Source organism: Rhinopithecus roxellana, chromosome 16 (genome assembly GCF_007565055.1).
Source record: "Rhinopithecus roxellana isolate Shanxi Qingling chromosome 16, ASM756505v1, whole genome shotgun sequence".
In the NCBI taxonomy this organism is placed as follows: domain Eukaryota; kingdom Metazoa; phylum Chordata; class Mammalia; order Primates; family Cercopithecidae; genus Rhinopithecus; species Rhinopithecus roxellana.
The window spans coordinates 12,413,495-12,545,762 of record NC_044564.1 but is presented as its reverse complement, the minus strand read 5'-3'; the positions used below and the strand labels follow the sequence as shown (position 1 = coordinate 12,545,762).

At 54.8% G+C, this 132,268-nt stretch overlaps 2 protein-coding genes across 10 annotated transcripts; one reads left to right on the top strand and one right to left on the bottom strand.

Moving 5' to 3' along the window:
• The first annotated feature begins 26,498 nt into the window (after positions 1–26,498).
• On the top strand, positions 26,499–51,562 carry DBH (dopamine beta-hydroxylase). Its single transcript, XM_030920437.1, has 12 exons — positions 26,499–26,849; positions 30,753–30,899; positions 33,113–33,370; positions 34,270–34,446; positions 35,076–35,178; positions 38,674–38,840; positions 43,037–43,180; positions 43,672–43,710; positions 44,362–44,421; positions 48,828–48,955; positions 49,368–49,527; positions 50,511–51,562. The coding sequence occupies exons 1-12, from the start codon at positions 26,502–26,504 to the stop codon at positions 50,640–50,642; spliced, it is 1,863 nt and encodes a 620-aa protein (XP_030776297.1). The 5' UTR covers positions 26,499–26,501; the 3' UTR covers positions 50,643–51,562.
• A 4,206-nt stretch (positions 51,563–55,768) lies between these two features.
• SARDH (sarcosine dehydrogenase) lies at positions 55,769–131,724 on the bottom strand. 9 transcript variants are annotated; one of them, XM_030920291.1, is made up of 25 exons: positions 131,621–131,717; positions 130,804–130,853; positions 130,118–130,186; positions 127,406–127,766; positions 126,012–126,190; positions 124,939–125,118; positions 124,011–124,134; positions 123,712–123,812; positions 111,905–112,009; positions 109,925–110,054; positions 108,771–108,908; positions 105,722–105,808; positions 105,300–105,390; positions 101,001–101,142; positions 97,940–98,023; positions 95,936–96,049; positions 95,331–95,564; positions 88,995–89,133; positions 86,990–87,103; positions 82,922–83,069; positions 77,140–77,233; positions 63,408–63,570; positions 62,448–62,616; positions 58,934–59,069; positions 55,769–56,223 (listed from the first exon to the last, which is right to left on the bottom strand). In XM_030920291.1, exons 3-25 carry the CDS (start codon positions 130,124–130,126, stop codon positions 56,098–56,100), a joined length of 3,168 nt encoding a protein of 1,055 aa, XP_030776151.1. In that variant the 5' UTR covers positions 130,127–130,186; positions 130,804–130,853; positions 131,621–131,717; the 3' UTR covers positions 55,769–56,097. The 9 variants fall into 9 exon arrangements, 8 of the variants coding, with proteins under 8 accessions (XP_030776151.1, XP_030776152.1, XP_030776153.1 ...); XM_030920292.1 differs by having other exon boundaries at positions 130,804–131,052; positions 131,621–131,668; XM_030920293.1 differs by lacking the exon at positions 130,118–130,186 and having other exon boundaries at positions 131,621–131,724.
• Between the last annotated feature and the right edge of the window lie 544 nt (positions 131,725–132,268).

Below are 132,268 nucleotides of genomic sequence, written 5' to 3'. Positions count from 1 at the left end.
TGGCGTTCCGGCTTCCACAACGTTGGGATCTGGAGTCAGGCCGAAGCTGCTGCTTATCCACAGTGGGACAAGTCCCTTACCCTGGTTGAACGGCTGGTTCTTATCTTTAAAATGGGGAGTTAACATCAGCACCTTTAGGGTTGGTCTGAGAATGAAATCCGATGATGTTTCGAGGCCCGGCACACCACAAGTGCTTAATAAATGCTCGCTTTTGTTACTATTTATTTCCCTTCTCTGAGTTAGCAATCCTGGAGCAATTGAGAGGAGGGGCAGGGCTTAGTCTGCTCCCCGTGGGAGGGTGTTTGGGGCATGGCAGCTGCCTTTAGATCTCTCCCACATCCACGGGGGAGGGGAGAAGATCCCTTCTCCCTGACCCCAAAGCACAGAGCTAGGACCAACGACTAGACGTTAAAGCAAGGCAAATTTGGGCTAGGTACGAGGGAGACCTTTCTGACCTAAGGCTCCTACTCCTGAGAGGAGTGCCCTAGGAGGTATTCCCCTATTTCTGCAGGTCCTCGAACTGAGGCTGCAGTCACGGAGACCCTGAACAGAGAGAAATCTGGTGTTAAGAATGTTAGGAAGGCTTTTGTGTTAGAACATGTACAGCACTCAGAGCTGTGCCTGGTAGGAAAGCACCATATAAATATGTGCTTTTTTTTTTTTTTTTTTTTTTTTTGAGACATATCACTCTGTCACCCGGGCTGGAGTGCAGTGGCATGATCTCAGCTCACTGCAACCTCCACTTCGTGGGTTCAAGTGATTCTCCTGCCTCAGCCTCCTGAATAGCTGGGATTACAGGCGTGCATCACGACACCTGGGTTATTTTTTGTGTGTTTTTAGTACAGACAGGGTTTTGCCACATTGGCCAGGCTGGTCTTGAACTCCTGATCTCAAGTGATCTGCCCACCTCAGCCTCCCAAAGTGTTGGGATTACAGGCATGAGCCACCATGTCTGGCCTTAAATGTGTGCTTTCATTATGATCGACCTTTAAGTTCTCTATAAGAAACATCATGATAGTAACCATAACCTTGCTTCACCCTCATTCTAGACATGAGAATACTGAGGACAGACAGAAAAGTAAAGTGCTGGGAGTCCATTTCCCTTTTACAGATGGGCTGAGCAAGATGGGTGAGCCACTTGCCCATGGGTAAGAGAATGAGTGCTCGCACCACACAGACATGCTCCAAATGTCCAGCTTGTTGCCTCCCCTGCTGGGGCCCCAAGCAAGGGCCCCTGCTGAGTTTCTCCAGGCTGGTCATGTCGCTTTAACCATAGAGAGTTTTCTTATAGCAAACCAGGCTAGTCCTCCTTCCTCTTAACTAATGGGAAAAGCTGGTTCCTGCGCCCTGTGAGTATCTTGTTCTCTTCCAAGCAGGATAATTAAACATCACCTGCTTCATTTCCTAAGGGACCAGGGGCTGTGTTTGATTCATTAATTAACTGTGAGTAGTACCTGCTCCCACCAGGCACTTGTCTCATGATAAACATCACTCATTATGTGCTTAATGCATGCCAGACACAAGGCTAAACATTGTGCGAGCATTGCCTCATTTAGTCTCAGCAATCCGACGAGATATGGATACTGTCATTACCCTGACTTTGCAGGTGAAAACTTTAGGCTCAACAGCAGCAGACCTGAGGTGGATCTGCCTGATTCTCAAGCCATTGCTCCTAATCCCCTTCTTCCAGAACTTCCACATCCTCCCCAACCAGCCCCACCTAGAAAAAAAGGATGGTAAACATGGATAGAAATTCCATATAAGGAGAGAGAAAGGCAGAAAGAGAGAGAGCCAGGAGGAAGAGGCAAACCAGTCAGCCAATCGATGTCCTAGGAGTTGACACAGGAATCCTTTAAATCATCATTTTTAGTCAAAATCCCCATTATGACAACTGAGCAACTTGTTTTTTATTTGAGAGTTGCAAGTGTGTGCCAAGAATTTTAAAAGCAACATCACTACCAAGCCCTGTCTTTATCAACCAGCTCAATGCCCTTCCACTTCTCCCCATGCTGACTTTTTATTCAAACTCTGCAGAATCCTGCAGCTATGGATTTGAGCAGCTGGAAACCTCTGTGGAACCAGCTCAGACTCTGTAGCTCTCAGCCTCTTGACATGCTGGTTTCTTTCCCGTGCTGTTCAGAGAGATGTGTTCCTGATGCCTGTGATGACGAAACCTTATTTAAAATGGAGCCCATTTTATTTGAAAGAGGTCTGAATATTACCCACACAATGTACAGTAGGTGCCTGCATTACCCTCACTTTACGGAGAGTAACAAAGGGGTGAAGTGACTTGGCCAAGGTCACACAGCCAGCAAAGAGGTGACTACACTGAACAGATTTCATTTGGATCGCAATGCCAGATGGTCACCACCAAACTCGTTATTTATGTGCAAAAGCATGTCCTGATTTTAAGCAAAAACCAATTTCAGAAAATAAAAATGGGTGGGGGGAGAGAAAGACAAGGAAGAGTCTCTGGTCTGACTTTATAAAAACAATTCATCATCAGGATTCCCTAAATAGCAAGTTCTCCTGGTGCGTGCAAAAAAAAAAAAAAAAAAAGGATCCTAGTTACACGCAGTTCTTTTAGGTGGCCAAAAACAGGCCTGGGGGTGGGAGGAGCGACATTCCGCCGCCGGACTGGTGCTCCATCCACTACAATAAGCTGTTTAGTCGTGTGGCAACCTCAGCCAATGGCAGCTACTCTGTCCCCACCACCAGCATCGTTCCACAACGGAGCTTCATGAATATAACTCAAATTCAACAGATGGCCAAGTTGGTTGAACACCTCCCAACACATTGGTTCATGGGTGGCAGTTTACAAAGGTTCATTTACCACTTAGGGCAAACGGGGCTTGCGTAAGATCATCCTGACACTATACAAGCAGGACCTCTGCGCGCATCGGTTTCTTGAAGTCGAGTGTGGATAGCCTCATTGCTCAAAGACTTACAGCCTCCTGAAGAAGAGGCATCAGCCTTTCTTTCTCTCTAGGGATCTGTACGTGCCCAAGAGGTGCTCATTGGCTGGATATAGAGGAAAAAACAAAACCAGCGGTGGCAGGGAAACCCTGAGATTCCAATCATACCTGCGCCCCATGCACAGTCCCCCACATATTCGTATGGCGGGAATGACGTGCTTGGGAACAAAGGATGTGAGCAGCTGCTGTTGATGGCTGAGTCTAATTCTACAGAGGCAGAAAGAACAAAGTGCTCGAGGAATAAAGTTTCTACCAGGATGTGGAGAGTCACAAGAATGATGCCCAAGAGCTTCTCCCGTTCCCTTTCTGGGAACCCTCTGGAAGGGGCGAGCTCGCCGTCTCTAGACATGTTTGGGCAGAGGCTGGCTGTCCACTTGCAGCACAGCTGGCACCCAGGGACCGCTCGGCATTGGAAGTCTGTGAGACTCCAGAAGGGGCAGCTGCTCACTGGTCTGTGTGGGTGCCCCTCGGCCCCCAGCACCGACCTCCGTTCAGCTGCTCTATGGATCTCAGGGCAATGAAAGGGGGTCTGTGTTGGGTTTTCCAAGCTCTTCCTCATATTGGTGCCAGGCCAAACTATTGAAGTGGTTGCTGTTTCCACTGGCACGTACTTATGGAAATTACCTGGGCCCTGCGGCAGTTACTAGATTAACCTTTGTTTGGTTGTTGAATTGTTTCCTCCTCTTAGCCTGCAGCCATAAGACGTTCTGCAGTTGATTGACTGGGCCCAGCGACAGCCCCTTTGATCCGTTTGTGTCTCTGAACCTGAGTCCACTCAACTGCAGATGATCTGTGCAGGTCAAGGCCAAGCCCATTTAGAGAAGAGATGAATTTTTAAAAAAGACACTGTTGAGAGATGGGCAACTGCTAGTCACTGTGATTACTCTGTGATGCTGAATAGGCAGAGTGTGCCTCGCATCCCGGGGCTGTTAGATTGGATGTCTTTTAGATGGGACCAGGAGAAGGACGAGGTACCAAAGTGTGCAAGAGAGGGTGAGAGGGTTGGGCAAGAGAGGGTGCCAGCGGACAGAGTGGGAGGGTGTGCGCGGGCTCAGGTGTGCAACGTGTGGGGTGTTTCTATTGCCCTGGTTTGAAAAGACAGCCTCATCTGTGTGAAAAGAAATTACTGGTGGTTTTTAATTACTGCAACATTTTAAAACGTTGTGACAGCAAGCTTGATGTGTTCATTCTTTAAGAGCCATCGTGGATGATGGATGAGGAGGAGATGGTGCTGAGAGGCACTTGGGGACCCGTCAAGGGGTCTCTCCCAGCTCCCTCTGTGTATCACGGATCAACCTGACAAATCCTGCCACAGAGCGGAGGAGAAACGAGACAGGAGTTATGGAGGATTTATTCTTTCAGAGCCTTCCTCCATTGCAGGGATTTTTTTACTCCAGAGAAGCATTAACAGAGAGTACTCCTAATCTGGGTTTTACTTTCTCAGCCAAAGCACTTCTTCACAGCTTTGAGCAAATGCAAGCCATGCCTACATTCGTTCATTCATTGCCTCACATACTGTGGGCGCAGAGACAGAGGCAAGAGGCCTCGTCATCACGAACTCAGAGGGAGGTCAGGGTTTCAAAGGTTGACGGGTCAGGGCCTCTTGAGGTGGGCAGAGCGGGACAGGGACCACCCGGCTGATAGCTAGCATTTGTCTTGTGCTTATTACTGTTGAACTGTGTTGACAGCCCTGGGAGACAGGCACGATTCATTCATTTTGCCGGATTTACAGTGAAGAACCTGAGACAGAGAAAGTGAATGACCTGCCCAAGGCTGCCCGAAGCCAGGACCCACCTGACTCCGAAGTCCACCCAGACCACGTCCTATGCCTGCGGTGTGACCCTCAATCTATTTCAGTAGAAAATAAGAAATAAAAATCGGAGATTGCCTATCTGGACTAGGGGAACCTAATATTGAAGCAATCTTCCCATAACCTTTCTGCTTCTATTAGCACAGGGTTGCAGAGGTCACTGAATGCTGTTCATTTTAATAAAAGGATGAAAAGAGAACACTCACGGTGACTGACACAGGCCAGCGTCAGGACATGACAATAAAATGTCACGCCAGGCTGACATGCCAGTCTTTCATTTGAGCCGTGCAGAGCAGTTCCTTCCCTCAGGACAGTCTCTGGAGCACCCGTGGGGCAGTTCTGCCACCCTAGGACTCACCTCACAGACACAGTCTCCTCTTAGGCGCAAAGAATAAAAACTTGGACTTACCCATTGCTCTCCTGTCAGACTCTATCCAAGCCACCAGCCCCAAAGCCTGCCTAACAATGGCAGATTTGGATGGGGGTGAGGAGGAGGAGGGCGTGGGAGGAGAGAAAGGAGAACGGCAGGGGTAATCGTGGGAAAGCAGGTGGTCGTGGCAGAGCGAGGACATGAGGCCAGTGCTGGGACACCCAGGAGCGGTGAGAGTCACAGGAAGCCCTGGCCTGGGATGCTGCCTCCCTCCCCATCTGGCTGGCTTGGGGAAGCAGAAAGAGCATCAGCTATAGGTCTGTGCAGGAGCAGATGAGCTCTGCTGCCAGGCTAGTCTCATGCTGTGAAATGGGAGAGGGGCCTGGCCCTGTCACAATCTGCCACAGACTGTGGGAAGGAGACCGGGGCACTGTCTCGTCTGTTTGATCACTCATTCCCTGCCTCTCTGCACTGGAATGGCACATCCATGAGGACAGGAGCTTTGTGCCTCTTGTTCTCTGCTGTCTCCCAGCACCAGCCACAGCAGCTGTTTGTTGAATGAATGAAAGACGTTCGTGTGAGAAAGCGTCTGTGGAGTCAGATGCAGTGTCCCCTGCAAACACAGCTGGCCCGAGATTGGCAGCCACCCAGATAAGAGGTGGCAGGCAGCAGAGCCTCCCCCTGCTCTGGAAACCCCACACTGAGACCACCGGCCATCGTGATTGGACGGAGGGGGAATCTGAGGCAGCCAGAGGCAAGCCACCGGCCAGGGGTGTAGAGATAATGAATAGCTCAGTGGTGAGCGCTGGCCCAGAGCCTACTTCCCTGCACCACTGACTCCCTAGAGAAGGGGCAGAGCCCTACTCAGCCAATCTGCCCTGAGGACGCTTGGACCATGGCACGAGGCCCTGGGCTGAAGAGGGCGGCTTCTAGCCTCCAGCCTCCCTCTCTGCACCCTCCCCATTCCCCGCCCCAGTGCATCGACCCTTCTCTCAAGCGCCCTCAGCCGGGGCAGCCTTCCCCTGCATGAACCCCTTGGCTGCTCCTCTTCACCCCCAGGATGGCATCCGCCCTGCAGCCAATGTTTGAGTCCCCACAACCGCCCCCAGGCTTGTGACTCCAGCTATACCCAGACTGGCTATTTCCAAATGCTCACGCCTCACTGCCTTTAGCAGGCTGGTCCCTCTGCCAGAGGTGCCCTTCCTACCTGTCTCCATCCCACAAACTTCTACACACCCTACAAGGCACAGCTCAAATGTTGCAGCCTCCGGGAGACCGGGAAGGTCAAAGGCAGCATATAACGCGGTGATCAAAGTTCTAATGCTGGTTTCTCTGCAACTGCTTGTTTAAATCTACTTGAACATGAGCCTTTTAACCCTAGGGGCTGAGTCAGACTGACTCACACATTTATTGAGCACCTACTGTGTGCAGGCTCAGCACTGGGTGCTGGGATGCAGGAATGAACAGGACAGGAACTGTCTTGTCCTCTGAGGGTGAATGACCTAGTGGAGCTGCTGCCATCTCCTCTGGGTCAGGCCCACAATTGGGGGTCCAGATTTGGGGCCTGGGGATGTAGATCTGGGGGTGCCCGTACAGCATAGCTCCTCTGCCACATGGCAGCACAGTGGGAACATATGGACTTGGAGTCCAGTAGAATGGGGCTCCATCCTGGCCCCCTGATTTCTAGGTAGATGAACACAGCCCTTCTCTCAGCCTCTCCGAGCCTCAGTTTCTCCATGTGTGGTGTGGAGCCATGTAGGGTGGTGGTGAGGGTGACCCTCTGGCCTCTTGACCTGCCACAATGCTCCACAGGCCAGAGCTGGAGGAAAAGGCTGTGCCTGTCCCAGCAGCAGTGGCTGGCCTCCGCCTTCCCCCCCATATCCCACACCCCTGCTTTTGTGCCACAAATCCCTCCTCTTCCTCCTGGTGCTCCCACCTCCTGCCACCAGCTGCTGGTCTCGGGAGTCCCCATCTTGCCAGCTTCATCCCAAAGGGCTCAGTGGTGGTTGGGTGGGTGGGGGACATAGGAGGGGCCTTGGCCAGACAGTCTCCATGGCCCTGATGGAGCCGGGAGGCTGAGCTGCCCACAGTGGTGCAGGTTGTCCTTCCACCCTCAGGCGCCTGCCGTGGTGCTCACCCCCTGATGGCCCTGTGGACTCTCTGGGGAGCCCCTCTGAGGATCCACTCTGCAGGCCATCCCTCCTTGCCTGGTTAGGAAGGGCTCTGCTTTCTAGGTCTTTCCCTTGGCAGTGCTCTGGCTTAGGGGGCTGGGAGTGAGAGCAGTGGGTGCCTGAGGCTTTGGGGAGAACATCTGGAGGGAAATTAGCATGCACAGGCCGCAGGGAGGCTGCTTTGCTGGGTGGTCGAGTGCCTCCAAAGCAAGCCAGTTGATGCTGGTCCCTGCCACTGAGCTGCTCCCAGCATCGCAGCAGGCAGCATGGCAGGCATGGGGAGAGCCAGCTAGGACACATTCAACCCTCACCACGGAGCCTTCCAGCCCCTTCCCTCCACCGCCTTCCTTGGTCTCATCGCTGACCACTGTCACCCTGAAATGGGGTCAGAGCTCAGCACATTACAGGAAGAGAGTGAATGCTCTCTCTATTAGAGCTTCTGGCACCCCTCAAGGGCCCCATTCTGAAAGTCTGGAGTGCAGCCTGCCTCTGCACGGGGAAATGGTGCTTGGACACCATCCTCGTTAAGAAAGTCACAGTCACCCATGAGGCACGGCCTCTCTCGGCTTGCGTTTGCTTTGTTTTGTTTTGATGGAAAGTTGGGGGAGGCATACCACCGCCAAACAAATAGCACATGTCCTGTGTGCTCTGGAACCCGGTCACATTTGGGAGCTGTAGTTTTCCCCTTGGAGGAGCTAGGGAGGACTCCCTGCTGCCCCACGCCCCTCCATTGGAGGTCCTCTGTCTGGAAAGCCTTGTGTCTGTGTGTGGTGGGCAGGGCTGGGTTTCAGGGGCTTGGGCCAGAGTGGGCTTTCCTGGGGTTGAATAGCCTCCCTATCCCGGAAACAGGCCCTGCCTCCTTTCTGTGTGATGGCTTGCAGCTCACCTGAGTGGGTGGAAAGCTATGGGAACGTGTCCGTGAGCCACGTAGGTAATAAATGAATGGTGGCTGGTTTTTGCCCAGGAATCTGTACGGATGTCACTGACCAACCCCTGGGACTTCCAGCCTCCTCCTGGGCATGGCCAATGGGAGAGAGGGAGGAAGGTGTGGGGCTGTCTGCACCCCTGGCTCTCTCTCTGTGAGGCCAGCTCCTGGGACTTCCAGCTTCCTCCTGGGCATGGCCAATGGGAGGGAGGGAAGAAGGGGTGGGTCTGTCTGCACTCCTGGCTCCCTCTCTGTAGGGACATGTGTAGCAGGGTTGGATCTCTTGACCCAGGTCTCTCCTTCTGGGGTCAGAAACTTCTCCTCCCTCATCCCTTCAGACACAGGAGTGTGCTAACAACACCGGTTATCCACCTTCACAGGTGCCTTTCCTTCCCTGGCCCCTCCTTGTAAACAACCTCACTTATTAAACCCTCTTGGGTGTCTTAGTTTGAATGACCCATCAGTTTCCTCCTGGGACCCTCCTCCCACCCACGTGGGACAGGGACCCTCTCCCCAAATCCTCACCATCCCAGATGTTACCAATCCATATGGTTCCTTGGAACCCACTGGGTAGAAAATGACCTCTCATGGGTAGACTTGGCGTTTGCTGCCGGCAGGTAAGAGTGCTTTCACATACCTCGATTTGCCCATTTTGCCCCATTCCTGTGTCTCTGAGTCTTCATAGTCATTGTAGATGCTCTGATTTTTTTTTTTGAGATGAAGTTTTGCTCTTGTTGCCCAGGATGGAGTGCAATGGTACAGTCTCTGATCACACTACAACCTCTGCCTTCCAGGTTCAACAGCTTCTTCTGTCTTGGCCTCCTGAGTAGCTGGGATTGCAGGCATCTGCTACCACGACCAGCTAATTTTTTGTATTTTTAAAAATAGAGACAGGGTTTCCCCATGTTGGCCAGGCTGGTCTCAAACTCCTGACCTCAGGTGATCCACCCACCTCGGCCTCCCAAAGTGCTAGGATTTACAGGTGTGAGCCACTGTGCCCGGCCAATGCTCTGATTTTTATGTTTGGTTTTCAAACCATCTAGAATTTTTGTGGGTATGATGTGAGCTACAGGTTAACTGTTTCTGTCTCTTTTTTTTTTTTGACACACGAATAACCCGTTGTCACTCCCTTCCCAATTGAGGTGCAACCTGCATTCAACCACACATCGCATTCCTCCCCGCAGGCTCCGTGTCTGGCCCTGGCCACCCTACCCACCGACTCATCTGTCCCTTCAATGATGCATGACCAATGCAGCTACCACAGTTCTACGGAGCGCTTATTATCTAGAAAGTCAAGATCCCAGTTCATGTTCTTTTACTTTTGGGGGCTTTAATTAAGACTAGGTTGAACGCTAGATGACTTTGAAGAAATTCAACCTTTCAGAGGTGGAGCGGAGTGGCAGAGGCTCTGGGACCAGACCACCTGGGTTTGAATCCCAGCTCTGCCAGTCTCTAGCTGTGTGATGTTGGACAAGTTGCTTGACTTCTCTGTCTCTCAGCTTCATTACCTGTAATATGGAGTAATAATAACACCGATGCTACTTGCATGGTTGACAGAATGAATAAGCTAAGATATATAGAGTGCATATTAAATCAGACATCATTTCTTTTAAGATAAATCATTATTGTATTTACTACTGGGAAGGAAAACAATGCTGCCAGTTAAGCTGAGAGATGCCCTTGATTGTAAAATGTATCTGTTTCAGGGATGTTTCAATGCACAAGGTGTATACCTTAGAATCCACACAGTGGGATCTTACTTTTACCACGTTACAGGGTCTTCCTATTAAGGATTGGGATTTTTATCTTTGTTTATTTAGAATTTCTATTTATCTTTATTTATTTAGAATTTCTATTTATCTTTTTTTTATTTAGAATTTCTATTTTTTTAACCCTCAGCAAAACTTTGTAGAGTTCTTCATATAAAGTTTTTAGTGTCTTTAATAATTTTTAGGAAGGCAAAAGAGTCCTATAGCCACAAAATGTGAGAACCACACGTCTGTATTCACAGGGAGGTTGGGAAACTCCTAATCATCTTGACAGATGCTGAGAAAGCAGCCAATCAAAGTCAGCACCATTGATGATTTAAAGACACGGGGAGAAACTCACTAGCCCGCTGACGGGAATTCAATAGCACCTACCGCAGGCATCCTGCACTTGGGAAACTCCAGCAGCGTTTGCAGGAAGCAGTTGAGCCCTGCTTCCCAGCCACCGCATCAGCCACAGCAAGGGAGGGCTGGCGAACCTACGAGACAGAAGCAGAAATGAAAGACACGAATATTGAACCAGAGGAGGCAGCTCTGTGACTGCTCGCCGACACTTGGAAAATTCCACTCGGTCAACTCAAGCAAATCCAATGAAGATTTATTAGCACAATTACAAGTTTAGCAAGTTGGCCAGATACATGATAAACATTTTTTTTTTAAGTCAAAGTTTTGCTCCCATTCCCATAACCCAATTAGACAGGTGATGAAAACATGGTTCCACTGGAGAAGCACAGAATTAAGCAAATACAGCAAAATAAACACATGGAAGATCTGGGAGGTGAGCAGATGAATATTGTTCATCATCGTTCTCTATATTTTTCTTATGTTTGAAATATTTCGTAAAACAAAGAAGGCAGTAGGGTAATTTCTCCCTCCCCATTGGATGCCTGGAACCTTGAATAGGGCTAAGCCCTATAGATACTAAGCTTGGAGAATAATTTCTTCTTCTTCCTTCACTTTTTTTTTTTTTTTTTTTTTGATGGAGTCTCGCTTTGTCACCCAGGCTGGAGTGCAGTCGTGTGATCTCGGCTCACTGCAACCTCTGCCTCCCTGGTTCAAGTGATTCTCCTGCCTCAGCCTTCTGAGTAGCTGGGGCTACAGGCACACACCACCACGCCCGGCTAATTTTTTGTATTTTTAGTAGGGATGGGGTTTCACCATGTTGGCTAGGCTGGTCTCAAACTCCTGGCCTCACGTGATCCACCCACCTCAGCCTCCCAAAGTGCTGGGATTGCAGGCGTGAGCCACTGCGCCTGGCCCTCCTTCACTATTTCATAGCTAACAGATATGTTCTTACTGTACGTCTTAGTAACCTCAGCATACGATTATTTTCTTTCCTTATTAAAAACTTTTACCTTTTCATGCAAAGACAGCACTTTATGGCTTCTTTTTGGCATCCAGATTGCTAGCCTCACTGCTCTTGTCCATTAGGACCATTACTGCGTAAAATACAGGTTATATGAGCATGAGCACTGCACTGTGGGCAGTTGTTCTCAACACCAAGACGGCTACTAACCAACTAACAGGCCAGCAGCACAGACAGCGTGGAGATGCTGGGTATGTCCAGGACGTGATAGAGAGGGAACAGTGCAAGGTTTCATCGCGCCACTCAGAACGGCACACAGTCTAAAACTTATGAATTATTTATTTCTAGAATTTTCCATGTAATATTTTTAGACCCCCATTGACCTCAGGTAACTGAAACCTCAGAAAGTGAAACTGTGGGTAAGGGAGTCTGCTATGATAGTGACACAATTCTTTAGACTTAGCTCTATGTTTCAAAGGTTTGTGCTAACCTCTCCCTTATTTCCTCTGTCCCTGGGCTTCCTCTTCCTTGGGTTAAGATTTTTGTTTTTTTAGAATATACCCTTGAGTAATTCTTTCAGAAAGGAAGATAGCAATAAAATTTTGGAGCTATTGCATGCTTGAATGTTTCCTTTCGCTCTCAAACTAGAATGCTGGGTTTGGAACGGCAGATTCCACAACGTTTCCTCTCACAACTTTGCAGGAGAGATCCGTGGTTTCCTGTCACCCAATGCTGCTGCTATGAAGGGTGACGTGGGTCTAGTTCCTCTCTCTCCATGGAGACCCTCTCTGCTCGCACTCATTCACATTCCCACTTTGGCCCTCAGACTCTTGCTCTCCTCTCTCTCTGGAAGCATCAGAGCCCTTGCTCTGTTTTTGGTTAATGGGAAACAGCCACACTGTGTCTATTGTGGGCCTGTTTGCATCTGCTGTGTGCAGCACCTGGCGGGTTCATTGACTCTGAAGACTGACATCCTTCTGCGGCTCTGAGATGTCTGGGCACTTTCTTTCTTCCCTCTTGGTGACTCCATACTTTGGAGATGTCCACTCCCCGGGCTGGAAGACCCAAAGCTCCCCCAGATCTCCTACCTTTCCCCTCTCATTTCCTCCACTTTGCCCTTTAAGTTGAGTTCCTCGAGCAGCACCCGCCCGATCTTCCTGCTTACTAATTTGCTCCTCAGCTGTCTCTTTCTGCTTTTCAGCCCATCTATTTTAAATTTCCATGATCTCTAATTAGTTCTTTTATATAAAAGCCCATTCTTGCTTCATGAATAGATAACCTCTCTTATCTCTTTAAGGATAGTAATTATACTTATTTTTAAAAGTCTTCTTCTGTTGACTCAATCCATGCTGCTTCTTCCCTGGGCATTGGAGTTTCTGTTTCTAAGATGATGTCTCTCTTTTGTGGGGTTGTTTTCCTACACGCTTGGTCCTGTGGGCAGTGTGCCTATGTCTGCCTGCACTTAAGAGTCCCGGTTCATCTGCCACTGCCTGTTCCTCTGATGGAAGATGGGGAGGAATATGCAACCAGCTGAGTGGCAGGGAGTCACTCTCCTTGGGTTGCGAGTTCCTGTCATTCATTGAGGTCAGTAACTCTCTGGCCACTGCCCTGCTATGGTGACTACTCTGCTTGGGTTAAGGGCTTGGAGGCTCCCTGCTGCCCACCATGGTGGGGAGGAGCAGATGTTCAAGTTGCTGGCCCCAATGCAACACTCAACTCATCACCCTGTCGTCCACCCACCCTGGCCATGACTGTGGAGCCGCAGGCTACTTCTGCTGCCATCTTAGAACACTTTCTGGGGTGTGGTTTCCTCCAGCATTGTTTCTTTGCATCTTTCTGTGATTTGTACGTGAGTCTGATCCACTACAAAGACTTTTAGTGGATCTTCCTTTTTTTACAATCAATCTTTTAATAATTTTTTTCTTATAAAATATTTTTCTGAAACTGTGGGATTTTGATGGGGGTTGGGGATATACTTAGTTTGCCATTTGACTGAAGGCCAAGAATATCACTGAACACACTCCAAAGGGCATGTTTACCCGGATGCTCAAGGAACCCTTCTTCAGGACAGGTGAGCCACTGGCAGGTCGTCTGGATGGAGCACCCACCACCAAGAGGTAGCATTCTTTCATTTGAATGTTGCTTTCAGGTTGAGGCTAAAACTTGGATCTGCTTGACATTCTGAGACCACGCAACAGAAGATAATCAGGATGCTTGATATGGTTTGGCTCTGTGGCCCCACCCAAATCTCATTTCAAATTGTAATCTCCGTAATCCCCGTGTGTCAAGGGTGGGACTTGTTGGGAGGTGACTGGATCATGGGGGTAGGTAACCCATACTGTTCTTGTGATAGTGAGCGAGTTCTCACAAGATCTTACGGCTTTATAAAGGGCTCTTCCCCCTTCACTTGTTCACTGTCTCTCACCTGCTGACATGTAAGACATGCCTTTGCTTTAGTCTCGCCGTCCACCATGATTGTAAGTTTCCTGAGCCCTCTCCAGCCATGTGAAACTGTGAATCAATTAAACCTCTTTTATTTTATAAATTACCCAGTCTCAGGTGTGTCTTTATAGCAGTATGAGAACATACTAATACAATGTTTAAGCCACAAACATCATTGGACAATTCCAACACCTTTCTCTGAGCTGGGGATGTGACATCCTCTCTCTGACTGGAGCCTCCAGTTCACCTGGAGCTCCCCTTTGCCCCTCAAGATGCTGGCCTTGTAGCTCCTGTCTGTACAAATGTGGGAAAGGCTAGTTGATATTTTGGTTAGGCTGGGCATGGTGGCTCACACCTGCCATCCCAGTGCTTTGGGAGGCTAAGGTGGGAGGATTGCTTGAAGCCAGGAGTTTGAGATCACCCTGAGGAACATAGTGAGACCCTATCCCTACAAAAAAAATTTGGAAAATTAGCCAGCCACAGTGGCTTACACCTGTCATCCCAGCTACTTGGGAGGCTGAGGCAGGAGGATTGCTTGAGCCCAGGAGGTTGAGGTTGCAGTGAGCTTTGATCACACCATTGTACCCCAGCCCAGACAATGGAGAAAGACTTTGTTTCAATCAATCAATCAGTCAATAGACTCCCTCCTATTCCATACTGATGTACTGTTAATGGCAACAGATGATTTCTGCCAAAGGGGTGACAACACCAACCATACTAGACAAAGAGATTGGCACTAGAAATTCTACAAGAGGTGACCATTTACAAGAACCTGGAATGGACCAAGAACTCTTAGCAATGACCACACAGTGACTGTATTAGTCTGTTCTCCCACTGATAAAAAGAATTACCTGGAACTGGGTAGTTTATAAAGAATAGAGGTTTAATTGACTCACAGTTACACAGGCTGTACAGGAGGAATGGCTGGGAGGCCTCAGGAAACTTACAATCATGGTGGAAGTTGAAGGGGAAGCAAGAACATCTTCATATGGCAACAGGAGAGAGAGAGTGAAGGGGATTAGTGCTACACACTTTTAAACAACCAGATCTCATGAGAACTCACTATCATGAGAACAGCAAGGGGGAAATCCACCCCCATGATCCAATCACTTCCCACCGGGTCCCCTCCCCCAACACTGAGGATTATAATTCAACATGAGGTTTGGGTGGGGGCACAGAGCCAAACCATATAATTCCACCCCTGGGCCCTCCAAAGTCTCATGTCTTTCTCACATTTCAAAACCAATCATGCCTTCCTAACAGTCCCCCAAAGTCTTAACTCATTCCAGCATTAACTCTAAAGTTCAAGTCAAAAGTCTCATCTGAGACAAGTCAAGTCTCTCTGCCTATGAGCCTGTAAAATAAAAAACAAGCTAGTAGCTACTTCCATGATACAATGGGGGTACAGGCATTGGGTAAATGCTCCTATTCCAAAAGGAAGAAATTGACCAAAACAAAGGGCAATAGGCCCCATGCAAGTCCAAAACCCAGCATGGCAGTTGTTAAATCTAAAAGCTCCAAAAGAATCACCGTTCATTCCACGTCTCACATCCATGCAACACTGATGCAAGGGGTGTACTCCCAAGGCTTTGGACTGTTTCAATCAATCAATCAATCAGTCAATAGACTCCCTCCTATTCCATATTGACATACTGTTTATAGCAACAGATTATTTCTGCCAAAGGAGTGATGTCATCAACCAGACTAGACGAAGAGATTGGCACTAGGAATTCCACAAGAGGTGACCATTTACAAGAACCTGGAATGGACCTCCATCCCTGATTCTGCAGGGCAAAGCCCCTGCAGCTGCTTTCACAGGATGGCATTGAGTGTCTGCAGCTTTTCCAGGTGCATGGTGCAGGTTGTCAGTGGATCTACCATTCTGGGGTCTGGAGGATGGTGGCCCCCTTCTCACAGCTCTAGCAGACAGTGCCCCAGTGGGGACTCTGTGTGGGGGCTCCAACCCCACAATTCCCCTCTGCACTGCCCCATAGAGGGTCTCCATGAGGGCTCTGCTTTTGCAGCAGACTTCTGCCTGGATTTCCAGATGTTTCCGTACCTCCTGTGAAATCTAGGCAAAGGTTCCTAAGCCTCAACTCCTATCTTCTTTGCACCCACAGGCCCAACACCACATGGAAACCACCAAGACCTGGGGCTTGCACCCTCTGAAGCAATGACCAAGTTGTACCTCAGTCCCTTTTAGCCATAGCTGGAGCTGGAGCAGTGAGGATGCAGGGCACCATGTCCAGAGGCTGCACAGAGCAGCAGGGCCCTGGGCCTGGCCCACTAAACTATGTTTCCCTCCTAGGCCTCCAGGCCTGTGATGGGAGGGGCTGCCTCAAAGGTTTCTGAAATGCCCTGGAGGCATTTTCCCCATCATCTTGGCTATTAACATTTGCCTCCTCTTTACTTATGCAAATTTCTGCAACTTTGAATTCTTCCCCAGAAAATGAGTTTTTCTTTTCTACCACATGGTTAGGCTGCAAATTTCCCAAACTTTTATGCTGTGCTTCCCTTTTAAATATAAGTTGCAATTTCAGACCATCTCTTTGTGAACACATATGAGTATATGCTGTTAGAAGCAGCCAGGTCATATCTTGGATGCTTTGCTGCTTAGAGATTTCTTCCAGCAGATAAACTAAATAATCTCTCTTAAGTTTAATGTTCAACAGATCTCTAGAGCAGGGGCACAATGCCTCCAGTTTCTTTGCTAAAGCAGAGTTTGAGAGTGACCTTTACTCTAGTTCCCAGTAAGTTCCTCATCTCCATCTGAGACCTTATCAGCCTGGCCATCTCTGTCCACGTCACTATCACTATTTTGGTCAAAACCATTCAACAAGTCTCTAGGAAGTTCCAAACCTTCCCTCATCTTCCTGCCTTCTTCTGAGCCCTCCAAGCTGTTCCCACTTCTTGCCCATTACCCAGTTCCAAAGTAACTTCCACATTTTTAGATATCTTTATGGCAATGCCCCACTTCTTTGGTAGCAATATTTTGTATTAGTTCATTCTCACACTGCTATAAAGAACTACCTGATACTGGGTAATGTATAAAGAAAAGAGGTTTAATTGACTCACAGTTCTGGAGGCTGTAACGAAAGCATGGTTGGGAAGGCCTCAGGAAGATTACAATCTTGGTGGAAGGTAAAGGGGAGGCAAGCATATCTTCACATGGTGGCAGGAGAGAGGAGGGAAGTGCTACACACTTTTAAACAACCAGATCTTATGAGAACTCACTCACTATCATGAGGACAGTGTATTAGTCTGTTCTCATGCTGCTAATAATAATAATAAAGACATACCTGAGACTGGGTAGTTAAAAAAAAAAAAAAAAGGTTTAATGGATTCACAGTTCCACATGGCTGGGGAGGCCTCATAATCATGGCGGAAGGCAAAGGAGCAGCAAAGTCACGTCTAACATGGCGGCAGGCAAGAGAGCATGTGCAGGGGAACACCCTTTTATAAAACCATCAGATCTCATGATACCTCTTCGTCATCACAAGAACAGCATAGGAAAGACCTGCCCCCATGATTCAATTGCCTCCCACCAGTCTCTCCCCCAACATTGAGAATTATAATTCAACATGAGATTTGGGCAGGAACACAGAGCCAAACCATTTCAGTGGCCTTGGCCAGCCCACCATGCTGAGACACTTCAAACCCAGACCTGTTCTCCTGGGACCAAACAGGCCTTTGGCAATGCCAGCCCTTCCAAGACATCCTGTCGCTCCAGATATTGACCAGTGCCACCCAGAAAGATATCCTCATCAGCACTGTAGTTCATGCTACCTCCTCACCGCCTACGTGACACAGACCATCTCTGTCCTGGTCATTTTAATTTTCCCTTTCCCCAGGGCCTTATGGGGCCAAGTCTTTCCATAACTTGATCAGCAGAGGGGAAATTGGATCAGGGTGTGCAGATCGCTGCCCACTTCTTACTTTGTGAATGTCAGAGGCCCCCGGGCACAGAGACCTGCTCATTTCAAAGTCTCATCTTTGAAAAGCAGATGGCGAGGCTTAGGCTTGATTGAATTTGTGTTTATGTATGTGATGCGTTTGATTGTAGCTGGAGGGAGGCTGCCTGATCCAATAGCTAATTTGGCCGATCAACAGGGTTTTGAACCTACTTACCTGTTAGAAACTATTTGTTCCACAGAGGCAGTTGTGCCTTTGGTTGGTGGCATAATAGCCAGTGTCTGAGCATCCCCCTTGACCAAAGGCTTTTGAACCTGGGGGTTGATTTCAATTAGGGAGCCCAATGTCCTTGGCTCCACAGCTCCTGCTCTAGGGACTGATGTTAAAGAACTGTGGGTACAAGTGCATGAGGGTTGGCAGACAAGAGCAAGAGTTGCACCACTGTCACTCATAGTTTAAGAAACAAACAACCCACATATTTGTCAACAGGGAGCTGGCTAAATCAATCAGAGACCATGCATACAGTGGGATACTTGAGAGCTGTCAAAGGAAGAGGCAGCACTGAGCGTGTATACTCGATATATATTTAACATGCACGTGGAAAACACCAGTGGCAGGACAGTGTGTACAGCAGGCCATTTAACAAACAGTGATGGCTCCTCAAAAATTAAAAGCAGAATTCTCACAGGATGCATCAATGCCATTTCTGGGTACACACTCTAAGGAATTCACAGCAAGGATTCAAAGAGGTATTTGCACACCCAGCAGCATAATTCACAACAGCTAAAAGATGGAAGCAACCCAACTGTCCGTCTACTGATGATGGACACATCTAGTGTGATCATTCACACAGTGGACTCTTCTCCAGCCTTCAAAGGCCAGGAAGCTCTGACACATGCTACAACCTGGATTAACCTTGAGGATAGTATGCTCAGTGAAATAGACCAGACGCAAAGGATAAATCCTGTATGGCTCTATGTCTGTGTGGTCTTAGAGTCATCACAATCACGGAGACAGAAAGTAGCATGGTAGGTGCCCAGGGCTGGGGGAGGGGGAATAGGGAGCTATTGTTTCATGGGGACAGAACTTCACTTTTGCAAGAGGAAGTGTTCTGAAGACAGAAGGTGGTGATGGCTGCACAGCAATAGGAATGTGCCCGGAAAGCCATTGAACTTCGCATTTACAGTGGTTAAGGCGGGACATTTTACACAACGTGATAAATCAGTAATAAACAATTTTAAAAATTTCAGAGAATGAAAAACTGTTCTGAAAGACGACGTATTGAGCTGCTAATGGTAGTCATATTTGAGGGAGTCATTCTGCGTCGCGTTTTTCAGGCATGCTCGCCACCATGGAGGGAGCCCTTACTAAGCATAGATGGTCCAGCCCCTGCCTGCACTGACTCGGGGAGCCCCCAGCCCGAGGACATGCGAGTGTGGTTCTGTCACTGTCCCCATAAGCTGAGGAAACAAGGTACAGAGGTTGAAGAACATGCACCTGCCTCTTTCTGCCTTTGTCTTGATTGCTTCTGTGGGATAAGTACCATGTATCTCCCAGCGAAACCCACCTAAACGTCAAGGGACAGCACTCCTGAGCCTGAGCCTCCACATTGCCTGCCCCCGGGCAGGACCTCAGATGCCCCCTCGGCCCTGGGTGCTGAGGCCAGTGGAAGCCCTGCTGAGCCTGCGAGGCTCTGCCCTTCAGGCTCTGGAATCAGGTTTCCAAGAACACTTGGCCCTGAAATGGGCATGGGGGGCGGGATGAGGGTTGACTGACCGCTCAGACCTTGGGGCCCAAGTCCCCTGTTCTCAGCTGAGGCCCGGGGAGTCAGGGCTGGTCCAGGGGTCCTGGGTTGGGTGACACTGGTCTCACCTGCATAGGGCCAGTCTGTGTCCCGTGGGGTGTGGTAGCCCCGAGCTCCAGGGGCTGGTGGTGAAGTGGCCCATGAGCCCTGAGCGGGGGTCTGAGGGCCGGTCGCTGGCATTGCAGCCTTTGCCAGGCAGCTCACTTGACCCCTGCCCACCCACTCTGAGGCTGCCATAGCCCCCATCTTGAGAGTCAGCAGAGCCTGCATGGAACTGCCCGGGAGGCCCAGGCCAGCCCTCCTCTCCAGACTCCATGGATGCCAGACGCCACGCTCTTTTAGGCTTACCACTCTGGAGCCACCACCCATGATCACAGAGCCCTGGCCAGTGCCACTTGTCTCTAGGCCTCGGCATCCTGAGTTGTGAAATGGTGACAGTCAGGGCCTCCGTGTGACTTGGAAGGGTTGGATGCCCTCACTCACGGGAATGCCCAGTGCCTGCATCCTTGTCTAGGGAAGAGGCAGGCGGGCTGCAGACATGGCTCCTACGAGCCTGTGGACTCAGAGGGCGTCTCAGGACTCGGGGGCCCAGACCACAGCCTGGTGACAGCCGTCCCACACGGGGCTCCCACTGCACACTGGCATGGTGCGAAGGGCATCGGCCCTCAATCCTCACCACATCCCCCATCTCCTGGGCCTGCCCAAGGCAACTGGTACCCCCACAACTTCCTGCATCTCTGCCCCCTCCTACCCTAGGTTGGGCTTGGCTGTGGGAGCGGGCTTGGCCCACCAGCGGGCAGCCCCCATGCTGGGCTCTGGTACACCAGGAGCGTCCTTCTCCCTGTAAGAGACAGGGGTGGGAAGGTGAGGGCCCTGGCTTCTTCACCCTTGATGTGACAGTTTTGGGGTGCATTCCACAGTCTCTCCAGGGTCCCCTTGGGACTGAGTCCCCACTGCCCATGGTGGAAACTGATTATGAAGGTACGGTTCATGAGTGTTCCCACTCCCCTGCCCACCCCTCTCCACACACTCTGAGCTCCCCTTCCACCCAGCCTGCTCACACCCAGACCCTTGCCTCAGCGTCTGCTTTTGGGGGAACCAAAACCATAACTTGGGGTACAGGACAAAAAGAAAGGAACGCAGTCTCCGACCTAAAGAAGCTTAACTGCTGCACTTGGGGGTCCCACCAGAGCATGACGGCACCAGCAGACACTGGGAGAGGAGAGCGCTCGGCCTGTGCTTGTATTTCCTGTAGCCACTGTAACAAATGACCGAATGATTTTTTTTTTTTTTTTTTTTTTACAGTTCTGGAGGTCAGAAGCTCTAAAACCAAGGTGTCTGCAGGGCTGGCTCCTTCTGGGGGCTCTGGGAGGGAGGGGAAACTGTTCCCGCCTTTTCCAGCTTCCAGAGGCCTCCACATCCCTTGGCTCACGGCCCCTGCTCCGTCCTGGAAGCAGCCTCCTCTTCTTGGACCCCATCACTGCATCTCCTTCTCCCTCTCGCAGGACCTTTGTGATGACATGGGGTCCACCCATCCAATTCAGGACCACCTCCCACCTCCAGGTCCTTAATCTAATCACACTGAAAGTCCCTTCCCCAGGTAGCCTACGGACTCGCCGGGATCTGGACGTGGCCACTGGGGGGCATCCCTCTGTCTGTCACACCAGGCGCCGAAGCTCAGAGAAATTCCAGGCAGGGAGACGAGTTCTCACATTCTCCAGGAGGCTCCTGGGCCGGAGCCCTGCCTGTTGGACCCTGTGACGTCAGTGGGTGCAGCAGCCCCCGAGATGGATGTGGGTGAGGGCAACCTGGGGCTGTCTCGCTAGCCCTCACTGCACTGGCCCATTCTGGGTCAACAGTGGGTCAACCTGGTGGATCTCTGAGGTGACTGAGCTTACCGACAGATGAGCTGCAGCCTCAGGGAGAAGGTGCATGGCTGGCAGGAGCCAGCGGGGGGCAAGACCAGCAGCCCTGAGTGCTGGTGCAGGCCACGCAGGGCCCAGCCTCTGCAGCCAGAAGTCAGCGCCAGTGCCAGTCCTGGGCAAGATGGCCATTTAACAGATGAAGAAAGAAGGCTCAGGGCCATGGGGACTGTCCGGGTGGGTCACGTGGCCGGCAGGTTTCAGGGCCTCTCTGTCCATCCGGGGCCTACAGCTACCCTGTGGCTTGGGTGTGATCTGGAGCTACTGCCTCAGGACCCACGACCATCCTGGCAGTGTGGCCCCTTCAGAAAAGCTGGAAATACAGAAATCAGGCACAGGCACCTCCGCCATGAGCTACTCGAGAGAGAGGAGCAGTCGCACATCCTTAAGGAGAAAAGGAGAAGCAGGATCCAGAAAGGGTTTCCCTGCAAGATTCCTCAGGGTCCAGCAGGCCTCAGCCCCAAGATTGAGGCCAACTTATTGGAGGTGTGTGTGTGTGTGTGTGTGTGTGTGTGTGTGTGTAAAACTGAGTATGCGAGCATAAGCCCAGAGCTGGGGGTGCAGGCTGCGGAGGTGTGAGGGTCCGCTTCCCCGTCTCGCTGACCCTGTGTACAGAGGAGAGATGGAGGCAGGGGAGGCTGTGTCCTGCCCACGCCAGTGGCCTGCCAGTGACAGAGGGGAAGACTCGCTCACGGTGCGGCTGCTTGGGGTCACAGAAGAGTGGCCTGGCCGGCCTGGCAGCCCTGGCCCTGGAGCCAGCCAGGGACTCCTGGGTTCTACTTCCCTGGGAGCTTCTGTGGGAGTGTCCCTGGGCCCCTGATACCAACCCCTTCTGGGATCAATGGCCCCTTGCTTTTGGCACAGAGCTTCAAGGCCAGTGGGTGCCTCTGGTCCAGTAACTGAGGAAAGCTTTCGGTGGTGCTCCAGGCACCTCTGTGACCTGCCCCAGGCCCAGCCCTCATGCTGATCCCACTGTAGCCACCCTACTCAGTGCCCCAGGCCCTGGACACCTCAGGTCATGGGATGTCCCATGCATTAAAACTCTCACGGCCACCTACACTTATGAGCAGATACAGAGGCGTGGTGCCACCTCTGCCTCCTCAGGCAGGATATGCTTTTCCTTTGTTTGGAGATAGAGTTGTGCTCTGTCATTCAGGTTGCAGTGCAGTGGTGCAGTCATGGCTCACTGCATCCTCGAACTCCCAGGCTCAAGCGATCCTCCTGCCTCAGCCTCCCAAGTAACTGGGACTACAGTCTTGCGCCACTATGCCTGGCTAATTTGTTTTTATTTTTATTTTGGTAGAGACTGGTTCATGCTATGTTCCTCAGGCTGGTCTTGAACTCCCGGGTTCAAGCCATCCTCCCGTCTTTGCCTCCTAAAGTCCTGGGATTATAGAGGTATAAGTCACCATGCCCAGCCCAGAATGTGCCTCTTAACCTTCATACCACAGCCCCTATGCTCAGGACGAGGAGGGACATAAGCCAGCTGCCCCAGGTTCCCCCAAGGGAACAGTGCCACCCCGGAGTGGGCTCCATGGTGGACAGAGTCACCGTCTCCCAGCAGCTCCCAATCCATCCCATCACAAGCCAGGTCTAGGCACTGCCATCAGTTTGATAGTTGATTTTTTCCTGCCAAGAGGAGGTCCCTAAGAGCCTGCGCCATAGGTGAGGGACAGTGCTGTCCTGTGGCCAGGCCCCATTGTCACTGGGGAGTGGCCTGGCCTGTTCACTCACCCAGCTCCGGTCCGCACCACAGTCACTCCACTTGAGGTTGTCACTGCCCGAGGTTAGGACGTCAGCAGGAGCTGGCCTCATGTGGCAGAGGTGATGGGGAATTACAGCCCGCAAAGGCTGATGGCATTGGAGAGATACAGGAAAGCAAAGGGCTTATTAAAAAGCTGAAATTGGTTCTAAACGAGGTCAGCCGTCGATGCGCCTTGGAGGGAAGCCAGGCGCTGAGCAGCAGGAACGGGGCTTATTTCCTGACACTGTGGCCATGACACCCTGCACCTCCCCAGCCTACTCCACCCCCACCCCACCTCTGGAGGGCAACGTGCACCCAGACACTGGAGCAGAGCCAGTGGGGGTGGGAGTAGGGCGGAAAGACCCCCACGGGGCACCACAGGGAGGCATGTGGCCAATAGAGCGCCTGGCAGGCAGGTGTCACCTCCGAGGAGGGTGAGGGCAGAAGGAGAGCTGACCGCTGCTTCCTTGCCCTGGGGTCGGATTGCTCCCTTTTAAAATCCATTAATGCAATGAACGGTACAGCCACAGGGCCATCTGATTGGATCCGCTCCCTCCCGCCCGGCCCCAGTCTCCGCGGATTTTCTCCGTGGTTGCATTTCTCATCTGAGCATCCCTTCCTCCTGACTCCAGTGGAATTTTTCTGACCTTGGCTGCCAAGGTGCACAGCCCCCTCCAGCTCAGGGCACCCTCTTTGGGATGCTTGACCCGGGCACTGGCCCGCCCTGTGAGCTCAGGTGCGTTGTCTCGCCTCTCTGAGGCTGCCTCTCCTGTGTCTGAGACAGGGTTGATTGCACACCCAGCCACCCAAGGCTGGCCAGGATGGAGGGAGGCAAAGCAGGGGAAGCCCTGGTGCAGCTTGACTTGTGTCTCCTGTCCCTCCTGTCCCTCCCTAGGGCTTGGTCATCATTATTTTGGAATCAGCTGAATCATTTCTATCAAATGTGAGAGGAAAGCCAGTTTTGAGTTGGATAAAGAAAATGTCTTTAGATTTCTGTTAAAAATAAACGTGTGTGCATAACACTGCCGTGTATGAGACCACACCTGCCGTCCCTCCTTAGAGCTCCCAGTGGCTGTGGGTCCAGGAGAGGAGCAAGGCCCGCAGGTGTGGTGAGCTGTCTGGGCTGGCAGCATCGGGGGCTCTTCACAGCCTGTCACTCCACAGAACCGCTGGGTTGAAGGAAGCTGGAGGGATCAATGGTCCTTGTCATCCAACTTCCTCTGTCTGCAGATGGGGAGGAGGCGCTGGGTTGGAAAGTGCTTCTCTGAGGACACCAGCTGCGCATTCAGGAGGGTGGAGCAGGACGTGACCCCAGAGCTCTGACCCCGGAGGAGTAGGAGGGGTGCCTGGGGCCTCAATACCCCAGAGGAGAGGGAGGCACCCCCCTTCCCACAATGCAGGCCCCAGCTGGTGCTTGTTTAGCCTGCTGTCTAGCTGGAGCCACCTGGGTGGCCACCAGGCTGCTGGGAGGGCTCACCCCTGAGCTGGGTGTGCTGTGGAGCCCGCGACCCCCACCTCTGTCTCTGCTGGCTTTTGTTATCCCATGCTGGGAACACAGGTGCCTGCCCACCCCGGAGGCTCTTCATATCACCGGCTCGCTGTGGCCGCTCCCTGATCCCGAGAGCGAATGTCCAGGATGCACTGTTATCTCGATGCCAGACACCTGCTTACATGGCACAGACAAGGAGGTTTTGGAAATAATCTGAGGCATGAAAGTGAGGTGCTCTCAGGCGAGGGAGGTGGCATGTCCTGACGGGAAAGCCAGGCCTTCAGAGGCTGAACCCTTCCCAACACTCAGCAGAGAACTCCAAGAGTGTCTCCCCCTGGCCTGGGAGTCAATTTCACACTGTTGCAGAGGTGCGTATGCACTTGGTCCTCACCTGCCTGGGCCTTGGGTGGGGGTGAATGGTGCCCCTCTGGGTGCAGTCAGTGGGGAGGGGCTCATGGCCTGAGCTTGGCTTTGCAGGGTGGCCTGGCCACTGTGGGGCAGAGAGCACCGCCTGCCAGGGCCAGGGGAAGACTGGCACTTTCTCCAGATTTCATGTTCATGCAAAGACACCGTCATTCCTTTCCACAGCACAGAGCTCAGAGCTGAGGCAGCCTCCAGACCTGCCATCATGGGTATTTGAGGACTTAAACGTCACTGTCAGCCTATGACATTAATGTACCCCTAAGGCTAGATTCTGGGTCTCTCCAAAGAGACGAGAAAGACGATGAGAAAAAAGGAAGGAAGGGAGGGAGGAGGCTAGGGAGGAGGTTACGGAGGAGGAATGGCTTCTAGCCCAGCTGGAGAGATCTGTCAACCCAGCCTGGAGGGTGGGGCTGGGGGGATCAAGCAGAATGTCCTGGAGGCAGTTGCGCTCAGTCTGCTTGTGGGAGAGGACAGGAGGGAGAGATGCCATGGTAAGACTGACCCTCAGACCCATGGGTGGATGATGGCAAAGGTCCTGTGGCAGGTGTGGGAGAAGCAGGGCTGCGGCCAGCTGCCCTGAAAGGCTTCAAATTCAGGCCAGATTTGCTCTGGGAAAGAGGAAGCTGTGGGTTTGGGAGCTTCAGAGACAGGGGAGCAGGCCTGTCACTCACCCTCTTTTCCTTAAAGGCTGTCACCCCAGCAGTGCACCCTGCAGCCTGCCTATCCCCTGTGCAGCTCCAGCTCCGTGTGTCCCCAGAGATGCACCCCACGCCTGTGTCCCCCACTCCCTATGATGCTCTCGCGCCTTCTGGAGCAGCCGTGGTACCAGCTGGAGGCTGTGGGAAAATTGAGAGGAGACAAAAGTGGGAACAGCAGGCCGTGGAGGGAGTGTCTAAACACAGGGACTATTTGGAGATTGTCTTATTTTTGGTTCGAAATGGGCCCACCCACTAGTATTGTACAAACGGCTCTGCTCCCTGGGCCAGGCCTGAGGTGGCTACAGGCCCATCCTTCACTGGTTGGCCTGGAGCAGCTCCTCGGACCTCAGTCTGCTCATCCGTGGGTGGTGGAGGTGGTGCAGACCCCATCCCACTGGAGACTGGGCCGGACAGCCTGTGAGGCAGTCAGCCGGTGCCTGGCCAGAGGGCGTCTGAAAGGCCTCTTGGCTGCAGGGGGGATCTGCTTTTGGGACAGCTCTTCAAAGCCATCTCAGAAGCCACAGCATCCGCCTGTCTGCTTCAACTCCCACTGATGACGTCCATGTGTCATTAGTGCCAATTAGAGGAGGGCAGCAGGCAGAGTGCTTGGCCTGGGGCGCAAGCTTCTGGGAGGGACAATTGAATTCCCCACCAGACAAATGTGATTACCCATGTTACTTGGACCCACCCCATTCAGGACCGGGGCATAAATAGCCAGGTGGGACTGGAGAGCTCACCCCAGCCATGCAGGACCCCAGTCGGTGGTGTCGCTGGGCCAGCCTGCCCTGCCCCAGTGTGCGGGAGGCGGCCTTCATGTACAGCACAGCAGTGGCCGTCTTCCTGGTCATCCTGGTGGCTGCACTGCAGGGCTCGGCTCCCCCTGAGAGCCCCTTCCTCTACCGCATCCCCCTGGACCCCGAGGGGTCCCTGGAGCTCTCATGGAATGTCAGCTACGCCCAGGAAGCCATCTTCTTCCAGCTTCTGGTGAAGCAGCTCAAGGCTGGGGTCCTGTTTGGGATGTCTGACCGTGGCGAGCTTGAGAACGCAGACCTCGTGGTGCTCTGGACCGATGGGGACACTGCCTATTTTGCGGTGAGTCTCTCCTCCCTGCCAGCTCTCCAAACCCTTCCCGACCCAGCACCCCATCTGGCTGTCTTTTTTTTCTTTTTTTTTGAGACGGAGTCTCACGCTACCACCCGGGCTGGAGTGCGGTGGCCGGATCTCAGCTCACTGCAAGCTCCGCCTCCTGGGTTTACACCATTCTCCTGCCTCAGCCTCCCGAGTAGCTAGGACTACAGGCGCCCACCACCTCGCCCGGCTAGTTTTTTGTATTTTTTAGTAGAGATGGGGTTTCACCATGTTAGCCAGGATGGTCTCGATCTCCTGACCTCATGATCCGCCCGTCTCGGCCTCCCAAAGTGCTGGGATTACAGGCTTGAGCCACCGCGCCCGGATCTGGCCGTCTTTCTACACTCACCCTCCTTAACCCAGAAAGTTTGTCTGCACCTCTCAGTGTTTGAGCTGACTCTGCTCTGAGCCGAGTCTGCACCCTGAGCTTGGGTATCATGGGGATCTCAGTTTGAGGACAAAATAGGAAAGACATGTTTTCCATGGTCCTTAACTGCCCACCCCAAATCGTGGGACCCAGCAATCCCAAGGAATGGAACTATACACAGAGGACACACACACCACACAAACTCATGCCGCTCCATACCCCACACGTGTGGGAGCACAGACCCCACGACCCCCGGTCCTGTAAACAATGTCCCCAGAGCACACATGCCCACTGATGTGGGCCAGGTGGTGGCGCGTGGCCAGGCACTGCATGAGGCCTGTGCACCCATGGGATCCACCTGACCTACTGTGCTTGTACTCATGGACTGACTGAGCAGGTGCAGACACCCTGCCCCCACCCATAGGTGTCGGACAAGCCCCACAGGGCTCAGCCAAAACTGTCAGGATGGGCTCTTGACTCCTTTCTGCCCAAATTTACCTCCACTCTTGTTTCACAGGGTGGAGAAAGGGGAAAAATTTCCCTTCAAACTGGAGAGGACTTTAGGCCCTTCCACAAGCTGCAGGGGGTCCCCGAAGTGGGCAAGCCCACTGCCTGCCCTGGGTCCTGCTCCCGCCTTCCTTCCCATATGGGACTGGCCACCGGGGCTTCTTTGTGGATGAAACCCAACTCTCTCCACAGAAACAGACAAAGGAGGGACAAAAAAGTTTTATTTCCAAAGTCAGGAGGTGCCTGCTTTATCTGGGAGCGCAGAGCTGGAGCCGGGGAGCTGAGCCTGTGCAGAGCGGCCACCTCCAGCTCTGTGCCTTGATCTCACCATGGGATGGTGGGGAGCTGGAGAGCTGAGTCTGTGCAGAGCGGCCGGCTCCAGCTCTGCACCTTGATCTCACCATGGGATGGTGGGGAGCTGGAGAGCTGAGTCTGTGCAAAGCGGCCGGCTCCAGCTCTGCGCCTTGATCTCACCATGGGACGGTGGGGCAGACAGTCCCTCTCTGCCTTTTTGGGTGTTGTGAGTTCATGAGGGCAGACGGTGGCCGCCGTTTCTGGAGCTGAGCTTGCCCCCTCCAATTCCCAAGACTCAGCCAGGAGGCATTTGCCTGTGTCACTAGTGAAGCTTAGGGCCACCCAGATAGGATAGGTGGAGCTGCCTGGGAAGGGCCCTGCTCTGACCCATGAGGCTGCACAGATTCCTGTGCACAAAGACACTCTGTGGCTCAGGTTCCAGCCAAGAAAGACCTGGGACAGCCCTGATTCTGAGCCATCAGCCGTCTGGAGGAGCAGCTGAACCCCATCGCTGACAGTTTGGAGTTCTTTTTTTTTTTTTGAGACGGAGTCTCGCTCTGTAGCCCGGGCTGGAGTGCAGTGGCCGGATCTCAGCTCACTGCAAGCTCCGCCTCCCGGGTTTACGCCATTCTCCTGCCTCAGCCTCCCGAGTAACTAGGACTACAGGCGCCCGCCACATCGCCCGGCTAGTGTTTTTGTATTTTTTTAGTAGAGACGGGGGTTTCACCGTGTTAGCCAGGATGGTCTCGATCTCCTGACCTCGTGATCCACCCGTCTCGGCCTCCCAAAATGCTGGGATTACAGGCTTGAGCCACCGCGCCCGGCCTGACAGTTTGGAGTTCTTTGCAAGCCTCTGCCATGAGGCACCCTGAATGCAGGAGTGTTTGCTCCTCCCTGGTGCAGCGTCCCCCTGCCTGCATTTCCCGGCTGCTAGGGGAGCCAGAGGAAGCCAGGTGACTTTGCCTTTCCGTGCACTGGCAAGGTTAATTTGCACAACAAATTCCTACGGAAACAAATGTCAGCCTTGTTATTCCTCCCTAAGCAATATGTTCAACTAATATCTTCTTGATTTCCAGCTGAAATATCACAGGAGAACTTTCTGCCTCTGTTTAAAATGAGTCTCTCGGCAAATCAGCAGTGTCCCCGGCAGGGTGGCACTGCGTGGCTTTTTTCTCTAGGGAAAGTTTTGCAATATCTTTTGCAGATTTCTTTTTTCTCAAGGAAATGAAGAAAAGATGTTTTACCCCTGAATGTACGATTAAAAAGAAACAGCCCAAAGTCCTTAAGGCCAAGGGCCCGAGGCTTTCTTGAGGGTTTCCATGGGAAAGGCCAGGCAGGGCAGGGAAGCAGCTTTGTTTGGACAATTCTGGTGGGCTCTGGGTGGCTGGGGTGGTCTCTCTTTGCCTGGTTCCTGGTTGCCTGGTTCCTGGCCCTAGGGTGATTTTAGGGTCGGGGCAATATTGGCCTGGGGTGTGAGAGTCAGGTGGAGGAGGTGGCTAGGGATATGGGCTTGGGGTGGGTTGGAAGGTTAGGAATAGGATTCTCACACACACGTGGATGTTGGAAGGCAGGACAGGTGTAAACAACTCTGGTTGTCTGTTTGAGCCTGCAATCAATTAATAGATGCCAAATAGACAAATATGGAATCTAAGAAGGGCCCTTCTTGAGTACGAAGGGCAGCCTGCTTCTCGGGGAAGGTTCCTCACTGTCTCTCAGTAGATCTCCCTGGTGGTCTTCTTCCCTGTGACCTGGCCTGGGGCCACCATGTCCCTGCCCCTTAGGGCCCAGTGCAAAGGGAGCAGCCAGGGACAGGGAGGGCAGAGGTCACCGATCCAGATCCCAGGAAGCACCCTCAGATCCACAGGGACTGAGGCCCAGCAGCCCCAGCTCAGCTGGCAATGAATGCAGAGCTCTAAGGTGAGGGGAGCAACGCCTAGGCTGCAGGATTTAAAGTGGTGCTTCAGGCTGGGTGTGGTGGCTCATGCCTGTAATTCCAGCACTTTGGGAGGACGAAGCAGGAGGATCGCTTGAGGCCAGGAGTTCAGGACCAGCCCAGGCAACATAGTGAGACCCTATCTCACAAAAAAAAAAAAAAAAAATCCAAAATTACATGTATTTATAAAGTAATAAAGCAGTGCTTGTTCTCAGGGTTGTGCCAGTGCAGGGTGGGTACTGGCTATCAATCACCGCCTTAGATGTGGCGCCCTGGTTTCTCTCTCCTTTCCTGTTCATGTCCCATCCTGTTCCCAACTTTCCCCTTTCTGAGGCTCCACAACTCTCCTGCCTGCATGAATGTGGGCAGCACGGGTTTGAGGCATTGTTCCCAGTCCTGACGAGGTGTGGGGAGCCTAGCCTAAGGTATCTTCTTAAGAAGCTCAGTGTCCCGCCCTCCAGGCCTGGGAATCCCCATGGCTAACAGAGCCTGTGACCTGCTGGCAAGTGAGAGCCCTGGTTCCTGGATGCAGAGGAGGTGAGCACTGTCAGGGTTCGACTCCACTGCCTCCAAGCAGAAATGGACATAGAAGGTGTGAGTGAAGCCCCAAGCCCAGGCAGAATGCTCAGATCCACAGGGACTGAGGCCCAGCAGTCCCAGCTCAGCTGGCAATGAATGCAGAGCTCTGCCAGGGAATGCCCTCTTCCTTTGTGGATTGGCCCGGCTTGGCTCCTTCATGCCTGGAGCCCAGTGCTTGTCTCTGCAGGACGCCTGGAGTGACCAGAAGGGGAAGATCCACCTGGATCCCCAGCAGGACTACCAGCTGCTGCAAGTGCAGAGGACCCCAGAAGGCCTGGCCCTGCTTTTCAAGAGGCCCTTTGGCACCTGCGACCCCAAAGATTACCTCATCGAGGTAAGGGGTGGTTGTGAGCACCCAGGAGGGCGTGGGCTGCGTGTACCATACTGCCATCCTGTGCCAATGGCATAGTACCTTTCCTGTCCCTGGTAAGTCTGGGGCCTGGGCCTGGCCAGCTATGACAGAGAGAAAGCCAAGGAGGATGGCCCAGAGGCAGTGGTGGGGTCAAGGTGCTTAGGATGGCCCAGCTCTGCTGTCACCCCTGAGCCCTCAAAGCAGCAGCTCTTTGCTGACACGTAGCTGACATGGTTTCTAGACGCGCTGCGCTGAGGCCTCTCCCATTGGACTACACCTTTCTCCTGGATGTCTCTCTCCTCCTGGTCCTATTAACCATCAGGTGGAATTCTGGGACCCAGAAGACCTGGCTTTCCATCCCGGCCCTGTCGCCAGCTCGCTGTGAGGCTCAGGACAGCTCACCTCCTCCTTTGGACCTCACTTTGCCCATCTGTAAAACGGGGATGGGAACTAGATCATTTGTACGGCCTGACCAGCTCCGTCTGGGAGTTCATGGGAGCCACAAAACATTGCAAAACCCACAGGCTTCTTATGCTGCTCTAAGAGTCCCCCCCGCCCCAACCTCTTAGGGAAAGCAACCCACCTTGCCCTTGAAGACAAAACCCTTTTAACTCTAGCACACCTGACACCTTTTGTCTTGTGTAAGTAATCCTTTGGTGTGGCAGTGGCCTGGGGTGGCAGCTAGTGCCAGGTCTTAATCTATGGGGTTAGCTGAGTGACCACACGGGAGGCCAGTACCATTGAAAGATTGATTGCATTTCCTGAGAGAAGGTGCACCTGTGCCGTGCAGGCCCACCTGCGGAGCCCTGGGTTTGGTCAGGAGGCAGATGCGGGAGCCAGGGGAGAGCCCAGGCTTGAGGCTTTCTTGGGGTTTCCATGGGAAAGGCCAGGCAGGGCAGGGAAGTCGCTTCATTTGGACAATTCTGGTGGGTTCTGGGTGGCTGGAGTGGTCTCTAGTTGCCTGGTTCCTGGCCCTGGGGTGATTTAGGGCTGAGGCAATATTGGCCTGGGGTGTGAGAGTCAGGTGGAGGAGGTGGCTAGGGATATGGGATTGGGATGGGTTGGAGGGTTGGGAATAGGATTCTCACACACGTGAGAATGTTGGAGGGAAGGACAGGTGTAAACAACTCTGACCATCTATTTGAGCCTGTAATCCGTTAATAGATGCCAAATAGACAAATATGGAATCTAAGAAAACAGAACAGCTGGCTGTTTGCCAGATGAGGAAACTAAGGCCCAGAGGCAGCGAGTGGATGTACCCAGGGGTCGGGGTGTACTGGGGCAGACCTGGTGCCGGAAGAAGTGTTCTTCCAGGAGGTTGTTGAACCCTTACCCTGTTTCCCAGTGGACGAGGCAAGGGTGAGCAGAGAACCTTCCGGAAGCACCTCACAGGGAAGGCCAATGCCTGTGTATGTTCAGCCCAGAGGCTCCAGGCCAGGTATAGGGGCCTCTGCCTGGAGCTCTGGGCGTCCTCTGCACAGGGTGACCCACCAGCCTTCCACAAACTCAAAGAGCAAATTAGCCACCCACACGGGTCCGCACCCGTGGTGCCCAGAAAGCTACGAAAGGCACTTTCCATACCCGATCACCGTTTCCACTCACGATGGCATGTGAGAAAGCCAGCCCCGAGTCTTGCCTCCTGAGTCTGCCTGTGGCCTCCAGCACCACGTAGACCCACGGAGCTTTCTGTGGTTGCTTGGTCCCCTCCTGCCAAGCTGGTGGTGACTATAATACGGTGTGGCTCCGCAGCTCAGTGTGACCGTCCGCAAGCCCCAGGGTGGTTCCTTCCTTTCATAGAGGGCACTGAATCCTCAGGCTGGGCTGCCGAGCTGACCAATGATCCCCCACACCCAGTCCCCCGTGACCTTGGGGTCGGTGGAGGGAACAAATGTCCTGGCCACACTGGCTCATGGCGGGCCCAGTTGTCACTGCTTGAATGGATGTTAAGTGAGCACAGGCGGAATGTGTTTAGAAAAGTATTTGATGGTCAGTGCAAATAGGGGATCCTGGGGGTCATCAGCCCGGGATTTAGTCCCAGCTAGTGCCATGCAAGCCTCAAGGGTCCCTTATTCACAGAGATGAGAGCAAGGTGTGTCACCTGGTAGATGTGGGTGGGCAGGGATGTGGCATCCCCTCAGGAGCCCAACTCTGGGGGCTCTGAATGGGTGACCAACTGAGCCCCATCTTGGCTGCAGGACGGCACAGTCCACTTGGTCTACGGGATCCTGGAGGAGCCATTCCAGTCACTGGAGGCCATCAACAGCTCGGGCCTGCGGACAGGGCTACAGAGGGTGCAGCTCCTGAAGCCCAATATCACCTTCCCGGCCATACCCTCAGACACGTGCACCATGGATATCCACGCTCCCGATATCCAGATCCCCAACCAGGTGACCACGTACTGGTGCTACATCCACGAGCTTCCCGAGGGCTTCCCTCGGCACCACATTGTCAAGGTACATGCGGGTCCAGGACCCAGGTCCTCGCCCAGCCCTGCCTTCCTCCTGGGCCTGGGTTGTCCCTGACCCTGGAGAGCTGTCCACAGTCCTGGTCGGACCAGGTGTCCTCTTATCACCGGAACCTCAGGCACCTGCCTGAAGTCCTGCAGGATCAGCAAGTAGTCTCGGCTTCCCTGTCACTCTGCTCACTCCCCCACCCTCAAAGGGCCTCTGAGCTCCCACTTCCCTGCCTGGACCAAAGCAACCAACATCCTGACTTCTGCATCTTTCCTTGGGACAGGAACTGCTGTCTGTCTGCCAGGCCACCTCCTCCTTCATGAAAAAGCAGCTTAAGTCAGAATTCACTTGCTCTCAAACACCCGCCCGGGGAAGGCAGAATAGCAAAGGCCATAGCTGTCAAGTGTCCACTATGCCCCTGGCCCTGGGGGAGGGGCGAGGTGATCGCTCATTCAGGACAAGAGCCCCCAGTTTCCAGCAGGGGAAGTAGGCCCAGGGAGGTTATGTGAGTGTCCAGAGTCACACAGCAGGAAGGTGCATGGCCTTGAAGGTACGCTCTGGGCCCAGGCTGTAACTTCAGGGCTGCCCTGCCTCCCACTGAGGCTGCAGGAGCTGGCCCAGCCACGGACCCATATGCATGAGGACGGCTGCATCCTGTCCCTGCCTTGGCAGGAAATGGCCTGTAAGAACCTCATTTCCTTCACTCTGGACCTCTCTACGGGATTTCTTTCTGGGCTGATGGCTCCACCCTCATGGCTCTGAGCCCCAGAAGTGTCCCTGAAATTGCCTCGATCATCCCCCATTTTACAGATGGGCAGACAGACACCTATGGAGGAGAGCTGCTGGGGAGGGGAGGGTGGGCGGCCGGTTCCCGGGCTCAGGGGGCTGCCTCCTCACAGTACGAGCCCATCGTCACCAAGGGCAACGAGGCCCTCGTGCACCACATGGAAATCTTCCAGTGCGCCCCCGAGATGGACAACGTCCCCCACTTCAGCGGGCCCTGTGACTCCAAGATGAAACCTGACCGCCTCAACTACTGCCGCCACGTGCTGGCCGCCTGGGCCCTGGGCGCCAAGGTGCGTGCCCCATGACCCCAGCATGGTGTCTCCTGCCTGGGCCCCTGGCATCCCCACACCTCCGTTTCCCCAGCTTCACTGTCTCAGAGGCCCCAAGAAGGGGCTCCTAAGGGGGCTCATGAGGCCACCAGAAGGGCCAGGCCTGAGACGTCCCCTTCGCCTCTGTGATGTCTGAAATGCCACCTGCTTCCAGCTTTTTAAAATTTTCCACAGAAACACAAGTGCCCCAGGACCTTATCCTCAGCGGGTCCTGATTCTGTTTCCCAACTGGAGTCAGGGTTTTGTGCACAGAGTGGTGCCAGGGCTGGCTGGTGGGGTGGGGCCAGTGTTGAGGCCTCCACAGGCTGAGACAATGGGGGTCTTGCCAGCTCTTGCACCTGTCCAGAGAAGGGGTTTTGGGGGCAGTCTCAGCCCTAAACACCAGCTCCTCTCCCCGACACCCTGACCCGAGTCACAGGATGTTCCTTGGGCTTGTAAAGAGATGTCAGGAGGAAGCATTGCTCTAATCCTGCCACGCCCCCTCCTCCACCCCTGAGGCTTAGGCCCCAACAGTTGACTGGGTTTGTCCCTGCCCGGACCTGGGACCCTTTCAGGACACACCCGTCTGTCTGACATCCTGCCCCACACAGGCATTTTACTACCCAGAGGAAGCTGGCATTGCCTTCGGGGGCCCTGGGTCCTCCAGATACGTCCGCCTGGAAGTTCACTACCACAACCCGCTGGTGATAGAAGGTAGGGGTCTCTGATGCCATCTTCCCCCTAGGGCTCAGCTGTGCTGAGCCAGTGAGAAAATTCCACCTTTTGTCTGCCCAGCATGGCGCCCCTGCTGTGCAGCTCCTCTTGGCACGAGGCCCTTGCATCTGCCTCATCTGCTCTCCATCTTCCGTGGCTGTGGTGGGCTCCCAGGGACAGGACCTCAAGGGGCTCACTCCTCACAGCACTGCCAGGGCCCAGCAGTGGCCCCGCACCTCCCTCCTTGTCCCTATAATACTGGTGGCCATCGGCGCAGCACTGTCCGTCCCAGGGGACAGGACAAGGAGAATTTTCATAAAGGAAACTGCCAGATGCCAAGTTCCAAATAGAGGGAGGGGTGTGTGCATAAACAGGAAGGTGGTAAAGCAGGGCATATTCCAGCACACAAGGGTTCCGGCCTGGCCGGAGTGCAGGGATAGGAAGGGGAGCTGGGGGCAGCTGCTGTTGGATCACGCATACCTGAGGGTGGAGTGAGCAGGGTCAGCCCTCAGCATGGCAAGGCCAGGTGACGCTGTCTCAGAAACTGAAAAAAATACTTCCCTCTCTCTGTTGCACCAGCATCTTCCACCATATACAGACACACACATGCACACACATGCACGCACACACATGCACACATGCACACGCACACACGTACGCATACACATGCACGCACAAGTACACACATACACACACTTTTTCTCTCCCTCTGAATGGTGCTTCTTATTTTCATTTGTGCAAGGGGCAGAAGTGGCCTAAGAGATAGGTGCTAGGCTGTGCCTCACCACCTCGGGGAGGCTGGGTGGATGACCTCACCCTCTGCCTGTTCTCCCACCTCCCACAGCTATTGTGAAGCTGGAAAAGGCTCACGCACAGAACTTGCTGTGGGCACGGGGCTGTGCTCAGCTAACAGTCGCCTGTGGTTTTTTTTCCTGGCTGCGTAAGTAATACCATCCGCCACTGTTGGAGTTATCTCCACATGCACAGAGAAGGGTATAAGTCAGCTTGGGCCTTAGCATGATACAGGATTTATTGCTCATTTAAACCCTGAAAGCAAATGGATTTTTGAAAACTCCTTAAGCATCAGGGAAGTCTGTCTATTCATGATTATCTGGTTGTATTTATGGATCCTTTGCCAAATATAAGGATGCTCCTGTCACTTCACCAATCTTGAGATGGGTTGCTTTTCTATAAATATCAAAATCCCACAATTATTTCATGATTTAATCCCCATCTGAATTTTAACCAATTGCAACACCCTTTTTATTATTATCCTCTGATGTAATCAGCCCGGAGATACAGGAGCCGTTTGAGTTTGGATGGTGTAGGGGTGTCGAGGGAAGAAGGCACAGGCAAGAGGAGCTGTTTTGGCCTCACCTTAAAGGAAACAAGCAGGGAGATGGTTAGGCCCCCCTGAAAATGCCCTGCACCCCAGTCCACAGCCCCGGATTTGAATCCCAGCTTGGCCGCTTCCCAGCCCTGTGGTCCTGAGCAGAGTTCAGGCTCTATCCTCAGTTTCTTCATCTGTAAAATAGGGCTGATGATTCTTACTGTGCAAAGCTCCCATGAAGGGGATAGGTTATGCTTAGAGAATTTCTGGCACCCAGGGAAGATGTTAGTATCTGTACCACCCTCTTAGTTTGTCTGATCAGAAAGAGCAATGCATGTACACTGGTGAGAAGATGGAGAGCAGCAAAGCATGAAGAAGATGAAAGCACTCACGAGCTCCCGGCTCCCGGTTTTGAAGTCAGCACTGGTCACCCGGCTGCGTGTCTGTCCTGACTGCTTTTCTGGCCCATTAACGTTTTTCTTGTGACCAGAATTTCATATCTTTTTTTTTTTAAGTCTTCATCAGAAGCTTTGTCCCTGTGAATTAAAACCCCTTGTCAATTTCACACTCCTTGCCACCTGACATCCCTTTCCTATACGTAACCCAGGGGGTGGAGTCTCCTGCTGCGTAGCCCCTCCTGACCACCCCGGCATGTCCACCATACATCCGGGGGCATGGGGCCATGGCCAGGCCTTTAGATCCTCCCCCAACCATGAGCCCAGCCTGTATTCTGAGCCTGACTGCTGATTCACTAGGCACGGAGTTTCAGGAACGGCGGGGCTACCTGGATGACGCCTGGTTGTGAGGATGTTCCAGTGGGTGCCAGCATCCCTGAACCTCTGTTTTTTTGTTTTTTGTTTTGAGATGAAATCTCACTTTGTCACCCAGGCTGGAGTGCAATGGCGCGATCTCGGTTTACTGCAACCTCTACCTCCCAGGTTCAAGTGATTCTCCTGCCTTAGCCTCCCGAGCAGCTGGGATTATAGGCACGTGCCACCACACCTGGCTAATTTTTGGATTTTTAGTAGAGACAGGGTTTCACCATGTTGGTCAGGCTGATCTTGAACTCCCGACCTCAGGTGATCCACCAACCTCGGCCTCCCAAAGTGCTGGGATTACAGGCGTGAGCCACAGTGCCCGGCACCCTGGACCTCTGACCATCAGTTTCATGTGACCGCTGGGAGGCTGGCCCAGGGAGCTTCAGGGACTCTCCAATTAGCAAACTGCAAGGAGAACCAACAAGCATGACCACACCATAATCAGAAGACACAGTTTCCGTGACTGGAAGAAGCACCATGTTATTCCTTTGGAAGAGGCCCTTGACTGTGGGCTGAGGCCCAGAAAGGGACAGCAAGTCATCTGAGAGCACACAGCACGCTGTTGACCAAGCGGGACCCGGGGCCGTGCATGAAGCGGGGCTAGACCTGCAACGCTGACCCTCCTCCTGGGGGGCCAGATTCTCATTCAAATTGTTCCTGACATGTCAGCTTGGTAGGTGGATTCCCTGGGTCTGCAGGACATACATCAAAGTAGTAAAAGCAGGGGCTGCAGGGAGGATGTGCTCCTGGAATGCTTCTTGTTAACATCAACACAGAGATACACTCACACTTGCCCAGCTTTGACACAGGACCAGGGCTCTTCTATGCCAGCGGCAGATGGGAGTTCTACGCCCTCTTCTTCACCCAGACCACACCCTGCAGGTTGTCACCATCCTGCAGGCTGATTTCCAGCTTAGGTTCCTTTGAACATGGAAGAAGAACATCAAAGCACTTACAAAACAATCTGAGCACAGAATCCAAGTTGTTTATGAGTTTCCAGTTATCAGCAGCATCTCACCCGCACCTGATTCCATGGAGGCTTGAAGTGGCTCATCTTGATCACATCTTTCCATAGCATTCAACTAGTTTTCATAGAAACAACAGCTCTTTCTTCCCAGTGAGTGTCACCTGTTTGCGTTAATTGATCTTGTGAGCTGCCTGGCATCCACAGGCGTGGAAACAAAGACAGCCAGCTCTTGGTCTGCCTAGCAGGTGGGAGCAGATGGGGGGTGACCAGCCCTGCCTCCTGGCTGAGGCTGGCTGGGGTCATAGGGATAATCTATCGGCAGGGGGAGGTGAGAGGGCCTCCACTCGCCGCTCACCTCCATCCATCCCACCTTCTCCCAGGACGGCGCGACTCCTCAGGCATCCGCTTGTACTACACAGACAAGCTGCGGCGCTTCAATGCGGGGATCATGGAGCTGGGACTGGTGTACACGCCAGTGATGGCCATTCCACCGCGGGAGACCGCCTTCGTCCTCACTGGCTACTGCACAGACAAGTGCACCCAGCTGGTGAGTGGGGTTGGGCCCGGCACCACACCCTCCGTCTTCCCACGTCCCCCAGTGGAGGCCTGGCAGGTGGTGGCCCAGGAAGGGTGGCAGGCACAGCTTTGATTCCCCTGACCCTGAATCCCTCTGCGGTTCTTGCTCTCTTCTGTATGCAAGGGTGCCTTCCTGCTGAGAGGCCATTTGTGTGTGTGCACCTCCCTCTCCAGCAATAACCATGGCTCCCACTAGTCCACACCCACGTGCCAGGCTTCCACGCGCTGCATTTTAAAATATGCCTTCATTATGTAAGCAACACACACGTGCACTTGCCACTCAAAAGCGCAGGCACTGCAGCTAAAGAGAATGCTCCCCTCACCCGCTGCCGCCTCTCCCTGAGATATCCACTTATTGGCTCTCTGTGCGATTCCAGACCTTTCTCCTGTGTATGTCAGGAAGCCCCTGCAGGTGTTAGAAACCTTTTGAGTTTTTTTAAAAAAAAAGTTGTATTTAATAGTTTACAAATTTTTCAACAAATGGAGGCATTTTTCTGGTGATTTGCCTTTTTATTGCTGCATAGTATTCCACAGGATGGGGTTTTCACCATGTACCTAACCAGGGCAGGACTACGTAAGGCAGTGAAGTGCCAGGTACAGGATCTGAGGGAGACTGTCAGGGAGACTGAGGAGCCTCAGTCTCCCCATCTGTGAAATGGGTACAACACTTACTTTGCAGGTCATTGTGAGAAGTAAAGCTACCTCACAGGAGGAAACGTTTGTAACATATACACAAACTATGAAATAACATCCGTCATATAAGAACTCCTAGAAACTGACAGTAAGAAAAACAAACCACCTACTGGAAAAACCGAGCACAGGGATGAACAGAAAATAGGAACAAATGGCCAAGAGGGAGAGGAAGAGATCCTCAAGTCCACAAACAGAAAATTCAAGTTAAACAACACTGACATGTCTTCACGAGCTTGTCCTGAGGGCTGTGCATGCTGGGTGGAGGCACAGGTTGGCACTTAGACTCTGGTACCAACAGCAGGTCCTGTCCTTGGCTTCTGGCGAGATCGGGGAGTGACTACTAAAATCCCCTCCTCTGCTTGCCTTATCTTGGTCCAAGCCTGTGCTGAACTGTCTCCCTATCAATCAGTGTCCAGGCTGTTCTCAACTTTTCACCGATAGAAAGAAGCTTCCCGGAAATCCTTGTCCATGCCGGAAACCGTTTTCTCATGTAGATTTCTAGACGTGAAGTTGCTGCTCAGAGATCTGACCATTCCCTTGAATCAATCTTGCAAAATGCCTCTCAGAAAGGCCATCTGCTGCTTCCTCCCACACACAGGATGAGAGGGTGCCTGGTTTTACTGACCCATTGGATTATTAATATTGTAAATATTTTCTGGCCTGGCGCGGTGGCTCACACCTGTAATCCCAGCACTTTGGGAGGCCAAGACGAGCCAATCACGAGGTCAGGATATCGAGACCATCCTAACACGGTGAAACCCCGTCTCTACTAAAAATGCAAAAAATTAGCCAGGCGTGGTAGCGGGTCCCTGTAGTCCCAGCTACTCGGGAGGCTGAGGCAGAATGGCGTGAACCTGGGAGGCAGAGCTTGCAGTGAGCCGAACCGAGATTGCACCACTGCACTCCAGCCTAGGGGACAGTGAGACTCCGTCTCAAAAAAAAAAAAAAAAAAAAAAAAAAAATATATATATATATATATATATATATATACACACACACACACACACATACATATTTGGGAGGAAGACATGTCAGTGTTGTTTAACTTGAATTTTCTGTTTGTGGACTTGAGGATCTCTTCCTCTCCCTCTTGGCCATTTGTTCCTATTTTCTGTTCATCCCTGTGCTCGGTTTTTCCAGTAGGTGGTTTGTTTTTCTTACTGTCGGTTTCTAGGAGTTCTTCTTATATGACGGATGTTATTTCATAGTTTGTGTATATGTTACAAACGTTTCCTCCTGTGAGGTAGCTTTACTTCTCACAATGACCTGCAAAGTAAGTGTTGACGTAGCCATTTCACAGATGGGGAGACTGAGGCTTGCTGGGATCACACTGCCAGCAGTCACACAGAGTGAAGATTCAAATACCGGTCTGTTTGACTTTGAAAGTTGTGGCCGTGACAGCAGATTGCATTGTAATGAGGTTTATTGTGGATTTTCCTTCCCAGTAAATGGGTCGATTGGGATTTATTCTTCGTGTGGGTGAGCCCCCAGAGCATCCCAGTCTTCCAAGCAAAGGTTCCTCGAGGCTGAAGGGAGACGGAGCTCTCGGCCGGCACGGTACCCATCGTCTCCGGCAGGAAATCAGCTCCTTTTGTCCCAGACGGGGGTGGACACTCTCTCCCACTTCCCTAAAGCCCCCACTGGTGAAGCGTGGGTCCATGTAAAAGGCACCTTGGCCAGGGTTCATGGGGGAAGAGCGGCTTCCGGCCAGGCAGCACTCACTGCCCCTTGCAGAGCCTTGGGGCCATTGACCCCGCTGACCACTGACCATGAGAACGTCTCTCTCCAGCCACAGGAATGCAGACCCGCCTCCTCTTGCCAGAGTCCTCCACTACCTTAAGTGACAGAATAAGAATGATCAGTCTTGTCTCTCATTTAGCAGATAAAAGAGGGGCACAAATTCTGCAGCCAAAATCTGGCCTAGTCTAGATATCCCAGTGAAATAGACAGGCCAAGACGAGAGTGCTGCTTTGGACCACAGTGCCCAAAAAAGCATATCCTCCCTCCACCTGGCTGACACCCGGCATCTCTGGGCCAGGGTTGGCCTCTGGGGGCCAAAGGGTCATTGGGACCCTTTGGGCTCCCAGACCCAGCACACGATGGCCCCTCAAGCCATTGCAAGGGACACAAACCTATAGGCAATGGCAAGGTCAAGGGCGGTTGCTGCTTGGGAGTGAGAGAGAAGGAGCGAAAGTGAGTCATAAAAAGCTTGGTCATCTGGGGCCTTCAGGAACGGGGCTGTCAGGACCTTGAGCTCTGGGACCTGCTGACCGTATGAACAAGCTGGGCAGAGCCTGGCAGCAGGTGGGCAAGAGGACAACTGACTCACTAAGAAAATGCTCGATTTCAGGAAACACGTTTTCTTTTCTTTTTTATTTTTATTATTTTGTTGTTGTCGTTGTTGTTGTTTTGGGATGGAGTTTCACTCCTGTTGCCCAGGCTGGAGTGCAATGGCACAGTCTCAGCTTACTGCAACCTCTGCCTCCCGGGTTCAAGTGATTCTCCTTCTCAGCCTCCTGAGTAGCTGGGATTACAGGCATGTGCCACCATGCCCAGCCAATTTTTGTATTTTTAGTAGAGGCAGGGTTTTACCATGTTGGTCAGGCTACTCTCAAACACCTTATCTCAAATGATCCATGTGCCTCAGCCTCCAAAGTGCTGGGATTACAGGCGTGAGCCACCATGCCCGGCATGGAAACACATTTTCTATCTAAAAATGTTAGCATTAGGTTTGAGAAAACTTTCATTCACTGGAAGATTCTCTCAGGCCCCAGTGATGGCATGAGACCTCTTGGCCTGAGGGCTGCCATCTTTTCTGTGAGGCTGACCTGCAGCCTCAGAGTGTCCAGCTGCTGCATCCCATGGTCACATCCATCTTGGTCCCGGATGACCACCTTCCAGTTGTAGCCACAGCTCCCAGCTGTAGCACGGGGCGATGATGAGCACGGGAGAACGCAGCCTTGGCTGCTTTGAAGCTGAAAGGAGGCCACACCGCAGGGCAGCTGAAGGGCCTGCCTGGCCCAGCACATAGGGGACCTGCCAAGTACTGCCTTCCGCCACTTGCTTTCCCCCGGACCGCAAGCCCTTGAGCACGGAGGCCATGCGCTCCTCAGCTTGGTGGCTTTGCCTCACCCTGTCCATGAGGGGCTCGCCTTAAAGGCCTGTTGACTGAGTGAAGATGAACCTGTCAGGCTTCGGGGGCTTAGGAGAGGACGAAGAACTTGGAAAGAAAGTTGCTCCTGAACGGGACTGGAGGCCGCTTCTTTGGGAGCCAGGGGCTGTTGCGACCACCTTGCTCTTCCCCGTGAGGTTTCTGATGGTGGCTCTAACCTGGCCGGGGAGAAAGACCTGGAAAATGCAAGTGTCCAGGAAAGCAAACTGCCCAGGGTGGCTGCTCCCTGCTGGGTTCTGGCCATGGACGGGAGGGTCCCTTCGGAGGTCAGGCCCTGACGCTGCAGCCCCCTGACCCCATAGGCACTGCCTCCCTCCGGGATCCACATCTTCGCCTCTCAGCTCCACACACACCTGACCGGGAGAAAGGTGGTCACAGTGCTGGCCCGGGACGGCCGGGAGTGGGAGATCGTGAACCAGGACAATCACTACAGCCCTCACTTCCAGGTAGGGGCTGCGCCCCACCCCCGCCCCGCCCCCACGCCCCGCCCCCACGCCCCACACCCACACCCCACCCCCCACGCCCTGCCCCCACGAGACTGCTGGGCCTACTGTCTCCTGACACTATAGGGATGGCCCCAGGCTGGCTTCTTTCTCCTGGGCCAGCCCCCCACCATGTGGCCTGTGCTCCCCGCTTGGGTGTCTGATTGTAGAGAGGGCCTCTGGCACATGGCAGATGGTGGTGGGATTCGGGAGACCTGGGCAGCCCTCTGGTCACATCCGTCTTGGTCTTGGATAACCACCTTCTGGTTTGAATCTAACGCTCTCTCTGGCCAGAAGCCACACTTAGCCGGCCCTGGCTTCCACTGTAGAGGCTGGGGCAAAACGGACACCCCCAGAGGTCAGGGAGGCCTGAGGGAGGACACGGTGGCCGGGTATCTGGTCTGCAACTCTCTGAGGTCTCCTCTACCCCAACCCCTTGGCTCTGCTTGCTCCAGGAGATCCGCATGTTGAAGAAGATGGTGTCGGTCCATCCGGTGAGTGCCCAGCAGGAAGGCTGTCCCAGTCGCTGCCACCAGCTGGGGTGGCTGGGAGGGCTGGGGGGTGCCGCCAGAAGGAGAGGGACAGAGAAAGTGATGGGGGCAGGGGAGAGTCGTCCAGGGCAGGGGGAGGGTGCCTGTGGGTGTCTCAGGGCTGGGTTGCCTCATGGGGAGACTCACTCGGGAGTTCATGGAGGGACATCGGAAGTGGTGGAGCAGACAGGACACTCCCAGGGGACGCGTGTCCTCAGCCTGACTGGCTGACCACAAACCCAAGAGTGTTTGAAGGAGATGAGGGCACTAAGGCAGGCAGTGGAGCCCTGATCCCACAGAAGGCCAAGCTCAGGCCTCAGTGAGGACTTGCCCAAGTCCCTTGAGATGTGTCATGACCCACCTGCCTGCACCCCCACTGGCCTGGACCCTGTTGTGACCCACTTGGTCACAGGAGCTGATGGTTTATAACTTCCTGGGGACACTCAGCCTGTGACCTTCGTGCATGAATCTGCTGGGCTCCTTGTAGTGGATGACAGGGACTATATCCCAGAGGTGCCGTGGCATGCACAGTGGCGTGGTCCCATGGGGGCGGGGCCTCGAGCGCCTGCCAACGCCAGGTGGCAGGTGCTGATGGTCATGTTGGCTTTTCCTCAGGGAGATGTGCTCATCACGTCCTGCACGTACAACACGGAAGACCGGGAGCTGGCCACAGTGGTAAGTCACCCCTGCTTCCCCCTGCACTTGCCCAGGGCGAGTGTTCAGCCTGGGCTGTCTGAGGAAGGAGGGCGGGTCTTAACTCCTCACTTAGGGCGTGGGCTCATCCCCTCAATAAGCCAGTCGTTCTCAGCACCTGCTCCCTGAACCCGCAGTGGCAGCATCACCAGGGAGCTTGGGAGAAATGCAACCTCCTGGGTGCCACCCCAGGCCCACTGAGTCAGAGACATGGGCGGTGGCACTGGGAAATCCACATTTTAACAAGCTCCCAGCGGATGTTGACCCCTGCTCAAGGTTGAGAAGCACTCACACCAAGAAACTTCTCAGCACCCAGGGCTGGTGTAGGGAGAAGCTGTAGGACAAGAGGTTGACCTCTGCCCCGTGGAGCTCAAGGTGCACAGGCCTGGAGCACCTGCTGCTAACAACAAGCAAAATTACAAAAAAGAAACTTTCAAAACCAGGTTGAGGAGCCAGAGGTACAGGCACCTGGGAGGACCTTGTCAGAGATGTGGCCGTCACATGGAGCCCAGGGGAGAGGGGAGGAGGTGGAGGAAGGCTCCATGCAGGGGCTGTGTGCGGGAAGGCCCAGAGGACCAAGAACATTCTCAGGATGGAAAGGACAGGAGGAGAGGGTGGAGACATGGGGAGGGGTCAGGCAGTGTGAGCGTCAGCTGAGGATGCATTTTGGCTGGACTGCAGACAGTTCAAGGAGAATCTGCACTGGGGAGATCTGTTCTGAAGGCTGAGTGTGCAGGCAGCACTAGGACACGGGCAGCCACGTGATGCACCACGCAGCAGGGCTGCTTCCGGGAGCCAAAGGGGCTGCTGTTCACAATTACCTGGGTCCCGGGCACAAGCCAGGGCTGTCCTGGCACACGGGCCACCCTGCCAGTGGATCCGTGCCAGCTGCCTCGGTATCCATGGTGGGCTCCAATAATTATCCTGTGAATGGTGTGGCTCAGAGTGGAGCAGACCTGGGTTACAGCTACCAGGACACCCCTCAGTGCCAGGAACTCGGGTCCATGTCATAGCCCTGTTCTTTATGTTTTAATCCAATGTGGATTCACCTGATGTTTACTGAGCCCAGACTGCCAGTGGTTTTCTTCTTCTTCTTCTTCTTCTTTTTTTTTTTTTTTTTGAGACGGAGTCTCGCTCTGTCGCCCAGGCTGGAGTGCAGTGGCACGATCTCAGCTCACTGCACCCAGCTCACTGCACCCTCCACCTCCCTGCAACCTCCACCTCCCGGGTTCAAGTGATTCTCCTGCCTCAGCCTCCCAAATAGCTGGGACTACACACCACCATGCCTGGCTAATTTTTGTGTTTTTAGTAGAGACGGATTTTCACCATGTTGGCCAGGCTGGTCTCGAACTCCTGACCTTCTGATCAATCCCCCCTCAGCCTCCCAAAGTGCTGGGATTACAGGTGTGAGCCACCATGCCCGGCCTCATTTATGCTTCTTTTTAAACAGCTTTACTGAGATGTAATTCACATGCCATACCATTCACTCATTTAAAGTGTGCAATTCTGTTTTTTTTGTAAATTCACAGATCCATGCAACCCATCATCATGGTGAATTTTAGAACATTTTCATCACCCCCAAAGGAAACCCCATATCCCTTAAGCAGCCGGTCCTCATTCCCCTCCCCGCTCAGCCTGGCAACTGATCTATTTTCTGTCTCTGTGGATTTTCCTATTCTGGACACTTCATGTGAACAGAGTCACACGATACGTGGCCTTTCGTGTCTGGCTTTTTTCATAGCATGATGACTTCGAGGTTTCTCCATGTTTTAGCATGGGTCAGTACCTCATTCCTTTTCATGAATGAGTAACATCCCATTGTATGGATGGACCACGTTTTGAGTCTCCATTCATCCACTGATGGGCATCTGCATTGTCTCTGCCTCTCATTTAGTTTTCACACCAGTCTTCCAAGGTAGGAGTGTTTGTATTTCATATATATATATATTTTTTATTTATTTATTTATTTATTTATTTATTTTTTTTTTTGAGACAGAGTCTCGCTCTGTTGCCCAGGCTGGCATGCAGTGGTGCGATCTCAGCTCACTGCAACCTCTGCCTCCCAGGTTCAAGTGATTCTCTGCCTCAGCCTCTCAAGCCTGGGATTATAGGTGTGCACCACCACACCCAGCTAATTTTTGTATTTTTAGTAGAGACAGGGTTTCACCCTGTTGGCCAGGCTGGTCTTGAGCTCCTCATGTAATCCCTCATGCTGGGATTACAGGCATGAGCCACAGCACCCAGCCAGTGTTTGTATTTTCACAGGTGAGACATAAAGGCTCAGAGAGGGCAGGCACTTGACCAAAGTCACACAGCTGACAGATGGCTGAGCTGGGATTTGACCCAGGGCCTTATGCCTCACGGTTCTTACCACACCCTTCCTGTCTCCCTTGGATTTCAGGTGACAATTGCCCTGTGTCCCTGATCACAGATTCAGGGTTGGGGGGCGTGAGAGTTCACCAGTCCTTTATTCTCTCTAGAGGAGGTGCTCAGTATATCACGGCCGTGGCTGATGTCGGGCGCTGGCCATAGCTCAGCACTGCTCTAATAACTCATTCTAACCACACCAAGCCTTGCTGAGACCTCTGAGCAGCTCCCACCAGGAGACAGAGTGAGGTCCAGCCACTCAGGCCACACACACAGCGAACAGGAGGGAGGGCTGGTATGGGGGCAGGTGCTAACCCCAACTGTGCCGCCTCTCGGCTGAGCACCTGTGCAGTGACTGAGTGAGCTCGCAGAGACAGGGCTCTGCAGGTGGAGCACCCCAGGCAGGGCCCCAGCATTGCCCCATTCTGCAGGCACAGCCCCAGGGTCAGGGACGGGAGGGTCTTGCTGGGTATCCAGCCAGGAGACTGTATATTTCCTGCCCAACCTGGTTTCATGGCGGCAGAACCGATGCCACGTCCCCGGGCATTCAGGGCTGCCAGGCCTGGTAAGCACCACTGACATCTCAGATGCTCGTTCTTCAGGTTGAGGCCCTCGGTGCCAGTGTCCCAGCGGGCAGTTCTGTGGCGTCCCTGGCCCATGCCCTCCTCTTGGCGGTGGCTACATCACAGCACCAGGCGGGATCAAAGGGAAGGGCAGCTTCCCAGGTGGATCTGAGCTTCTCATGCTCTGACAGCCCCTCACCTGCTGATCCAAGAGACAGCGGCCTTTGAAATTCGATTTCCTTCCCCAGGTGAAAGAGAACAGATCCTGCACAGGGTCGGACTCAGTTCCCTTTTGATGTCTGCGGTGGTGGAGGGTGGGGAGGGACGGGAACTCACACAGGAGGCCTATCTGCCCGATCTGACGTGGGCGGGATGGATGAGAAAAGCTGGGAAAGGAGGAATGTGGCCCAGAGAACAATGCTGGCAAAACCCCGTCCTGGCCAACAGGCGCCAGGTTTGGTCTCTGGGCAGAACTGCCCCATGCTCTTTGTCTACATGGGAGGAGGGGGCGGCAGCTGGTGTAAGCGCCACACCGAGCTTTTCCCAGTCCCTTTGTTCTGCCATAGAGCAACGATTGCCTTTCTTCCCCACTAGCCAGATGAAATCCCCAGGCCCACAGCAGCTTCACAAACAGCAGGGAACCTGGAGGAGCAAGGGTGGCCAGGCCATCATGTCCCGGCCCCTGACCTGCTGGGGTCTGAGCTGCTGCCGGGGGAGCTTTGCTCTCTCCAGCCCCAGCTCCTCCAAGCTGCCGGCGTTCTTCTTCCTCCCATGGCTGAGGCTCCACCGTCACCAGCTCCAAGAGCAGCAACCCAGCTAGGGGCTTAAAGTTGGCAGTGGGGACCCAGAGGGTACCTGTCCTGCCCCTCCCATGCGATGGCAGGCCGTAGGGTTGCCTTGAGAGACTAGAGGTTGTTGTGACCTCTAGTCACGGTCCTGTCTTCTAGAGTCCCTGCTCCCCTCAGAGCCGCATTCGAGAAATGACTGGTGGACGGCGTGGGGCTGCAGTGGAAAGGGCCTCCCTTGCAGTCCTTGGCTCCAGGCTCTTGCTGGAGGTCATGGGGACAGCTTCCAGACAATGGCCGGGAGGCTGGGTCCACTCAGGCTGTGCCACCAATGCTGTGGCCACCATGGGGCGTCCCCTTGCCTGCTCTGAGACTCAGTTTCTGTACCCATAAAATAGGCACAATAACACCCCATCCACTTGTCCCGTTTCATTTTTCTTCACAGCATCATCAGCACCTGAGAGGAACGTCCTGGTTAACTCACTCGCTGTCTGTTTCTCCTACCAATGGTGGTAATTCCGTGAGGGCAGGGACTTAGTTCCCCAGAGCATGCCTGGCACGGTGCAGTGAACAGACAAGTGGACGCAGTGAACACGTGGATGGGGCGAAAGCTGCTAGACGGCAATGTCTGCGTGGCACGGCCCGGGTCTGACGGGTCTTCTCCAACTTGCAGGGCGGCTTTGGGATCCTGGAGGAGATGTGTGTCAACTACGTGCACTACTATCCCGAGACGCAGCTGGAGCTCTGCAAGAGCGCTGTGGACGCCGGCTTCCTGCAGAAGTACTTCCACCTCATCAACAGGTGAGGGCTCCCTGCACAAGCTCCCTGCCCCCCGGAAGCCCTGACACAGAACCTCTGGGCCTGTCAGGCAGCTGGGCAGATTGGAGGAGTCCAGGCTAAGTTCTAGGAGCAGAGACCTGTGGCGGCATCACTCATCCCTCCCCTCATTTCCTGCTGAGTCTGGATTTGGCTTGAGAGCCTCCTCAACCCAGTCGGGAGTACCCACCCGCCAAGGTGACAGGAGAGGTGAAGCCGTTGCTGGTGAAGGCAGCATGTGGGATGGCCTGGCAGAGGCAGCGGGGCTGGGGAGGAGGCGGCAGGAAGGTCTCCCCAGGGACAGGACTTGAGCTGCAGGGAGGAGTTGTTGCTGGTGCCCACTGGGGTCCCTGCCCATCGGCTGCTCCCCAGCCTGGCTGTTCCTTGTCCCCACCAGGTTCAACAATGAGGACGTCTGCACCTGCCCTCAGGCGTCCGTGTCTCAGCAGTTCGCCTCTGTTCCCTGGAACTCCTTCAACAGCGAAGTACTGAAGGCCCTATACGACTTTGCGCCCATCTCCATGCACTGCAACAAGTCCTCAGCTGTCCGCTTCCCGGTGTGCTGCCATGGGCGTGGGTGGGGCACGCAGTCGGGCAGGCCTCATGGGGGATCCCAGTGAAGGGTGATGGGCCTGCACTCTAAACTGCTGGCAAAAGCACTCGCACAAGATAATTAGAGCAAGTGCCAGGTGGTGACACACAGGCCTGGACAGACAGCCAGCAGAGAGAGGAGAGAGAGAGGCCAGGAAGGGAGGGCAGCCACCCTTTCCGGGTGACACCTCCACACTGGTGCCAAATGCCAAATGCCGGTGGTGTGAGCAGGGTGCACTAACCTGCCCCCTGCACCTTAAAATAAAGCGCGGGGGAAGGGAAGGTGAGAAACGAACCAGTCTGAAGCTGCAAGCTGGTTTTTTCCTCCTTATCTAAGACCCACTGGTATTCGAAGGCATCTAATTTATCCCGAGCCCAGCGGGCTGTGGTCAGGAGCCCAGGGCCTATGCACAGTTAGTCGCATACGGTGCGGCAGCCTGGAGATCCAGGAAGATGCTTCCTGGATTAATTGCTAAGTAATTGACAATTTGGCAGCTGGATTAATTGCTAAGTCAAACGTCCTCAGCACCAAGGAAAGGAAGGGTTAATACTGGCTTCCTGAGAATAGTCTGGGGTGGACGTCTGATGGGGTTGAAAACTTGGCATTTGATGCAACCTTGAGGGAAAGAGACGGTTAAAAAAATCAGAGCCTGCAGCCAGGGGTTCTGGTTGCTACATTAGGGTGAATGATTAAATTGGGTGGGGACGGAGGCAGGGAGAGGCCTGGATGACTCCCAGGCTCCTGACTAGGTGAATGGGAAGCCAGAGGAGGGGGCATTTACTGAGGTGAGGACCCCCAAAAAGCAACTTGGGGGAGAGGAGTGAGTTCAGTTTGGGACAAGCTGAATTTGAGGGCAAGAACCCAAGAGGTGGCTGGGAAGTGGCTGGGGAAGCAGCCACCCATCTTGCCACTCCAGCCTCAGTTTACCTCCTGCTCCCTTCCTTGCAGGGTGAATGGAACCTGCAGCCCTTGCCCAAGGTCATCCCCACGCTGGAAGAACCCACCCCACAGTGCCCCACCAGCCAGGGCCGAAGCCCTGCCGGCCCCACCATTATCAGCATTGGTGGGGGCAAAGGCTGAGGGGGGCCTGCTCCTCCCCCTCCTCCGTGCTGTCCCTGTGGGCTCACACCGGCACTGTGCACCCTACTCTGCGACGATCCCCATGGAACAGCCCTGCATGCCCAGGATGAAGGGGCCAGACCATGCCCCTGCCTGAGACCTCGGTCCAATCCAGCCTTCTTCCCCCAGGGTCCCCTGCATGGCTGAGAGGGTGTGGGTGCCCTGTTGACCTACCCCGGACCGAGTGGGCCATGACCTCTTCCATTTAAACCGGCTTACTCAATGCAGGGACAGCCTGCACAGTGGTCCAGGGTCCAGCCCTCCACCAGCCCTGTTCTGCCTCACTGGGTGTGGCCATGCTCCTGGGACATGCGCCATGCTGGACCGGGGCGCAGAATCACCCAGAACGCCCCCGCCCCGCCCCCGCCCCACTGCTCCGGCGGACAGTGATCTGTGCCGGTGTGCGGAGGGTGCGGGTGCTGCTTCAACATTTCCTCGCTGAGTGGCTCGTGTTTCACAGTGGGCGGCTTCCCTGCGACGGAGGCAGGACCAGGCACTTAGCTAGTTAGAGACTAGGCTGGGAAATTGCTCCATTGCCGAGTAAATAGATATTTTCGCCCACCTAAAGGGAAGCTCTAACAACAACTATCACCGAAAGGCGAGGCGGCGAGGATCCAGCGAGGCTTCTGGGCGCCGCTTCCACGGGGGGGCGGAGTTATTAGCACCAGCTTGCTTCTCTGGCGGCGGGGCCAGCGCTGAACAGACCCGGGTGGAGTCAAGGCTGTGCTTCCCTTGTGGTTCTGCCACTCAGTGGAGTGTGCCTTGGGTGGGCCATTTCACGTTCCTGACCCTCACTTTTCTCATCTGTAAAACGGGGCTGATGCCGTGCGGGCTAATGAGCCAATAAAGCTCACACTTGGGCTAGCACCCACTGGAGATGGATACGTTTGCACTCCGGGCCGTCACTCCAGGAGAGAGAAGCTTGCTCCGAGCCTCCTCCCTGTGCCAGGTGTGGTACCAAGTGCTTCCCCCGAGCGTCCTGAAGCCGCCTCAGCCGGCCTGGGTGGGTCTCCCCTTCCTGCCCTCTGAGCTGCCTCTCAGGGACAAGTTCAGCTCTTTGATGGTTTCTGGAGACAGTAACAGATAAGGCGGTGTTCAGCCAGTTCAGCAAAACGCCGCCGAACCTCCTGGGGAGAGAGGGAGATGAATGGGCCTCGGAGTCCCCCCGCATCAGCTAAGCGGCCTGCGTCTTCTGCGAGGCACTTCATCACAGAAGGGAACTCGTGAGCCCAGGAGCTCTGCCTCATGTTGTATAAATCACAGCTTCTTGTGGCCCATAAGTCACAGGGCGCTAGCGCTGTGAAATGCCAGGCGCCAGCCTGGAGAGCCGCCCCGGCCCTCTGTCATCTTTACAGCCTGGGTGACAGAAGACACGGAGCAGGCCCAAGAAGCCCCTTCCCGTTGATCATACCCAGTTGTCAGCCCAGAGAAGGGTCCTAGGGTCCTGCCCAAACACCCGGGGGGCACTTGCAGCCTGCTAGTCTCGGGCAGGGAAACTGACACTCCCAGATGAGGACCTCACCTGGAGCCCAAGAGCAACAGTGATTGGGAATCCCAGCCAGCTCTGGAACCTGCCACAGCGACAACCCCACCCCCCCACCCACCCCCCGCGCACTCTCTCTCTCTCAGGCTGGTTATCCTCTTCCTCTTTCGGAGACAGCAGCTGTGTCCCCCGACACCTCTCCAGCAGCACCCGCATCTCGCACACCCAGATGAGTGTGACCCCATGGTCGCTGAGAGCTGCCACTTGCCCCACACTGAGGCTATGCACAGCCCTAGCAATCCCGTGAAGCCATGTAGTTTTTGTTTTCATTGATGGAGGAAGAAGCTGAGGCTCGGAGACCTAAAGTTAGGTGCCAAGGTCACCCAGAGTAAGCCCGGGAGCTCAAAGTGTCCCCATGTCTGACTCCAGTGTCTGAACGCTCAACCTCTGTTTCCTTACCTATGAAACAGGAATTTCCCCAGGACCCTTGTGGGAGATTTTATCTAAAATAAGTTCCTTATTTGGAGGCTTAGGGGAAGTGCTTTATTACCTGAAAATAACCTACATGCTCCAAGCCAAAGGGACTCTCTGGGTTCGCCTACCTTCTGAATTATTGTGGTGTGAGTCCAGCAGCCCAAATTGCTATTCCTACCCCTGCTGTGTGACCCTGAGTTAGTTACTTTCCCTCTCTGGGCTTGGGTCTCCCTATCTGTCCACTGAGGAGAGGGTTCCCCAGCCTCCCAGGGGATGGGGGCTGCTAGGGTGGCACAACCCACCACTCTGAGGTGCTCAGAGCCCTGGGGTGAGGAATGCTCATGCCCATCGGTGTTGAGAGATGGGGTGGTCCTGGACCCCAGGCTCTAGCCAGCATAGGGGTGCCTGCCTGAGTGGGTCCCAGAGTGCTCCAGGGCTGTGCTGTCTGGTGGTCGCTAGTCTCATGTGGCTACTTTTGATTAATTTTAAATTAATTGAAATGATACAAGGTCGGGTGCTGTAATCCTAGCCCTTTGGGAGGCTAAGATGGGAGGATCATTTGAGTCCAGGAGTTCAAGACCAGCCTGGGCAACATAGTGAAACCCTGTCTCTACCAAAAATACAAAAATTAGAGCTGGGCACAGTGGCTCACACCTATAATCCCAGCATTTTGGGAGACTGAGGTGGGCGGATCACCTGAGGTCAGTAGCTCAAGACCAGCCTGGCCAATATGGTGAAACCCCATCTCTACTAAAAATGCAAAAATTAGCCAGGCTGTGGTGGTACACGTCAGTAATTCTAGCCATCTGGGAGGCTGAGGTGGGAGAATCCCTTGAACCTGGGAGGCAGAGGTTGTAGTGAGCCGAGATCATACCACTGTGATACGAGATGGAGCCTTCTGTGTTCCGTTCACACCCCCCACTTTTCACATGGCCCAAGGCTGTTTCACTGCCCAGTGCGGTATAGAGCTCTGCTGGCGACAATGTAGGCACTTTCTTTCGTTCTTTCTATTTTTTGGAGACGGAATTTCGCTCTTGCCCAGGCTGGAGTGCAGTGGCGCGATCTCGGCTCACCGCAACCACCGCCTCCTGGGTTCAAGCGATTCTCCTGCCTCGGCCTCCCAAGCAGCTGGGATTACAGGCATGTGCCACCATGCCCAGCTAATTTTGTATTTTTAGTAGAGACTGGGTTTCACCATGTTGGTCAGGCTGGCCTCAAACTCCTGACCTCAGGTGATCCACCTGCCTTGGCCTCCCAAAGTGGTGGGATTACAAGCGTGTGCCACTGCACCTGGCCAGTGTAGGCACTTTCAAAACAGTTTCCTCGGAATTCCTGAGAGGCAGTACCCAGCCACAGTGAGCACCATGGTATCAATAGTTCCAGAAAAAAAATTTAACAATAGCTGTGAAACGGCGTGTTTAGAGTCGAGGTCTGGAAGACCTGGCTCAGGGTCCAGGGAGGTGGGTCTTGTGATGTGGACCCTGGGTGGTGCGCTTGGGAGCCATGGCAGGGCCAAGATCTCTTGCAGCCCAGGGATAGAGCCCGCAAGTGGTGAGCTCGGGAGGCGAGTCACGGAGGCTGCGCTCACATCAATGCCCAGTGCCCTCTCGGAGGGGCCAGGTTCTCTCTCTGCGGGGGTGGGGGAAGCACACAGGGTACAGGGAGGGAGGCTGGGTTCTCTCTCCTTGGGACAAGGTTGGGGGCCGGGTTCTGTCTCCTTGGGACAGGGTCAGGGGCCGGGTTCTCTCTTCTTGGGACAGGGTGGTGCCATCGCATGCGTTCCCCAGCTGCAGCCACGGGAAACAATTTGGAGTGGAACCTGGGCTCTGACCTCCCCTCATCCTCAGCCTTCTCCCAAGGACGGGCCGTGAGATCAATGTGGTCACCGGGCCAATCCAGGGGTCTGTGGCCAAACCGCAGACCCGGAGGAAGCAGGCCAGGCCATCTGGGGAGCCGGCTCCCCTCCTCTCCTCCTCTGGCTCCCGCAAAGCTGTCTCATCCAGGAGCCAGGCCCGCCTGTGAGCGAGGGGAGGCTCCAGGTGTTCCTTCGGCCTGAAGCGTGTGAAAGCCAGAGGCCCCCACCCCCCTCTCCAGCCGCATCCCCTTCCCCAGACTCAGGAGGCCAAACCCGCCTTTCACAGCCATCTGTAACCCAAACATCTGCCTGCAGCTTTGTTGAGCTCAGTCCACAGTGGGCCATGTGGCCTGGGAGCATCCAAAGGCAGCTGGGGCCTGCCAGGACTGCTGCCCCCAGATCACCACTTACTGTGCGTGTGGCTCTGTGGGGCCCCAGCTCCACGATATCCCCAAGCATCTGCCACCCGCTCTTCCCAGATTGCAGGGCACGCCTGGCAAGACTGCACAGTGCCACTCTGACGGGCCTGATCTGAACCTGGGCTCGGGGGCATGAGGGAGAGGACTGAGCACGTGGGATGGACAGAGATGGACACCCCTCCCAGGCAGGAGAGGCAGAGCTGCTCCTGACACACAGGCAGTTATTGCGGGGAAGAGAAAGCAGGCAGCGGAGCCACCCCATCTCAGGGCAATGTGCAGGGCAGAGCCTAAGACAGGGTCCTCCTGCAAGGGCTGGACAAAGGGGAAGGCATGGGCAGGAATTGCGTTCAAATCAACAGCAAAGACAAAGGTCACCTAGAAAGGGGGACTCCACCAGACTCTTACTCAGCAGCACGCCCCTCCTGCCTGAGCCTGGTGAGCAAGGGGCTCAAGGGGAAACTGAGGAAGGAGCTTGCACTTCTGTGTGGGTGAGGAGGGCACCCATCTGAGGCCCCGCCCGCTCCCTGCTTTGGCTCCTCTGTTCCTGGGCTGCTGATTCTCAGGAGGCTTTGCCACCTGAAGAACCAGGAGGTCGAGCAAGGGAAGAAGAGCTTTCCAGCTCCTGTGCCGACCTGAGATCTGAGAGGCACCATCCTGTAGAATGGCCTTGGTCCCAGGCCTCCATGTGCACTGTGGCAGACAGTGCCAGTCGATCACTGATGGCAGACAGTGCCAGCCAATCACCGCTCTTTCCTGACCCAGACACAGCCTCATGCTCTTCAGCCAAGTGCCCCAGGGAAGCCCACCACCGATCGGTCAAGCTTGGAGTAAAAGACGAAGCCTATTTGCTTCCCTGTTTTCACGTGGGGCTTATCAAGTATTTACTAAGCACCTTCTAGAAGCTTGGAGATGACTACAAGCCATGGTCCCTGAGCCCAAGACACTTACAGGCTTGTTTTCTGGGAGGATTGGGGTGGATTAGAGACCGCCTTCTGGTCGGTGACCACACGATGGGCCATCTTGGTCTCTATCTGTATCTGGTTTGGGGGTTTTAGCAGGACTAGGCCTATACTAAGGACAGGGAGGGTCCAAGTTCTGGCCAGGTCCAGGGTCCTGGGATCCAGGGCCATTTGGGACCTGTGGGAATGGACGGACAGCATGGGATGGGGCATGGAGTCTGGGCCCTCAGTATGTTCCCTTCACCCTCTTGTTGTCAGGGTCAAAGGGAGACTTCAGGTGGGCCTGGGCACCGTAGGTCACCCCCATTCTTTCCAGGGCATAGTCCCCGCTCTTCACAAAGTCCCGCGAGACCTAGGAGCAGAGGTGGGGATGAGGGTCACTATCTGTTGGTAGGTACAGGGCTCACGCCTGCCTGCTTCTCTGGAGGAGGGGGTCTTGGTCTTGCTGCCTGCCCCATGGGCAAACTCATCCCTGTGCCAGGGCCTCCTTCCCGAACCCAGGCATCGCCCCAGAGCAGGTGGAGTTTGTGTCCATGTGATCTCGAGTTGGACATGGGCATCTGGGGTCCGGCAAAGCCAAGGTCTGACAGCCAGTACGACTTCCACAGGACAACATACCTCCTGCCCTAGCGATTCCAGATGTCTGGGAAACAGCAGAAACGCGGTGGCTTCCCCGGACCCGGGCCGGAGCAGCACTGAGGCTGGCGGCCAATCCCACTCAAATCCCTCTGGGCAGGGGCGGCTGGAACAGCCTTCTAGACAGCTTGGCCTCTGCGTGCTCCCCATCCCACACCCTGGCTCGACGTCCCCAGCAAGCCCTTGGGAACTAGTCAGCCCCAGGTGCAGGTGCTCTTAGGGCAGGAGGAGGGCGTCACCTCCAGCCTGGTGCAGCTGGTGACGCTGGGCACTTTTGCCACGGCTGCTATGAGGAGGGCAGGCCGGGCCACTCAGGGAAGCTGTTCTCCCATTACAGCAATTAAACCCAAGGCCAGGGCCACAGGAGGGAGTCTCAGGTTCTACTCTGGGAGTCAGAGTAGAACCTGACTTCTTGTTCCTGGCAGCTCAGGACTGGATGAAACAAAATAAAAAACAAATCAAGCTTTTTCTGTGACAGGAGCTTTAGGAGTGGCGCTTCTGAGCCATGTGTGCACCTGCGGGGCTGAGAGTTCTGAGCTGCCCCCTGCAGGAAGGCAGCATAGAGAGCTGATGGACTTCAGATGTCCCCAGGCAGGCACAACTCAAAGCGGGCACCTGGCCTTGCTAACAAATACCCACGAGGCAGAAACTCCTTCCCCATCTCGGAGCCTTTCCCTTCAATGACCAGGTTTCCCTATCTTAGGAAGAAACCTCTGCTACCCCACTTGGGTGTTAGAAAATGTTGAACAACAGCTTTGGAGTAGGGCAGGCGTGACTGTAGCGTTTGCCCATTTCCATGGTGCAAATGCTCTGGACAGCCCTGATGGAGGGGCAGGAGACGTGCACCAGCAGCTCTGGGTGCATCGACTGGTTCCCTGGCTGCCTGTCTGGATGCCATTGAACCTCAGCTTCCCTGGTCACGTTGGTTATGGACCCATCCCTGACTCTGGAGAAAGGTGAGCATTACTGTTCTTTGAAGAAATGGCAACGGAACCTCCCCTCCCCAGCCCACCCTGGCATGGAACCCATAAACTCCAGTTTGGCTGGGCCCCAGGGCTGTGGCCCCAGGGCTGTGTCAGGAGGCCCTGCCCACCGTGGGAGCCACGCCATCACAATCCCCGCTTATTAAGACCCCACTCTGGGCAGTGGCCTGTATGACGGCCCTGCATGGTAGGTGAGTGTCCACATTTTATAAATGAGGAAACTGAGGTTCTAAGAGAGGATCCTTGTCCAAGGTCACAAAGCAAGTAAAAGGCAGATCCCAAAGCCTGGTGGCATCAAGTGTGTCCTGAGCCTTCCAGCTCCACTGCCGGACTCAGCCCCATGGGCTGCCACTTCCCTACAGCTCCACAGGACCATGGCCTTGCCTGAGGCCTGGCGGTGTCCCCTCCCCCTTGGGCCTTCGAGCTGGGCCTGCGCCTGTTCTGCAGCTCTTGCTAAGACTGCTCTGTCTCCAGCCTACCCTTCCTTGTGGCTTCTCCCAAGCGCTCCCTCTCTCCCCGATTCCCTCTATGTGCCCAGCGGGGACTCAGGCTGGAAGGTTCTGGAGCCAGGCCAGCATGTCCTGGCCTCACTTAGGGCTTGGGCTAAATGTCAGATCTGCTCCCATGGAGAGACGTGACCCTCCTCACCGGCACCAGAGGCGCCAGAAAGATGGGAAAAGGAGGTGGAGGTAGAGACCACCCCTTCCCCTTCTGGGGAGGCTGCCCACCCCCTGCTCCACCACCCCTGGCCACCCAGAGCTGTCCTGGGACTTGCTTCTAGGGGCAGTGCCTGCTCTTTCCAGCCTGCTCCTGCCTCCTGCAGCCAGGGACCAGGGTCACCTGGTGGGTGTGGGGTTGCCTGGGGTCAGGGGTGTCTGGAGTGAGGAAAGAGAGGAGGATAGAAACATGGGTCGCTGAGTCTGAGTCTCTGGTTGGTCACCCTGGGGACCACCCTTGCACCCCAGGCAAAGGGTGGGCCATGGGCGGCTTGAGGTTTGGGTCTCTGGTATCAGGAGCCGGAAGGTATCAGCCTGGCTGGCTGGCACCTCCTTCTAACCAAAAAAAGCCTGGAACCACCAAAGTCAGATTCTTCCAGAAAGAAAACAGAGAGCAGCTTTGGCTCTGCCCAGGCACAGCTGGGGAGTCCTCCACCTGCTGAGGCCTCTTCCTCTCCCTTCTCCTTCCCCCCTCCTCCCTCTCCCTCCTCCTTCTTCCTCTCTCCCCTTTTTCCTTCCCCCTCCTTCTCCTTCCTTCCTCCCCCCTTCCCTCCTCCCTCCTTCTTCCTCCTCTCCCTCCTCCCTCCTTTCTCTTCCCTCCTCCTCCTCTGGACCCCACCCGTCCTCCTCCCTGTGCCCGGCACACTCAGGGTGCAGTGCAGGGTGCTGGTTTGGAGCTGGGGAGGAATCGGCATTTGCCTTAGCAGGGCCAGAGAAGGTGACTCACCGGCCCACCACTGGGGTCATGGATGTAACCGTAGGCGATGGTCTTGTCGATGGCGAACCCAAAGTCGGCCCTCCGGACATGGCCCACCACTTGGCCGTTCCTCCAGATGGCCTCCAGGCCAAACATGGGTACTTTGCTGGAAGAAGCAGTAGAGAAAGCTGGGGCCCCAGAAACCACAGGGTGGGGACGCGTCCACAGTGGCCTGGAGGAGAATGGGGGCTGCATGATGCCCATCCAACCGTGGCTCCACACAGATAGGGCTGGCCTACTAGGACCTCACTGGTCCCCAGAGCCAGCCCAGCACTTGGCCTGGACACCACGGCTCAGGCTTCGAGTGAGTAAAAGGGATGAACGGAAAACAACGAAACTAGGAGTAGACTTTGCTGTTTCCAGAAGCGAGCCCGTATATTTGGGAGAGCCCCTGCCTCCGATTTCCTTCCACTGCTCTTCAATTCTGTTTTTTTTTCTTTTTTGTTTTTTGTTTTTTTTTGGTGTGGTGGCGCAATCTAGACTCCCTGCAACCTCCGCCTCCCAGGTTCAAACGATTCTCCTGCCTCAGCCTCTGGAGTAGTTGGGATTACAGGCACCCACCACCATGCCTGCCTAATTTTTGTATTTTTAGTAGAGACGGGTTTCACCATGTTGGCCAGGCTGGTCTAGAACTCCTGACCTCAAGTGATCTGCCTGCCTCAGCCTCCCAAAGTGCTGGGATTACAGGTGTGAGCCACCGCACCTGGCCAGGTTCATTTTTTTTCACAGTACAATATATACTTTATTCAAAGGACTTTACTACATGTAATACATGAATGCTCACCATAAAAGCTTAAAAATTAAAAGCAGGAAGACAAAGGAAAAAAGTAAGATAAAATCAAAGAAAGGCCAGCACCCAGGGCTAACTGGTAATACTTTGTTGCCAGTCTGTAGACTTCTCCATGTGCAATGGGTTATCATGGCTGCAGCTGTGCAAAGGGGCCCCTGAATGGAAGGGCCGGGGTGAGGCTGAGGGGACCTCCTGCATCCTCACCCTGGAGTCACTGTTTGGGTCCCACCTGTCAATGGGATTAGGGTGAGGCCGGAAGGAGGTTTTGTAAACATCTTTGGTTTCGCCCTAGTTTTTTTTTTTTTTTTTTTTTTTTTTTTTGAGACAGAGTCTCGCTCAGTCGCCCAGGCTGGAATGCAGTGGCGTGATCTCGGCTCACTACACGTTCTGCCTCCCGGGTTCCCGCCATTCTCCTGCCTCAGCCTCCTGAGTAGTTGGGACTACAGGCGCCGCCACCACGCCCGGCTAATTTTTTGTATTTTTTAGTAGAGACAGGGTTTCACCGTGTTAGCCAGGATGGTCTCGATCTCCTGACCTCGTGATCCGCCCGCCTCGGCCTCCCAAAGTGCTGGGATTACAGGCGTGAGCCACCGCGCCCGGCCTCGCCCTAGTTTTCATTCTCCACGTGAGGACACTGAGGCTCCAACTGCCCAGAGTCCCAGAGTAGAGTGGCAGGGCCGTTCTCTGTGACTCCACTGCCAGCATCCTCTCTGCGTCTGTCCTGGAACCGCAACAGTCCAGAGCCGCGGTGCAGGGCAGCGATTATGCAGCCTGACAGAAAACCCCTGAGCAGAGCGCACTGGGTCACAGGGGCTGTCCAAGGCCCTCCTAAACCCAGGCATCAGGCTGCAGGTGCCTCCTGGAGGGTTTGCAGAAGGTCGGGGTCAGGCAGGCAGAAAGGACCCATGGACGCTGACCTGTCTGCAAGGGGCCCCCTCTCTGGGAGCTGAGCTGATCCCAGGAGCTGGACTGATCCTAGGAGCTGGACAGGCTGTCACGTGAAAGGGAGAGCCTGACAGGCACCCAGGGAGAAGCCACAGGACAAAGACAGCACGGCCCCACTCACCCTCCCTCTCCCCTCACCCTCTCTCTCCCCTCACCCTCCCTCTCCCTCATCCTCCCTCTTCCCTCACCCTCCCTCTCCCCTCACCCTCCCTCTCCCCTCACCCTCCCTCTCCCCTCACCCTCCCTCTCCCTCATCCTCCCTCTCTCCTCACCCTCCCTCTCCCCTCACCCTCCCTCTCCCTCATCCTCCCTCTCCCTCCCTCATCCTCCCTCTTCCTCACCCTCCCTCTCCCTCCCTCATCCTCCCTCTCTCACATCCTCCCTCTCCCTCACCCTCCTCTCCCCTCACCCTACCTCTCCCCTCACCCTCTCTGTCCCTCACCCTCCCTGTCCCTCTCCCTCACCCTCCCTTTCCATTACCCTCCCTGTCCCTCACCCTCCCTCTCCCTCACCCTCCCTCTCCCTCAACCTCCCTCTCCCTCAACCTCCCTCTCCCTCCCCTCCTCACTCTGACACTCCTTTTGAAGGCTCCAGAAACCTGGGAGAAGTGGCCGTGTTTGCAGCTGGCTGTCAGCTCCACGTCCACAGAGCCCAAAGCTGCCCACTTGCCCGGAGACCTGTGCTTCGGACCCCCACCGGCACCACGGGAGGGCCTCTGAGCAGGGCTTGATCTTCTCAGACTGCCCTGCAACCCAAGTGGGACTCGGGTTCCTGGAATCCAAACTCTCCCAGTAGCTCAGGGAGCACCGGGCTCCAGCAGCATGCTCAAAGCCACTCTCCGTGGGGACAGCAGGAGGTCAGGTCAACCTCAGGCAGAGTCTCTCCTTCCATCTCTGCCGTGTGACCGGACCTGAGTCCCCTGCTCCTTGGCACCATGTGGTCTCCATTTGTAAATGAGGATGGTGGCCCCAGCAGAGTCCCTCTCCCCCCATCACAGGGCTGTGGGGAAACTGAACCAGAACAGGATGGGAGGTCATGGCGCAGTGACTGGAAGGCCAGGCTCCCTGGGTTCACCCTCCCAAGGCCCTCAGCCTAGACCCGCCGCAGCGGGGTGGCCTGGGCTTGGCTGCACCTTTCTCTTTTGAGACCTGCATTCGAAGAGTGTGGCCTGGGAGGGACCCCAGGTGTGCAACCTTACACTGGCCTGGTTTGAATCCCAGCACTTTGGGATCCTCACGCCTGTGATCCCAGCACTTTGGGAGGCTGAGGCAGGCAGATCACGAGATCAGGAGAGTTCAAGACCAGCCTGGCCAACATGGTAAAACCCCATCTCTACTAAAAACACAAAAATTAGCTGGGTATGGTGGCAGGCGCCTATAATTCCAGCTACTTGGGAGGCTGAGACAGGAGAATCACTCGAACCTAGGAAGCGGAGGTTGCGGTGAGCCGAGATCGTGCCACTGCACTCCAGCCTGGGCAACAGAGTGAGACTCTGTCTCAAAAAAAAAAATAAAGAGCAAATTCTCTCTGCCTTTCTGCCTTTAACAGCATGTGACCTGGCCAGATGGCCTCTCTCTTTGGCCTTGATTTCCTTATCTGCAGTGGGCTGCTGGGTGTGTTCTGGAAGAGCATGGCTGGCACATGGGAAGTGTTGGTACCAGGGGCTTTGACTGGGGGACTGAGAAGCGCCTGCCTGCCCTGGCTGTCGGCAGTTGCTTCCGGGTGGGTGCGGGACAGCGGGATACTCACTCCTCCACGGTGAAGCACACCAGGCGCCGGCGGAGGCCTGCAGCCCGCTGCTGCTCCAGGGCCTCCCTCCCCAGGAAGGGCACCGGTGACTTAAGCTTGCACGTGAAGGCCAGGCCTGCCTCCAGGGGGCTGTCGTCAGGCCGCAGGTCTGCATGCCAGTGCCGGTAGCCTGTGGGAAAGGAAACCACCGGGTTGGTGCCACCCTAAGGGGGATAAGCCCTTCAGGAGATGCATGAGGATGCTGCCTAAATCCACCCCCTCCAGCCCCTACCCACACTCTCAGAGCTGCTTAGTCACCTGGGCAAGAGGCAGGGCATCCCCAACTCCAGAAGGTTCCCTGGGGTGACTCCCCCTCCCCAAGCAGACTGCCCATCAGCACTGCAGCCCTCTGCACCCTCAGGTGGGGGTGTCAGGGAGGGGCTCGTGAAGGGGGAGCTTCCCAATGCCCAAGCTGGGTGCCCAACACCCAGGGGAGCTGCCCAATGCCCAAGCTGGGTGACCGACACCCTGGGGAATTGCCCAAAGCCCGCTCTGAGCCCCCATCCTTGCTGTGGACAAGGGTCTGGGCTTCTTTCAGAGGCCACAGCACCTGCTCCCCTGCTCTATTCTTCACAGTTCTGAGAAACCAAGGCCCTCAATGCCAACCCTGCCTGGGCCTGCCCCCCAGGTGCCGGGCAGCACCTCAGCTCTCTGAGTCCAGGTGTGTGCAGGTGTCGCAGATCCCAACACGGTCCCTGGGGCCCTGCACGAAGACCCTGGGCAGCAAGAGGGTTTGGGGAAACGGAGGATGTCGGGCGCTGGGGCGTGAGGGAGGAAATCATGGTGTGGAAAGAAGGAAGCCGGGTGACAACACAGGGAAGGTAAACAGCTTCTCGGCCTCCAGGTGTCTCAAGCGTCACCCCCCACCAGCCCCCCTCCCTCTCTGTCCCGTGCCCTGTGCTGACCAGACCCTGCACTCACCTTTCTCAGTGCTCAGGGAGTCGATGGCACGGTACCCTGCATTGACGAGGCCGTGCTTGGCACCTGCGGCCATCACAGCCCGGTATACAGGCACACAGGACGCCTTTGGAATGTGCAGCTCCCAGCCCAGCTCCCCCACGAAGGACAGCCGTATGGCCCGGACCTGGGGGACAAGGTCATGGCTTAGATGTGGCCATGTAAGATGGCCGAGGTCCAGGCCCAGGCTACCACTTCCTGGTGGACAGCTCCTACCGTCACCATGATTACCAGCTGGCCCTGGGTCCCAGCCAGACTGCCACCAAGAAATGGGGTCTTGAAGAGCTGCTCCCTCCAGCTGCTCCGGAAATCTCTGAGGAGAAGTAGGGAGTCCCCTTTGGGAAGGGGAGATGGCAGGTTTGCTGTCTGGAGACCTCAGATTTTCTCCAGGACTGGGTTGGTTTCCTGTCTGTCATAACAAATGACCACAACTGGTGGCTTACATCAATAGCAGGAAACTCCCTCTCAGTTCTGGAGGCTCAAAATCCAAATTCACCATGTGGGTGAGCCACGCTCCCTCTGCAGGCTCTGGAGACCACCCTTCCACTCTCCAGGGAGCGTCCTTCTGAGCGCCTCCAGGTGCCTCTCAGCTTGTGGCTGCGTCACTGTGATCTCTGCCTCAGCCCTACAGCCTCCCCTCTGTGTGTCTTCTAAGGACACTTGTCACTGGAGTTAGGACCTTCCCTAGCCCTACATAATGTCATCTGCAGATCCTGACCTTAATTACACCTGCAAAGATCCTATTTCCAAATAAGGCGAGTTATAAGGCAGGTTCTGGCGAGTTAGGATGTAGACATATGTTTTGGGGGTCACCATTTAGTCCACAGCAGTGACCTGGGGCAAGCTTCTCTCCCTTCCTTATCTGTAAGACGGGGTTGGGAGCCCAGCTTTATCTGTTTCAGAAGCTCTGAGACACATCTGCGAGGAACGGGGAAGGCAGCAGCCCAGCTCAAGGGACACCACCCTGGCTGCGCTCGGTGGGGACAGAGGCATCAGGGAAGGGGACGGCCAGGTGCCAAGCCCGTTGTCCGAGGAGCCCATCACCCACCATTCTGGTCAGACTCAGCCCAGCACAGGGCTCTGAAGACAGCCATAGGCTCTGCCTTTCAGGACTCAGCTCGCCCGTGAGCACAGCCATGTTCTGGGTGGGAAAGAGGCCTAAAAGCAAGGCCCCTGCCTGGGATGCGAGACCAGGCTGGCAGGCAGAGCAGGAGACTGCCATCGCAGACGGACCTTCCAGGTGAGGGTGCAAAGGCCAGGTGCTGGGCAGCGGACATGGTGGGAGGCAGGAGAGAAAGGCCTGTGGGGCTGTGGATACCTGACTGTGAAAGACATGGTGACCCCAAGCCCTGCAGAAGTGACAGTGCCTATTATGTGCTCGTGAGCTAAGCTTCATCTCGTCCCTCCGTGGCCCATGCAACGGTGGGAACACTGTCAATCATGTCCATGGGCTGAGGCAGACACAGAGGCTCCCAGAGGCACTGAGCCGGGCCTAGGCACACCCAGCTCTGCTAAGGACAGCTGGTGTCTTTGGGAGGGTGTGTCCTGCACATCTGCACATCAGGCTAGCACTTGGCTCTGTGGAGGCCACAGGCAGCGTGTGGGGCTCCTTGCACAGGAGACGGGATTTTCCTCACACACTTGGTTCGGGTGCATGGCACGTCCACACCCAGTAACTAGAGTCTGCGTCCTCACCTTCGGGCAAACCCTTGAACCACTGACTCCCATGGGAAGGCCTGAGTGCTCAGCCCTGGGACCACAGAGCTCACAAAAGGAATGGGGAGAGCTAGGCTGATTGCAGGATCCCAGACAGTGGAGGAGCTGATTCCACCGCTGTTCTGAGCGGAAAGGCCCTCCCCGTACAGCTCCCGCTGGGATACATCTGTGGGAGGGAGGGCAGAGTCTGCTCTCCCAACCACAGGGGCAGCTCCTTATAAACCTGACACTTTAATCACATGGCCTCCGAGGGGCTCGATTCTAAAAGCTTTGGAAATAGCGCAAATTGCTCTAGGTTGCCATTTGCCCAGGCCTCCTACAAAACTCAAAATTGACACAGAAAATGTACTGTTGACATTTCCCTGCTTCCCTGGTGCAAGCCGTAGGCCCCTGACAAAGATTGCCTTGTCAACGGGGTTCTAATTTTAGACAGCCTATGGAGGATCTCAGGGCTCAAAGCCAATCACATTTTGAAACAGGAAAAATAAATTTTAAAGTGCACCTATCCACGGCCCTCCAATTGTGGATCCCTGTTCAGACAAAGACCCGTCACCCAGCTCAGTGAGAGGGTTGGAGTTCACGGGTGGAAGGGAGGGAGCTTCCTGGCTCCAGCAGCTCAGCAAGGATGGAGTCAGCTGGGTCCGGGTCTCCATCATACCCCGTGCACAGCCTGGCCCACGAAACAGTCCTTGAATGAAGGAGGAAAACGGGGACCACACCTGCTTCCCGACAAAGTGAGGGAGTCTGGGGAAATCCAGGGGCCTCTCTAACATCACAGAATCACTGGTTGTTGAGGCATCTTGCATTTTTCTCCACCAAAACAGTGGAGTGGGATCGGTCCCCAGTTCTTCGAAGTGGTGACCCACAAGGAAAGGGACAGGCCAAGTGAGGACATCCGGAACATGGGCTCCCAGTCAGCTGGGCTTGGGTGGGCACAGCATCTCCCAGCGCCCATGGGGGTCGGCCCACTCGGCCTCAGTGCCCTCGTCTGACCCATCAACCAGGGATGGCATGTGTGCACCAAGCACATGGTCCCGGCACGTGGCCCTTGGCCACTTTGGCTCAGGTGGGCTCTGAAAGCCCCAAATTGCAAGATGGAACTCCCGGCCGTCGATGGAGTCACAGAATTGTGGAAGATCAGCAGGAAGGGCCTTATGTCAGGTTTTGTTCAAAACCTTTCCACATCCCGAAAATTCCACGCAAAAAATCCTGCTGAAAATATTAAACGGAGTCAGCAAAGTTGCAGGAAGCGAAGTCAAATGAACTGTTACGCATGTGTTCACACGATTTCGACAAGGGCGCTTGAAGCCACTCACAGGGAAAGCGTCTCCAACAAGTGGTGCTGGGAGGATCCGATAGCCACGTGCAGAAGCGTGAAGCTGGTCGCTTACCTTACATCATGTCCAAAAATTAACTAGACATGGAACAAAGACATAAGGGTAAGATCTGTAGCTGTACAGCCTCTGGAAGAAAGCATGGGGAGTTGAAAATGGCAAGGGTTTCCTGGAGAGGACACTGAAAGCACAGGTCACAAAAGCAAAAGTCAGATGGAAGGACATTCATCACAAGCACTTTCGTGCATCAGAGGACACTAATAAAGAGTGAAAAGGCAACCCACGGGATGAGAGAGAACATTTGCAAGTCTTATATAGGATAAGGGCCTTCTACCCAGACAGAATAAAGAACTCCTACAACTTAATAAAAAGTCAAATACCACCATTAAAAATGGGCAAAGGGGCCAGGTGTGGTGGCTCATGCCTGTAATCCCAGCACTTTGGGAGACCAAGGTGGGAGGACCATCTGAGGTCAGGAGTTCGAGACCATCCTGGCCAACATAGTGAAACCTTGTTTCCATTAAAAATATTTTTTTTTTTTGGCTGGGCGCGGTGGCTCAAGCCTGTAATCCCAGCACTTTGGGAGGCCGAGACGGGCAGATCACGAGGTCAGGAGATCGAGACCATCCTGGCTAACACGGTGAAACCCCATCTCTACTAAAAAAAAAATACAAAAATCTAGCTGGGCGAGGTGGCAGGCGCCTGTAGTCCCAGCTACTCAGGAGGCTGAGGCAGGAGAATGGCGTGAACCCGGGAGGCGGAGCTTGCAGTGAGCCGAGATCGCGCCACTGCACTCCAGCCTGGACTACGGATCTCAAAAATATATATATATATATTTTTAAAAAATTAGTTGAGCGTGGTGGTGTGTGCCTGTAGTCCCAGCTACTCGGGAGGCTGAGGCGGGAGAATCACTTGAATCCAAGAGGTGGAGGCTGCAGTGAGCCGAGATTGTGCCACTGCACTCCAGCTGGGGCAACAGAGCGAGACTCCATCTAAAAAAAAAAAAATGGGCAAAGGACTTGAATCAACAATTCCCAAATACAAATGCAAATGGCCAGCAGGCCCAGGAAAAGATGCTCCACATCACTACCCATCAGAGGCACGCAAACCCAAGTCACAGTGAGTTATCACTTTGTGCCCATGAGGATGACAATTATAAAAACAAGAAAAAGGAAGTAACAAGTGTTGGTGAGGATGTGGAGAAACTGGAGCCCTTGTGCACTGTTGGTGGAAATGGAAAATGGTGCAAGCACTGTGGAAAACAGGGTTTTAAAACATTAAAAATACAACTTCCATGTGATCCAGCAATCCCACTTCTGCGTATACACCCAAAGGAATTGAAAGGAGGGATTCGAAGAGGTATTTGCATACTCATGTTCACAGGGTTATTCACAATAGCCAAGAGGTAGACGCAACCCAAGTGTCCATCAACAGAGGATGAACAAGTGGGGCATGGTGGCTCACACCTGTAATCCCGGTACTTGGGGAGGCCAAGGCAGGAGGACTGCTTGAGCCCAGGAGTCTGAGACCAGCCTGGGCAACACAGGGAAGCCCTGTCTCTACAAAAAATTTTAGAGTTAGCTGGGTGTGATGGCGTGTGCCTGTAGTCCCAGCTACTTGGGAGGCTGAAGCGGGGAGGATCACTTGAGCCCAGGAGGTTGAGGCAGTGAGCTGAGATCGCGCCGCTACACTCCAGCCTGGGTGACAGAGTAAGACCCTGTCTCAAAGAACAAAAACAAAAACACCAAAAACAGATGACGAACAGACAAAATGTGTTCTATCTGCACGAAGGAATGTTATTCAGCCTTAAAAAGAAAGGAAATTTGGATGCATAACGCAATGCAGATGAACACATTATAAACACGTCATGCTAAGTGAAGGGAGCCAGTCACAGAAAGACAAATCCTGTCTGATTCCACTCATATGAGGTCCCTGGAGTCACCAAATTCATAGACAGCGAGAGCAGAATGGAGGGCACAGGGGCTGGGGAGGGGGAAAGGGAGTTGCCTCAATGGGGACAGAGCTTCAGTTTCACAAAATGAAGACATTCTAGAGGTTTGTTTCCCAACAATAGGAACATACTTAACACTACCGAACTGTACACTTAAACTAACAAACCAGCCAACAAACCAACTCCTTTTCTTCATGGGAAACTGAGGCTAGGAACTAAGTGACCAGCACTTTCTCGACATCCTGGGCCACAGGAACGGAGGAGCCAGGGGAGGCAGAGGGTGTAGACACAGAGATGGGAATTTGGGGAATGTGAGGGAATGGCCGCAGGCCAGATAGGAAGCTGCATCCTGTGTCCAACAGAAGGTCAAGGAGACACCAGAGAGACCAGGCGGGTGGGGAGCGGGGAAAAGGTGGTACTTAAAAAGATAACAGTAGAGAATGCTCCAGAAGTGAAGATGGTTGGTCATGAGCTGTCAGATTGCAGAAAGCACAGTAGGTACCAAATGGGAAAAACACCAGTGAATCCCTGCATGGAAAACACTGGGGCATGCACAGGCATCAGAGTGGGCAGGGTGCAGAGGGGGTACGTGGGGAGGAGAAGGAGGGAGAAATGAAAGAGAAAGAGAGAGAGAAAGAGGCAGAGAGAGGCTGGGCGCGGTGGCTCACGCCTGCAATCCCAGTACTTTGGGAGGCCTAGTTGGGCGGATCACTTGAGGCCAGGAGTTTGAGATCAGCCTGGCCAACACGGCAAAATCCCATCTCTACTAAAAATACAAAAATTAGTTGGGTGTGGTGACGGGCACCTGTAGTCCCAGCTACTTGGGAGGCTGAGGCAGGAGAATTGGTTGAACCTGAGAGGCGGAGGCTGTAGTGAGCCAAGGTCGCCCCACTGCACTCCAGCCTGGGCAACAGAGTGAGACTCCATCTCAAATAAATAAGACAGAGAGAGAGGCCTGAAACCTTGAAACCATCCCTTGGCATGGCTCCAGTAGATGCTAATCTACTGTAGAACAGTATCTTTGAAGCACAGAGCTTCGAACATAACTGTCAGCCTGGAAACCCACATCCTCCAGGGGTGAGAGGAGTGAGGTAAACTGACAATGTTCTCAGATCCAGACAGAGTTTATGACACATGATTCTTGTTGAAAGAATCTGTCGGGGACGCACCTTCAAGCCTGGGCCCCTGACCTCACCTGGGTGCAGTTTGAGGGTCAGACCAGAGCAGATACCTGGCCAGGTGGGGGTTGAGCTGGGAGGGAGGAAGACCAAGGTGAGGCGAACTCTGCCTCCTGTTTAGGAATAGGTGCTTTGGAATCAAACCCATGAAGCGTGGGGCACAGCGGACCTCTCCACCCATGGAACTAATCAGTCACCTGGAGTGACATGTCTGTTATGAGCAGATTTAGCTCTGCAAATAAAGGGTTGGGGCAGGGGTCCTTTGTGACAGCATGGACCCTGCTGGGAGCTGAGCCCCTTTTCTGCTTGGCCCCGGCTGGGGGCGAGGGCTCAGGACCCACAGGGCTGCCTGGTGCCAGTCTTCCCAGTGGCCAGGCACTGTTCCCAGCCAGTCAGCCTGGACAGGAGGGGAATGACTCCTGAAACCTGCAGAGCCACCTGCCACTGGTGTCGTTTGCTAGGGCTCAGACTCCTGGACTGTAGGTTGTGATGAGAGAGGATCCCTCTGTGGAAAGAGATCACGTGGGGCGGGGCTGAGGCCCATCGAGTCCCCCACACTTAGGCAAACATCATTACTATGACCATGGCTCTCTCCCCCCAAATTGGCCTGAAGACCCTCTCTTTTTGGAAGGTTCTGGAGATCAGACTCTTCCAGGCCCTGTAGGGAGTTCTGTGGGATGTCATTGGTCCCCAAGGGTGAGAGGAACCCACCCTGCCTGTCCCATTCCATTCAGGCCACTTGGGTGGCAAGTGTCGGTCAGTGGACAGGTGCAGGAGGCCTCCTGCCCTGGGCCACAGAGCACTGGTACCCATTCTCGCCAGCCCCCACCACAGTGGCCAGCAGGCTCGAGGCTCATCTGCTGCAAGGGTTCTAGGATTCAGACCATGATCGCCCAAGCAGGGCACCTGGCATGAGGACTCGGGACTACAGGAGACCAGAAGGCCTCCGGTGCAGCCCAAGTCTCTCTCCGACCTCCTCCTCCCCTCCTGTCTCCCGCCCTCTTTCTCTCCCACAGCAAGTCACAAAAGCCAGAATTCCTCTTTCCCCAGGTGGGTCATGGACAGTAGAGGCCCTCTCCCCCAAAGCCAGCCACGAGACCTAGAAATACAACACAATCCTTCCCCACCTTTCTGGGGAGCAACTGGCCCTAAAGATGTTCTCCGCCCACCTTGTCTGACTGTGGGTCATAAGACCCTAGCTCCAGGGATCCTGCCCCATGCCTGGGAGTGAGGAGCATTGCATGGAGAGACCAAGGGGGATCTGCACGGCTGACTAGCTGGCCTCCCCGCAGTCCATCCCCACAGGCATCCCCTGCCATCTGACACCTGTCCACATGCCCGTTCTTCACCGACCCTGAGCACCGGAACCGTCTTCCCTGGACCTCTGGGTCCCCCTTTCTGATGGCTCCCGTGTCATATAAAGCTTTGATTAAATATATCTGGTGTGCTTTTCTCTTGTGAACCTGTCTTTTGTTACAGGGCTGTCTCCCATGCCCCTGATGATGGCTGAGGGGAGGGATCACACTTTTTCTTTCCTTTCAAGGGCAAGATGAGAACCTGGAACCGATTGCCCCTGAAGCCTCCGAGGCCCCCAGCTCAGGGCCCTCTGCACCCAATTCTGCATGAGGTCAGTTGCCCCAGACAGAAGCAGCAAACCCGGGGCAGGTCGAAGCTTCCCACCATCCACTCCACAAACACCCTTGCTCCAACCTCCCCTTGGGGCCCAGGCACTTCACACTGTCAAGGCAGCAGCTTAACCCGTGACAGGAAACATGGCTCCCCAGCCTGCGGCCACCAATCTCTCTGTGCTGCATCAGGGAACCTGCCCATGACATTGGGTATCTGTCTCAGGCCTCAGCAAATCTGCACAGGTTCTGTAAAGTGAGTGTTTAGGCAGTGGCCGGAACCCGGTTGGTCTCCGACTGGCATGTCATGGTTATCTAACGTGTGTGGGTGCAGGACTGCTCCATCCTGAACTAATCAAATCCTAATAGCGCCACAACTAGGACTTCTCGCTGGCAGGAAAAGAGATTCAATTTCCTTTCGAGCTGAAATTAATTTTCAGAGAAAATCACTTTATCGCCGTGCCCCACGGAGTGCTCCCAGCCCAGCGTGCTGCTTCGCAGCGGGGCCTGTCCTCAGCAGGGGCTCTGGGAACACCGCGTCTGGCCAAGCGGAGCTCCAGGAGACACGCCGGGAGAGCACCGACCCACGGGGAATCTTGCTGGCCTCGAGGCAGATATTCGGGGAGCAAGGACAGCTGGTCTGCTGGCTGCTGAGAGGACAATAACTCTCCCCACCCTGCTTCTTCCTCTAGCAGTCCAGGGATCGTGGCGGCCTGGGTCAGATCCCAGCCTCTCAGAGAAGAATCAGTGCAGAAAGCAGCAGTGCTCAGCTGGGAATTGCGCCCAATTCGTCTGGTGGTGAGGAGGGTCTTTGGGCAGTGGCAGGCACCCGCTCTTGTACCCGGGTCCTGGCTCTGCAGCTCTGGCCCTTGTCCTCATCGGCCCTTGCATCTGCCTTCAACCCAGAGGTTCCGCTGACGGTGCAGGCACACACATTCCTCTCCTGCATCTGGTTGGCTGGAGCTCAACTGATCGCCTATAAATACTTGGCTCAGGTCCACGCTCCAGCCCAGCGTTTCTTCACGTTGAGGGATATGTCATCAACACATTTTGAAGCCAGCACCAGATATTATTTAGGAGAATATGAAATTCTCCCTGGATTCAGAGAATCCAGAGTGTCTGGACAGACTTATGGAATGGCCCGGAAAGAATTTCAGACATTGTGCTAGACTTTGTGCTACAGGTGGGGACACTGAGGCCCAGAGAGGCGTCCCGCAGAAGGATGGGGCAGGATGGGAAGCCAGGCTTCTGGCCTGAGCTCCACGGAGCCTTGGGTAACATGGACGCTTTGGTTTCAAACCACCCCCAGGGTCTGTGGCTGACTCAACTCCCATCTCTCACCTACCTGTGAGGCCCCCCTACAGGGGGAGTTGGCTGTGGCCAGTGGCTGTATCCCCATCTGTCTTGCTGGCCAGGAAATGGGGAGGGCACTGTGTCCCAGGCTGGGGCCACCTGGGAGTGCATGGCCCTGGCCACTTTGAGGGACAGCCCCCAGGTCAGCAAAAACTATAACATTGACACTAAGGGCCCAAAACCTCTGCTCTCCTGGCCCACACCTCCCCGGGGCCCTCAAGAGAAGGCAGAAGTCACTGAGGGCAGGATCCCTGGCAGCTCTGTCCTCCACACCCTTGGCGGTGCCCACTCCTCGAGTCCCTGGCCCCATCTCATGGGAGCTGGACCTACTGGCCACCCAGCAACTTCAAACCCCTGAGGGCCGCAGTCGTCCTCCAGACACACACAGACCTGGCCGCCAGGCCCATAGTGGCCACTCCAGAGAGCTGCCGGGAGGACAAGGAGGGAGGAGGATGAGAAGCCAGTGGGGCTATGCTCAGTGCTGGGCATCAGGGTCTCTAGGTGAAGATGGTCAGCCCCAGCTCACCTCCAGCCTGTCCCCGACGGACCCCGTGGACTCCAAGAACATGAGCATGGGAGTGACCCCACAGAACCAGTCACTCAGCCCAGGTGACAGTAAATCTGTGTGCGCTAAGGCCGTCCGTCTTCCTAAGGAGTGTGGCCCTGGGGCACTGGCTGTCAGCAGGAACGAGCTCCTGGCTGGGGCTGTTGGGGGATGGAAGCCTGCCCTCAGGCACCCGGGGCATCTGCTGCCCTGGTCCTGCCATGGGGGCCGGGAAGTGTTGGGATGGGGCCTGCAGAGACGGGGAGAATGCTAGTGGGTAGCAGGTGGAGCAGGGGCAGCTGATATGGGCTCCCAGCCAGCTCGTCCACAGGCCCTGGGGTCAGTCCCAGGGCAGAGCTCCCCAACAAGGGCCACACTTTTTTCTCAGCCCAGAGGCCAAGACACTCGGGGCCTTGCCCCACCCTGTCTGTTTCTTGCCAACACTCAGTTCTCTGTGGCCATCTTTGTGGGACTCTCGGTTCCATGAGAACCCCTTGGCCTGTGGTCACCACTCACCCTGCCCAGGACCTCTCTCCAGTACAGGCTGGGCTGTGGCTGCAGGTCCCTTCCTGGGCCCCAACCTCACTCGGCCATCAAGGGCAGGAGCCACATCTTCCATCCTGGAACCCCAGTCCAGCACCCAGCAGGCTCCCAGGTAGCATGTCCAGAGTTCACTCCAGAGCCCCTCCAGCGCCGGTGAGGGAGAGGGCGAGAAGCACAGCACTGGGAACGGATCCTTAAGTTTAGTAAAACACTAGTGCTTGACTGAGAGTCCCAAGTGGTTCAACGTGAGCTGACCGTGCTGGGAGGTACACCACGGATAACCGCCATGGCCGGCGCACGGCGTGTTTCCTGGCAGCTGAGCCTCCTTACGCGTGCAACACCTCCCCACCGCCTGTTTCCTGTGTCCCCAGGATCGCGCACGCCAGCTGACGCTCATGTCCCGCCTCCCCTGTGTTTCCCCTCCCACCCATCCCACAGGCAGGGACCCCGGCCTAGAAAGCATTGTGCTTCTCTCCCACTCCGCCTGAGACCTAGGGTAGCACCGGGCAAGCGAGGGGCGCAGAATACCGACGGACAGAGAACAACACCCCACAGAGTGACTCAGAAGGCCGGGACCATGAACCGCAGACACCTCCAACCCGGTGGGTCCAGCTCTACCCTCTCTCAGACCAATAGTCAGGGTCTATTGGGAGGATGGTGTTCAAGGGAAGTTCCTCCCGGGGCCACTTCCAAAGCAAAGAGGTGGGTCCAGTGTGAAATCCATGCCCAGGGCACTGGAGATGCAGCTGAGGGTTCCAAGTGGTTCTCAGGGAACGTTCAAAGGAACAGGAAAACAGTCACGACATTCGGGAGAATAAAGCAGTGTGTACAGACTGCAAGGGATGCCCTGATTACGTTTTAAAATCCACAGACAGTCACAGATGACGGGAAGAAGATAGCAGGCAACGCACTCCACTGTCAACCCTGGTTTCTCTGGGGATGGGATTAGAGGGGTTTTCGCTAACTCGCTGGCAGGCTATGAATGTCCCCAACAGTCCTCTGAGATGCCACTGACCACCATGTCCCAGCCAGACGAGCTTCGTGCAGCAGCTCACCAGACCTGCCCACAGACCCAGCATCCTCGCTCTGAGGTGGCAAGGATCGTGCCCAAAGTGGGCTTGCTAGAAGCGAGGTCTGCACTCAGCCCCTGTGCTGAATCCTATGTGCAGTGATGGTTGGAAACTGAGCAATGAGCAGTATTTTATGCAGCCGTGACGTGTTTGTATAACACCAGTTATTTTATACCAATGAGCAGGAGACTGTGGGGAGAAGTGGCCCCTGTGACCGTCCCTGCACCCCCTACACCCCGAATGCTGTGTTTGGCTTGGCCTGTTCCTCTGGGGGACGTCATCCTGGAAGCAGAACCTTTGTGTCAGCTTAGCAAGCACCTGGCCTGGCCTGGCTCCTAGGCCACACAGGTGGAGGTGGACCCAGGCAGCCACGGTCCAGGCTTGGGGAGGCCGCCAGGGCCAGGAAAGGGCCAGCCCCAGGGGAGGGGAGGCAGCTGGAGCCGCCTGTGTGAGAACAAGCCCCAGCAGCTTGCTGGAATGGCCGTGCGGGTGGGGGCGAGGCTGCTGGGCCTCACATGGGAGGGGACGTGTTCCCACCTGCTTGTCTCCCCCTCCTATAGCCAAACCATACAGAGGCAGCACCTATGCCAAGCCTCAGCAAGGTGGGAGAACCCATGGTTCCCCTCCCCTTCTGCAAACCAGAGCCCAGCTGCAGACAAAGCTGGATGCTGTGTGGACCCCGTGGCCGGCCTGCTGGAGCTGGAGTCAGGCCGTCTGAAGGCCATGTGGCCTGGATCCAGCTGTGCTGCTCTCTCTCAGCGCCCACCCTCTCTGGTCCCAGCAGGCAGCTTCGCACCAGAGGCAGGAAGCAAGCTAGACACAGCCAGCCCTGCTTCCTGCCCCTGTGCAGCCTCTGGAGAGGGGAGGTGAGAGCAGAGCCGCCGGGATCTCCCTGGTCTCTGGCTGCCTCCTCCCTGACAGTCATCGCCACGTTGTTTATCTGCTAACGGAACCCAGATCTGTCTCCCAGGACCTCCAGTCCCTCCGCAGGCCAGGACCTCGCTCCTCCCCAACCTTCCTTAGCATTTTCCCCACCCAAACCCCAGACGAACATACAGGAAGGAGAGACAGGGAGCTGCCTCCAAATGCGGCCGTGCACCCGCCCACCCTCTCCTGAAGGCCACATCCGTGTCACTGACACATATCGGGGGTTTCTGGGTTTCTGTAGCCGGGTGGCCCTGAGCAGCCTCTCTGAGCTCCGTCTGGGTAACATTCGTCACGCAGGGCAACATCTCCTGCAGCAGGAGTGCTGGAGGGCTCTGGAGGCCCGGTCCCTGCTGCTGCTACATGGCTTACACCCCTGCAAACAAGCAGGGTGGTCATGTACCGAGGTTCTCAACGGGTGATCCTGCCCCCAGCGGACCTTTGCCCATGTCTGAACACACTTGTGGCTGTCACAACAGTGGGTGCCACTGGCACCTAGCAGGCGGCAGCCAGGGAGGCTGTCACACACCTGTGTCACACAGGAGGGCCCCCAGAGCAGAGAGGATCTGTTCCACCATGTCAGTCGTGCTAAGGTTGGGAGACCCCGTAACAGAGCCTTCCGCGCTGCGGCGAGGATTACATGGGAAAGCGTGCTGTGATGTTCCCGGAACAGTGTCTGGCACACAGGAAGCCCTCGGCAAACAGGGGCTCTGTGTTTACCATCCTCATCTCAGCCTCGAGAAGTCAAAGCAGATGCCAAGATGCCTGTTTTCCAACAAGGAAAGGAAGCCCAGAAGAGGGACGTGCTGGCCCAGAACTAGAACCTGGGCCCCGATCCTGGTCTCTGAGGGAGCCTCCTGCCTGGGGCCGGGTCGCATGGAGTCCTGGCACCAGACACCACCACCACCTCAGAAGGGGTGGGCCCTGGCCCTCAGGATAGAGACTTTCTCGAGCTGGCAGGGGATATGTGGGGTGCTCTTTGGGGACTGGCTGTGCTCCCACCCCAGCAGCCCCTCCTCCCACGCCAACAATGGCAGCTGGGAGGCTGCCACATGGAGACCTCCGGAGCTGGCTACTGCTCAGCAGAGCTTGGTCCTCCTGTTTCCAGGGGGTCACTCGGCCTCGGGAGGGCTGCCCTGCGCCTTTCAGGAGGGGATACAATAGGTGGTGATGTGGGCGGTGAGGCCGAGGCCCCCTTCCCTGAGACTGAGTCCCTGGCACGCACCAGGCACTGGGGATGGATGGAAGACTCTGTGACTTTGATCCCCATGACCTCTCCAAGCTCCCAAAAGCCTGTGGGAGGGCTGCCGGGTCCCATTGCCCCCCTTCACAGTTGGGGACCGAGGCCAGGGAGGTAAAGGAACCTGCCCGAGAGTCCCCAGCCCCCAGATCCCCCAGGATACCCCTCACACCATGCTGCCACCTATGACCCAGAGGACGTGGCCAGCTGGAACCTACCAGGTGCCCGGCGGCTCTCAGCAGCTTGTGGGTGGAGAACGGGAAGGCCTTGTTGCTCAGGTCTGCATCCAGCACCTCCTGCAGAATGGCCCGGCTGCAGGCAAGCGCAAAGTCGCTCAGTCAGCAAGTGCTCACGGGTGGGGCCTGGGCAGGAAAGGCCCCAGGGACCTGCCATGAGTGGGACAAGTCCCTGTCCTCATGAGACAGACAACAATAAACATGGATTAAAAAAATATACCAAGACAGATGTACGTTCCAAATATACACAAGACAGCCACCCTTCCAGCCAGGTAATGCTAGGGCTAGCAGGACCCCTGGGGAAGCAGACTTGGAGAAAGCTCTAATGGGACTCATGATTCTTAGATGGGGAACTGAGGCCAGAATGGTTATCTAACCACAGAATGCCCCTGAAGCCCACAGGCCAGGAGGAACAGAGCATCTGGGCCAGGTCCACCATCCACATCGCCAGGTACCTCTAGGTTTCCAACTCGTCAGAGGCCAGAGGGGCCTCAGCTGCTGCTTCGGTAGCCACGGCCCGAGAGAGGAGCTGGCTATGGTGGCCTCAGTGCTGCACAGAAGAGTAGAGTAAGGCCAGGGGCAGTGGCTCACGCCTGTAATCCCAGCACTTTGGGAGGCTGAGATGGGCGGATCACGAGGTCAGGAGATCGAGACCATCCTGGCTAACACGGTGAAACCCCGTCTCTACTAAAAAATACAAAAAGACTAGCCGGGCGAGGTGGCAGGCACCTGTAGTCCCAGCTACTCGGGAGGCTGGGGCAGGAGAATGGCATAAACCCGGGAGGCGGAGCTTGCAGTGAGCCAAGATCCGGTCACTGCACTCCAGCCTGGGCGACAGAGTGAGACTCCACCTCAAAAAAAAAAAAAAAAAAAAAAGAGTAGAGTAACTTGCCCAAGGCAGAGCGGACTGGAGCAGATTCCGGCCTCCTCCCAGCCCCCTGCAGAAAGTGCTCTTTCCAGACACCAACCTGCTCTGTTCCTGGACCTAACCCTCCAACCGGGTACCTCGGCCCCAAAGTCCTCTGCCTGACATGGGTGTGAGACGCTGAGGCTGTAGACTTGGAGGAGGTAGAGAGCTGGGCTTAGCACCCAGCAGGTGCTAAGAGCCATTTCAACCTCCTAGGCGACTGTCACCTACCGAGGGCAGGGCCGCACCCCAGTGCCCACAGTGCAGCGAGGGCCCGGGAATGTTCCTGAGCGCTGGACACTCAGTCCATACTCGACAGTTTGCACAGACTTGCTGGGTCCACCCCTAGTTTATAAGCTCTGTGAGGGCGGGGGTTCGCTCCCCACTTCCCCAGCACCACATCTACTCTCACACTTGCCCAAGTACCGGAGACCTCACTGGGGCCAAAACCCATGGTCTCCAAGGAAGCCCTCACCTCCTGGGCACGGTGCCCACCTCCAGGTCTAGCCCTCTTGTGCCCCTCCACATTCTGACCCCTTCCCCTGTCCCCACTTAACCCTTTGTCATCCTTCAGCTCTTGGCTCAGCTGTCACCTCCTCCAGGAAGCCCTCCCTGACTCCCCAGGTCTTGGTCAGGTACTCGTTGTCCAAGGTCCCACAGTCTCCTGCCAGGGTGTCTCTCACGTTGGTTGTACCCACCCCCAAAGCACCCACCCCAAGGAGCTCTGTGCCAACAGAATCCCCCCATCCCAATGTGCCTGGCACAGAGAAGGCTCTCAGTAAATAGGACTGAAATAGGACTGACTGAACACCTTGGCTTGGCACAGCAGGGTGAGGCTCCCATTGCTAGGAGATGCCCCCCCTTCTGTCTCTCTGGGGTCCCAGCAGGTGTTGAGGCTGCAGGGTGGGCTGCCCAGAAGTGTTGCTGACCCTAATCCCAATTGTCACAGTGCTGGGAGCCGCCACCTACGTCAGCCTGAGGTGCTCAGCTGTGGTGCAGTTGGCCAAGACCCTTATGTAACCATCCAGCACCCACGTGGTGCCAAGCCCTGGAGAGTGATACCAGCGCCTCAGACCCGACAAGCACATGCTTTCTGCAGCCCTGAGTGGCAGCCACACGGCAGCGACCCTGGGGCAGGAGCCTGGAGCTGCCACCTGGTCCAAGGCTTTGAAGGGCTCTGACCTAGGCGTGGGCTCAGCAACCTCAGGGGAAGCCCAACTCCAGGGGTCCATGAGCTTCCCAGTCAGAGGCCCCGGTTCTAGTCACAGGCCCTGTACTTACCCCTCAACCCTACCAAGCCCCAGTCCCTCATCTGTGATGCCATGGGCCATTGTGAGGAACCAGCAAGAAAGCACACACAAAGCCGTGGTGTTAACCATGACCACGGTGATGGCCAGTTCTGGGCTGCACGACACCGTCTCTCCCCGTCATGCAAGAATGGTTTTGGTTTGTTTTGTTTCATTTCGGCTTGAGACAAGGTCGCGCTGTCACCCAGGCTGGTGTGCAGAGGCACAATCACAGCTCACTGCAGCCTTGACCTCCTTGGGCTCAAGTGATCCTCCAGCCTCGGGCTCCCAAGTAGCTGCGACTACAGGTGTACACGACCATGCCCAGCTAATTGAAAAAAAAATGTTTTTGTTTTTTTAGAGACAGGATCTTGCTACGTTGCTCAGGCTGGTCTCAAACTCCAGGACTCAAGTGATCTTACCACCTCAGCCTCGCAAAGTGCTGGGGTTGCAGGCATGAACCACCGTGCCCAGCCTCCACCAGCACATGAGGCTATTTGAGTTTACATTCACTAGTATTAAAAATGCAGTCCCGGCTGGGCACGGTGACTCACGCCTGTAATCCCAGCACTTTGGGAGGCCCAGGCGGGTGGATCACGAGGTCAGGAGATCAAGACCACAGTGAAACCCCGTCTCTACTAAAAATACAAAAAATTAGCCAGGTGCGGTGGCGGGCGCCTGTAGTCCCAGCTACTTGGGAGGCTGAGGCAGGAGAATGGCGTGAACCCCGGAGGTGGAGCTTGCAGTGAGCCAAGATTGCGCCACTGCACTCCAGCCTGGGTGACATAGCGAGACTCCGTCTCAATAATAAAAAAAAAAAAAAAAAAATGCAGTCCCACTAGCCACATTTCAAAGGCTCAGTAGCCACACAGGGCTTAGTGGCTGCATGTTGGACCGCTCAGTTATGGAACATTTCCAGAAAGTTCCATGGGGCAGCAGCTCACACAGCCCCTGCTCCGTGGTCCAGCAGGTGTGCTGAGCACGTTCTGAATAACAAGTCTGAAAGTGCAGCCTTCATCAGCAGCACCAGTATTATTATTCATCTAAGAAACTTTGGGTTATTTTTGAAAGATAGAGGACATTTTGGAGGAGAAAGTTAAGAAATTACCAGGAGGCAGCGAGCTCCTCTTCCCGCCCTGGCTGCCTCCCCCACCGCCGCCTGGAGTAGCTGATAATGAGGCTGGGCGCACTGGCCGCCTCCAGGCCGCACCTTGATCTGTCCATCTGCCACCTCCTCCCTCCACGGCCCACCTGTCTCCCCCACACTAAAAATATCCCCATTCCCTGTCTAAGGTTGGCGTGGCAATGAAGCCGGAGGATTCCAAGGACCAGGCCTTGACACGCCTCCCTCTGCCCCAGAGATGTGGAGGTTGGGGTCACTCAGGTGAGAAATTGAAAGCACATAGCATTGCAGCTGCCCGTGGGCCAGGCTGGGGCCTGCATGATTCCACCGCATCCCTGTCTCTTTCCCTGTCGCTGTGGCTGGTACCCTCCACTACTCATCATGCACATGGAAACTGTCTCTGTTCCCTCCCCTCCCCCTGACCCTCTCAGCACACCCCATCCACTGTCGGGTGCTATGAGCTTTGCCCAGTCCATGGGAACCACCACAATGCCAAACCCTCGCCCGTGAGTCATACGAACTCAGCTCATCACTCTCTCCTGGACATCCCTGCCTCCTCGCCTGGCCTGGGGCTCCTCACAGGCCTGCTGGTCCCCTGCCCACTGGCCCAACAGCAGAGACCCCCCACCAAAGCCCAAGCCCAACCATGTTCCTCCTCTGCTCAGCACCCCTCCCTCAGAGGAGCAGCCACTGGGCCTCCAGGATCTCACCCTGCTGCCCTCTGAGCACTGCTCCATCCTAGCCTCCAGGTGTGCCTCAGACAAACGTACTTGCCTGCCACAGGGCCTTTGCACCTGCTGTTGCCACTACCAGGAGCAGTTCCCCGAGAACACCAAGGCTGGGTCACTCCTTTCCTGCAGGGCTCTGCCCAGCATCTCCTTAATGCATGTTGCTTTCTATGAGCAGCCTCAAGTCAAACTCTTGGCGGAAGCCAGTTAATGTTAAAGCACTCGACCCTCTCTGATTCTATCCGTTCATTCAGCAAGCACGCGTCTACCGCATGCCTCTGAGCACCGCAGTGCATACACTTGGACGGACAGCAACAACTCAGTCCCTCGCAGCCTGAGAGGGGAGCGACGGCCCAGGACTCAGGGAGAGGTGCCAGGGAAAATGGACCCTGTGGCAGGGTCTGGGCACTCCAGCCAGAGGTCTCGGCAGAATCCCAGGCTGACAGGATATCACCCGGACACAGCCCTGCTACGTCAAAGTGCTCACCTCAGCGACCTGCAGGCTGGAGACGCATCTCCCCCCACCCCTCCCCACCTCTCCATCTCTTCTTTCTCGTCCTCGCCCCAAAGCTGCCCCCATCATTTTCCAGAGATAGATCACCCCTTTGACACTCTCCATGTACCCAGAAGCAGTGCCCTCATCTCGTGCTTCTTCCTCTTGCCCAGTCCAGCACAGTCACCCTGTCCAGCCCCAAGGCAGATGTGACGGCAAGAAGCACATTGAGATGAGTGTCCTGGCCCCTTATCCTGGGGGGTTACCAGTGGGAGGCCTAGACTAGGCTGTTTTCTCACAGAGGGGTTGTAACTCTTGAAAAAGGTTGGCAATGAGGGTGTGCAGGCTTCTGAGCACAAAGGGGGACGCTTCCCCATCAGCCCTGGCACTGACCAGCTGTGTGACCTTGGGCAAATGTCTCCACCTCTCTGTTTCTCAGTTTCTGCATCAGTAAAAATAAGAACAATTATGACCACCTCAAAGGGCTACTATGGGGATGGAAGATGTTGGCTCAGGCTTGGCAAGTCACAGGTGCTCCACGAGTGGCTGCTAACACGACTGCCCTTTCCCTCTGTCCCCCACCCCCAGTCCCTTCTCCCAGCCTCTGAAGCACAGTCAGAGGGGTGTGTCCAAGGTGCACACCTGCTCAGCCGTCCTTTTGCCCAAGACTCTTCTGTGGCTGTGTGCATGAGCCAGCAGCGGAGGGTCTTCCCGGGTCTTGGTTTCTCATGGGTGGGGAACACAGCCTGGCAGGTGTTTATAGAAGGAATGCATGCATGGATAAGCCATGCAGACACCTTGTCATGGGAGGTGTTTCCGGAGGAGCCAGGGACCCCTCGGTGTAGGATATTATTCTGCCCATGTGATCCAGGTGGCATACAGAAATTGCCAGGTAGCAGGGCGAACCCTGGCCTGGTTCTGCCCACTTTGGGATGGTGGACGGTAATTCCTAGACTGCACGGGTGACGCAGAGACTGTCCTCCCCTCTGGAATCCTGGGGTGCTCCGTGACTGAACAACTACAAAGTTCAGTCTGACTCATGTTACGGGCTTATCCGCATTCCAGTGCTTTCAAGATATTTATTCAGAATGGCATCTCTGATTTACCAGAGCGCTTCACTATTCAGAATGGCCCATTCTGGAGAAGCGGTTCTGCCCAAGGGCCTGTTGGAGGACCTGGGTCCAGGGAGCAGGTGTGCCCAGGGGCGGGCTCCCGGTCCTGTCTCACCTGGCTGGGCCCTGGATGCTGACCATGCCCAGATCCTCGGAGTTGTCGATGAGCCGGCACCGGAACTTCTGGTCCTGCAGCACGGTGGTGATGTGGGACCAGTTGTGCTGGGCCATGGCCCCGCCCACGGCCAGGTAGTAACCGTCCCCTGGAAGAGAGGTACCTAGACTTAGGGCAGGATTTCAGGGCCTGGGAGGTGGGGACAGAGAGGGTGGCCCAGGGGTCTCCCGGCTGAGAAAACAGATGCAGTCTCAGGGGCCTGTGCCTTCACAGTGCCCAGGGACCGTATCTGTCCCTCCCTTGTTCCCCCAGGGCCAGGCCCTGCATAGAGTATCCTCTGAGCCACAGGGGTTAGGAGAAGGACCTGCTTCTCAACCCCTACCACCCAGCCCTCCGCACACACCTCAAAGGGATGCCCCCACCCTGGGAGGACGGTGTCTTGGGAACACACAGGCCTAGGCCAGCCGGGCCCAGATGTGGCTCACCGGCCTTACTTCTCACCTCTCTGAGCCCCCATTTTCTCATCTGTAAAAGGGGTAGACCCACAACATCTGGCCCCACAGAGCTATTGGGAGCACCCCTTGGATGAGCGACCTCTCAGGGCCCGGTGCAGGCCCCAGCCAGGCTGCTCCCTCCCTTCCTCCTCTTGACACCATGAGCACAACAGAGAATGAAGGCAAAGACAAGCCAGTCCTCAAGGGGTTCCCCGACCCCTAGGCTGGGGCCGTTTCTGGACAGCATCCTCAGCCCTACGCCAGACAGACGCCCCACCTCACCTCTCTCAGCACACACACACACACACAAACACACACACACACACACACACACAGCCACTCTCAGGTCCCTGGCTCCTGGGTGGCCCCACCAGTCTGCAGCTATCCCAAGCCTCTCCCAGGAGGGCATGAGGCCAATTGGTGCCCAGGGAGATGGCAGTTGATGGGCCTGGCCTCCCATGGCCCTGACCATTCCTGATCAACTTCCCTGAAAACAAAATGTCAGTCCTGAGGCCAGCGGTCAGTCAGCCCAGGTCCAGGCCTGGCCTGCAAAGTGACATGGCAGAGAACAGTGAGAAAGCAGGGTGGCCGGGGGACTTGCGCCATTGGCACTGGGTGTTGGGGGAGCTGTGGGCTGTGCACCTGATTTTGCGCTTTTCAGTATCGTTGGAATGGTTCCCAGGAGCATGTATCCTTTTGTAATCTTACAAAAAGATCAATAAAGATCATCTAAAATTACTTTTAAGATTGACAGCTGCTTTGTACACCACCTTGATCACATGTAAATCATCACATTCTCTCGGCTTCGTGGTGATCTGATGTAGTATGGGTAGGTAGCACGCGTATTCAATATATGCATATTTAATGCCCATGCACATTCATAACTCAAACAGTGTAGTCTTGAAGCCTGAAAGTAAAGCAAAGCCCACACGGTGGTTTTCTCCTGTTGAGTGGTGTCCCCAGGCCCCGCAGAGCCCTGGGGGATGTGACTCACTGTGCTAACTCCACACCCACCAAGTGCAAACCTTCCCAGCAACCAGCACCACCGATCCCCAGCCCTCAGCTCTAGGAATCCACCAGAATCCTCTGGAAAGCTAATTATGCACCACTGGGAGATGGCTCAGCTTTCAAAGCACTTTCCTTACAGCTTCCCCTTATGAGGGGGGACGAACAAGGTCCTCAATTCCTCAGCCAGAGAAAAGGAGGCTCAGGGAGGCTGGTCCCCAGCCCCCCCAGGCTCTGATACAATTCTCTATCGCAGTTCCGGTAGGCGCGTCTTCCTGACTCCATTTCACAGATGAGGGAAACTGAGGCTCAGGGAGGCAGTTCACTGAGCCAGGTAGTGGCAGGGCCTGGCCAAGATTTTGGTGACCTGTGTCCTCATTTTGGCCCCTCTACTGTCTCCCTAGCTAGACTCACTAAGTCTGCGGTTACGGGCTGTGCCTGGGCCGCCCCTCTCCTGGGGGCTGATGCCCAGCTCCTTACGGGCATCACTCCTCTCAGCTCAGAGATGCCATTTTGGCTGAATGACCCAGAGAGGACCAGCGATGGGCAGGTCACACTGGTTCTCACCAACACACCCTTGTAGCCAGCAGCTCCTACCCATCCTTCCAGGCTCAGGCTGGCCATCTCCTCCAGGAAGCCTTGCTCATCCCAGCTCAGCGGCTTCACACGGCCTTCCCTAACATCTCACTCTTTCCCATCCCCTTGCATGTCCCCCTCCAGGTGTCACGGAGCCCTTCCTGTCCCCGGCTGCACATACAGCCCACTATGGGGTCCCTGAAGCCGCACCGGCCTCCTTCAACTCCTCCCAGCTCTGGCTGCCCTGGCGCTGCTGCACAGTACAGGCTCCGCAAGGACCGTTGAGGGAATGAGGGAAGGAATGAGCTCATGGATCCATGAAGCACAGGCGCCCTGGCTCAGCACATGGCTCTCTCAGCCTCCATGTCACCGACGGCAAGACGGAAGGGGTGGGCAAGCTCTGTGCACCCCACAGGACCCCTCGCTCACACACGTAGCCTCATCTCTGCCACCAGCCTCGAGACTGCAGTGCTCACCTCACTACTCCCTGCTTTTGGCAGAACCCCGGAGGCCCAGGAGTCCCCGCCAGCCCCCAGCCTCAAAGACCCCCTGGGCAGTGAGGAACGCGGTCTTGCCACCCTGGCCCCCAATATCCCACCCGCTCTGGTCTTCATTTTTCCTCTTGACCCATCTTACATCCTACACCTTCCACTTATTTTATTTTTTTAAAATCCTGTTTCCTCCCACCAGAGATAGAAACTCCACATGGGCCATAACCTGCTGTGCTTGGTTCATTGCTGGGTTCTCCCTGCCTCAAACTGAGCCTGACCCACAGTCGGTGCTCAAGGAATGCTGCTGAAGGAGCGGGTTATAAGCTGATCATGAATGAACCCCTTTCTCCCCTTGCGTCTCTCCCCCAGTGCCCAAGCTGGGGCTCGACACTGACCGAGTCCCAGTGAGGAAACAACTACATTTGCCAGCAGCACGGAGTCAGGTCAAGAACCAGGAGATGCCAGCTTTTCTGAATGGGCTGAGCCCTCCCCACTGACTGCGCCCCTGCCCCAGGGACAGCACAGAGAGCTGCACGGTCAGCACCTTCCCCTGTGCAAATTCCGTCCCAGAGGCGACAATGCCCCTTCTTGGAGAAAGAATGTTTCCCTCTCTGCTTCTTCATCCCTCATGGGGATGGGGTACAGGACGAGAGATCAGATGGCTCCTGTGTGAACCCAGGGCAGGATCAGGGAGCCGAAGGGACAGGAGGCAGGTCCTGGCTCTGGGTAACAGTCAGGGATGAGCAAACAAGGCATGAGGGTACTGAGCTACCTGTCACGGAGGGCATGCAAGCAGACACGGAGGGACTGCAGAGGGCAATCAGGCAGTGGCGTGGGCCCCAAGCCGGACGTCTTCTAAGGGCCTATCCAAGCCCCAGACTAGGGGGTCACACAGGCCTGAGAAGTCAACCCAGCAAGGATGTCAGTGGCAGAAAGGAGCCGACTGCTCGGAGTGGGAGGCATGGCCCAGCATTGGCACACTCTGTTCCGGGCAATCGAGCTGAGCACGCCCACGCTGCAGCCACTCCGAAACGCAGCAGTGTGGACAGGTTCAGAGATGCAGTCACGGGGGAGAGTGGGCACTGGGGGAGACAGGCAAGGGGAGAAAGGGGTTCATTCATGATCAGCTCATAACCCGCTCCTTCAGTAGCATTCCTTGAGCACCGACTGTGGGTCAGGCTCGGTTTGAGGCAGGGAGAACCTAGCAATGAACTAAGCACAGCAGGTTATGGCCCAAGTGGAGTTTCTATCTCTGGTGGGAAGAAACAGGATTTAAAAAAAAAAATCCTGAGTACTGGGAGCTCCAGGAGTGCCGCCTGAACAAAGCCCGCAGTTATCCTGAAACGAGACCTCTAATCTCTCAGCCCTGACCACAGTGGGCACAACAGCTAACGACAGAGCTGCCGTCAGCAGCTCATCCCGTCCATCCCGCCCTGTCCACAACCATCAGTCCACAGAGCAGGCCGCAGTCACAGCGCCCTGCACACAGAGGCATCCCATACCTTCAAAGGCGGGGGCCAGCGGGGAGGCCTGGTGGCTGGGTGCCAGGCGGCTGACAGTCAGGTCACTCTCGGTGCCCCCACGGCAGTTGAGCATGCAAGTGTACACGGTGGAGCCTGTGAGAGGGAGAAGGAAGCCGGGTCTGTGCTGAGGCCCCAGCCAGGTCTGTGCTGCCTCAGTTTCCCCAGGGCCGCTCACAGGGGCAGCTCCTTGTCGCAGAGGCTGGATAACTCCCAGACAGGATGCCCTACCTGGAGGTGACCTGGAGAGCCCCTCAGCCCCAGGATGCCATTTTCAGCTGAATGACTCAGAGACGACTGGCCTTGGGCAGGTCATCTCATCACCGTCATCCTTGTGGGAAGGAAACTTCTTTCTTCTTAAAATGCCTTGGCACTGGCCCCTCCCACCCATCCACCACCATGCTGAGAAGTTTCTAGGGACAGGATTCATGTCCCCCATTCATTCTGGGGCTCCTAGCACCGTGCCTGGTACCGGAGAAGACTCCATAAATGTCTGTGGCATAAATTACTTTGTGGATGGAGGATGGATGGACAGATGGGAAGGTGGGCAGATGGATGGGAGGAAGGGAGTGGGTGAGTAGAAGGGGGAACAGATGTATGGCGAAACAGGGATGTGTGGGCTGGTGGATGGGTGGATGAAAGACTGAGTGGGTGGCTGGATTAATGGGAGGTGAGCAGCAGGTGCCTAGGAGTCTGGGGAGTGAGTTTGTTGGTTGGCTGGCTGGAGAGATGATGTTAGGGGTTGAATTGTGTCTCCCCTAAAAGATACGTGAAAGTCCTCACCCCAGGACTGGGAATGTGATCTTATTTGGAAATGGGGTCTTTGGATATGTGATCAGGTTAAAGTGAGGTCATTAGTGTGGGCCCTCATATAATCTGACTGCTGTCTTTGTAAGAGGAGAACACGGCCGGGTGCGGTGACTCACACCTGTAATCCCAGCACTTTGGGAGGCCGAAGCGGGAGGATCACCTGAGGTCAGGAGTTTCAGACCAGCCTGGCCAACATGGCGAAACCCTGTCTCTACTAAAAATACAAAAATTAGCTGGGCGTGGTGGTGGGTGCCTGTAATCCCAGCTACTCAGGAGGCTGAGGCATGAAAATCACTTGGACCCAGGAGGTGGAGGTTGCAATGAGCTGAGATCACGCCATTGCACTCCAGTCTGAGCGACAGAGCGAGACTCCATCTCGGAAACACACACACACACACACACACACACACACACACCAAAAAAAAAGAGAACACCTGGAGAAGGCCTTGTGACACAGGCAGAGACTGCAGTGATGCAGCTGCACACCAAGGAAGGCCAAGATTCCCTGCCACCACCAGCAGCTGGAAGAGCAAGGAAGGGTCCTCTGCGGAGGGTCAGGTACAGACACCCTCATTTTGACCTCCAGTTTCCAGAACCGTGACAATAAATTGCAGTTGTTTTAAGCCACCAGGTTTGTGATCCTCTGTTCTGGCAGCCCAGGACACTCATGAAGACAGGGATGCGTGAGCTTTTGGGTGGGTGGGTGACGAAAAGGCAGATGAAGATCCCAAGTATGTCCCAAATATGGCTTGGGACATACCTACATTAAAAATGAGTCATTATGTATCCAAAATTCCAATGTAGCTGAGCATCCTGTGTTTCTATTTAATTCTGGCAATCCCACCTGTGAGAGCATGGCGGGGACTGGGCCCCCCAGTCCCAGGAGAGAGGTGGCTGAGGGCCAACTGCCACACATCCTGTCTGGAACAGAGTAGAGAGGAAGCCGGAGGTGGGGAGGAGAAGGAGGGTGGGAGGGAGAGGTGGAGGAAAGTAATGAGAGCCTGGGGTCTGGGATGGGGCAAAAGGGGCCGGACAAGGGGGCCCAAGGCCAGGTGAGGGCAAGGAGCAGTGTGCTCAGGGTGACCGAGGGGACAGGGGGGCTTGCCAGTTCGTCTCAGTGCCTGAGGCTGTGCCCATGGAGTGACAGGAACATGCCCCCCAACCCCAGACTCCATACCTGGGGGTCGGCTGACATCTGCGGAGAACAGCCAGTCGGCAGCCTTCCTTGCATCCAGTCCCACCAGGTAGAACTTCCCAAAGTAGGACATGTCAAACACAGCGGCAGCCCCTCTGCAGGCCAGACACTCCTTCTTGATCTGAAAAGTTCCAGGGAGGTGCGAATGTCGCGGGGGCCTTTGGGGTGTGCTTCTTCCTCAAGAACGTGGAGAACGGGGGCTCTTTCCAGTACACCTGTACTGAGCCTTCCCTCCCTCTCTTCCAGCCCAATCAAGCCCTTCTCAGCTCAGGTGCAGACTGTGACACATGCTTCTCAAGCACAGGACATGCTCCCCAGGATAGATTATATGCTAAGCCACAAAACAAGGCTCAATTAATTCAAAAAGGTTGAAATCATATAAAGGATGTCCTCTGACCATGATGTAATTAAATTAGAAATCAGTAGCTGAAGAAAAATGGGAAAATTCACAAATAAGTGGAAATTACACAACACACTGGTAAAGAACCAATGGATCAAAGATTCACAAAGGGAGTTAGAAGTTACTGAATTAAATGAAAATGAATGCACAACACAAAACCACTTCTGAGATGCAGCTAAAGCAATGCTCACGGAGGAATGTCTGCCTGTATGTGCTTGTATTACAAAAGAAGACCTCAAATCAATAGCCTGATCTTCCACTTTGAGGCACCAGAAAAAGAGCATAATTAACCCGAAAGCAAGCAGAAGGAATGAAATGTTAGAACAGAAATAAGTAAGAATAGAAAAATAGAAAAAACCCAGCAAAACAAAAAGTGGATGTTTTGAAAAGATCAACAAAATTGACAAACTTCTAGCTAGAGTGACAGAGAAAATGAGAGGACTCAAAGTGCTAAAATCAGGAATGAAAGAGAGGATATCATACCTACCCTAGAGAAATAAAAGGGATTCTGAGGGAACTCTATGAACAACCGTATGCCAACAGACTAGACACAAAATGGACAAATTCCTAGAAACACACAAATTATTGAAACAGAATGAAGACATCACAGATCTTAATAGAACTAAAACAAAAAAGAGATGGAATTTGTCATTGAAAAATTGTCCACAATCCCAGGTCCAGATGGCTTCCCTGATGAATTTTACCAAACAGTCAAAGAACTAATACCCATTTTCCCAAACTCTTCCAAAAAATATGAATAGGAAATACTTGCCAATTCACTCTAGGAGGCCAGCATTACCCTGATGCCAAAAGCAGAAAAAGATACTATAAGAAAACTACAGACCAATATTTCTTACAAATACAGACACGCACACACAAAATCCTCAACAAAATACTAGCAAATCAAATCCAACAACATAGGAAGAGATTACACACCATGATCAATGGGATTGGTCCCAGGAATGTGAGGTTGGTTTCACATTCAAAAATCAATTGATGTAATGCAATGTATTAAGAGAACAAAGGACGAAACCATCTGATCCTCCAATAGATACAGAAAAGTATTTGACAAAATTCACCTGTTCGTGATAAAAACGCACAACAAACTAGGAATATAAGGGAGCTTCCCTCACCTGATGAAAGACACCTACAAAAATCACATAGCAAACATGATACTTCATGATGGAAGATCAGCAACAAGATGGGGGTCCATTCTTGCCACTCTATTCAACATTGTACTGGAAGCTCTAGCCAGGGCAATTAGGCAGGAAAAGAAAAATAAGAGGCATCCTAATCAGAAAAGAAGAAATAAAAACATCCGTATTTGCCAATTACAGTATCTTGTATATAGGAAATCCTAAGGAATCCACAAAAACAAACAAACAAACAAACAAACAAAAAAAAAAAAAAAAAACTGCTAGAACTAATAGTTCAACAAGGTTGCAGGACAGAAGGTCAATATATAAAAACATACAAAAAAACTATTGTATTTCTGTATTAGCAATGAACAATCTCAAAAGGAAGTTTTAAAAAATTCTATGTATAATATCATCAAGATAATAAAATGCTTAGGAATAAATTTAATTTAAAAGTCCAAAACTTATATTCTAAAACCTAAATTTTTTTAAATAAATGAAAGAAGACCTAAATAAGTGGAAAGACATCCTATGTTCATGAAACAAAATACTTACTATTGTTGAAATGATAATAAACCCCAAACGGATCTACAGACCTAACACAGTTCCTATCAAAATTCTCAGCTGGTTTCTTTGCAGAAATTGACTAGCCAATCCTAAAATTCATATGGAGATTCAAAGGGACCAAGAACACTCAAAACAATATTGAAAAGGAAAAATAAAGTTGCAGAATTCACACTTCTTGATTCCAAACTTGCTATTAAAATACAAAGCTATGTAATCAAGACAGTGAGGTACTAAATAAGAATAGACCTACAGATCAGTGAAATAGGACTGAGAGTCCAGCAATAAGCCCTCATCTTTACAGTCAATTGATTTTCAACTAAGGGTGCCAACTAGGGATGCCAAGACAATTCCAAGGGGAGAGCAATCTTTTCAACAACTAGTGCTGGGCCAACTGGGTAGCCACATGCAAAAGAATGTGGCTGGACCCGACCTCACGCCATGCACAAAAATTAATTTTCATGGACCCTAGACGCAAGTGTAAAAGTGAAGACTATAAAAGTCTTAGAAGAAAACATAAATGTTTTTTACCTTTGGTTATGTTCTTAGACATGATACCAAAACCACAAGCGACAAAAGAAAAATATAGAGATGAACTGGACAGCATCAACATTTTAAAAGCTGGAACCAATGCCACCAAGGAAGAGACAGGACAACCACAGGATGCGGAGAGTGTGTGCACATTACAGATCTGATAAGGGACTTGTATCTAAACTGCATAAAAACATTTGCAACTTAATAATAAAAAGACAGTCGGGTGTGGTGGCTCACACCTGTAATCCCAGCACTTTGGGAGGCCGAGGCAGGCAGATCACCTGAGGTCAGGAGTTCAAGACCAGCCTGGCCAACATGGAGAAACCCCATCTCTACTAAAAATACAAAATTAGCTGGGCATGGTGGTGCACTCCTGTGATCCCAGCTACTCAGGAGGCTGAGGCAGCAGCATTGCTTGAACCTGGGAGGCGGAGGTTGCAGTGAGCCGAGATCACGTCATTGCACTCCAGCCTGGGCAACAAGAGTGAAAAAGAAGAAGAAGAAGAAGAGGAGGAGGAGGAGGAGGAAGAAGAAGAAGAGGAGGAAGAGAAGAAGAGAAAGAAGAGGAAGAAGAGGAAGAGGAAGAAGAAGAGGAAGAGGAGGAGAAGAAGAAGAAGAAGAAGAAGAAGAAGAAGAAGAAGAAGAAGAAGAAGAAGAAGAAGAAGAAGAAGAAGAAGAAGAAGAAGAAGAAGAAGAAGAAGAGGAGGAGGAAGAAGAGGAAGAAGAAGAAGAAGAAGAAGAAGAAGAAGAAGAAGAAGAAGAAGAAGAAGAAGAAGAAGAAGAAGAAGAAGAAGAAGAGGAGGAGGAGGAGGAGGAGGAGGAGGAGGAGGAGGAAGGAGGAGGAGGAGAAGGAGGAGGAGGAAGAGGAGGAGAGGAAAAAGAGGAAGAAGGAGGAGGAGGAGGAGGAGAAGGAGGAGAAGGAGGAGGAGGAGGAGGAAGAGGAGGAGAGGAAAAAGAGGAAGAAGGAGGAGGAGGAGGAGGAGGAAGAGCAAGACAAATAACCCAATTTTAAAAGGGACAAAGGATCTGAACAGACATTTCTCCACAGAATGTATGCAAGTGGACAACAGGCCCATGAAAATGTGCTGAACATCATCAGTTGTTCCAGAAATGCAAATCAAAACCATAATGAAATGCCATTTCACACCCACCAGGATGGCTAGAATCAAAAAGTCAGATAATAATGAGTGTTGGCGAGGATGTGGAGACACTGGAACCCTCTTGCACTGTGGTGGGGAATGTAATGTGGTACAGTCACTTTGGAGAACAGTTGGCGTTCCCTCAAAATGTTAAACAGGGATACCACTTGACCCAGGCCTAGTTACACACCCATGAGAAATGATAACATACATGCACACAACACCTGGTACATGGATGCTCACAGCAGCACTGCTCATAGGAATTCAAAAGTGAAAACAACTCCGACGTCCACCAACGGATCAATGGATAAGCAAAATATGATGGGTCCATACAATGGAATATGATTGGGATAAAAAGGAATGAAGTGGCCGGGCCTGGTGGCTCATGCCTGTAATCCCAGCACTTTGGGAGGCCAAGGCAGGTGGATCACCTGAGGTCAGGAGTTCGAGACCAGCCTGGCCAAAACGGCAAAACCCCATCTCTCCTAAAAATACAAAAATTAGTTGGGCATGGTGGCAGGTGCCTGTAATCCCAGCTACTTGGGAGGCTGAGGCAGGAGAATTGCTTGAACCTGGGAGGTGGAGGTTGCAGTGAGCCGAGAGCGCACCACTGCACTCCAGCCTGGGCAACAGAGCAAGACTCCATCTCAAAAAAAAAGAGGAATGAAATGCTGACACACACTACAACATGGATGTGCCTTGAGACTATCACACTAAGCGGAAGAAGTTGATCACAAAAGGACACATATTTTATGATTCTACTTGTGTGAAATATACAAACTAGATATATCTACAGAGACAGAAAGTAGAGTAGGGTTGTCCTGGGTTAGGGATAGGGTGGGGTATGGGGTATCTTTTTTTGCTGGGAGATTAAAACGTTCTAAAACTAGATCGTGGTGATGGTTGCACAACTCTGTGAACTCACTAAAAAACATTGAGTTGTACCCTTTAAATGAATAAATTATATAGTATGTGAATTAGATCTTGATAAAGTTGTTTTTTTAAAAAATACACACACACACACACACCCCATCACTCCCTATTTCCTTCCCCAGATTTACAAATGCCTGGGTGAGGTGTGCAGAGTCTTCTATTCTTCACTGTATTTTCTACTTGGTCTTCCCCTTCAGGGCTCAACATGCCCCCCACTGCTGAGCAGATGTGCCCACCTCATTGTTATTATGGGAAAAAAATAACCATGACAGCAACAACCACATCTTCCTGAACAGTTGCCGTGTGTCAGGAAGCTGTTTCATCTCCTCCCAAACTCCCTATGCGTTTCCACAAGGGAACTCATATTACCCCTCATGCACTCAGGGAGGCCAGGGATGGTGGCACAGCTGGGCAGTGGCAGAGCTACGGTCCAGCCAGGCTGTGCAGGGGTGCACTGACCCTGAGAGCTGGTCACGCAGAACCCTGCCCAGGTCCGCATTCAGTGATGCCTCATTGGTGGACTGGATTGAAATCAGCCACGGAGAAAATATTTACATTAGGGAAATTGGCCAATGCTGCAGAGCCAGCTTCCTCCCCTCTGCCCCAGAGAGCTGGTTGTTAAGCTGTTACCAGCACACCACTGGGACTGTCTGCCTCCTGAGCTCTCCATGGCTTCTCCAGCCCCGGCAGGCATCACTGTCCTTCAGGACATGGCTCCCCTTTGTTGGTTTCTGCTGTACCTTTGCTGATGCCACTGGGGCTGCAGACCAAAACCCTCAGCAGTCTCCCGCACTGGGCTCCTCTAGCGGGCCGGGGAAGCTGCCAGCCAAGAACAAGCACGTGTTTCGTGCTTCAGGACAGCTTCAGGCATGTTTGCGGAGGCTGGATGAAGCCACAAAGCCAAGTTGGCATCTCCCCCGAGCTCCCACATCCTCGAGGGCCAGAGTCCCACAGGCTTTAGAAGCTGTGGGTGCGGAGGTGCCAGACGGAGCCCCGAGCACTCGCTGGGAGGCAGCGACGAGGGACTCGGGCACTGAGCCGACCCTGCTGCTCGGGCGTTTCATGACACACACGCCTCCTCCTTCCTGCAGGAGCCCCCTCTTCCGACGCCTTGAACAGATGTTCTGCCACTAGAGCAAGCTTTGGGGGAGATGGTGGAAATGAACGGTTTCTTCCCTTCAGGACTGGCTACAGAACCCAGTGCGGGACCCAGTGGGGCCCTTGTTCAAAGACCATGAAGAATGTCAAGGCACTGACAGCAAAGCATGAACACAAGCTGGGCCCTTCAAGGCAACGGGCGACCCCCGGGTCAGACCCTACTGAAGCCAGGCTTGTGACTGTCCCAGAGACCCCAGGAAGGAACCTCATGGATGCCTCCTAAGCTGTCCCCGGACTCTGAGACTCTGGGCTCAGGCCTGGGCTCTGCTCTTATGTCAGATTTGCGGTGAGATGTCACGCGTCTCCCTGGGGTGCTCCACCTGTGAGCGCTTTACCACACGGCTGGGCAGGCCAGGGCAGACGCTGGCCTCGCTCCTTCCGGGACAGCTGCCAGAGAGAACGCCCCTGTGTGGTGCAGGCTGCTGCAGGGGAGAAGACCCCCAAGACTCCTCACCTCCACCCCCTGCACGTGGGAGCCAGGTCCCCAGGCAGGGGCGACAGGCTGCCAGCTGTCCCATGTGACCAGCCTCGCCTGCCCACTTTGGAGCAACAGGAACAGCAAGCAGACTCCAGGCCACAGCCCTCTCGGCTCTGGTTCCCTCTGCTTGTCTCTTGGAGGGGCCCATACGGGGCCTGATGCCCAAGAGCCTCCAGTCACCTTGTCCTGGCTCTGCTCTGCGCTGGCTTCCTGGAAAGAGAAACCCCTTCCCCCACCACATCTCATGCCAGCCTCAGAGCAGCTCCGGAGAGTGGGAGAGGGAGGCTCAGAGCGGTGCAGCCCCGCCGGGCCCCAGCCCATAGTCTCAGCCCCCACCTCACCCCATCCCCAGCAGCACCACTTCCGCTCAGGCCTGGCTGCTGGCAAAATCTCGGTACAGAGGGAGGGGGGGAGAGGAAAACGCATGATTCCTCCTCAAAATGGAGTCAGCCGAAAAAAGCATGAATGCCGAGCCTGAAGAGACTCCTGGGGGAGGGGAGGCCCTGCAAGGCCAGACTAGGGCCTGCGCGATGGGAGGCTCATGTGAGGGACAGGGAGAGAGACGGACCCCAGCTACGCACCGTGTCGTGGTGGGGCGGGAAGTCGAAGGTGTACTCGTCCGCCAGCAGCCTGCGGTAGGCGTAGTCCTCGTGCGCGCGGCTCCCATAAGCCCCGTAGTAGTCGTACTCGAGGACCTGGGAAGAAAAGACGTGGTCCTCAGCCTCCCTCTCTGGTCTTTCCTGGCTTCCCTCCCCAGAGCGGGGTCCCGCTAGGGCTGTGATGGAGTCAGGCCTGGCCCTGCCCTCAGAGAGCCCTGCAGTAAGTGCGAGTGTGTTGTGGACACGGGCAGGGGGCTCCCATGAGGTCCAGGCAAAACAGCAGCACAAAGGAGGCAGCAGTGTTGCCTGGTGGGTCTGAGAGCCCAGACAGGGCCCAGGAGGCTGGAGGAGAAGCTGGATACACCCAAGGTGGGGAATGACAGGGAGAAGCGGTTACTCAGGACCTCAGCCAGGGCTGCTCCCTGGAGCCATCACAATCCCAGGCCCAGCTCCTGCTCTGGGCCAGGCCCTGCGGGAAGTGCCTTATGCTCCTACCAGGGGTGCCCCTTTCTACAGATGAGGAAACTGAGGCGCAGAGAAGTTACATCTCGCCCAAGGGCACAGACAAGTCCCAGACGGGGCAGTGGCATGAAGCCAGGCAGGTGCGTGGACTCCAGAGTCCAGCTTCTCTGCCATGGCCCTGGCCTCCCTGGGATCTGCCTCTCTCTCAGACACCCCACAGCCCCATGCCCCTCCCTGGCCTCTGCTCCTGCAGAAAACCCCCCACCTGCCCTCCTAACTGTTGGCACGGCACAGCTGTGAATGCAGGTGTAGGCAATTCTTGCCTCCCAGGGCCGCCAGCCCTGCCCGCCCGCCCAAGCCTCACCTCCTCTTCATACACAGGTGGGAGCCAGTGTGAGGTTGTAAAGGAGTAAGGCTTTGCTGGCATCTCCACGTGGAGTCCCCTCCCTCCCCAGCAGGGACATCCCGCCCACTGCAGCCCTGCCAAGGTGTCCTGGACACCCAGGCTGACTCCCTGGTAGGGGTGCAAAATCTGCCCATCTTAGGACCTGGGGTGTGTTCCTGACTCTCCTCTCCTCACCCAAGGACAGGGGAGAGGGGCTTCCAGGGCCAGATCTGACTGGAACACAGTGGGCTGTGCTTTAAGAAAGGGTCTGCCCAGACCCCTCCTCCCCGCAGGGTTCATGAGGACTGCATGTCCCCAGGGGCCAGCAGAAGAGACGATGACCGGTGAGGCTCTGACCCCAGAGCCGAGGCCCCATTAGCCAGCTCTGGCTCCCGTCTCCCCTCCAGATGCCCTGGAGCTCTGGAACCTGTCCTAGGCTGTGGGTTGCCATGGGGATGGAAAGTGGGTGCACCAGAGGGGACTAGTGAGATGCAGCCCTGGGAAGGGGATTTTGATTTCTGTAAATCTGGATCAAATGCTACCCCTCAGCTGGCCTTAAGGCCTCGCATCGCCTGCTCCCAAGCGCCTGGGTCCCAGGTTTCACAGCAGGACTGCCTTTGTTCCTCTCTCAGGACCCAGGTCCGTGGGAGGCCCCAGAGGACGCCCAGAGTCCAGGCCACTGTGAAACCTCCATTGGGAAACGGAGCACCATGGGTGCATCAACCCTCCCACTGCCCGCCCTCCTACGGACATAAACCAACAGTCGGAGTGGCCAAATATAGATGCACAGAATTAGGAGAAGACGCTCCATTCCTCTTGCAACCTGAGGGAGTCTTATTGCTGTCTCCCCACCGCGGGACACCCCTTCTGCTCTGCCCACAGCCCTTACCACTTAGGCCACGGAAGGCCTGGCAGTGGCGGACGAGGAGTGGGGTCTGTGTGAATGGCACAAAGAATGCACCGAGCCTTGGGGGCAGGTCGGTGGGGCTCGGCTTCCCATGTGCAGAATAACTGATCACGACAGTGGAGCCACCTGGGGAGGTGGGGTACATGGAGGGGCAAGGATGGGGTACGCGGAGGGGCAAGGGGGTTGACAGGGCAGGGCCTCCCAGCAGCACAGTCCAGCAGGCGCTACTCACCGGAGCTGGGCCTTGGGGATGAAACCATCCCGGTCGCTCCCAGCCATGCCGCTCCTGGAACACACAGCCTTGTCCAAGGAGTTCCTGAGCAGGAATGGGGAACAGGCACCCGTCACAAAGGGCCCGATACCCCTGCACAGGGCAGAGTGCCACATCCGCGACTTTACACCCAAGGGTGCGGAGAGCAAGGAGGCCCTGACTCTTAGAACCAGGTCCCCAGCCCAGTGTTTGTAGCTACCCTCACTGCCTCACCCTGAGAACCCCTATGCATAGAATTACCACCTGCCTCGTCTGCCCTCGTCCTGAGAACCCCCATCTATAGAATAGCACCTGCCCCATCTGCCCTCACCCTGAGAACCTCCATCTGTAGAATCATCACCTTCCCCTATCTGCCCTCGTCCTGAGAACCCCCATCTATAAAATAGCACCTGCCCCATCTGCCCTGGCCCCGATAACCCTCATCTGTAGAATTACCACCTGCCCTGATCTGCCCTTGCCCTGAGAATGCTCCTCAGTAGAATTACCATCTGCTCAGGACGGAATCACATCCCCTGCTAAATTCATATGTCAAAGCCCTAACCTCGACGTGACTGTATTTGGAGATGGGATCTTTAGGTTAAGTGAAATCATCAGGGTGGGTCCTAAGCCCATACAGCTGGAGCCCTTATAGGAGGAGGAAGTGACGCCAGGGCCCTCTCCCTACTACATGAGGACAGTGAGAAGGCGGCCGACTACGAGCCAGGAGAGCCCTCTCCAGGAAGCCATCGGCCAACACCTTGATCTGGGACCTCCTAGTCTCCAGAAATGTGAGAAAAAAAGGTCTGCTGAAGCCTCCCCACCTGTGGCCTTTTGCTGTAGCTGCCCTAGCGGAAAGATGCACCGTACGACCCAGCGATTCCACTGCCAAGTACGCACGAGAGAACTGAGAGGAGGGTTGCAAACAAATTCTGTTCACGCATGTTCACTGAGCTCTATGCACAACCACCAAACAGGGGAGAGAACCCACGTGGCCCTCAGCTGATGAGTGAATCAAGAAAGCATGGTCCGCCTACACCAAGGAATATTATTCGGCCATAAAAAGCAACGAAATTTGGACACCTTTTATGACATGGATGAACCTTGAAAACATGCTCAAGGAATGAAGCCAGACACAAAAGGTCATGTATTGGATGATTCCCTGCATATGAAGTGACCTGAACAGGCAAATCCATAGAGACCAAAAGCAACTTAGTGGTTGCCAGGGTTGGCGGGAGGGAGATGAGGAAGGGCTGTTTACGGGGGATGGTGTTTCCCTGTGGGGTGATGAACATGTTCTGGAACTGGATAGTGGGAATGGTTGCACAGCACTGCAAATGCACTTAATACCACTGAATTGTACACTTTAGAGCAGTTAAAATGGCTCATTTTAAGATCTGCCTACTTAACCACAACAACGAATGCAATGAACACACTAGAGAAACAGAGTGGGAGATTTCTTTAAAAATAAATTTGGTTTGGGGGAAAAAAAAGAGTACCCACTCTCGGGTTTGGAAGGGCCCCTACCCAGGGGCCACCCCCTCTGACTGGAATGAGGACCCAAGCCCAGGGCTGAGAGGGCCTCGGGGGCCGCATCTGGTTCCAGATGGGCAGCTGAGGGCCTGTCCCAATGACGCCTGCCCTCCCCTCCACCCCCGAGGTCCTGAGAAGGAGGAGGCACGCCCAAGGCCACAGCATTCATCAGTGACATGGACATGTCCTCCCTGCCCGCCTGGGATTCCGAGGGGGCAGCAATTGAGGGCAGAAAATCCGCCCACCCCTCAGTGAACAATGGGGACATCCCATGGGCCACCTTTCCAAGGAGGGAAACTGTTCATCTCAAGAGCCCATTAAAAGAGGGCAGGCTCCCCTCTTTATAAAAGAAAGAAAGAAAACAAGCGGCTGTCAAGTGTCGCAAGAAGGCTGCTAACTAAGAAGGGAAGTCGAGGCGTGGGTGAACGAAGATTTCCCTGGGGGCAGGGGCGTGCTTCAGCCCTTGCCAAGTTTCTTTGGTAGAGCTGCTCAGTTCTGAGGAATTCGTCTGAGCTGACTGCAAGGGGAACAAACCCTGCATTCACCCAGGGCGGCTTCTGAACTGTCAAGACTGGCAAGGGGGTGATTACTGATTATAGGCCCGGGGGCATGCTAGGGAGACCCCAGGGCCATGTGTGGCCTCAGATCATAGCTGGTCCACCAAGCCAGACCAAAGGGCCAGGGCAGTCTGGGAGCCAGCCCTCTGACCACTCTGGGCCTCTCCCCAGGAGGTACAGCTAATACTGGGATCTCTCATGGGGCCAGACACTGGAGTCTCAGGTGAGGGAGGCCCCTTCTCCAGTTTAAACGCCACCTGCTCCCTGAGCCTGCCCTCTTGCCTCCCCGCCTATCCGTCTGTTCAATAATCATCCCCCAATCACCCCAGTGCTCAGGAAGCAGAGTGCCTAGGACATAGCCCTGTACCCCAGTAAGCAAAGCGTCCGGCACGAGATGGCCAGGGAGGGGGAAGGAATAGAGACAGGGCCTGGGAGCCCAGGGAAGGAGCTCCTGGGTCTTTGGGGACCCAGGGGAGGGCACGGGGACAGACCTGAGACAGGGGCACCTGACAGTGGGTTTCACTGAATGAGTTGGAGCTCACCAGGGTAGAAGAGCCTCTGCAGCAGGCTCTACAAGCAGGAGCCCCTCTCCCGGGTACGCAGTGTTCTGGCTGCTCCCCCTCCATATGGCTGCATACACCCACAAGACCCCGCCCCCCAGGACCCCTGCCTGTTGGCGTTGCTGCCAGCAGTTGGCGGGGGGGCGGTTCCTGGGTGCGTGTTCCTGCTTCTCCACCAGAACGGAAGCCATTTCCACTTTATTCCCTAACGTCCCTGGCCCTGAGCACTGCGCCCAACACATGGGGATGCCGGGTTACTACCTGGGGAATGGCAGATACCTTGTCACTGTGCCTGACCTGCGGTTGGGGTATGCCTTGCATTTTCTGTAATCCTGCTGCCCTGAGGACGTCCCAGACCCTAGCTGCCGGCCCCCACCAGGACCTGTAGAGCGTTACCTCGTGCAGCGGGTCTCTCCTCATGTTGCGCCCGGCCAGCGGCTCATCGTGGGGGAAGACAACGGAGTAGTTCTTGGCATAGGACTCATGGCTTCGCTCTCGGATCCAGCGGGGGTGGTCCGTGAGCGAGTGATGGAAGCGCCTGCCGCAGACAAGGGCATGGGTCACTGCTTTGGGGACGGCCTGTCAGGGAAGGGCTGGCCTAGGACCCAGGGCAAGCCTGGACCCCGGACCCCTCCACCAGAGTCCCCTTTGTGGCTCAGCACTGAGCGGGCCCCCGACTCTCCATTTGCCCCGCACCTGGGTGAGCCTGGCTTTCTCCCCCAGAGTCACCCCACCCCACTGGACCTCAGTGAGTGGGCACTGCGGACAGAGGGTCCAGCCGAGGCTCTCATCCCCCACGGGGGCATGGGGCTCCGGCCTTGCTCTCCACGCATTGCTGTTTGCTGCCTAGGTTCCAGTGCTGGGGAGCCATGGCACCCCCTCCATGACTGCGGAGGGAGCAGCCCCTAGGAGGGATGGGCTTAGATCCCTGGAATGCTCTGGGGAGGGTCCATATAAAGGGTCTTCAAAGTTTAGCCTGGTAATGCATCAGAACACCAGTGTCCCCCTCCTCGGCAAGTGACCCCCCTTTCCACCCGCCAGCAGGGGAGTGGGGGCAAGGGTGGCCACCTGTCCCATCAGGCCCCCCCAAGTCTGTGATTCCAAAGCTGGACCTCGTCTGTGGGTCGGACCAGGGACCCAAGAGGTGCAGAGTCTCTGGGGCGAATCCCAGCTGTGTCTGGGGAGCAGCTGCGGAATCCAGCCCCTGGGACCAGAGAGGATGCGGCTGCGATAGTTTTGGTTTGTTCCTTCGAGGCTGGGGACCGTGTGCAGCCCCTGCAGCCCCTGCTGGTGTCCAGCGCCAGCCCGGCGGGCCCCACGCTATTTCTCATGGAGCTATGGAGCTCTGTGGCCACACCTGTGGCCTAGGCCTCTGCTGCCCCTGAGTGGGCAGAGCAGCCAGTGTCCCACGGCTTGTTCCCTGGTCTCCTCAGACCAGCCGCCGCTCCCGAATCAGACAGTGTGGAGCTGCTGGCTGGAGTGAGACCTGGGCTCAGCTACATCAGGGCCCTGCAGCCGCCTCCTGCGCACAAACCTCCCTCTCAGCTCCCGGCTTTCCCAGGGCCCCACCTCCCCCTCGTGCTCCACCTGCTGGAACCTCACTCATCACTCAAGGCCTGCCTCAGGCGCCACATCAGAGGCGTTTCTGTCCTCAGTGGCACCTGTCAGAGCTGATTCTTAGTCTGCACGTAATTCTAGCAAGCAGGATTTTCTGACCTGGACGGGTGGAGAGTAGAGGTGCAGACGTGAGGATTATTATTAATGATATTATCATTAACAGCTGCTGTTGCTCATGACCCCCAGCTCCAGTGCAGGCCCAGAGCTGAGTGCTGCCGTGGGAGGAAATCCTCTCTGTCCACAGAGCTGCCTTCTGCACGGGACCCAAGTTTAACTCTCTCACGTGAGAGGGAAACTGAGGCTCAGAAGGGTCTCACAGGTGTTCACAGTCACACGGCAAGGCCACGGCAAAGCCAGCCCAAACCTGTGCCGGGCTACGCTGACCAGGAGCTGAAGGAGGGAGTGAGGGAGCCGGTGAGGATCTGGGAGGATTCCTGGGGGGCAGCAGTGAGGTGCACGTCGGGCGGCAGGTGCAGCGAGTGACATACAGGGGCGCAGCTGCCAGTTCTGCCTGTGAGTAAGTGGGCAGAGGGACCAGGCGGGCCCGGGCCACCCTCTTCACGTAAATAAAGAGCTACTCTTCCCTGGCTCACCCGGTCCCCAAGGAATTTCCCTGAAAACACAGCCCAGCCTACACTCTGGCTCTGGCTCTGCCTCTGTGGGGTACTGGGCCAAGCGTCCACACACATGAGCCTCAAGTGCACTCCAAGAGGGTGGTACATTGTTCCCATTTTCCAGATGGCAAAACTGAGGCTCAGAGAAAAGGGACTGACCAACCAAGGGCCATGCAGCTGACAGATGTGGGGCTGGGGTGACTGCCTCTTATCTGATCTCAAAAGGAACTCATGCGCAGGGCAGCTGCCACGGCCTGGAAGCTGCCTGGTGCCCGGCCAGCCCTGGGACCCTCATGCGCAGCCTGGAGCCCAGACAGGCCCTGGACCCAGGGAGGACTCTGGCTGCCTGGTCTCCCGGGACGCCCCCTCACTGTGCATGTCTCCCATGTGTAAGATGAAGGACGACCCAGGCGTGTTCTGGCTCTGGCCTGAGGGGAGCAATCAGGAGTCTCCGGGCAGGGAAAAGCTCCGTTCTGGTGCTGGCGTGCTCTGTTCACTTTCTTTTCTGGGTCTTTCAACGACTCTCTCAGGCACCTCCTTCCTCTCCTTGCTGTGTCTCTCTCCCGAGGGTCTGTGTCTTGTGTCTGTCCCCGGGCACAGGCCCGAGGTAGCAGAGCATCACATGAGTGCTACAGCCCCTGGGGGCCGGTGGCTGGTCCTGCTGAGGGCAGCCGTCCACTCTGGCACACTGAAGGGGTTTGGAAGCCCCACATCGGTAACGGCTGGGCTGAGGACAGCATTAGCCTATGTGTCCTGGGTGCCAGCAGCCAGGCTGCTTGGCAGGGGTCTGGGACCAACAGGCTGGGTGCTCCTCCCCCTGCTGTACTCCAGCTCTCAGGGCTCCCCACCTGTCCCCTTGGCTACCAGCCCCAGAGCAGCACATGGCACCCTCCCGCCAAAGTCCCAGTGATGGAAGGAAGACAGCTGACCCAGGGAGGCCCAGGCCTGTCCCCAACTTGCCAGGGGCCGCCTCAGGGCCTCTGCCAGCCCATGAGCAAACATCCTGCCTGCTGAGTGTGGGACTAGGCCCCAGGTCAGGAGCTGGGCAGGCTGGGCAGATCCATTTTGCAGCCAAGGACACAGAGGCACAGAGAGGCCACACAGTGCCACTGGGTGGAACCCTGGCTGGTCGGGTTCCAGAGCTGGAGTCCCCAAGGGAGGCCAGGGCATGAGGACTGTCCCGCCTGGGGAGGAAGCTGGGTCCCTACCTGGCTCTGGTTCAAAAGTCGGGTGACTTCAGGCAAGTCACCTCCATTTTGCTGTTGGTAGCGGGGGGACCTGAACTGGCCCTTCCTTGAAGTCCTTTACAGCTTTATCATTTCCGGAACATTCCTCTCTTGGGAGAGTGCAGGGGCACAGGCCCAGATGGGCTCTGAGTCAGCCAGAGGAGGCTTCACTGTGTCAGGTGCCATGGAGAGGTGGCAACTGGGGGACCTCAGTGTAACTGCCTCCATGGGGTCAGACATTCCCCCTGACAGTGGGTGTAATGTCCTCTTCAGACCAGAAAGGACTGGGTCAGCAGAGGTGAGGGGCACACTGAGCTGAGCCAGGCCTTCTCCCTCCATAGCCCACCCCACCTACTGCCTCCCCAGGGAGACTGTCCACCGGCAGCAGCCAGGAGCAGAGTGGGCTGGAGAGACCTGGAGGCCGGCCTCCCTCCAAGCGGCCCTGCTTCGCCACCCCTCAATGCATGGGATGCGGCCCGGGCCACAGGCCCTGCTGTGTGAGTCAGAGAGGCCACCGCCACGGGTATGAGACACAGGAAGAGCCTCTCTCCTTGCTGGGGAGCACCTGCACCACTGTCCTGTGCTCTGCAAGAGATGGCCGTGACTGGCAGAGGGCCATCGGGATAGGCTGCCGTCACCGGCTCTGGCTGTCAGCACCCCGGTCCCTGCCTCAGCTGAGGATGACTTAGCGTTCCCGTGTGCGGACCCCATGCCAGGCGCCTCACCAGCACAAATGTCCTCCCTGCTCCCGAAACCTCTACAGCCCCTCCCCACCACCCTGCGTTATAGAGGAGGAAGTGGCTTGCACCGGGTCTCATTCCTGGCCGCTTTGTCAGTGTACGATTGAACGGGACAGCCAGGGCTGCCTGGGTGCAAGCCGCGGCACACACAGCACAATTTTCCCAGCTCAGCCCTGCTCCCTCCTGCCCCCAGGCCTCAGTCTCCCCATCTGTGAGGGGATGATGCCATCCCACTGATGACTCCAGAGCTGTCCAGGGGCTCAGGCAGGACCCTGGGACAAGAGATCTTGGAAGCTGTAAAGCGGCGTGGACCTGCCCCCCAGCCACCCCCTCAGCACTGCACACCTTCTGCTGGTAGCCTTCCTCCTTCACTGCTGCCTCTTCCAGGAAGCCACCTGGATTTCAGGGAAGGCTCCTTTCTAAGTAGCCCTCGCTGTTTACCCCACCCCACCTCTCCTGAGTGGGGGGCCCTGCCCTTAGGTCCCAGTGGACACTTACCTGATGTCATAGCCATGCATGTCCTTCTCCGGGCGCCCATGGATGATCCAGTGGGCCAGCTCCTGTCCACAGCCACCACCCAGCATCATTCCTGGCAGGAAGAGAAGTGCAGGGCCACGGTCTGCCCCCCAGGGTCCCCCACCCATGTCCAATCCCATGCCCCCATCTCCACGGACAGCACAGACACTCCAAGCCCCACTCTCCCCAAACCTGGGGTGCTGCACGCCTCCCAGCTGGACTGCTGCTGGACTGGACCCTGGCAAAGGTGCACTCTCTGGGAAGCAGGCAGGGCTGGACTCCCCAGCCTCTCCTGTCCCCACCACTGTCAGCGGCCACAGTGCTCCTGTGCCCACCTCCCCCAGAGCTCTGGGAATGGCAGGACTGCCCTCTCGGGGGCCAGGAGGACTGCTGCCCAGACTCACCTGCGCTGTTGAAGCCGCAGCCCAGGAAGAACCCTCGGACCTCAGGTGCCTCCCCCATCAGGGGCTTGTGGTCAGGCGTGAAGGATTCTGAAAGGGAGAGAGAGGCCTAGAGTCCCTTGCAGTGCACACACTCTTGGGGTGGGGCCTTCCCAGAGAGCAGTGATCAGGCAGGGGTCTGCAGGTGCCCCTCCACCCAAAGCCTCTCCCTCCTCTAGGTCCTGCTCAGTGCCACTTCCTTATGGAGGTCTCCCCGCTGGCTCCTGCCCTTGTTCTCCGAGCCCCTCCACGTGTGCTGCCAGAACCAGCTGACGGCGACCTGGCTGGGTTCTGCCTGGTGGGGTCCCGCTCTGTCTTGTGACCTTTGTCCTGCCGACAAGGAGCCCTTCTCTGACCCTGGAGACCACGCCACGGCTCCCCCACTGCACCAGCATCCTGCTGTGTCCCTGCCAGAGACTTGTCACTCCTGCCCACTGGACCTTGAGAGGGCAGGGACCAGTTTTCTCACTGCACATCCCCCGGTCTAGCACAGGGTCAGAGCCCAGCAAGTGCAGGTGCTTGATAAATGTCTGTTGAGCCAACAAAGGATCTGAAGTTCTGCGGGGGAGGAGACCGATGTCCTGCTCCAGCGGTCACTGCTGAGCCTCAGACAGAGGCCAGGACACGGTGGGACAGGAACCCTGGCTCTCTGTGGCCACAGTCCTGGATTCAAACCCTGCTTCACTCCTTCCTAGCTGTGTGGTGTTGGACAAGTCACTTTGTCTCTCTGAGCAAGGCTTAGTGTCCTCGTCTATAAAACTGGGATAGCAGAAGCTCCTTCAGAGGGCTGTGTGCCCGCCAGCCTACAGACATTCATGTCCTGGGCCTGGCTCTGGGAGGCAGTGCTGAGCAGGACATGTCCCAGCCGTCGAGGAGCTGACCGAGGGAGGGAGCAAATATTTAAATAAGCAAAAAACAGACATTCTGGTAAAGAAAATATGAGAAACTGAGGGCCACGTGTCACTGACGTGCCAGCTGCTGCTGTTGGCGCCCTAGCACCAGCCCATGTTAGATTCTAGATGAGGAAGCAGCCGGCCCTGGCGTGAGGGACCCCAGGGCAGCAAGTCTGGGGGACCATCCTCTGCATGCAGACCAGAAGCAAGCGCCGTCCCGCTCCCTGGAGGGCGATCAGGGCCCCCACGCTAGGAGCTGAGGGGGCAGAGAGCCACGGGGAGCCTGGGCTGAGAGCCTGGCCAGGAGAGGCAGAGCTCCTTGAAGGGGCAGAAGGTGGCAGGGCCACTGCAGGGGAGGGTGGAGGAGGCAGGCGAGAGGGACAGGGCCCTAGGTGGAGGGCCTGGGTTATCAGGACAGAGGGCAGAGGCCAGAGCAGCCATCTGGGTGAGAGACAAGGAAGACTCCAGAGAAGATGATGATGAGGCAGAAAGAGTGAGCTGAGGCCGGGTGCAGTGGCTCACGCCCGTAATCCCAGTACTTTGGGAGGCCAAGGCAGGCAGATGTCTGGAGCCCAGTTCAGGACCAGCCTGAGCAACATAGTGAGATGGGATCTCTACAAAAAAATCAAAAAATCATCCGGATGTGGTGGAGCGAGCCTGTAATTCCAGCTACTCGGGAGGTAGAGAAGGGAGGATGGATGGCTTGAGCCCAGGATGTCGAGGCTGCAGGGAGCCACAATCACACCACTGCACTCCAGCCTGGGTAACACAGCGAGACCTTTTAAAAAAGGGGGTGGGGGAGGTAACCTGGGCTGGGTTTGGGGATGGCCCAGGGAGCATTTTGGGAGGGCTGGAACTATTTCCAGGCCCAGGGCGGGCAGGAAAGAAGCTCTGAACAACCTCACAGGGCATCTGCGGGGAGCGCTAACAAGAGCTAGCAGAGGGGCAGCTGCAGGGAACAAGGGTCTCTTGGATGTTTCACAAATGACTCAGGCGGGTTGAGCAACTGGAGGACGCATGGGACCTCCAGGCAGCATGGCCAGGGGCCAGGCCTGTGGCTCCCACCCTGACCTTGGTGAGCTCCACCATCCTGGAATGAGAGCTCTGCCTGCCCTCTGGGGTGCTCCCTAAGTCACGGGGGCCTGGGACTTCCCTGCTCTTTCTGGAGGCCAAAGGCCATTGGCCATGCCTGGCAAGGAGAAATGCTGATTCCCCACCAGTCTCCCATCCAGCCGACAGACCAGATCCAAGATGTCCTCGCCTGCACATCTTCCCCAGAATAGGGCCTCGTGGGGAGTACCGGCTCCCCAGGCTAATTAAAACGAGACAGAGGAAGAGAAAGAGAGAGATAGACAGAGAGACGCCTGGGGTTATCTGTGCTCCTGGGATTCTTCCGGGCCTGTGTTTCTCGCTGCCAGACCCACGCAAGCTGGGGGGGGTTGCAGGGGTGGGGGCAGTGAGTCATGGTCGTGTGCTCCCACCCTGCACGCTGCCCCGGTCCCTGGGGCTCCATCTGCTTCTCCCTGGGGCTGCACTTCGCATGGAGCCAAATCCATGAAAGTAGCCCCTGCCGGCGGCTGAGCCGATGCTGAGCGTGCCGGGACAGAGGGGGCTGGACTCTCCGGTGGGCCACAGCCCTTCTGTGTTGCTACTCTTCCCTGTCTTTAAGGTCGTCGTCCGCTCCCTGCATGGCCCGTGGAAATCCCTGGGCTCCCCGCTTTGTGCCGCTCCACTCTACTCAAATGCTCTCTACAGCTGCTGGGCCCGACCCATGCCCTGCACCGCCCTGTGGCTTCTCGTCCCTAGGCCACCCTGCCAAGTCGGTGCTCCGTCACCATCTCACAGATGCACCTACTCCAGAGGGCACCCACTCCTGTGCCCTTCACTCAAGGCACAGAGGGACTCACCAGGCTTCTGACACGAAGTTTCCCTGGGGGCAACACTGTGTCTCTCTGAACCTCTCTCCTAGCCCTGAAGCAGGGCCAGAGCTCCCCCTACCAGGAAGCAGTGGGGAACACCCGTGTGATTCTGCAGGAACCCCGATGTGGGGGAATCACTGTGCCCATCTGGTGCTCCCCTGCCCAGATCACGTATCCGCGGCAGGCCCAGCACCGACTCACCCTCCAGGGCCAGGCTGGGCTGCCCCCGATCCTGGCCGCCCGTCTGTGTCCTCAGGCTGTGGCCACCCAGCCACTCCATGCCTCCTGTCAGAGCACCCACCCACGGGCTGTGGTCAGTGACTTGCATGTGGGTCTCCCCTGCCAGAAGGAGGGTGCTGGCCTGAGTGGGCCTGCCTCCGGCACAAACGAGGTACCACTTAATGTAGAATGAATGCCCTCATGAAGGAACGTTGGTGCTCTGGGGTCACTGGTAGCTCCGGGCTGCCCCACACTCAGCTTGGGGACATCTGGCTCAAAGTCCTGTGGCTATAAATACCAGGGTGCCAAGGCCAGCTCCAGCCCCTCCTGCCTTCCAGAGAGTGCACCTTTGCCAGGGCCCAGGCCAGCAGCCTCAGCCCCACACCCACCCCCTGGGGCAGAGCCTTCCGGGCTCCCCAGGCCAGCAGGGTGGGGCAGGGCTGCGCTGCGCTGCGAATGACCCACATGGGGCATCTGGGAGCTGAGCCCACCTTTTTGCTCCCGCCTCCTCCAACTCAGTTCTCCTGGGGCCAGCGAGGAGGGCCAGAGTTAGGGGAAACTTGGCACTAGAGCCTTCCGCCGCTGAGCTGGCCTCCGGGTGCAAGCCGCCAAGAACAGTGGGGAGGCCAGCAGCATGGGGTCCTGGCCAGGGCAGTGCTCTCTGGGAGCGGTGGGGGCTGGGGCTGGAGGCAGAACTGGGACTCACAGCTGTATAAGCCTTGCATCAGGGAAGGTCTCAGCCCTTCCATTCCTCACTCAGCCTCACAGGGTGCTGGGATGCGGCCCGCTATTCCCATTTTACAGATGAAAACACAGAATTCCAGGGAAAAGTCGAGTCTAGGGATGAAGAAGCCCAGGTGGGGAAGCCAGGACGAGCCACACTTGAGGCAGGAGGAGGCCCTGGCCTCGTGCTTGGGGCAGATGATGGCCCTCGCGAAGCCCAGGCCTCTCACCCATATTGAGGAATAAAGGCCACCCCTAGCACCCAGGGCTGCTGGAGTCATGCAGCCAGAGAGCCCGGGGACAGCCCTGGGTCCCCTGTGGGACACAGGCTGGCCTCAAGGGGCATCACTACCAATAGTCGTCAGACGCAAAGACCCACAGACGCCCACCCCAGCTCCGAGGCTCTCACTCACCAGGGCCACACACCGTGGACTTGATTCCTGTCTTCTCCAGCACGGGGACACGGTTGATGGCACCTTCAATGTGCTGGGTGAACACCTCCCAGTCCAGGTCAAAGAGGCCGAAGGCAAACTTGTCTGACACCTGCCAAGGCAGTGCAGGGGGAGTCTCCTTTATCTCCAAGAAGGCCATGCATCCCCATGCAAAACCTGCCTTGTGATGGCTGCCAGGCCAGCCTCTGCTGAATCAGATGTATTAGAGGGCTGGTGGTCACCCACACGTCCCGGCAGTTTGTCTCCCCTACCCACCCACCCATCAGCAAGGCCTGTCTGCTCCCCCTCCCCACCACAGCCCAGGCCTCCACCTACTCAGCCCTTGATGGTTGCCATGGCCTCTGGCTGGTCACCCTATTCCCCACCCTCCCTCAGCCCACTCCCCTAGATCCCACCATGCCCCTTCCCTGCTCACAAGCCTCTTCTGGCCCCCTGCGGCTCATGATGGCCCCGAAGTCCTGCATGTACCAGCCTGCCTACCTCTACCACTGGGCCCGCCACCCTGACCTTCCCGCAGCTCTTTGGGAAGAGCAAGCTTGTTTGAGTTCAAGGCCTTCACCCCTCAGTGGCACAGTTCTTCGCCTAGACCTGGTACGCTGGTTTGTGGTCTCGGTACAGGGCTCTGCTTGGATGTCCCCTCCCCAAAAAACCCTGCCCTGACCACCCATCTAGAGGATATCCTTCTGCTCTAGTCTCTCTAGGCTGATCCGTAACCTGCTAATTTTATTCAGTGCATGATCACCTTCCAGAATTTCATTCCTTGTTTGTTTGTTTGTAACAGAGTCTCACTCTGTCGCCCAGGCTGCACTGTAGTGGTGCGATCTTGGCTCACTGCAACCTCCATCACCTGGGTTCAAGTGACTCTTTTTTTTTTTTTTTTTTTTTTTTTGAGACGGAGTCTCGCTCTGTCTCCCAGGCTGGAGTGCTGTGGCCGGATCTCAGCTCACTGGAAGCTCCGCCTCCCGGGTTCCCGCCATTCTCCTGCCTCAGCCTCCCGAGTAGCTGGGACTACAGGCGCCCGCCACCTCGCCCGGCTAATTTTTTTGTATTTTTTAGTAGAGACGGGGTTTCACCGTGTTAGCCAGCATGGTCTCGATCTCCTGACCTCGTGATCCGCCCGTCTCGGCCTCCCAAAGTGCTGGGATTACAGGCTTGAGCCACCGCGCCCGGCCTCAAGTGACTCTTGAACTCAGGCCTCCCAAGTAGGTGGGACTACAGGTGCCCGCCACTACTCCTGGCTAATTTTTGTATTTTTAGTAGAGACGGGATTCTACCATATTGGCCAGGCTGGCCTCAGACTCCTGACCTCAAGTGATCCACCCGCCTCAGCCTCCTGTAGTGCTGGGACTACAAGTGTGAGTCATCTTGCCCAGCCGTTTGTTTGTTTATTGTATGTCTCCCCACCAAAATACAGGGATCAAAAGTCAGGGACTTTCATCTTAGTTTCCCTCTTTCTCCAGAAATTAAAGCAGTTTTTAGCGCAAAGTAGCCACTCAGTAATTCCATGTGTGGACTAAATGCATACACACATAGAACGGGGCTGCAGGGCTGCCCTAACCCCAGAAGCTGCCCGGGGAACAGCCCAGGCCAGGGGAGATGTTGCTGCAGCAGCTGGCTGGGAGGGCAGTGTCATTTGCTGAAAGACATGGGACTTGCGTGCTCTCATGCCCTTCTGAGGTCATCACTGTGCACTGTGCAGCCCTTCACTGTTGATGTTTTGAGGCAAAGCCCTCCAGCTGCCCCAGTTTTGGATTTGACTGCCTGCCAGGACCCTCAGGGTAAGAGCAAGATGGCTTTGAGCTTGGTGGGGCCAGGGGACCTGCCACTTCTCGGGTGTTCCTCTGAGGAGCTTCAGGAGGGTGGTCTTCCTGAAAGAAGCCCTCTCAATGCTGAGATGCAGCCTTGACTCCCTCCCATTATCCCAGGGCCTTGGCATCTTACCTCCTCCCAAAAGATGGGGTTGGCCTCATAGCCACCCACAGACAAGGCATCCCCTTGGAGGCGGAGGTAGACAGAGGCATCGTGATCACGGACGTTGGGCATGTTCTGGAAGGCAGAGAGAGAGAGGCTTTGGCATCAGCCAGAACTGGGTGGGGACTTGGTTCCCCACGCCCCATGGTGGGCCAGCACCTCCACCCAGGGTCACCAGCCCGAGATGGTCCTCCTCGTTGTAGGACCCTGAGGACAGAGTGGACACGGGGTCTCGAGTTACACACAGTGAACGGGTCACTGCCATTCAAGCCTCTCCTTCCCCAGATCCCACAAAATAACAGCAAAAGGGGAAGAAGGAAGAAGGAATGGATGGAGGAAGAGAGCGAGGGAGGGAGGGAAGCAAAACGTATAACCCACAAAGACGAGAGAATAGGCAGAGGCAACAGCAGAGGATGGGAGATTCCAACCAACCCTGGAGGATGCAGAGTAGATGGAGGAGCAGTGAGCCTTAGCTGGGGCTGGAGGAGAGGGAGACTGAGCAAGACAAGCCAGTGTGCCCCTCCTGCCTCCTCCTGAATCTTCAGAGCTACCCCAGGTCCCTCTGCAGGGGGTGATGTGCTTGCTTATGTATGGAAGGATCTTCCCCTGGAGATGTGGGTCCTGAGAGGCTCCAGACGTGGGGAGAGTGGACTGCCGTCCCCCCACCCCCCATAGCAGATTGGAGACTCTTCTATGAGACACTGAGAGGCCCAGTGAAGGCTTGAGATGCTGACACCAGGGTCCCTCTAAAAGAGAAGGACTTGCCGCCCAACCTTCCTGAGAGGCTCTCCAGTCCTCCCCTCCAAGCCTCCAATCAGACTGCTGCTCACTCTCTCATAAAAATAAAACCACAGGGTCAGACACGGTGGTTCACACTTGTAATCCCAGCACTTTGGGAGGCTGAGGCAGGCAGATCACGAGGTCAGGAGATCGAGACCATCCTGGCTAACACGGTGAAATCTCGTCTCTATGAAAAATACAAAAAATTATCCGGGCGTGGTAGCGGGCACCTGTAGCCCCAGCTATTCGGGAAGCTGAGGCAGGAGAATGGCATGAACCTGGGAGGTGGAGCTTGCAGTGAGCCGAGATCATGCCACTGCACTCCAGTCTGGGAGACAGAGTGAGACTCCATCTCAAAATAAGTAAATTAATTAATTAATTAATTAAATAAAACCACAGGCCGGGCGCAGTGGCTCACACCTGTAATCCCAGCACTTTGGGAGGCCAAGACGGGCGGATCACCTGAGGTCAGGAGTTCGAAACCAGCCTGGCCAACATGGTGAAACCCAGTCTCTACTAAAAATACAAAAAATTAGCCAGGTTTGGTGGCACGTGGCAGTAATCCCAGCTACTCAGGAGGCTGAGACATGAGAATCTCTTGAACCTGGGAAGTGAGGGTTGCAGTGAGCCAAGATTGCACCATTGTGCTCCAGCCTGGGCAACAAGAGTGAAACTCTGTCTGATAAATAAATAAATAAATAAATAACCACAAACCACAACAAGAACATCAGGAATACAAGAAGATGGTGTATTAGTGTGTTCTCACACTGCTAATAAAGACATACCCAAGACTGGGTAATTTACACAGGAAAGAGGTTTAATGGACTCACAGTTCCACATGACTGGGGAGGCCTCACAATCACGGTGGAAGGCAAAGGAGGAGCAAAGTCACGTCTTACATGGCAGTAGGAAAGAGAGAGAGCATGTGCAGGGGAACTCTCTTTATAAAACCATCAGATCTCCTGAGACTTATTCACTACCACGAGAACAGTATGGGGGAAACCACCCCCATGATTCAATTATCTCCACCTGGTCCCACCCTTGGCACTTGGGGATTATTATGATTCAAGGTGAGATTTGGGTAGGGAGACAGCCAAACCATATCAGAGTGAACGACAGTGCTATGAAAAAGGAATCTAAGATGAAGAAAGAGGTCTTTAAATGAGATATGATAGTCAAAATTTACAATTCAACAGAAGGGCCAGATAAGGCTGGGACCATCATCCAGTGATTAGGCTAAAGGAAAAAGACTACAAAACAGAAATCAGGAGTGGAAAAAAAATAAGAAAATCAGAAGGTCCATCTTGAAAGTCCAACATCCATTTTACGGGGGTTCCAGAAAGAAAAGACAGAGAAAAATGGAGTCGAGGAAAATGTCAAAGCAACAATCCAAGAAGAGTCCTCAGATTGAAAATCATGCATTCATATGGAAGGGCCCAAGAGTGCCCACCAAGCCCTGGGTCTGGACAGAGGCCTGCATCAAGACCACACCATGGGAAACTGGGTGGCCAGGACACAACACTGGGTGGCCAGGAGGGCCATCAACAGGGGACCACATTGCTGGAGGCTGGAAGACATGGAGCAAATTCTTCAAATGTCTGATGGATGTTTTTCAACACAGAATTCTAGATCCTGTCAAGCCATCAATCAAGGGTAAGAAAAGAATGAAGGCTTTTTCAGACATTTATGAACACAAAACATGTACTTCTCACATACTCCTTTGCAGTAAATGGCCAGAGAACACACTGTGACAAAAGAAGGAAAATAAACCCAGAAAGAATAAAAGCCATGGCTCCAGGCAGGGAGGCGTGAAGAAGGCACTGGAGTGACAGCTTAGACCATGCAGTGGCCAGTCTGAAAGGGAGTGGAAGATCTGAAGGCAGCAGGAAGTCCTCCAGGGGAGGGAAATGGGACTTAGAGGCATTAGGTGGTTTATCTGATGTGTGTGCATATTCAGAAAATAGTATCAATAGGTGTTTGACAGATCCCTTGACACAATTGGGGAAAAATAGTAACAGTTATATACACACATGCAAATACCCTCAGCAAAACAATAGCAAACTGAATCCAGCAACATACAAAAGGGGTGATACACCATGGCCAGACAGGACATGGTGGCTCATGCCTGTAATCCCAGCACTTTGGAAGCCCGAGGCAGGAGGGTCACTTGAGGTCAGCAGTTCGAGACCAGACCTTGGCAACATGATGAAACCCCATCTCTACTAAAAATTCAAAAATCAGCTGGGTGTGGTGGCACATGCCTGTAATCCCAGCTACACAGGAGGGTGAGGCAGGAGAATTTGCTTGAATCCAGGAAGCAAAGGTTGCAGTAAGCCAACATCACACCACTGCACTCCAGCCTGGGCGATAGAGTCTCACTCTGTCTCAAAAACACAAAACAAAACAAAACACCATGGCCAACTGGAATTTATCCTAGGAATGCAAGGTTGGTTTAATGTATGAAAAGCAAACAATAAAATACACTATATCAACAGAGTACAGGATAAAAACCACATAATCATTCCAGTAGATGCATAAGAAGCATTTGACAGAATCCAACATCTTTAATGATTAAAAAAAAAAAAGCCTCAACAAACACTTAACAAATTTGGAAGAAGGGAACTTCCTCTAAGTGCTGAAGAATATCTACAAAAACCCACAGCAAATGTCATACTTCAAGGAAGAAGGATGACTGATTTCCCCCCAAGATCAGGAATAAGAGAAGGATATCCATTCTTACCCCTTCTACCCAACATTACATTGGAGGTTTTAGCCAGGGCAGCAATTAGGCAGCAAAAGTAATAAAAGGCACCCAGATTGAAAAAGAAGAAGTAAAAATATTTCTATTTGCAGATAACAAGGTCTTGTATATATAAAATCCTAAGGAACCCACTAAAAAACTACTAGCTCTCTCCTCTCTCTCTCTCTCTCTCTCTCTCTCTCTCTCTCTCTCTCTCTCTCTCTCTCTCTCTCTCTCTCTCTCTGTTTCTTTCTGACAGAGTCTCACTCTATCACCTGGGCTGGAGTGCAGTGGTGCCATCTCAACTCACTGCAACCTCCACCTCCTGGGTTCAAGTGATTCTCCCACCTCAGCCTACCGAGTAGCTGGGATTACAGGAACGTGCCACCATGCCTGAGTAAATTTAGTATTTTTAGTAGAGACAGGGTTTCACCATGTTGGCCAGGCTGGTCTCGAACTCCTGACCTCAAGCATCTGCCCACCGCAGCTTCCCAAAGTGCTGGGATTATAGGCGTGAGCCACTGGGCTCAGCCAAAAAACTAATGTATTTCTATACACTAGCATTGAATAATCTGAAAAGGAATATAAGAAATAATTTCATTTACAATACCATCAAAAATAATAAATACCCTTAGGAACAAATTTGACCAAAGAATTGCAAAACTTGTACTCTAAAAACTAGAAAATACGCCAGGCGCGGTGGCTCAAGCCTGTAATCCCAGCACTTTGGGAGGCCGAGACGGGCAGATCACGAGGTCAGGAGATCGAGACCATCCTGGCTAACACGGTGAAACCCCGTCTCTACTAAAAATACAAAAAACTAGCTGGGCAAGGTGGCGGGCGCCTGTAGTCCCAGCTACTCCAGAGGCTGAGGCAGGAGAATGGCGTAAACCCGGGAGGTGGAGCTTGCAGTGAGCTGAGATCCGGCCACTGCACTCCAGCCTGGGTGACAGAGCAAGACTCTGTCTCAAAAAAAAAAAAAAAAAAAACTAGAAAATACTTTTGAAAGAAATTAAAGAAGACCTAAATAAATAGAAAGACATTTCATGTACATGAAATAAAAGACTTATTTTTGTTTAGGTGACAACACACCCCAAATTGATCTATGGCTTCAACACAATGCCTGTCAGAATCTCCACTAGTTTTTTTGAAGAAATTAAATAGCTGACCCTAAAGTTCATACAGAGATGCAAAGGACCAAGAATACTCAAAACAATTTTGGAAAGGAAAAACAAAGTTGGAGGATTCACACTTCTTGATTCCAAACTTACTGCAAAGCTATGTAATCAAGACAGTGAGGTACTAAATAAGGATAGACCTACAGATCAATGAATTAGAATTGAGAGTCGAGAAATAAACCTTCTTCTTCAGAGTTAATGATTTTCAACAAGGGTGCTAAGATAATTCCTTGGGGGAAAGCAGACTTCTCAAAAAATGTTGCTGGGACAACTGGATAGCCACATGCAAAAGAATGCAGTTGGACCCCTACCTCACGCCATGCACAAAATTTAACTCAAGATGGATTACAGACATAAGTATAAGAGCTAAAACTATAAAAGCCTTAAAAGAAAATATTAGAAGTAAATCTTTATAGTCTTGGGTTGGGAAATGTCTTCTTAAATATGACACCAAGAGCACAAATGACAAAAGGGGAAAAAAAGAGATGAATTGGACATTATTAAAATTTAAAACTTGTGCTACAAACCATACCATAAATAAAAGTGAAAAGGTTATGTATGACTTCTGGATTCTGAGAGAAAAAAAGAAAATGAAAAGACTACCACTCAACGGAAGTTTCAACCACTGAATAGAAGAAAATATTCATAAATCATATACATAATAAAGGACCTGTATCCAGAATATTTAAGGAAATCCTACGCAAAGATTTTTTTTTGAGTCAGAGTCTCACTCTGTAGCCCAGGCTGGAGTGCAGTGGCACTACCTCAGCTCACTGCAAGCTCCACCTCCTGGGTTCACACCATTCTCCTGCCTCAGCCTCCCGAGTATCTGGGACTACAGGTGCCCGCCACCTCGCCCGGCTAGTTTTTTGTATTTTTCGTAGAGACAGGGTTTCACCGTGTTAGCCAGGATGGTCTTGATCTCCTGACCTCATGATCCTCCTACCTCAGCCTCCCAAAGTGCTGGGATTACAGGCATGAGCCACCGCACCCAGCCAAGCAAACCTATTTTTAAATGGGCAAAGTGTCTGAGTAAACCTTTCTCCAAAGAAGATATACAAATAAATCAATAAGCACACGAAAAGAGGCTCCACATCATTTGTCATTAGGGAAATGCAAATCAAACCCACGGTGAGACACCACCTCACACCTTCTAGGATAACCGGCATTAAAAAAAGACAAAAAATAACAACAGTTGGTGAGGATGAAGGGGAACTGGAACCCCTTGGTATACTTCACTGGTGGGAAGGTAAAATGGTGCAGCTTCTTTGGAAAGTAGTCTGATAGTTCGTTGAAATGTTAAATAGAGTTACCATATGATTCGGTAATTCCACTCCAATGTATATATTGAGTGTTCCTTATCTGAAATGCTTGGGAACAGCAGTATTTCACATTTTTTATTTTGGGGGATTTTGGATATTTGCATTATTGGATATTTGCATTACCTGTTGAGCATCCCCAAACCAAAAATCAAAATCCAAAATACTCCAGTGAGCATTTCCTTTGAGCATCATGTTAAGAGTTCAAAAAGTGTTGGATTTTGGAGCATTTTGGAGTTTTAGATTTGGGGTGCTCAACTTGTATAAACTCAAGAGAAATAACAACATAGGTCCCCACAAAAACATGCATATGGCTGTTCACAGCAGCACTATTCAAAATAACCAGAAATGAGAAAGACCAAATGTCCACCAGTGGGTGAATGAATAAATAAAGTGCATTCTATCCATACAATGGAATATTATTCAGCTGCAAAAAAGTATGAAATACTGATACATGTGTTTCATACATTGTATTTCATACGGTGATACAATGTATTTCATACATTGGTTAAATCAGCAGTTCCTGTCTGCAATATTATGATTTTGTAAACATTGGTTTTTTGTTTGTTTGGTTGGTTTTGTTTTGAGACAAAGTTTCACTTTGTTGCCCAGGCTGGAGTAGTGGCACAGTCTCAGCTCACTGCAACCTCTGCCTCCTGGGTTCAAGCAATTCTCGTGCCTCAGCCTCCCATGTAGCTGAGATTACAGGCGTCCATCACCACACTCAGCTGATTTTTTCATACATGGACAAATCGTGAAAACACACCACGTGAAAGAAGCCAGACATCGCATGATTCCATTTATACTAAATGTCCAGAACAGGAAACTCCATCGAGGCAGAAATCAGATTTGGATTGCCTAAGTCTGGGGATAGGGTGGGAAACGGGGAGTGATTGATAACAGGTATGGGTTTTGGGTCATGAGGATGATGTTACACACACACACACATATAACAGTTACAGAGGAAACTGAGCAACTGAGGCAAAAACTATTAATAACTCCAAGAAACACAAAAAGTTGGACACTACTTGATCAGGCATTAACAATGTTTACATAATCAGCTGGGCATGGTGGCCCACGCCTGTAATCCTAGCACTTTGGAAGGCCAAGATGGGCGGATTGCCTGAGCTCAAGAGTTCGAGACCAGCCTTGGCAACATGGTGAAACCCCGTCTCTACTAAAATACAAAAAAAAAAAAAAAAAAAAAAAAATCAGCTGAGTGTGGTGATGGACGCCTGTAATCTCAGCTACATGGGAGGCTGAGGCACGAGAATTGCTTGAACCCAGGAGGCAGAGGTTGCAGTGAGCTGAGACTGTGCCACTACTCCAGCCTGGGCAACAAAGTGAAACTTTGTCTCAAAACAAAACCAACCAAACAAACAAAAAACCAATGTTTACAAAATCATAATATTGCAGACAGGAACTGCTGATTTAACCAATAAACAAACCAAACAAAACAAGACGATTTAGAAAGCAAGCAGGCATGACATCCACCGCCACTGCGGCTCCTCTGCACGCAAAGAACAGCCTTCTCTCAATCCCTCTGTCTCCTGCCCCGAACTGGAGATGAGCACAGGAGATGTGACCCCTGCCCCGCCTCTGAGAGCAGAAAAGGGGATGTGCAGAGACCAGAAGGGACATTCTGGCAGATGCTCCCTTCCTCTCCGGGGGGATCCCAGGAGTCCTGTTCATTGGAATGAGAGTATCTGCATCAAGGGATCATTGTCAGGCAGCACATAGAAGTTCCCAGTAACTGAGCACTGTTTAAAAATAATAAAAGGCCGGGCGCGGTGGCTCAAGCCTGTAATCCCAGCACTTTGGGAGGCCGAGACGGGCGGATCACGAGGTCAGGAGATCGAGACCATCCTGGCTAACACGGTGAAACCCCGTCTCTACTAAAAAAAACACAAAAAACTAGCCAGGCGAGGTGGCGGGCGCCTGTAGTCCCAGCTACTTGGGAGGCTGAGGCAGGAGAATGGCGTGAACCCGGGGGGCGGAGCTTGCAGTGAGCTGAGATCTGGCCACTGCACTCCAGCCTGGGCGACACAGAGAGACTCCGTCTCAAAAATAATAATAATAATAATAATAGCCGGGCGAAGTGGCTCACACCTGTAGTCCCAGGACTTTAGGAGGCTGAGGCAGGAGGACCGTTTGAGCAGTTTGAGACCAGCTTGGGCAACATAGCAAAATCTCGTCTCTATAAAAAATACACAAATTAGCCAGGAGTGGTGGCACGTGCCTGTAGTCTCAGCTACTCGGGAGGTGGAGGTAGGAGGATTGCTTGAGCCCAGGAGGTTGAGGCTGCAGTGAGCTATGCTCGTGCCACTGCACTCCAGCCTGGGAAACAGAGTGAGACCCTGTCTCAACCAGTGATAATAATAACAGTCATATCCTAACCTCTACCAGCACTACTACTTTAAAAACAAAGCCGGTCCCGGAGCTCCATAGAGCAGGACAGTGGGGACACCTGGTGGCCGGGGAAGCCCCTGACGCTTGTCCCAGCAGGATCCATATCTGGACTTTCCTGCCCCTTGCACAGACCCTGCTACCTCTGAGCACCCAGCGGACTTCCCAGTTCAGCATCAGCGTCCAGTGGAGCCCTGGTCTTTCTCTCCAGGCAGCAGCCTCCTGCTCTGGCTGTCTCCAGTCTGGCCCTGGTGCCACTGACTCCCTGCCTCCTGACCTCAGCCCATGCCTTCCATCTGCCTCTTTCTTCCATCCGAGCCCTGCCTTATTGCTCCTGTCCTCTGCAGTCTTTCTCCAAAGCTCCAGCTGGCAATGACTCCACACCCCTCTGTCCTTGTCCTTGTCATTGCACAGCTACCTCCTCACCAGCACCTGCTGTATGCCAGGCACCACACCCAGCTGCATCACTCTGTCCTTCCCGCAACACAGCCTGAGGCAGTAGGGATGGTTATTACCCATTTTGTGGAAAAGGGAACCAAGGTTCAGAGTGGTGACAGACTTGTCCAGCCTGGGTAATGGAGGAGTCAGCGTTTAAACCCAGCACCCGGGCTCTTACCCACGACTCTGCCCCCTGATGGAGAAGCCACTCCTTGCTGCTGCCAAAGGATGCCGAAACACAAATGTGAGACCACCTAAGAGCACCCGGGCCACCTGCTTCAACGACAGCTCAGAGGGAAGAGATGAGCCCTGGCCACAAAGGAAGCTGTGGGCAGCGTTCTCTAGGACCCAGGCCTGGGACAGATCCTCAGAAAAGGGAGATCCTTGAGGCCACACAACCCTCTGGCCACCCAAGAAGAAAGATGAACCACACGTGAGACCTGAGCCCTCACCTGCCAGCCGGAGCCCCCAGGCCCCGATGTGTGTGGCTGTGTATGATCAGGGTGGACAGTGTCCGGCTGCACAAGGCTGCCACACCTGGAGAGCTTCCTGAGCAGATGGAAATGGGCTGCACAGGTGGCATGCACCCAAGACAGGGCCCCCTGCCTTCTTCTGTGGCCCACCCAGGGATCAGGCCACAGCAGGTGGGCAGGTCAGGGCCGGCGGCCTGGCTCCTTCCTCAGATTCACACCAACTGCCCAGCGGCAGCCTCTGGAAGGGCCAACTTCCAGGCACCTGCACGTGGCCAGGTGTCAAAGGAACATGAGGGGCTTTGTGTGAAGCCCCATATCTCCACTTTTCTCCTACCAGGTCTCAGAGCTGCTGGGGCTGGTGGCCCTTTTCCTGTGCTCTGGTACCAGAGGCATGCTGGGATCTGGACTGGCTTTGTAAGTAACACCTCCTAGCTTTGCTTGAATCTTGACATATACAAGAGGAGGCAGCTGCAGGGACCTAGGCCAACTCTGCCGTGCTTCTTCCCTGGAAAGGCACCTCAAAGGCAGGTCTTGGGAGGAATTAGGGATGGAGGATGGAGCCACAGTCCTGGGCTTGGTGGACACTCTGTGGCCACCCTCCCTGAAGTCCCAGGACACAGCTCTGCCTGCTCTCCAGGAGCCCACTGCAGCCTGAGCGTGACCCTTGGTGGCCACCTAGGGGAAGAGGCTCTCCCCAGGGACCCAGAGCCAGGGAATAGGCCTCAGCACTCAGCTCTGACACCCACCGTGTGACTACTCTTAGTCCCTAACCCGGCACGTGGCACCAGCCACCCGCAGTGAGCGTTTGCTGGAGTTAGACTCATTCTATGAATAAGGGGTCTTGTGTCCAGTGGGGTGTGGCTTGCCAGTGCACTGGAGTCAGAGGCAGGAGCCCACTGGGACCCAGGTTCTGGCCCCATTTCCCCACCCTCTTCACCGCCCTGGTCTACGAAGCAACCAAGCCTGGCACCTCCCCGGTGACCACAGGGAAGCCAGGCTGGCAAAGGGTAGTGATGGGTAGCCCCCAGGGATGAAGCTCCCCACTCAGGGGCCCAGGCTTCCCTCTCACTGGCCCTGACCCTAAACAAGGGCAGTCTGTTCTCACATTGACCCTGCCCTACAGCCTCTGGCCCTGGCTGTCTGAACGGTCTGCAGGTCCCGACTGCCATGCACACTCTGTGCATGCTTCTTGTCCACCACACCACCCTCAAGAGCCTCACCTAGATGCAGCCACCTCCTCCAGGGAGGCTCCCCTGGTCCACTAGGGCTGGGCATTCCTATAGCCCCTGAGTCCCCATCAGAACCCTTATCAGCATGTTCTGGAATTGCACGTATACTTGTCTGTACCTCCCCCTAACTCTACCCAGCAAGAATTAGATCCCTGTCTGTGTTATGGCCACAGCTTCTAAAATAGGGTCTGAAACACCGAGCTCACCCCATCAATGTCTGATGCGGGGAGGGTTCGATGGAATGTGAATGGTTGGATTAATATGTAGGTGGATGCTGGAGGAAGGGCAGAGGGAGAGATGTGTGGCTAGAGGGAGGGAGGGATTGATGTGTAGAAGGTTGAGTGGGTGGGTGGATGGAAGGATATATGAAAGAAGGGATGGACAGGTGAACATGTGGATAAATAGATGAATAGATGGATGGAGAGATGGAGGAGGGAAGAATGGATGGAGAGATGGCAAGATGAATAGAGGGAGGGATTGAGTGGAGGGAGGAATGGATGAAGGGAAGGGAGATGGGTAGAGGGATGAGGGAATAAATAGGAGAAGGCGTGGATAGATACAGGAATAGATGGATGGAGAGATGGATGGAGAGACGGAGGGCTGGACAGAGAGAGGAATGAGTAAGGAAGGGTCACATGATGAAAGAGGACAGTCAGTAACAAGGTGGCAGGAAGCTCCCAGCCACCACCATGGAAGGGAGGGGTTGAGGACAGGAGAGAAGAGAGAAGAGAGGGCAGGAGGCACCCAGGTGCCAGCAGGTGCACCCAGGCCCCCAACCTCCCTCGGCAGAAGGCTCTCAGAGAGGTTCTTCATGCCAGGAACCAGCATCCTCTGAGACAGGCACCCCAGGCACACTGGGAGCGTGCAAACATTTGGGGCTTCTCTGAAACTCCTGGGCACAGAACATGACAAAAAGCTAGGCCTCCTGCACCATGCAGGAGAGGCTGGGCTATGTTCTGGGCATCAAGGAGAGGCCAGGCCCTGAGGAACAAGGGGGTCAGCCCCATCAGGGATACCCCTGTGCTCCCTAGTTTAATCTTCACACCACCTGGAAACACTCCGTGTTACAGTCCCCATTTCACAAATGAGGTGACTGAGGCTTGGGGCAGTGAGGGAGCCCACTAGGGTCGCACCACCTGGGTTCAAGCTGGGATTCAGAGCCAGGTCTCTGTGGCCCCCACAGACTGACACAGAACCCGGGGCTGTCCACCTACCTGAATCCCCTCGATGCGCTCGGTGACGACATAGGCATGGTGCATGGCCACCAGCGGGACCTTGACTCCAGCCATCCGGCCCACAGCACTTGCCCACACTCCTGCGGGCAGAGCACAGACAGCTCAGCTCTGCTAACATCTGGTGGGAGCTGCCTCTCAGGTGTGCACAGGTTGCCTCTGCAGACCTGTCTGCCCTAGCAGGGGCTCCCCACCCCAGAAAGAAGCCCTGCAGAGGTGGGAGCAGGTTTAGGGAGCAGCCAGCATAGCCACACAGGAGTCAGGAGAAATGCTACTCCCACCTGCACAGTTGACCACGCAGGGCGTCTGGATGGAACCGTGTTGAGTCTCCACACCTGCGACCCGCCGCACTCCAAAATCATCTGTCCACACACGAATGCCGGTCACTGGGCAGTTCTCAATGACCTGGGATCGAGAGGAACTGCTTCTAAAACTCCACGGGACTCCCTGGGGGAGTTTACCCACCCCCCTTCAACCAACCTCTCCTCCCAGAGGGGAGCTGAGGACACTGTTTCTGCTAGCAGCAGGCCCCCTGTGATACTGTCAGGGAAACGGGATGACCAGAAAACTAGACCCACCCATGCCTTGACTTGGAGAACTTGAAAGTTGGGCAAATTCTTTCACTTGACTTGTTGGGGAAACCCTCTTATCATAATGTGAAAAAGTAACTGACTTTTTTTTTTAAAAAAAAGCAAGATATTTGATTAATGGAAAGATGTTTGCAGTCTACTGTTTGGTAAAGGAAAAAAAAAACAGTCACAAAACAACAGCAGCTTGGTTCTATTTTGTATACATATATATTTTCATAGAAAAATATTTGGAGTAAAACATACTAAAATGTCAATACTAGTTACTGCTGTGTGATTTTGACTTCTTTTTTGCTTATGTGTCTTCTTAAAATTGTTCTACAAAGATGTGCGGAGTTGAGATAAATGCAGATACAAATTATAAGAAGGGCTTTTGAGACAATTTGCTTGTGCAGCAGAGGAATGGGTGCACCCAGGGCATGACCTGATGTCTGTGAACAGACCGAAGGCATAGCCTCCCCTTGGCAGGAGTGGACCAGAAGGCTCAGAGAGGTCCTCACTGGCCCCAAGTCACACAGCAGTCAGAGAATGGCTCCTGTTCTCTTGCCTTCTGCTCTCAGGGTTCTAAGGCAGGAGGAGTGGGCTGGGAGCAGGAGACCCAGAGCCGGGTGGCCATCAGTACCTGTGCTCCTCGGGCAGAAGCTGCCCTGGCGAGGGTGCTACAGGTGCCAGCGGGGTCCATGGTACCGTCGTGCGGCACATACAGGGTTCCGTAGAGGTCATCCACATTCATCAGCGGGTACAGAGTCTTGGTCTCTGCCGGGCTCAGCACGTGGGATTCCACACCATACGCCTTGCCCAGCTGGGGGGACCCAGGGAGATTAACTGAGTCCGTGGGAAGCAGACCCCTGGGCCACTCCCTCCCCAGGTGGGCATCCACCGCAAACCCCAGCCTAACTTTCTCCCAGAAGCCTTAGCTGGTCCCCACGGCTTCGGAGCCTGTCCCTTGAATCCGCTTCAGCATAAGAGTTAAGGAGCAGGGGATACTCCACTGAGGCAGGCTCCAGGGCCAGGCCCCCTGTGCCAACCCGACCCTCACCAGCTGTGTGACCAACCTGGGGCAAAGTCGCTTCAGGCTCACCCAAGTGAAGTGGGGGTGAGAATAGTGTACGTCACTGACAAAGAACTTAGACCAGTGCCCGACACAAAGTGTCTATTATATAAAATTAATAACCCCACAAGTCTAATACTTTGGGCCTGAGAAGTTTCCCAGTCAGTTTCAGACTGTCAGATAGACCACGCCCCCACATTTGATTGGCCCAAGAACAGCCAATCATTGTCCTCAGGCAGGGAAGAGCTGAGCCAATCAGATTCTCTGTCTGGGAATTCTGAATGAAGCCTGGCAAAGTCACTTTCTCCAGGTGGCACAGCCAGCAAGGGGCAGCGCTAGGGCTGGAACCCAGATCTGTCACCTGCCGGGGCTCCTTCCCTATGGCATGTCCTCTCTCTCGTGACAGAAGGGTGCCCACCGACATGAGCCCCACCCCCGACCCCGCAGGAGGCAGACTCATCCACACGAGCCCCCCACCCCCAGCCCCTCAGGGGATGCGCACACGGACATGAGCCCCCCGTACCTCCATCCTCACAGGGAGCCCACCCTACCCCCACAGGGGGTGCATCCACCAATATGACCCCCCAAGGAGTGCACCCACCCACCCAAGCCCCCCTCTTTGCCCCCCGCAGGGGAGCACACACCGACATGAGCCTCTTGTATTCATCCAGGCGCTGCCGGTTGGACGCGATGAAGAGGCCCCCGTTCTGGATCCAGCCCGTGTGTAGTCCCGTCTCCTCCTCCAGCTCCCGGCTCACCACACGCCGAGTGTGGGCCAGAAGCTCCACCTCCACGTCACTGGGCCGCAGCTGCCACAGCAAGCCTGCCCAGGAGGGTGGGTGCTATCACTCCCCAGGGAGGGGACTGCACCTACTTCCCCCCTACGAATATCTGGGGATACCCTGATATTCAACCATGGGTGTCTTTCTCTGTTCTCCAGACCCCTGGGGGGCCTGGAGAGGTTGTTGAGCAGGAAATAACAGGACCAAGATGAATGTGAGGGAGGTCTCGCCCTTGGGCAGCGCAGAGAGTGACATAGCAAAGGCCCCCATTTTTGGAGCACCTACTGTGTGCCAAGCCCCGTGCTAAGCCTGTCGTCCTAGGAGGAGGGCGTGATTCTCTTATCAATCAAGTTCAAGTGGCACCAAGAGTTCTGTGGCCAAGGTCACAGAGCAGGTGAGTGGGGGCACCAGGACACCAACACACTACTGAATGAAGCCTAAATCTGCACTCTTCCCAACAAAGGCTGCCCTCCAGCAGCTGAGTCTGAGAGGTGGCAGGCCAGGGGTGTGGCTGATGAAGTGTCAGGGAAAGGGCTATGACAGCCCAGCTAGGGGCCGGTGAGAAGGCAAGGGCAAGGGTTGGAGCAGTGGCATGTGGGAGCCGGCTCGCATCAGCTCTCAGGAGCCCAGGGAAGCCCAACTCCACAGTCAGTGACCTCATACTGGTGGCTTGCTACTGGCCAGGTGGGAGTGTTTATATCACAGAAATTGTCCAACACTGCAAGTCAGGAGATCCAGTTTACCGGGACACCCATGGTTGAAAGGGTGAAGGCAGAAGGTTGGCTGTCCTGGGACATGAACACCATGGGTGCTTAATATATGCCCACTGGCTAGTTAGGAGAATGAGAACTGTAGAAGCCTCTGGTGTTCATGGAGGACACAGGTCTGCTTCACCCCCAAAGGTCTCTGTCTGTCCTCCTCCACTCCCTGGGATACCCTCAATCCTGGTGGCTCTGTCCAGGAAAGGGGCTTCTGCCCTCTGGACAGCTGCCTCGAGTTTCCAGCCTTGGTCCCAGCTTCACTCTCCAGGCCACACAAGCAGCATCTACTTCCTCCTCCCACCACAGCTCTTGAGAGACTCAGAGGGCAAGCGGTACCCCCAGCTCCACCCATCTGCAAATTGGCCAAGCACCCTTCCCCAGGGTCTCTTCTCCAGGCTGGTGGTTGTGAACCCAGAACTGTCTCAGCTAGCAAGGGACTGTGGCCCCTCGCTATGTCCTATCCCTCCCTGCCCCTACCTGGCCCCTGATCCCTACCTGCCGTGTGCCAGGTGGTCCCGGAGGTCAGCCGCTCCCGCTCCAGCAGCACCGCCCCACTCATGCCCAGCTTGGCCAGGTGGTACAGGGTCTGGCAGCCCAAGCTGCCTCCACCAATGACCACCACGTTGGCTGTGCTGGGCAGGGGTCGGCTCGGGCCTTGGGCCACCACCGAGGTGCCTTGTCCCTCCTTCAGGGTCCGCTGATACGGCACACTCTTCTCGGCTGTGGGGCCAGATGCACTGGACAGGTTGCATGGCCCCAGGCCCCGGGTAGGGCTCTGGCGAGGGCGGGCAGCAGCCACACGTAGGGCTCGGCTCAGTGAGGCCATGGGGGCTCCGGGCCTCAGCACAGCAGGGAGCTGGGAGAGAATCAGAGCTGGGTGGGGTGCAGAGGGGACATGGTGGGGGCTGTGCTGAGTACCCAGGGGAATAAGGGCCCTACGGTGTTACCTCCCACGGCCTTCCTCCTGCCACTTCCTCGTGTTATGCATGCATTCTTTCATTTATTCATTTATTCATTCTATGTGTATTTTTAAGGACCTGGTATGCAGCAGGCTCTGTCAGTGCCCAGGGGCAACCATGGTGAGGATAGGTCTCTGCCAGCCCACAGAAAAGACAGGGAGCGCCAAGCTCTGGGTAGGAGTGGGGGTCGGGGCCACAAGGGGAGGCAGAGAAGAGTGGTTGACGTGGCTGGCAGAGGTCCAAAGTGAGACCTGAGGAAAGCGGGCTGCCCCATGAGGCCGGGCAGGGAGGACGGAGAGGGGACTGAGGACAGAGGACCAATAGCTGGAAAGGAGGAGCTCTGGTCTCAGGGATGCTCACCTCCAGGTCGCAGAGAGCGACAGGCCGGGGCTGGGAGGGGGATCTCGAGAGCCCTTTCAGAGTTCAAGATGCTTCTGAGGGGCCATGCAGCCCCTGGGACCCCACAGGTCTGTGCTGGGGCAGACCCCAAGTCCTGTGGTGTGGGGATGGGACCTGGGGGAGTGCCCAGAGAAGGCGGTGGTGGTGGCACAGTAAGGCAAGGCGGGGGCTGTGTTGAGGGATGGAGTCACTTGCACTCCCAGACAGAGAGCCAGGAGGGAGAGGCATTGTGGACGCTACAGCAGTGGCCACAGGATATTAGCAGGCAGCCTTGAAATGGGGCACCCAACCCCAAAGCCTGGAGCCAGTACTTCCTCCTGGGCAGGCCCCTCCCAAACCCAGACAAGAGGTGTTGCCCCCTCATCAGCCCCAAAGCTTGGTGGGACTTAAGGCAGAAGCTGATGAAGGATGTGGTGTCTGGGCTCTGCTCCCTTGGGGCCACTGGGATTGCAGAGTAGGGGCTCAGAAGCTAGGTTAACAGGCCTTCCTCCCCTCTGCTCCATCCCAGCTGACCTACCCCAAATCCCTCCTCCTTCAGGAAGCCCTCCCAGATCTCCCCAGCCAGAAAAATCCAATAACAATGAGAATGCAAGAGGGAGCCCTCCTTCTCAGGAGAGAAGGCACTGATGAAAACGGATGTCTCCTTGGGTGCGGGTGAGGCAGGACAGGCAGTCAAAGGAGTCATCATGTCCTGGGGACGCAGCAACCGTGGTGACTGTGCAATCAATACAATCAGCCTCCACGTTTGTGTGAGCTCGTTCAAGCAAAGCTGTCTGCAGTAGGGCCTTTCCCCTGGAAAGGGCATGCGCGCATTGATTTCACCTGTCCTCAAACTGACCCTTTGCTCATTCTAATAGTAAAAAACACACCCCTGGGTGGAGATTTTAAGATGCTAATGAGGCTGGGCTTGGGGGCTCATGCCTGTAATCCCAGCACTTTGGGAGGCCAAGGCAGGCGGAACACCTGAGGTCAGGAGTTCGAGACCAGCCTGACCAACATGGAGAAACCCCGTCTCTACTAAAAATACATTAGCCAGGTGTGGTGGTGCAGGCCTGTAATCCCAGCTACTCGGGAGGCTGAGATAGGAGAATTGCTTAAACCTGGGAGGTGGAGGCTGCAGTGAGCCAAGACTGCGCCATTGCACTCCAGCCTGGGCAACAACAGTGAAACTCCGTCTCAAAAAAAAAAAAAAAAAAAAAGATGCTAATGAGACATGTGGCGTATGAACAAGCATGTACAGCTACCACATGTGCACCCAGAGGACCCGCCATCACATGTTTCCTAGTAACCTCTCTTTCCACCCGCTTATGAATAATTGTGGAAGACTCCCTGAAATGAGGTTTCTCCAGCAATCGTCAACGCTGCCTCACCCTTAGGAGCAGTCCCCGCAAATCCTCTCTCTCCCAGGGAGCTGCACTGTCTTTTCCGCACCTGACTTTCAAAATGTTCTTTTTCCTTTGCAATAAATCGCTCTATGCTGCAGCTCTTTTGCTGTGTGTCTCATGTTTAAATTCTTTTTTTTTTTTTGAGAAAGGGTCTCACTCTGTCATCCAGGCTGGAGCGCAGTGGCATGATCTCAGCTCACTGCAACCTCTGCCTCCTGTGTTCAAGCGATTCTCCCGTCTCAGCCTCCTGAGTAGCTGGGATTACAGGTGCCTGCCACCATGCCTGGCTAATTTTTGTATTTTTGGTAGAGACAGGGTTTCAGCATGTTGGCTAGGCTGGTCTCGAACTCCTGACCTCAGGTGATCTGTGTGCCTCGGCCTGCCAAAGTGCTGGGATTACAGGCATGAGCCACTGTGCCCGGCCTAAATTCTTTAAACTAAGAAGTTAAGAACTGAGGTCTCACAACAGGCATCAATGGAGGGGTGGGGTGGTGTCCTGCCCAACATGGACCTCCACTGCCCTCTTCTGGGATCTGCAGGAAAAGTGAAAGGGATGTGGCTGTGATCCGAGGTGTGAAGTGCTGTGCCACCTACATCAGTATGAACGATTGATGTAATTAGCTAAGAAAGCCAGCCTCCTTTTTCAAGAGTGGACCATATGCTATGCACGTTCGTTCACTCTCGTTGAACACCTATAGACACATACTTCACAGCGGGGGAGTCTGACACATGGAGAGGCTCCCTGAGGTGACCAGAGTCACAGGGCCTCCATGTGGCCGTGCCAGGGACTCTCTCCTGCCCCATCTTCTGACCATCCCAGGGGGACTCAGGACCCACTGCCACACCCTGTCCCACCTGAACTGTGGGCACTGCCCAAGCCTGACGAGGTGCAGAACCCTGTCCTAGGTACAGTGGGGGATGTGAGGGGGATCCCAGCTCTCAGGCAGGTCAGGGCGGCCCTCTATCCCCTGCCCCAGCGCCCTATCCCAAGGGAGGGAGCAGGGAGTCTGCTTGGAGTGGCGAGGGGAGTGCGGAGGGGTTGGAGCTTGTCCTCAGCCTCTCAGCCCTCAGTGTGTCAGCCTGTCTGCCTCCTGCCTGCAGAGGTGGCCCCAGACAAGGAGGCATGCCCCCTGCACGTGTCTGTACATACCTTCAGTACTTGAAGGTCCACAGTCTTCCAGGAGCCCCAGAAGTGGTGCCCTACCAGGGGAAAGCCAGCTTGAGTGGCACCGAGGAAGGTTCTCCAAGGCTGAACACCCCCGCCTCACTCCCCACCACGGTGCTGCACGGCACAGTACACCTGGTCAGCTCTGGGCAAAAGTCTCTCTCCTCCTTCCGACTGTGCCCAACGCAACGGCTGCTGGTGCCAGAGGCTACCATGTGCCCCTTCACCACCTGTCTGGACAGTCAGGGCTCTTGGGACTGCCAGACTGGGGGCTGGGGGCTGGCAGCGGCCCCAGTGGAGACAGCCCGGAGCCCCTCCTGCCTGCCACCTCCCTGGAAACAGCTGCCTCCACATTAACCCGCTCTCCTGCTCCCTCCAACTCTCTCCCACCCCTGAGTCAGCTTCCCAGGAGTGAGGGCTGAGGACAGCCCTGGGCTTGGGATCAGACAGACGGTGGGGGTTTTGTCACAGGACTGGGGCCTTGAGCAACAACTTAACCTCACTGCAAAGCAGGGGACCCAGGAACGCCCTCCTCCTCCCAGGCTCAGGGGGTGGCGGGAGTCAAGCGAGGAGAGCGCCTGGCACCTTTGCCTGGTGCGGGAAGGCAGACTGTTGTGGGGAGGAGCGGCGGGGGGCGGGGAGGCAGCTGCCCATATGGTGAATCCTGGTCCTGCTCACCCAACTGGATGGTCCCTGCAGCCACGGGCAGAGGGAGATCCCAGCCAGCTCCGGCCAGGCCCAGCCCCACCCACATAGGGGAGGCCCCAGCCTTGTCCCTCCCTGGGGGTGTACCTCCAAGTACCTCTTGTCAGCTGCAGCGCCCCTCGGCCCTAAGAGTGCTTGGCCCAGCGGAGGTGGCTTCACTTTCTTGCTTCCCAAGCAGTGGCCTGGCCGGAACACCAGGCCTCCCCCGCCCCCTGGCCTCGCTGCCAGCCCCATGTCGCCGCCCAGGATCTGGGCGGAGCGTACCGCCCACCGCCGCGGCTTCTTGGCCAGCTCAGTGGGGGCTTCTAGGCCAGGCCAGTGGGCAGCTCCCTCTGAGGGTGGCAGAGCAGGGGTGTAAACCCCATGCCCCATTACCCGTAGGCGACTTGGCAATCAACCACCCGCTCCAACCCTCATTTCCTCGTCTCTGAAACAGAGGCCTCGGGGTTGCTGCAGTGAACCCAGGCACCCCTGCCTGCTGGAGCCTGCCTGAGCTCCCCACGCCCAAAAGGAGCTATGCACAGGCAGGGTGGGCAGGAAAAGTGGGGTCAGCAGCAGCTTGGGCCAGGGGCCTGTCCATTGCAGGGAGGCTCCTTTGGTGACGTCATCTCAGCACATGTCCCAGGTTGCTCACCCCCAGGGACAGGGCACTCGCTGCCTTCAGAGGCAGGTGAGAAGGCCTGGGTCAGCTTCCCAGGGACAGGGGCTCCTGTGCTGTCTGTGTCCTGCTCTCCTGAGCTCCCAG

What these genes read in the sequence shown, in the direction of transcription:
- DBH (XM_030920437.1), top strand. Translation starts at nt 26,502, where the DNA reads ATGCAGGACCCCAGTCGGTGGTGTCGCTGGGCCAGCCTGCCCTGCCCC. An exon ending in CCAAAGATTACCTCATCGAG is followed by an intron (nt 30,900 to 33,112) that starts GTAAGGGGTGGT and finishes TCTTGGCTGCAG; the next exon opens with GACGGCACAGTCCACTTGGT. An exon ending in CCTGGGCCCTGGGCGCCAAG is followed by an intron (nt 34,447 to 35,075) that starts GTGCGTGCCCCA and finishes TGCCCCACACAG; the next exon opens with GCATTTTACTACCCAGAGGA.
- SARDH (XM_030920291.1), bottom strand. An exon ending in AGCATCCAGGGCCCAGCCAG is followed by an intron (nt 77,234 to 82,921) that starts GTGAGACAGGAC and finishes GCTTGCCTGCAG; the next exon opens with CCGGGCCATTCTGCAGGAGG. An exon ending in GTGTGCTTCACCGTGGAGGA is followed by an intron (nt 59,070 to 62,447) that starts GTGAGTATCCCG and finishes TGCTTCTTCCAG; the next exon opens with CAAAGTACCCATGTTTGGCC.